General features: G+C 38.9%; 2 protein-coding genes across 3 annotated transcripts; one reads left to right on the plus strand and one right to left on the minus strand.

Moving 5' to 3' along the window:
• Positions 1-28,982: 28,982 nt before the first annotated feature.
• On the minus strand, positions 28,983-85,357 carry B3GLCT (beta 3-glucosyltransferase). The gene is made up of 15 exons (XM_027727192.2): positions 85,190-85,357; positions 77,030-77,091; positions 74,670-74,709; positions 71,613-71,722; positions 58,439-58,515; positions 54,538-54,649; positions 50,292-50,428; positions 48,914-48,977; positions 43,063-43,194; positions 42,116-42,185; positions 37,816-37,929; positions 35,863-35,962; positions 34,772-34,891; positions 33,458-33,602; positions 28,983-30,587 (listed from the first exon to the last, which is right to left on the minus strand). Exons 1-15 carry the CDS (start codon positions 85,278-85,280, stop codon positions 30,420-30,422), a joined length of 1,542 nt encoding a protein of 513 aa, XP_027582993.1. The 5' UTR covers positions 85,281-85,357; the 3' UTR covers positions 28,983-30,419.
• A 19,202-nt stretch (positions 85,358-104,559) lies between these two features.
• On the plus strand, positions 104,560-128,350 carry HSPH1 (heat shock protein family H (Hsp110) member 1). Of its 2 annotated transcripts, XM_027727147.2 has the most exons (18): positions 104,562-104,772; positions 105,613-105,670; positions 111,572-111,712; positions 113,474-113,596; positions 114,840-114,939; positions 115,696-115,829; positions 116,326-116,570; positions 117,471-117,699; positions 118,607-118,713; positions 120,128-120,261; positions 122,293-122,498; positions 123,282-123,413; positions 124,157-124,294; positions 124,696-124,821; positions 125,350-125,457; positions 125,565-125,684; positions 126,845-127,006; positions 127,489-128,350. In XM_027727147.2, exons 1-18 carry the CDS (start codon positions 104,666-104,668, stop codon positions 127,687-127,689), a joined length of 2,571 nt encoding a protein of 856 aa, XP_027582948.1. In that variant the 5' UTR covers positions 104,562-104,665; the 3' UTR covers positions 127,690-128,350. The 2 variants fall into 2 exon arrangements, with proteins under 2 accessions (XP_027582949.1, XP_027582948.1); XM_027727148.2 differs by lacking the exon at positions 123,282-123,413 and having other exon boundaries at positions 104,560-104,772.
• Positions 128,351-144,179: the final 15,829 nt, after the last annotated feature.

Here is a 144,179-nt window from a genome sequence, read left to right on the forward strand (position 1 = left end):
TACACCTTCTCACAGCATGCCCTGGATTTGCAGTCCAAGAATTACTTGGTTGTCTTTGATAGAAAGCCTTGATGTAACTGGAATAGGGTGATCCACTAGGCAGCCCCAGAGATGCCGCTGGCTGAGACAGGTACCTTCTCCGGAGAGTGGGATCTGGCTGGTACCCAAACAATTGAAGGAGCCCCCTGCCCTCGTTTAACTGCAGTAGAAAGTGTGGAAAAGTCTCTATGGGGGGAGAAGGTGGTGACTTGAGAACAGGAGCAAGTAGAGATGGAAGAAAAGACAGGTTGAGTCGGAAAGCTAAGTAGGGATTAGGTTGCTGGCACCAAGAATGTTGTCCACCAGCAGGACTTGCAAGGTGTGGATCTGGTTCTTGTTCTGTCAAGATGCAGCCACCACCAGGTATCCATTCTTCACAAAGTCCCTGAAAGTCTAAATCATGGTAGGGAAAGAGGAGATAAATTGCCCAATTCAAATACAAATCTACACACAGACAGGCACCCAAAGGCATGCTGTGCAGCAGAGAAAGTGTTTCTAGATAGTGCAAATACACAGTGAAGGTGGAAACATCTATTTAGAGACATTATTGTAAAAATGGTGAAGATCAGGCTCAGCATAATCAAGACTTACTCCACTGGGAAAACACAGTGTAGAACTACGGGTATGAAAAATTACCTGTTCCTGACTTTTTCCACCAAAGCTAAACCTAATCTGGATCTCCCTGTCACAGCGAGTCCATGAATAGCTAAATTTAGCACGGATTGACCCACATGTGCTATTCATTTTTTCTTCCAGCTGAACTGGTGGCTCAGTTACCTCCCACTTCCCTCCTATAATTTGAAACCAATTTGTAGCAGTTCCAAATTATTACGGTCAATTTCCCAGCTGGCAACTTCAAGAATAAACGGAATAAGCTATTTTATTTACCTCACTCAGATCTAGATTTGCCATAGGTACTTAAATCTTAATTGACACCTGTTTCTATACATATCCAGTTTGAAGGAATGGAAGTGACAGGTGGCAGTAGCAGTAATTCCTGTTTCCACTGGGTTTCCTGCAACTCTAAGTAGTTTTGATTAATGCCCGTGCTTATCATTTTCTGTTCAAAATCACTCATAAATCAGAACAATCTGACTGTTTTAGAATGAATAAACAACCATTCCCTTCATCCTACAGATCATGTGTGGACACCTCTAAATTCTAAAATAGGTAAAATAAGTAATTTTCTGGACAAGGACATTGGGTTCTCTGTGAGTTCTATGTACACTTCTTGTCCCACTCTTGGTGCTTAGTCTTCCTCAGGGGCAATTCCCAGAAGTAAGATCTTCAAAAGACCATATTCTGCAATAAAAATTCTGAGAAGACCCACATTTCTCCTCCCTCTCCAGGTCTCACATCCTTATTATGGAGTATACCACTAGCAAAATTATTCATTTGTCTGTAATGGCTGCTGTAATTGGAAATAGTCTGTGTGACCCTTACATAACATACTGAAATAATTCAGTCTAGTATTTAAAAGCATGTTATTGGATATTATTATGCATATTATATGATATGTGCAGGAAGAGATGAGAAAACCTACCAAAACTTAGTTGACAACTATTTGGATCTATTAATTATAAACCAGGACTTTTTAGCAAACAATACGGTTTCATGTCCCCTGTTTCTCAGATGTAATTATTGCAAAATTTTGACAGTGTTTGAAGAATCTAACACACTAAAAATTCGTAACTAGAAAGCTTTCTACCAGTCAGTAATCTCTATTATGTTCTGAAGACTCCCATGGTTTGCTCCATCATCTGCCTCCAGAAATAACAATCCCTTTAGCTAGAGAATTTTAAAGAGCAACAAATTCAACAGTGGGTATAGCCAATTACTTTCATTTTAACAAAATTTTCTTGTTTAGCAAGGAATATCCTAAATTACCACAATATTGAAAAAAAAAAAAAGTTGGATTGACTGTCATGACACTAACAAGTTCACTGTGGTTTTACTGGTGTCTTTTGAACTTGGAATCAAAGTTTTGTATTATTCATCTTGGTTGACACTAATTCTTTTTTCTTTTACCTCAAAGAAAATGCATTAGAACAGGTAGCAATCTTTATGAAGTTCTACCCCTGATCCTCTAAGAAGAGCTTCTCTGTAAAAACAGTTTAGTGAACTGCTCGTAATTTTCTTCTCTTCAGAAATGTGTGTAGTTAGGCAGCAAGATATGCCCATTGTGTCTTGAGCTTTTATCTTCAAGAGATCTTTTCAATGTTCTGGTCATAAAGGCTTTGAACATGAATGAATTTGAGGTTTAATCCACTGGCTGAATTGCCAGAATTTCTGATGCAAAAATTTGTTGCACAAATTTAGTGATGAATATTATAATAATAAAATAAATTGTATTCTACTTGCTCATCAGCTAGGCTTTGTTCAACATTCATCTATATTGAGTTTGTACTATAGGAAACTACTGTCACCAAAAGCAAAACTGGGAGAAGAGGGGCCTCAAAGCGGTAGATGGAATCAAAAGATCAAGGCAATTAGTGCTGCTGGGGCTATCTGTGTGTCTATGCTTCCCGTGGCGCAGCTGAGAAAAATAGGTTTTTTCAGACTCCATCACCTTGCAGAAGCTTACTGGAACTAAACATAAATCAGGTGTCTGCTTGGACATAAATTTCAGTTTATCTTATTGTTGTTTTAACAGGTTTTCTTGCACATCTGGATACCAAGCTGGAATTTCTATGTTTTCATGGAAAGAAAACTAAAATATAATTTTATTTGGACTTAACACTTGTTTTAATGACACTGAAACCTTTTACCTCCAGAAACCTGGAACATATATGTATATGTGTGTATATGTATATATGTGTGCGTGTGTGTGTGTATGTATATGTGCACATGTATATCAGCTAGTATAAGAGACTAAACACAACTTTTCTCTGGGAATGGGATGAATGAAAACAAACATTGTGACAGATAAAAATGATTACCTCAAAAATAGAATCAAAATATTGCTTTTCACTAATAACTAAAGGAACTACATCACAGGTTGCCTGGAACCTCCCTAAATAATATTTTGGTGCCTCAGTCCCACACACAGACTCAGCAGTGATCAATCTTCTACAATCCTAAAATCAATAGTTACTCCTACGAATAGCACAAGAGGTTCCATGACAGCTGGAGTTGGGCTGCAGGCATGTTCATCATGCATGAAGAACTGAGCAGAACAAAGAAAGAGAAAGGAGATCAGGAGTGGCTTGTGTGGTCTGCATCTTGCTCTAGCAACTAATTCTTTGTGCTCAAATAGATTGTACTGTTATGCTTATTTTCCAACACATCATAATAATATCAGTTAAACGAAGCATTACTAGGATAATGTTGGTCTCTCTGTATTATGATATATGGTCATAAACTGAAAACACAATACTTGTCCATGACAACCACAAGAAGTGGGATTCTTGAATCCAGCTGAGCAGTTGAAAAGATTACATTTTAATATTGATTGTAGAACCAATTTAGAATTGAATGTGGAAATAAACACAGGGCTGCAAATGGAAAATGTAATTAGAACATGCCCTAAGTTAGGAATCAAAGTTACATGCTGTCACAAATAGAGTTTTCTTTCATCATGACATTGTAAACTCCAACCATCTGTTCCTTGATAGGGATGGGAATGCTCTGGCATTACCAAGGAGTTATTCATGAGAGTAAATGTGCTGAAACCGGGTCTGAGGAGAGGAAGAGGGTTTCTGCTTGGATTATGTATTAGTAAAAAGAGTTTGCAGAGGATGTGTGCATGTAATGGAAAGAGAAGGAATGAGCACAGTTATGAGAGCACAAACTGAACACATATTGTTTTTCACCTTTAGGGCAAGGATGTGCAAAACAGAAAATTCCCTTTGCAACTGAGATGACAATTTTCAGATTTGAAAAAGAACACAGAGGAGGAGGGGAGAAGCATCTCATGTTTGGGGGGATAACTGGCACAATTCAATGCAGAAACAGGATTTTTCTGACCTATTTCTGAGTCAATCAGGCAGGCATCAGACTGGATTTATGAATGTAAATAAGACAAGGCAGACGTGCAAGGGGTTAGTCCTGCTTTGAGACATCCTGAAACTGTAGGATGGCAGGAAAACCTTCCTACCATCAGTTACATGGTAGCATGAAGAGACGCTGCAGCATGATGGGTCTCCACTGCTCAGGAAACATATGAGGTACCTCAGTAAGTACATTAAACAAATAAATTGATATTTGATGTTTTTACAATGGAACTGTAAAAGCTTATTGAGTGGAACATTATTAACTGCATAAAAGATGTTTGTTGGTGTGTTTTTCTTTGCTGAATCTAGTAAAGAGATTCAGCAGCTGTCCTCATTTCCTCCTCATTGCTTTTTTTTTCTAGCGGCAAATTCAATCTGCTCTGTGGCACCGCAGTTGCCATATGCTCCATGGCCTATCTTTTCATGCCAGTGCATCCTTTGAGATAACAGCAGGATGCCTGTGAGGAGCCCACAGACTCAGGATAGCCTGTGCCACAACAGCCTTTTGCTGAGTCTGTGCAAAGGCAGGGACACAGCTGGCTCATCTTTAGCATGGCAGAGCAATACAGGCTGGCTTTCTGCTAATAATGTTCACAGACACTTAAAAACTAACATGAATATTAAGCTGCACTTTCAATTGCCTGGCTCACTTTCTCAATCACGTCTCACAGCTCAAGAGATTTATTTGAAATTCTTGCTATCATACTCACCAGTTCTGAAGACAGTTCATTCCACAAAGTGGATTTATGCCCTTCCTCATTAAGCTGATTTTTATTCCTTCCTCAGATTTCTCTTTTCATAGCCTGCTCCTGCCTTTGCCATCACACTCCAGAGGTATTCAAAACAAATTCATTGTAAGCATTTAGGTAGGGACCATTCTTAGAATGCTTTCAGACTACCCCTCTCCCTACACTGGTGACCCTGTATCTTTTGTTTTCCTCTTGTGATTGATATGACTTAAGAAGTGCTTTCTGTTCCGTGTAACTTAAGAAAATGTAAGGTAGTTGCAGCCTATCATTTAGCTTACCTTTTTCCGGGTTTCATCTTATCACAATGCTTCCTGACCTCTTATGCTGAAGATGATTTGTTAATTTACGGCTACTTTGCTGTGAAGCAGCCTGGAGAGCTCACACAATCAGATTTAATGTTTTCAGCACTGGAGGAAATGGCCTCCAGGTGACAATAACCATTTGAACCACTTTTGGTAGAGCTATGTGAACATGATTGTTAACACCAGCTAGCATCTCACAGCGCTTAATGACCTGGAAATTCACAGGAGTAATATCAGGCTGACACCCTGCAAAAATAGGTAGGAAGCAGTACCTTATCTGAATATAGTGCCCACTTTTTAAGGGTCCAAAATTGTAAGCAAAGAAAATTAGAACTCAAACTACCTGGTGACATTGGTGAATACATATTACTTGCATTTCTGAAGTGTAATGAAAACTGTAAAAAGCACAAGAATAATAGATATCTTCTGATAATAATCCTCATTTCTGACACAGAATTATTTTTCTTCCTCTAATATCATACAGTGAATGCTGGAGGAAGCTGCAGCAATAACAAAGACAGAAGGATATATTCCACTGATTTAATTAAAAATTACCAAAAGAAATTGACTTTATTAATGCCAGTGCAAGTATAATAACTCCTGAAGGAAAAATCCTATATTTATTCTTTATGAAAAAAGAGAGACACAAAGAAAAAATATAAATTAAATTAAATTAAAAAATTGATTTAATTTCTTTTTTTAAATTAAAAAAGGATTTTAAGAGTGGCTAGCTGGTCTTATTACAAATTAAAAAGTGGTGTTAAATAATTCCTATTTTTATTTATAAAACTCTCTGAGCAGCTGAATTATTTATACACTGTACTACTGGAGGATGTTATCCAGCCATTTTGCTCAGATGAAAATAAAACCCATGCTACAGTCTCATATCCCAAATCTGAACCCTATGACAGCTGTCTAACAGTCCTAGCAAATTTTTTGGCATGTTTATGTAATAAAGAACATCTCTGGCAACAAGAGATAGAAAAATATCTGCTCCCATAACAAAATATTCTCTCAACCAAAAGAACTCACATCTGCATTTCTCCTCAGTGCTTCCTCAGCCAAGAAGGCTTATGTGTGTGTGGTGTTTCAGTCATATTGTTACTCCCCAGGCTGTGAATCACCATAAATTGCTGATATTCAAGACAGAATAGGCATTCAGGAAGGACATAATAAGAAAAAGAAAAGCTTTCATTTGCACAGTGGTAGCAGGGGGTTTCCCGTGGTATTCTGATAAATACAGGGTACTCAGCACTGTGGTGCCTTCAGTCATCAATTTTTACAGCATCATTTTGTATATTTAGGTATCTTTACAAATGCCAGAAATGTTCTTTCTTTCTGAACAAGAGGTTTTGGGGTAGTTTTACTCAGTTCAGTAAACAGTTAACAGTTTCATCAATCTCCAGTTAGAAGACCCTTTGCACAGTCCTTCCACTCCCCTCCAGGGATGGGCAGTTCCATGCATTATTTTGGGACAGTTGATGTCACATCCTGACATGGCCTTATAGAAAGTAAATTATTCTGCATAGTTTATTTTGTGACTTTCTGGGATTATCACTGTTTTTTGCACTGGAATGCTGGGTCTGTAGTTCAGAAAATGTTAAAGCCAGCAAGGTTTTGCTGGTATTTCTCCACATTTTCAGCAGGTCTGAGTTATTTCAATTTGGTATTTTCTCCTTTTATGCACATATGAACAGAGTCTGAGCTCTGTCACTGAGCATTTACTGTCAATAAATGCTGCAGTGTCTGTAGAGGTAAATCCTAAAGAGGCTTGAAGACACTGAATGTAATAGACAAAAATTATCTAGTAGTCAGATGTTCAGAAAGACTTGGAACAGTTAAAATAGTGTGCTTAGAAGTTATTTTTAATAGCAGCATTCTTCGTGGCTATGAAAATGGTAGAACAAATTTATCAAGGTTGCAAGAACACTGCAAGACAGCACCACAGGCGCCCACCCAGATTTAACCTGAGCAAAAGTCAAGACAGTGTTTTTAACTAAAGTAGCTGAGAGAACATCCTGAGCCAAGCACTAAACTGCTGTGACTGGTGCGGGAAAGGAGGACCAAAGCCTTATTTTTAAGAAGCACCTGGAAAACGTGTTTAACATACAAGTAATTACAGAAATGGCCATTGAAGCTGCGTTTATAAGGAGGCTCCTTAGAACAGTGTGCCAATAGAAGTAACCAGCAGCCTTCCAAGAGGATTGAATCTCCAAAGGACGCAGAGGGAGCCAACTAGCAGACCAAGAGGATGGCATTGAAGGTACTAGGGAAACACTGTTTCAAGATGAGCACAGGACTAGTTTTACAATGTGGTTGAGAGGAGCCATTTCAGAGGTACTCAGGCAGAACACCAGGCAGATTTGGGGGAAATTCTGTAGGCAACTATAAGTGGCACAGTCTTGAACAAGTTAGCCTGCGGATGAATAGGAGGAAATCTATGGAGCAGTCAAGTTATGCCCTGACCCACAGGCAGATGATTTTCGCAAAATGCATTTTTACAACCAGACCAGGTTTTATTCAGCCAGGCCTGAAAGCTGGGAATAGCAGGGATAGAACGAGGGATTGATGCTTATTTTTGATGTACATCTGAACTCAAGGGGAAAGTGTCACTCATCCTGCCTTTCTGTGAATGGCAGGTGAGAAATTTGTTCCAGTTCTTTCATAAAGTCCTGCACAATTTCTCCTATAGCAGCCTCAACTCCCAAGTCATTGAGTTTCCAGCTATCTGGAAAGCACCAGTCAATTTTTCATATCTATTCTGCTACCCAGGTAAACTACTATGTTAAGAAGTTTTGATGATCTATTTGGTCAACACAGACACGCCTCTGACACTCCTTCATTCCACCATATTTTTTACATTCTGCTCTAGATGAAATAACCCAATCCATGGAGATCAAGCAGCAAAGAGACAAAGAATGACTCCTGTGCCCCAGTTCTCCCTTACTTTCCTCCTTTACTACTCATTCATTCAGAGGCAGACTGAGCTCTTTCATGTCCATAATTTAGTAACCTGACCTGTTGTAAATGCCTCTCATTCTTCAGGATTGGATCAGCAGACAATGTACTGAGAAATGGAAGGACCTGCATAGTTCAGATCACTGTGCAGATGGGATCAGGGTCTTGAATGTGGACAGAACTTGACATTTGTTGAAGTCAAATATACAAATAACATTTGGAACACACATCTCAAGGAAGGGATAAATGCTTGTAAGAGCAAAGTTGCAGCTGTTGATTGACGGTGAATTCTACAAAATCAGGTGACTATTCACCTCAAAGAGAATAGAATATGAAGTGAGCTTGTGAAAAACAAGAAATGCCCTTTAGAATTCAGAAAGTAGGAACATAAAGTAAAAAACATTAAAAATGGAATTAAATCAGGCCTTTTGGTGGAGATTTAAATAGAAACTGAGAGGTTTTTGATCATGTAAATGAAAGAAGAAATTTTTGGGCTGCTCTGTAGTGAGGCAAGATTTATGGAAAATCCTGGACTGTCACAAAGTGAAGGGGATGTCCTGTCCCAGCTGGGTTCTCAGGAAGCCAAAGTAGTGACTCCGTGAAACAGACTCCTTCAACTTCCATAGGTGTTATTGATAGAATCATAGAACAGTTTGGGTTGGAAACTACCTTGCAGATCTTCTACTCCTGCCATGGGCAGGAGTACCTTCCGCTAGACCAGGTTGCTCAAAGTTCCATCTAATCTGGCCTTGAACACTCCCAGGGATTGGACATAAACAACTTCTCCAGGAATCTTGAATCAGTGCTTCACCACCCTCATAGTTAAGAATTTCTTCTTAACATCTAAATCTACTTTCAGTTTAAAAGCATTCCCCCTTCCTATTACTAAATGCCCTTGTAAAAAGTTCTAGGTGTCTGGCTCACAACTGCAGTACTAAGTATATTCAATTTCAGAAATCATGTCTGTGTTCCAGGAAATAAATAAATGTCAGTAGTTTTCCTTTCAAGGTTACAAGGATCCATAACCTTTCTATGCTGCTGTGAAGCAGGCTTGAGGGGCAACTCATTGACCCATATTCCAGTGGAGGTGTCTGCTCCAGGCTGGAGAAGATGGTGCCTTTTCTTGGAGCCATGTCCCTCCTGCTCTAGGATAGAAGGCTCCAAAGACCAAAGGATGGCATAAGAGGAGATTGTAGCATGAAGCTGAGGATCTCTGGCTTGTGCAGAGAGGCCAAAACACTGTGCTACAGATCAGATAAAGACAGGCTTCCCAGGGAAAGAGGACTTGCCTAGGGACCAGACAACAGTACATTGCCTTTCAGACGTGGAGTTAGCTGGAAATAAGAACTTGCCCTTGAGCACACCTTCAAGGGCGGGCAGGGGAAAGTTACACATTATGTACGTACAGACACATGTATAGCAAAAAAAAAAAGAAATATTTTTATATCAGTCTATCTGACCTAACCACTAATTTTTATTTTTAAAAATTCAATTTTTATTTGAATGATACTTGCCTTTTTTGAGTTTAAAAGGTTTCAGTCTTTTGAAGGGACCTTACTGTATGAGGCAGTCCAGAAAAAAACACCATGGAGTGCACATGTAGGCTGAGGGACAAATGAATCAGTAATACCCTGTACTAGTACAGACCTCACTATCTAGGAACATAAGGGAATCAAATTTTTGTAGGTAAGTATAACTGTCCTTCAGGAGACCATCTGGTAGACTTGGAAGACTAAGAAAATTTTGAGCACAGAAACCCTGTTTTAGGTTCTGAAATGGCACCTCCTGTCCCTTCATGGTTTTGGAAACTATTGTACCTAAAAACTTATTTGATTTTTGCATTTTACCTGCTGGGCTAATATAGATGTAGTATTAACTTTACCTCACTCAAATAAGCCAGGCTTTGCTCCAGGACTCTTCTTATAGAAGATGCTTGTATTGGAATGAAGTCATGTGGCTTTTTTACACAATAGCCACACTGGTACAAGCAGGATGCTGCTGTTTCGATTAATCCTGCCTTAACACACTGATGTGGCACATATTGTCAGGGAGAGCTGTCCTGGCCTACAGCCACACTAAGCTCTTTTCCAGCACAAGTTTTCAACAGCTCACTGACTTGTCAAAGCTGTTGAAAGACCCAGTTGAAATTACAGGGATTCAATTAAAGCTATGACATATACTACTGAAAGAGATTTGAGTTTGGTTTTTTTTTTTTTTTTTTTTCTGAGTGCTCAATTGCCCTGCTTTGAGGTAAAAGCTTTGTGTTTCTGAGGACAGATGCAGAACAGTTTTTAACAGGAGAAGCGTGGTGACTGTGTGCATTGCCACCAATCTCTTCCATGGCTACCCTAGGGTGCTTGCAATGGCAGCACCAAAGCAGACAAGAATGTGGAGAGAAAGGCAGCCTTAGACCAGCTGAGGAAAAGATGATTTCTAGAGAATAAAAAAAGCTAATGGGAAAAAGCACTGACATAATTCCCTGAAAGTGTATTTTATTTATGACATTGCTTAGCAAACACAGTACCTTTAATAAAATTAATTTGACTGTTTTACTTAAAAAGAGTGGACATTAATTGCAAATGGTAAATGATGGGGAGTCTATTTTGGGGCTTAAAGTAATTCCTAAGAGCTGAGCACAGGTTTATGATTGTTTACATTTATGTGTAGAATCGGGGAGTCGACTTTGACACTGATATGTGTCACTGTGGGGCTGAAACAGCATTATCGTGCTCTGGGGCTGCACAGGTCACAAAACAAAGAATAATTTAGATGCATGTTAAAGGTAGCTCAAGCAAATGGCTTTACACACTTCAACAGGATCAGCAGATTTAATTGGATTAGCCAAACGATTGAGTGAACAGATTATAAACAATCCCTTAGAAATGCTGTATTTCAAGTTTCCTGACTGTTTACATTATACAGGAGATGCATCGATTATCAGAGGGTGAGTCAGCTTCTCCTCTCAGCTAATGGAATATGTTGGGTGTAGAAGGGTTGTGGGGGATAATACATTTTGTGCCTGCATTTTAAGATCTCTACCGGGAAAAATTGCGAAGGACTATTAATGATTTTAAAAGGAAAGAGGGAGGTGAAAATGGAGGAAATGAAAGATCCTAAATGCCTTAATAGCAGTATGAAAAGTTTAAGAAGACAAGTTGAGAGCCTGCTTTCCTTGTGATGGCTGGGACTGCTGATGGGGGCCAGTGCTGGGTGACTTCCCACGGCTTTAAGGGATGGATGTTCACAGCTCTCTGGGACACTTACAGAAAAGCCAGCATAAAACTGATGAATGAGATTTTAGCGAACATTGCTCTATATAAATTTATTTTTGTAGAATTTTCATTATTATTATCTTCATGTGAAATTGGGCAGCTGAGCTACTGGGAATCAGTTTGAAGGCATCTTATGCTTGAGCTAAGCATCTTGTCAGCCAAATGGAAGGGATGATCATGGCCTGCCTGTTTTTTACGCTCAGTATTAAAGACAGGGACACACGACAGGACACATGACAGGACACCAGGCCCAATATACCACTGATTATATTTTCCCACAAGATTTTTTGTAATCCTGTAATAGGATTATCAGAGGCTTTTCTCATATCTTATGATTGTGTTGAATTCAGTTAGTTTCAACTGTTAGAATAATTTTCACACAGTTTGCACCAGACATTTTGAAAGGTTAGATGTAATTGCTTATTTATGCAAAGCCAGAAACACTTGGTGAACATAACCAAACCATTTTAGAATATTGTTCATATATTCTATTTTCTGAAGTAAAACAATTCTTTGCAGCAATTTTAGCAAAATAGAGCCAAATGCAGGAGCTAGAAAGTCGAGCAGAGTAGAATGTAACTAATAATTTCTAAGATTTGGATCTGTAGGATACCTTTTATAACTCTTGAGTCTGTTTTACCTGGTACTGTGCCTTATAGCACAGCTGTTGGAAGTGTTGTAACTGAGGCTTCTTACAAAGGATATACTCTTCATGACATATTCAGTGACATTTCCCCTTGGCTAATTAGCAGCAAGTGTTAATTCTTTTGAAAATACGCAGCCAAGATACTCTGTGAAAATGAGCTGATTTCAGATCTACTTCATATAAAATATTGTTATTTACCTGAACTTTAGTTGAAGAACCCCAGGACAAATTCTCACTTAGGGTAGGTTAAATAAAAACTAAAGAAAAGCCCAGGGAAGAACCAATTAGATAGACTTGTAGGAACATCTTTGATCTGGTATTGTTAAGGATGTGATCTTCAAAGATGCTAAGCATCTATGCACAGCTCCCACTGACATCTTGAAAACTGAAAGTGATGGCTTTGCTATGTGACCACTGGAGTTGGCAAAAAAACATGGTCTGGGGCCTTCTCTTTCTTTCAGAAAATAGGAGGTCTTTTGCTTTCTAGAGTCTTTTAGTTTAAATTCTTGCTTTCAAGCACTGACTCAGGATTTCACTTATCTTTGGATCTATGGATAAATTTTGTGTGAGACTGTATTCCTGTGGTCAGAGCCCCATAGGTCTCAGTCCTCTTAAAAGAGCTCTGCAGTAAGTGATCTCATATATTTAGGGCAGAGGGGAAAAAAACCCCAAAAAGCGACAGAAGGTCTCCCAAATCTAGCTGATCTTACCAGATAAATCAGACACACTGGAAACAGAGCTGCTGGATTTTATGAGAGGTCCCTCCCTTCTCCAGGAACACCAAAATTACATTGTCTTCACTTCTGGATCCCTGCCTCTGCCCCTTCTCCATCTCACTAGTCACTTCTATCCTACAACTAGCAGGTTCCCCTTCATTTTCACATCAACTGCATTTGTGACTTCACCTCTTATATTAACCTATCCCCAGTGTAGCTTTTCCACTCATAGTGTCTTTCTCTTTTTCTTCTTCTGTCTTGCCTCAGTACATTTCAGTAGTTCTTGTTGCTGAGGAAACTCTGCCCTTTTCCTCAGACAAAGGGAAAACACCTCCAGGGCTCTTCTGATTTTTCTCTCTTGTGTCACTCAACTTCTTTTATTTCTCTATGATGCTGTTTGAGGAAGAAAAGTAATAATGAGATTAAGACATGAGGAAAAAAAGTGAAGAACACAAGACCAGAAGGCCTTGAGCAGCTGAATGTGTCCCCATCATTTTTCCAAGTCAGGTCCTGTGAAAATGGTGCCATGAGTTGCTTTCCCATCTGCTGGGAAGGGAGAGCAACCAACCTTGTTCCCTTCACCACAGGGCAGGACTCTTTCATGTTATGAAAGAGTGGCATGGTCAGACTCACCCTGTCAAAGGTTAAACCCCTGCTATACGCTGCTATCTGTACAAGAATAAGACCGCAGATTCAGGCAAATAAATAAATTTTTCCTCACACAGCTTAACTGTTTTGGACATGTCATAGGATGCTAATTTGAGTAACTGAGTACAAGGATAATTAGCAATCGTGCCAGTGATAGTACATTTATTCAAATTAAGTCAAACATGAGTAATTTGTGGATGGTGGTTTTTTTAGCCAGCAGAGATGAGAATCATTTAGCAGCTAATTTTAGACTTCTGTGAAAGAGAAAAACAAGTTCTAGAGGCTATTCCTGCTTTACATGTTAAGAAGACCCTGGGCTTCCCTGAATGATGTTTTAACATAATACAGGAAACTAATTTCCTCCTCTTGCTGTCCAGTTATAGAAGAAAAGGTTTTGATCTAAATGTTCTCCTACTTTCTTTTTCCTCCCGCTCACCCTGTGGGTGGGATGTCTGCCCTCCACACCAAGGGTAAGGAACCATAGCAAAGCTTGTTGCAGGCAACAGACACTGTTAAGTTTACAGCCATTTTATTTCCTGGACATGGAAGGTGCTTGGGTTGACATATGACCCTTAGTGAGATTTTTTTGGATAATGCTATAGTTTCTCACTAGCAAAATCCCTGCACATGAACTCCTGTGAGATTCTTCCAAGTAATTTTCCCCCTCATATTTTACTGCTCCTCTGGCAAAAGGGTGTGGTGAACCCAGGCAGAGAAGTACTGTGGCTGCGCGGTTGATGGATGAACTCCAGACAAGTTCTTTGCTAATCAGTCTTCAGTTTGCTATGGGAACATGTGATGGTGATCTTCCTCTTCTCAGGTGAGACCTTTGTACCTGGCTTTTGTACTGACCACCTCCATCCAGGTGTACAGCCTGTTTGCCCTGGGTTTGCTGGGCTGTACTGGTCCACGGTGTCTGCATGGATCAACAGACTGTACTGGGGTCTGCACAGCATGGTTTGGAGGCCTCACATGTGGCAAGAAACCCTGGTCCTGGGTGCACTTCCCAAGGCAGGGTGCACACAGCAGTCAGTGCCAACCTTGCACATGAGACCCCCACTCCACCGAAGGTTTCTTTTCTGCTTTCTTGATACCTTCCTCTGTCAGATCCGTCTGCTTTGCTGAGGGCTTTGGAGGGACAGGGCTTCCTAGGGCTCTGGTCAGGCTGTTGCTGCTGTCTGCATGCCCAGAGTGGCCAGGGTGCAAGACCCAACTGCTCTGTTCCTCTCAAGAGCAGCTGGGACTAAAGACACACTTCTACCTTCCCATCTGCCCCCTGACTCTGATCTGTGCCCTGAAAACCACCTCCTGTCACACAGGGATCCTTCCTGAGGTACTAGGATCAGGTTGGATCTGGAATGAGCTGCCCTGAAGCTTTGCTCAGCTTTGAGGCAGAAACAAGACTGGCATCTTCTTCATTTAGAGTAACCAGTTGTTTTATGCATGTGCCAAGCATTGCCCCAGGAATCAAACTAAAGAACACATTAGTTAAATTGAAAGATCATATAGCAAGTAAATTAGAATTTAATGAGTCCTATCCATTTATGCCTTTATAATGTGTAATATTCCCTTATAATGTGTAGTATAATAATATAATGAAAATAAGTCAATACAATAAAACAATCCTCTTTCAGGCAATGTTTCCAAGCAGAGATTTTTTCTATCCACCCAGTCTCCGATGAAAACCCATGTGTGCCAATGGTGTTGGTACAGTGGGGACATAAGCAAGCTGAGGATGATGTTCGGCATTGCTCTGATTTGGATGAAGGACAGCATGTCTTCTGCATCAGAACTGCCTCTGCCTAGTGTTCCCTCACCAGGTTCAGTTTACCTCGAGGGAAAAAACACTGGCTTTGTAGATCTTGGAGAGCTTTAAGGTCTCTTCCATGATTTTTCTTACAGGGTAACAGAGTCAAACTCTGTTCTGTATACCTCTATTAACTGCTTTAAGAGAGATTCACATCTTGAAAAGAAACACACAAAACGTGCAAACAGACATATGTTATTTAAAGACAGCTGCTTCAGTAATGACTGTGTGCTAAGAATAACAGAGCCACAAACCCTAAACACCACATCCTCATGGAAGTCTCTGTGGATGTAACCCTAAGACCACATTAACCTAATGGGGCTAAGTACATCCGATGGTTTCATCATTTTGCAGTCCAAAACTCACTTTCCCCCTTCCTGTCCTCTGTTTGGTCCAGCCCTGGGAATTTTGCCACTGAGAACCAGACTGGCTCATAATATTTGGATCATCAAATTTTTCTGGGACCTTAGGAAAACTGTTACCACATGCACTGAGTCACAGACATCTGACAGTGAAAATTTTGGATAGATTTGGCCTAACAATGAAAAAACACGGTATCAGTGATTGCTTGTACTAATTAAATCTACTTCCCTAGAATTAGGCCATATGTGATATTGATTCATTCAATCACAGGGTTTCCCGCTGCGGATGTAATCATAATGCAAAGGCAGCAAGCTGAGTGGCTCTCAGCAGCATATCAGAGCAAAATACACAGCAGACACACACCACCAAGAGACAGAAGATTGCAAAAAAAGTGCTAGTCCAAGCTCTAGAAGTACCACTTACATGATCATGATGAAAGCTCCAAAAGGGAGTGCTTTGTGTGCTGTTTTAAAAAAGCAAAAATCTCTTCAGCTTCCCATGCCCAAGGCTCTGCTATATAGGTAATTGCTCACTGAAACCAGTGACTATTTCTGTTGCATTTTCTGGGTGAAACTGAAGACGAAGCAGTCGCTCAAGTGAGCAGGAGAAGGGCTGATCCCTGTAGGGGTCTTGGGAGAGACAATTTCTTGCATGACCATGTACAAGCTTAAGAACAGTGCCAGTGGCCCCAGGCACAGGCATTTATCACCCTGTCAGGCACAAGGCATCAATTCTCACTACGAAACCACAAAAGTTACATGCTCTTTGATAACTGAGCATTGGGAAAATGTCAGTGACCTTTAGAGGTTTGGATTCACTCCAGTTTGCACTACAGTGGTGAGGGAGGATGTTGCAGGGACGCTGCCTCCTGCGCTGTTCCACCAAACTGAGCAGCGCTGAGCTAGAAGATCCAAACTGCAGCAAATGCTGGCCTTAAACTTACGTTTGTCATCCCATTTCAGGGCAAAAGTTGAGATGTATAATTTTGAGGGATGTCAAAATAAATCACTTCAGCATTTGCAGAATCAGAGTGCTTTGTTTTGTCACACTGAATTGATCTTGTTGCTAAGTTCATTTGATATTTTCCACTGCTTCATGGGAATTTCAGCTCAGGGCCGATGATTACCTGATTGATTTCTGTGGGCAAGAGGATGGAACGAATTCAGTGTGGTGTGCCCTCCAAACATGCTGTGTAGCATGTCCAAAGGGTGATTCGAAGGGACAGACCATTTTCTACAAACCCTCTCCCATGAGAGGAATGAAAAGAGAAAAGAAGCCAGGAGTCCCTGAATCCTGCAAACTCAAGACAGTTCATGACAGTTCACAGAACACTGTGAATTGCTTCAAATCTGTATAAAAAACAAATTTTCCCCAGGAAAACACTGGGGTTTTTCTAATAATTATTTTTCTTTTAAATGCCTTTCTGATCAAAGTTTTCTGGTCAACTCTAGTTTTGAATTAAAAAAGTATAATATGAAATTTAATTACTTGAAATCTTCATAGATTTACCAACTTGGACTTTCAAGTAAGGTAGGAAAATTTTTCTGAGGACAGAAACATAGGTAAATTTATGCCTATTTTCAAATTAATAATTTTAGATTTAAATAAAAACATCAACTCTGCTGCTTCCTTAGATAAAACATTGTCTTCTCCCTTAGGACCAGATGAATGTACAGAAGTGAATAGGAGATGTGAGCTGCAAATGCATCACTAAATTTCCAGTAGTACCTTAACTAGATTTAGTTTTGTGAGACTCTGTAGAGCTGGGTGAAGTTTTTCAGTGAAAACTGGTAAAAATCCCTTGCTTTTGTTCAGATTTATTGAAATGAGCAGGAAACCCGAGGAACCGTTGTGAGATCCACTTTCTTCCCATAAAGCATAACGTAAGAGAGACTGCACAATAACCCCTTGAACTTGAACAGCATTCAGAGAATAAAAGGACTCCAAAGCTACCAGGCCATAGGTATTCTGCTCTCCTTTACTTGATTAAAGAGTTATTTCAAAGTAACTCTAAGGATTTCAATAAATCTGCTTGCAGAGACACGCACGGGCATGAAGGAGGTTTCAAGATGGCTTCCTTAAGGAGTTCTGGCCCTGAGCTCATTCCCATTATCCCAGTAAGGGTGGAAGGTGGTTATTTAAATATGACATCAAGAGAAATTCCCATTTGAGCAAAACCTTAGCTTGCACGGCCCATAAGAGATGAACTGAACAGATAGTACCTCTCTCCCTTTGAACACAAATATGAGTCCTGGGATAGGTTTGAAATTTTTACATTTGTGGGGGAACCTTACACACCAGCTCCTCAAAGCAAAGCATCCTCTGAGCCTGATTTTTGTTTGCCATAGGCCATGAGGTGGTCACAGGCCTGGCTCTGGCAAACAGCCTTACAATAATAGTATGAGATAAGACCATCGGGCAGCACTGCCTTACACAAAGCTGAAGATGCGGCTTCTATCTATCTATCTTCCTTTCTTGCTTTGAAGGCAAACAATTCACCTCAGCTTTGAATCTTGAGTTGAAATTTGTCTTTTCTTAGCCTTTTGAAATATTTTAATCCATTTCTTCCCAACAGCCAGATACAGCTAGAATTACTACTAATGGATTACAGTACATTAGGTTTTATGACACTGTTCATATCGTATAGGTTTTCATTTACACACATTCTGTTTGTCTCGATTCCTAAATCTCAAATTTATTAGCAAAGAAGAGTTGGCAGAGCTGATATAAGGAGCAGTATTTAAAATACATTTGTCAGCCAAAATGAATCTGTGATGTAAAATGCATCTCTGGGGGTTTCACAAAAAAAGCCATATCAAAAAGCGTTTTTGCAGGAGTTGTGAAATTACCCTTCTCATGTATATGTACACAAATGCATACATGTACCAAACAAGTCCCAAGGACTCATCTATCATGCAGAAATAAAATTTACTTTAACCAAATGTATAGTTCTCTGAAGCTACAGATTATTCCAGTGGCCAGAAAACTAAGGTAAAATAAAATGGAGACCCACATTTCACTGAAGGTTTTTTTATTTCAGGTGTCTATCTTTAGGTATCTACGGCTTTATTTTCAAATATACTGAAATCCAGGACTTTCTATGGATTGAGCTATACTTTAACAGTCATGAAACTGGGGTACCAGTTGACATCCACAGCTATTCCATCTCACCAGGCACAAAGTAACTTGCCTGATATCACAGAGGGTTTTGCAGAAAAACCTCAGAACACATCTAAAAAATATTCTCTCAGTCTCTGTGGAGTTTCATCACCTTTGCCAGGACTGCAGCACAGAACAGTGCTCTGGAAGAAGGCGATTAAATACCCCTGAGCAATAGGCACATGCAGGAAGAATTGCCACAGTCCTGGAAAATCATCTGGGAAGGCATTTTATAGCATGACCCAAAATGTTCAAGGAGACAGAGACGGTCTGGAAATCTGCAGGTGGAGAAGAGAAGAAACTTTTATGACTGACTGCTATTAAGAAACTGTGACCAATGACAATTACTGGGGCCTGGTTTTGAATGGAATTGTACTTAGAGTCATAACTAAATCATCACCAAGAAAGGGATATCAGTGAAAGCCATCATGATGAAATACAATTGAGTATTCAGTCTTTGAATACTTGGGCTTATGTAAATTTTTTCTAATATTTAAGCATGATTTGGAGTAAAGTTCTGTATTTTATCTATACAGTAACATTTTGATTTATAAATGTCAAGGAAAGCCATGAACTCCAAGACATGCAGAGAATTGGTTTTGCTTTTTAAAAAATTAAATAAATTGGTCCCTTCCTTGCTGCACTTTTTTTCTAAGTAGCCCTTAAGGGAACTTACTGTAACAACAGAGTAGCTGGTCTCACACAATCTGCCTTGGGGCTCCTTTCGTTTTCACTGCAAGTATTAGAGCTCCTCCTGCCCCTAAAGCACATATCCCCTCCTTTCTCTGCTTTCCATGATCACTCAGTCCCACGAAGTCCCTGTGGGCCATTCACCCCTTCCCAGGGATGCTGCCATGTCTCCTTCAAGTGAAGTCCCATCTTACCCACCTCACTCTTCCCCCAGACTGTGCACCCAATCCTCCAGCAGGGCATAGGGCTCTCATTCTGCAGCACATAGGACCAGACGGTAACTAAGGCCTTTCAGCCTTAAAGCCTATACGGTGATATCCATAGGGAGTAGACAATTGAACATGGGAATTTCATGTATGTTTGAGTACCCAAAGCTGCTGCTGTGGCACCAGGCACGGCCAGGCTGATGCAGGGTCAAGCCTGAGCAGAATGACCACGGGGCTGTCAGTCCTTTCAACGCTCACGAATTAAGACAGGCACTTGGTGCACTGAGCTGGAGGTTCTCAGTCATAGCAGAAAGCAAAACAGCCTCATTTTCTGGGAAATGGATGTTAAAAGGAATTGCACTGGCTATGGCGAATTTTTCTTCCACTTTTGCAGAGAAATGATACCTCTGCAGTATGCACAGGTACTGGGTGCACAGGAATTAAGGAAAGACAAAATAGCAACTATGTATTGGTTTTTAACAGCCTGCAAAACTCCCCCCTTTTCATTGGGTTTTTATAGCACTGAGTTCTGCCTCCTCCTGTAAAGTTCTCCAGCTCTGAGTGTGTTCACCAGGCATTGGTAATTCTCCCTTCATGGTAACACTTGGGCCAAATCTCCTAACTGCGTTCAGCAGTTACATATAGGAACCTTAACAATGGGTAAGGGACTGGCTATTACAAATACCACAGGCAGATTTACAAAGACACTGCCAAGGGTCCAAGTGCTGGTAAGAAAGAAAATACCACGTTTTTTCTTTTTTCAGAATATTCCTTGCAGCAGGCACCAGTGAAAGTGCTGACACACAGAGGACATGGGGTGCCTCTTTGCGTGGCCCCTGTCAACGGATGCCACATCTGTCTTTTCTGTGGGAGCAAAATGTAGTAAAATATGCTGGGGGAGAAAAGCATTGAGAAAGAAAGGAAGAAACAGGAAAGCTCAGGGAAGTAAAATTTAAGACCACATGAAAAAGAGTTTCCAAGAACCTTGTATGACATGGGATTTGTTAAACACCACTTCTGAGTGCTGAATGCTGTGAAAGTTTAAAGTGTTTTAGGAGGAACCAACGAACTTGCAATTATCCCTGCAGGATGGTTGAAATGTGTAGAGTTTTGCAGCAGGCCTGTGAAGAAGCCCCACCAGGTTAATCCACCTCTGCTGCTTCTACAGAACATTTCCCTGTGCCTGTCTGACAGGGCTGATCCACAATCCTTGACAAATATCTAGAGAAAGAAAAAATTATGTTTTTCAGCCTGTGAGTAAATCTCCTTTTTTATCTCCCTTATTCATGAAGAAAATTGAGACAATTGCCCAGCAACAATGATAATGTTTGTTATTAAATAGCTTATCGTTTAAAATTCTTGTTTCCTGCTGCTAGGAAAAGCAAACTCTCATAATTTTCTATTCAATAATCTCTTCTAGTGAGTGATTTAAACCTAAGTCTTTGCCCTGGTTTTGTTTGTTATGCTAATCAGACCGTGGTTTTAGATCAGCTGCCAGGGCAGGATGATGCTGGTCAGGAATGGCAGTGGCACACAGATGTCAGAGGCATGAGGCTTGCTCTTAGAAGGGGTGCTGCAGGCACCACAAAGTCAAGGTATGGCCATTGGTCATCTCAGGGGCAGTTCTGCTCCCAGAGAAGTCAACAACATGAGCTCACTGGTTGCTCTGAGGGAAGTGATATCTTGCTAAGTAATAAAGGATTCGTGGATAATGGTGAGATTTTTCCCAGGGAGCTCTACATGCCTGTGGGCACATACCTTGTAGTAGTATGCTGAGTTACACTTGGAAGTTTTATACTCCTTTGAACCTATTTTGAAAACAAATTAGAAGTTCACAAAGTTATTTGAAGCTATTTGTCTCCTCCTTTATAAATATTTAAATATATTTGGTAATTTCAGAACAAAGAGAGCTCTTATGCAATGTTTGGATGTGTACATCTTGAATAATTGATTGCACGCTGAAAAGGATGATTCAGTTAACTCAAATGTGATCTGTATTTGTCTAATGTGGGATGTTTCTGTTTGTGCAATAATCATTCAATGAGATAAATTAGAAAGAATGCATTTAAAAACAAATTCTAAGATGATGGAATTAAGGAAGTCTTGTAAAGTTCCTCACCATGACCTTAGATGTAAAAGCCTAAAATTCACTAATGAATACCACATTTATTTTTTTTACTTCTGGCTCACAGTTACTGTGAGAGGGGATAAACGGTCCTATATTGCAGAGAGATGCTCTATGTCCACAGCAACACAAACAGAACTCTGCTAAACATTTCTCAGTAGAAAAGATGGGTAGCTGCAGCCTCGTCACCTGCATAGGGTCTTCAACCATCTTTATCTCAACAGCTACAGCAGCTACTCAGCCAGCAGAAAGGAAGACCTGGGATCTGTAGCCTGATTCTCTGGGTGTTTACGTAGTCCATGTAAAACAGAACATCTTCAACACCAACCTGTCCACCACTGCAGCTTTGTGAGTCCAGTGGCTTCAGGTAGCATGGAGGGTTTCTGCTTAAAGCTTAGAGATGGGTGCTCAGGCTCCCTCTCAAATGACTCCCCATCTGAGGATGCTGTAAGCACTATATGCTTGGGTAATGGAAACTTTATGTTCTGGGCAGTATGAAAATCTCTTATCATCATGAGTAGGTGCAGGATCATCTTGTGTGTAAACCCCAGGGCAGGGCTGAAAGTCTTGATGTTGTCATACCATCATGATGCTCTGGCTGTTCTCACTAACAGGTACTTGAGTATCTGAATAGTTTAGAGAGAAATAGTGGCCGTATGAAGTTTAAGTCTTGAATTTTAATGCTTGTATCCCTTTGGGGTGCTTCAGCAGAGGTGAAAAGGGCGCTTCAGCACAGGTGAAAAGGGCACTTCAGAAAGGGATTTGGCCAACCAAGGCACTGGGAACACCTGAGAAAATTATGCTGAATTGTATAAATCATTACGTCTATGCTCCTCTGTATCATACCATTATTTCCCACCCCAGGAATAGTGCAATGTAAATACAGGATCTTAATGGTGGTGACTGTATTAAATCAGCTCCTCAGAGCTATTAACACTGAGGTTTGATAGAATCATAGGTCTTTGAAATAGGTCATATAAACATACATATGTAGAAGAACATATATCCTCAAATTCTCTTTAGGCACACACTCCATAGAGATTGCAGCTGAAATTTTTTTTTTATTTGTGGTTGGGAGGAGAATACATCATGATTATTTGTAAATCTGCAATTAATAACTATTTTTTCACTAATCAGGAGAACTTAATGGAGGAAAGAACTCCTCTTGCAAGAAGGCAGCAATTCAGTGCTCATTTGCTGGTTCTGGTATGCTCTGCGTTCCGTGATAGAGCTGCTGTGGAACAAATCATCCGCTCCTGAAGTGCTTTGAATTTAGAAACTTCAGTCCCACTGGGGCATTGCTGGAGAACTGTACTCATTTTTTTCTCACCATGGAAGCAATTTCGTATGAACACTTAGGGAGATATCTGTGTGAACCGGTCTGTTAGATGTTTTGAACTCTCTGCTCAGTCTCAGCAGCAAACACTTTTCTTCCATTCTTTGCACCGGGAGACAGGTTCATGGAGAAGACTCAGTGTGATGTCCCAAATAACCAACAGAGCAAAGTGTGCACTTCTACGAGCAGGTTCCCTGCGTGTGGCAGGACAGGGGTACTTCCACAATGGAGTGTCAGGGAAGCCACAGAGCAAGTGGGTTTTGGAGGATATCTCTTCCCCAGCACCTCCAGTGTTACACCTCCACCATCCAAGCAATACAGTCTCAAGGAAGGCTGCATAGATATAGCATAGATATTATGCAAGATGCTGGTAATAAGCCCTGCAAGGGGAAAGGTGTTAATTGAAAACTGACTCTCCTTAACACTTAGCATGCAAATGATTTAAAACCTGCAAATCACAGCAGAAACTGCCTATCGATTTTTGGTAGGATGGGGGCACCAGGAGGAACATGTCACATAACTAATCGCTGGTACTGGGGGACTGATGTGTAGAACGGGAGAGCTGGGTACGGTGATGGGTACCTAGAGGCAAAACCAAGCAGGAAAGTGAGGAAATAGGAGAAACAGCCTGAGCAGTGATGTGAGGTAAGCGATGCAGACAGATTGAGCAGCTTCCCACAGGAGCATGATCTGTGGATAACCCAGCTTGAGGGAATGTGCCATGTGCAGGGTGACAGGGCACTGAGGAGCTCGTGAGGCTCTCCAGCTCCCAATGCTGCTGGCACCAGCCTTGCAGGGAAGAGAAATAGGACTTTGAGTGGGGAAATTGCTTTGCATAGCGTGTGGGTGGGATGAACTCCTGGGCATGGGGACTCACAGAGGTTTTTGTGCTGCTGCTGACAGGAACTTTAAAAAGCAGCAGCATTTTGTATAAATGTTACATTTGAATGTCTTTGACATTTTCCCCTCAGTGCTAATTATTCCCAGCAGCTTCTCACCATGCAGCAAATGCCTGGCACTGTGACAATTATTAAAAACCTGTAAACAGACAAGTGGAAAGTGCCTGGAGTCACCTTGCCATGTTAAACTGTTAAACAAGTAAAAATAAATTGGATCTGAACCCCACTTCTGCAGCTTCAGAGGCTTCTCAGAGGCAGAGGCTCAATAAGTACCTGATGAGAAGGTATAGATTAGATGGCGCTGTCGTCTTCTCGATGGAGCCCAGTGACGGGACAAGAGGTAATGGGCACAAATTGAAACACAGGGAAGTTCAATCAAATATAATAAAAGCCTTTTATACTATGAGGATGGTCAAACACTGTCATAGGCTGCCTAAAGAGGTGGTGGGGTCTCCATCCTTGGAGACACTCAAAAGCCATGGTAGATCAGGAGGGCTGGACCACATGACCTCCAGAGGAGCCTGGGCTATTCTTCAATTCTGATTTCTCTGCAAATGTGTTGTTCTGTTCAGAAATAGCTTGGACGGGCACTCCCTGAAGGAAGTGAAGTACAAGGGATCTGCTCACCCAGAAGCAGGTAGTACAGTATTGGCTCCATTCCTCCCAGGGACTGAGTGTGATCAATACTGATGGTAGTCAATTAAATACTCGTCTGGAGTAGGTATTTCAGCCTAGCTAGAGCTGGGCTCCATCTTCCTTTTCTCAAGCTAGGAGCTATAGCATAGCTCTGTTCACACGTCCAGCTGTAAAAGCACTTTGCAGGACATACAGAGAACAAGAGAAAATTAGACTAGACTAAGAAACTTCCCTTCTTTGAGCTTCAGATTTCAAGCACTAGGTCTCCCAAGAGCAGGGTTTGGACAACGGCGGCATTGTACTGGCTCAAGGCTGTTTCCACACAGCTACTTCCCTCATCTCTCTGTTTGCTGTGCTTTTAGTAGTAATTTACTAACTTCAGAGCCATGTGGCACCAAGAGTTTCAGTATCAAAAGACATCACAAACCCTGGGGAGAAGATATCACTTCTGAATTGCCAGAATTGTCTGAATTAATATTTATATCTAAATTCAAGTCTTATGGGCCCATGTATTGTCTGCACCAGGAGCTAGTGGAAATATTGCTCCATGGATTATCTGCACAGGTCTCCTTGTAGGTGCACAGGTATCCTTGTGCCATATTGGCCAGAGCTGTGCTGAAGTTGCCGTTTGCATAACAGCATTCAAGAACATTTGGTCTCAGCCAGATGTGTAGCCTAAAATGTCCATTCCTTTCAACCTGCAAAGCCAGAAAACCATGGTATAGCAAAGCACAAGGAGGAAAAAACAGGAGGTGGGGGAGGTGGGATGTGGAGCCCTAAGTCTTAAGAGAACTGGGAAGTTACTGTTTCTTTGGTCCTCAGACGGCCATCCAAACAATTTGAGTGATGGCAGGCAGTGCTTACTAGAGCACTGGCAACCTGAAAGGACCCTATGCAGTCCTGTAGGGAAGCTCAGCACAGCTTTGCCAAGCCCAACCCAATTCCTTAATACCTCTGGGTATACTCTAGACACTACTTTGGAAGCAGTACTTCACAGTAGCTCATCCAGGGGGTGCACTGCCTGTAGAACTAGGACTAACACATGGTTTCTTGCTATGAGGACCTTGATGGACTTCAGTATAAACTGTCTGATTAGGCCTTCATCTGGAGGATGTCCCAACTAGAATCCAGTGGAATGCCCAGTGCATTGTCCAAACCTCACATGGCCCATCCCCTTTGTCTTTGCCCATGGTCTAATATTGCTACATTTCCAAAGGAATTTTAAGAGTGAATGACAAAGATAGCAGAGATCCTCTGTTGTAACACTGGCTATGGTTGGTGTTGGCTTTTTATTTCCATCTCTTTTCTTTCCACTATTTGAGTTAGATCTGAGTGCACAGCACATGTAACAGCTCACTTCATTAATATTTTCACATGAAGAGAAGGCACCTTAACACTTCATCCCATGGCATCAGTGAGCAACAGATGTTCCTACAAAGTCACAACTGTTGGAAATACATCCAAGAGAAGTCGGCATAAACTAGTTGATAATGCACAATAATCTTCCCAGTAGATAACTTCCTTTTTTGGCTTCTTATTATGATAATTAACAAACTGCTTACGCATCTTTTTTTTTTTTTTTAAAGTCAAGTCTGTAAAATATTAACAACCTAGTGTTTTTAATTTTTTTGGAGTTTTTCTGTGTAAGAGTCAGGCTCTTAAGCCTTCAGACTTAAAAACATTGCTTTAAAATCTTATTTCTCATGGGAATAGTTTAGTACTAATTTTTTAGCTTACAAAACCAGCATGTATATAGGTTTTCCATAAAAAATGTTCCACTAAACTCCATTGATGTAATTTCCTATCACTCCTCTCCACAGTCTGTTTTCCAAACCAGTTCTTCCTTTCTTTGACTTTGAATCCTTTAGGCCTCTGTATGCATTTGCATAATGCCTACTTACCTTTTCATCTTTAAATAAATTATTTCTACTGTGTCTTTCCCCCTAGTTTCAGAACTAATCAGTGCACAAACACTCCACCAAAGCTGTTTCATTCTTGCCATGCAAATGCAGGTTCTGGCAGAAGAAATCTCATTAACTGATTTCAGTGGAGGCACTGCTGCTTCCTGACTGACAAGGGTACAAATAAACAAGTCAAGGGAATCTGCAAAAGCACCTAGATGCAAACAGATAGTTCACCTCTCTCTGCTTCCTCTAGTTCCACAGATTTCTTCCTGTAAGCCACCAGACTGAGATTTGAAAAGCATGAGGATTTTTCTTCTCAGGACAAAATATAAATCAAGTAGGTACACAATGGCTAGCACTATGAGACTGTGTATGAAAAAAGCTACTCTTTATACATACACTTAACATGAAATAAATTGAAATAGAAAAATTGGTTACCTACAACTCAATATCAAATCTTTTTTTTTTTTTCCCGAATGCACCAGTTACTTAAAAGATATAATCTTCAATGTGACTGGGGAGGTAAATTTGTTCTATGCCAACACAGTAGATGTGTATACCAGTTTAGTGGGGAGAGCGAAGCAACCATGCTGCTGTGTGACCTGGGACCTCAGAGCCAGAGTTGCACTGGGCAGCATTAATGGAGCAGAATCAAAGTACTCTTAGTTTTCTCAGCAACTGTACGATGAGGTGACATCATCGAGGAGCATTTTGTTCAGAATTCTAAATTTCTCCTTTAGTTTCATATCAACAATAAGCAGAAGCAATTGCATTAAAGCAAAGTCAAATATACTTATTATCATGGAGTGCAATGAACAAAACCTCTAGAGTTTTAGAATGTTGCAAAAAGCAAACCTCTTACTACTTTTCCATGGTTTTTGGTAATGAAGTGGCATTACTAGCTTTGGAGGCACTTCACAGTAGACTGTTATAGCAGTCCTTACACTGTGATGATCTCACTTTCCAGGAATCTAGTTGAATGGTGTCTGAGGCCTCTGGTTGAGAAATTCTAGTTACAGTCATGATAACAAAAACCATAAGAAATTAAAGAACTGAAAATAAGGTAAATAAGACTCCTCCTCCAGTCAGTAGCCATTAGAGCTGTTTTTAGGGCAGAGTCTTACAGCACAAAATGAAAGTTACCCAGCTTGCAAGCTGCCTCAAGACTCTTGCCCATTGTCCTAACTGCAGAGGAAGAGATCAAGGTCAGATCTTTTTGGGTCCCTCCATGCCTGGGCCATCTGCAGATGCAGGGAAGTAAAAACAGATTCAGAGTCCTCATTCTCACTTGTGATCAAATGTGGGCCTCAAATACTGCATCACTCATCATTTATATATATGCTATATTGAAGGCATTTGACAGTATTTCAAGGTTTTTTTTGGCTTCTGAAAGCAGATTAACCAACCAACCAAATTATCAAAAGAATTCTGTGAAAGAAAGATCCTAACACATGGCAATTTTTTATGTTATAAACATTAAAAGAGACAATTTTCTTTTTTATGTCACAATCCTGGAATGTCCGAGAAAAGGAAACTTCAATCAATTTTGCAGTCCCATTTTAATCTGCCTGCTACAAAGTGAGTTGTGAATGCCCCTTCTATTGGTTTGCTTTAACATAACACCATTTATAATCCACTTGAATTTCATTAGAAACATCAGTACTGTTCCGGCTCATTAACACACCATTTTGTCTTTAGGTTTCAAGCAGTAATGGTCATCTTGAGTCTTCTGAAACTAAAGTTAATATAGAAGGCTTTACATCTTGTTTATAGAAACTCTTTGGGATCCTCTCCTTGAAAAAACCTAATTTTTTTTTCCTTGGTGGACTAAAAGGTCTCTTTTGTCAGGCTGCTTGTGTCAGGGTTGCATATAATTAGCTGTGTCTCAAAAGTCAGAGTTTTGGGGGCAGAATAGTTGAGTAAATTATGGCTTTGTTGCTTTCAAAACTGAAGACTAAAATCAGAAGTCTAATGGTTACTAATACCTCCTGAATCCTTGCAGTAAACCCCAGAGCTAACAGCAAGGGAAAAAATGAATTTTAAGACAGCTACTATTACATATGTCAGATCAGAAATAAAAGTCCAAGTAAGTAGTCAATCAGTGAGTCAATGGTTCCCCAGCTTTAAATAAGACAGCAGCCTACAAGTAAAACACAGCCTGGACCCAAAGCTAATCATCTTTTTTTGATCTAATCTGCCTCCACCAGGGCCAAGGAGAGATTAAATATCACCAGCTGGAAGCTGGAACTGTCTGGACTGTGTTGCAAGACTTTTGGAGAATTTGATAATGACATATATTTTGTGATATCATCAAGATTCCCAATCACATGAGGTGTTAATTGAAAAAGCATTTTCCATTTGCACAAAACCAGAGACTGAAAATTAACTTAATCTGGGGAAGTACGTCTGGACAGAACATGAAAAAAAAAAAGTTGCCTTTCCGTACAACTGACAGTAAATACAATTAAAGTGGTAAAATTATTTCACTGGTGCTTAAAGAATCCTGTACTTGGTTTGCAAAGACGAAGAAAGTGCAAAAGGTTAAAGAATGTTTTTATTCAGCTTTCAGCTGTCACAGTTCTAAACAGTAAACATAATTAACAATTCACCCATGGTACTGGAGAACATAGTTCTGGTATCAGTAAAATGTCTACTGTTTAAGGCACTGATAGTGTGGGAAGAAAAAAAGCATGGATTGCTCCTACTTAACCAGAATTTGATAAATATGTGCTTGTTATTCAATGCTTAAAATTCCACAAGCTACATTTACAAACAAATGTGTATACAACTTTGGTAATTACCAAAACCGGAATCGGTGGCTCCCCTACTTTGACTCTAGAGCAAGTATTGTTTTTCTTTGAAGTGGAATCAATTTTACAACTTACTAAAAGAAACCAAAACACAAGTTACTTCAGCAGTATGGCTTTAAGACCCTGTATTTGGTAACAATATAGCAAGCCAAGTTAAATAACAGCCTACAAGTGTCGTATACTGTCATCTTAAAAGAAGCAGTTTTACAATATAAAAATTAGTTTAGAACATACTAAAGCCAGTTTTCGTACAAACATTTTTACAAAACTGAATTACTAAAAAAAAAATTCAAGAACATTTTAAATATGAATCACTCTTTACATGTTGTATGCATAAAATCACTTATCTTGATGACATAAATTAGGAATACTACAAACTTTTTAAAGGTGGCATCCATATGCTATTGAAATGCACACATCAGAAATACTGAAGTGTTAGTTCTGAAAAAATCCTTAAGAGTCACATTTATACTTGCCAAATAGGTGCACAGTGACTTAGGTTTCAAAAGGAGCCACAGTGACCTCCCGTGGCCACTTAAGAAATCCCTGTCCTTAACCTTTTTTTTTCCATTTTGTACAGGACATTCCACACAAATGCCAATAAACTTAAAAAGTACAACAGTGGGTCGTGCCTGGTCCAACTACCTCAGGAAATTACAGTATTTCTATATGAAATGAGCATAAAGGAGCACAGCCTTCACACAATCTAGAGCCTGGTCACAGATAAAAAGTCAACTTTTCTCTATGATTTATTAGGACAGTGTTTCAGAACATTTTAGAGAACTGTTTTCTGTAGGTCAATGAGAGATGATGTTCAATAGATGTTCAACACATATTCAATGTTAGGCTCCCAAATACATAACTTCAGCTTTTGACAGAATAAAGGAAGGAAATGTAAATTGATGCTGTCTGACCCAAGTCCAAATCAGAACACAGGTAAAGTTGTACAAGACATTTTAAATGTGTATCAAGTTCATTGATATACAAAAGCAAAAGAACCCCAAAGTCATTTAAGTGCCTTCTTCCATTGTTCTGAGGAGGTTCAACCAACAGGAACAAAATACTGCCTTCTTACGTCATGAACAGAAGAAGAAAGTGGAAACAAAACAAAAATCACAGTACTGACTGTCTGTCATCTGCAGAACTTACATTCTTCTACTGCTTATAAATCTTCTCTGTTATATCCAACTTTTTTTCCATTATGTGATTCTTCTGTGTTTGGTGCCAGCCATGTGAAATACACCTTCACTGGATCAATATTCCAATGCTTGTGAAATGATACTGGAATTTGGTGAGAAAGGTAGTCTTTTGGGTAGTCCATTGGCCTTGCCTAAGGTGAAAGAATAAAGCAAAACCACTCATACTCAGTGATCAAGAATAATTTTAAAAAGAGAAAGTATCACCGTTCAATGGCCTCTGTAACATAAAAAAGCGATGTAGCACTGATAAAACATGCAAGATGGCAAGAAAGGGGTTTTTACATCATTCTATTAAATCCATTGATAGGCATTAGTTTAAATCTTCAACTCGCACTGCAGTCATCACGCTATAAATGAAGTACACTGATATTAAATATGTCCGATTTCTTGGGATTAAATGGTCACCATCTATGAAAACAAGTGACAGTGTAGTTTGTATTGCATCTTTTTTAATAAGTAGGTTTGGCTCAGTAATGACAAAATAATTTTAAGTCATATTCTCTTCCTCCTCCTCTTAATGAGAGTTGCCAGCCCTGCCAGTGTGATTGTAGGATCCTAATAAGCCCATAAACAGCCAAAACACATGAAGTTTTATGCTAGGTAAAGGTTTCAAATGTGGGATACATTGTGGTGCCAGAAAACTGCATTGTTATTCTTTATCAGGCTGTATCAAAACAGACAGAATTACAACACAGCTCCATGACGCAGCTGCTGTCTAAATGCACCATGCGTGTTTCATTTTCTCTGGTAGTTTAACGGTTCATAAGTGCATCATCATATAAAAAAGCCCCACCTTTATTGGCTCCTGATAAAATAACTACATTTTGTCATCATAAATAGAGTTTTTGTAAAGAGAAATGCACAAAAGGCAAACTTTTGTTGTTTTTTCTGGATGTAAAGTGCACAAAGAAAATCGAGTGATTTGGATACCAAATAATTGATCTAATGCCTAAGCTAGTAACTGATTCACTTCACCTACTTATGGTGGCATTTATGAATTCTACATGCAGTGTTCTTCATGCAGTTCTGTATATACTCCAATCATAAAATTAGGCAACAGAATTTGACATTAAGAAATCTGACTGTGTTGCTGGTGGCTTTTTAAATTTTGATATTTAAACCACAGAGTGCTTATTTTTAAAAACTCCACTGGATATAAATTCCCTGAATTTCTTCTTCTCTCCCTACACTTTGTGGAATCTATTATTGTAATATTTGCTCTTTTTTTCTTTTCTTTTCTAGAATTTGTATTTGGTATTTTAGAAAACCCATATACTTGCTCGTGGACAGACCGAACATTTAAGATCACAATCCTGGCTGCTACTCAACATGGGAAGGTTCCTGTTCTCCTTAAGAGACTCATCATGTCAAAAGCCTCTGGAACAAGTTACAGAACACATATGTATCTATCTTAGCATGTAGCCAACAGGAAAACAGTAGGAGTGAGCAAACACTGTAACATCACACTCTAAGGACAAAGATATCTTTGCTTCTGTTTCATAATAAATATCTAAGAACAATTTTGAATTCATGTACTTCAAGGAACATCACACATCATATTTCAGTCAAGCCTTAAAAAAATAATTTTCCGGTTGACAGAAAATCCAAAATTGGTTTTCTCATTTTTTTCTCATTTGCATAATAGTGGAATTTGCAGAATAAGCACATTTAATTTTTATTCAGTAGTTTTCTCCCCAGGGTTAATTTTTGTTCAAGGTATGTCAAATTAGAATTTGCTATAAGCAACAGTGATGAATTACAAATCAAGTGCAATTTTCTATGTGGAAAATCAAACTGCTAGGATTTCACTTTTACAGTGATTCAGTATCAATTCAGTGTCAATTCAGTATCAAATGCATACCAGCAAGGATTACAAGGAGGTGCTTTGTTTTTTTATCTATAAAATGAGTTCTGTTCTTCACTTCAAGTAGTTTGGTTTGGTTTTTTTTTAAAACATCTGTGCAAGCACAAACTATTCAATAACTGTTGATTTTATAAGATGCATTACACGCTTTCTTTTTATACTTAAAAGAGTAAGCAATGATAAACAAAATAGGAAAGTAAACAGATATGATTTTTTTTTATATGGACAAGGAATTAAAGTATTGAATAGTGTGTTCTCAGTCTTCACATTTCTCTAAATAGAAAATGTAATCAGAAAGAGAACTTTACATAGGAAAAACTGGTAATTCAAATGAACACCCCCTCTTCCACTGACAGCTACTTGGAACCACATGGTAATTTACTAATTCTCAAGTAGCCTGTTATCTTGATCTCAGTTCATATTCAGATAAACAGGTCTTCCCAGTTTTTAAACTGGACCAACACTTGAAAAATACCAAACACTACACTGATTTACATGCTGATTTTTAAAAAAGTTGTGCACTTTAAAAAAAAAAAAAATCTTTAGTGCTTCTTGTTAATGCCATGAAAGGATTTGGTTGACAAGGCAGAAAATCTCTACAGGCCTCAATGTATCATGTTTTCCACCCTGACACTACAGTTAGCTTGTTAAATATTGTGGGATCTATCTTCACTAATGGGATATTTCAGAATAGTAAATATTGAATCAATAAAAAAGTTGGGTAAGTAGACAAGGCAGATTTATTGAAAAATTTCATGGTCAGTTCTTCATTACCTGAAGAAAAAAGTATTGTATTGTGGGGTTTTTTTCTTTTCTTAGAGGACATATGACAACTATTCAAAGCATGTGGCTCCTAATTCTATTTGTTTTTCAAAATACCCACCTCTGCATTTTTTATAACATGTAGTTATAGGTTAACTGAAATACCATAACTATTAAAGCATTATAGTAATCCATGCTTTCAGAATGTTCTTATTTGCCTGATCAGTCTTGTTCTGCAGGGAAACAAGGTATAGCAGCAGCATCTTGGTTACTGTTATTACATATTATTCAAGTTTGCAGTACTTATGAGTTCTGTTTTATATGTACACTTAAAAAATGCAATATATTTTAAATACTTAGAAATAACTCTCTGACCTGATGAAAAAGTGAACTATGTGTTATAGGGATTCCTAGGCCACTGAAACACATCCCAAGGACCATATCATCAGGAGCGTCCATGCTGTAACACCGGCATTTACTAGCAAGTAGTTTCTGAACAGCTATTCTGCTGAAAACCATCCTGAATAAAAAAAAGCACATGAAATATATAAGACAATAGCTATTAAAGAAGCCAAATACTGCAATTAATAAATATTGCTAAATGACATAAAGCTGCAAGACCAAATGTAGCCCTCTGATACAACACATTGGAAATTTTTAAATCTGAGAAGTCGGAACTGACAAACAGTGCAAGAGGCATTTTCTGAAAGATAATTACTTTATAGAATGTAAATTAATTATACCAATTATGCCAATTATAGTTATTCCAACAATAACTTAGCTATCCAACATTTTTACCACAGTTGATAATTCCTCCTAAACTTGGCTCGGATGTGAAAGAGGTGTTCTCTGTCTTACTCAAATGTACTGTCCAGTTAGTTATCATGTAGCCATTAACTGAAAAGAAGTTTAAACTTAGACTGCCATTCCTTGAATCATCTATTAGACAGATTTCCCTCCATAACTGAAAAAATGTTCCTTTAAGCCATTGCAAGGTTTTTCTCTTCATCCTAACTTTGCTGCTCATCTAAATATCAATGAGAACCTAGAGCTGTTAGATCAGTATCACTAAAATAAGCCTTAAATAGATCAGGAACATGTTGATATCTTAAGTTCAACATCTGAGGGACTACAATCTCGTCTAGTGTTCCATAGATGCCTTTAAGTTCCTCTATCCACCCAGTCTAATCAGAATAAAGGGTACTCTAGCTACTACAAATTATATTAAAAAGATTCACTCTGAAATTGCTGCAGGGCTTCATGAGTTCATTCACTGTATGGTAATCCTTCGCTTGACGCTGGGATATGGTAAAACTTCTACAAATACTGAATGCTAAGGCAAAAAGACTGACCTTAGAATATTGTCAGATTAAAGCAGTAAGAAACTCCATCAATATCATTGCAACTTTGAAGATTGCATATATAATAAAAAGAAAAAAACCAGAGAGTACAATAGGAAGTCGTATAAGTCAGCACAAACAGAGAGGGAAAAATAAACTAGAGCCTGGGGGCAAGGGGGAAGAGTTGGGACTTGTGACCAGCTAGTGTTGCTACACAGGTGTGAGGTAAATTGCACACATTTGGGGGAAACGTCACTGTTTCTATTGAAACTGATTTGTGTTGTAATTTAAAACATTTGCACTCAAAAGAGGAGCTAACGTAGATCTCAGTAGGATTTAAATAAATTACCCTCCTCCGCCGGTGATATAACTGTATCCTCCTGTTCCCAAGCCGTAACCATAACGCTCTCCAAGAAATACTGGTTCATTTGGGTCATAGCAGCTGAGTAATTTTCGGAGTCTGAAGATACTATAGTATGAAAATCCATTAAAAAAAATCTTGTAAAACTTAATTTGTAAAGATATTGCTAGCTTAAATAGCATTCTAGTAAGTAGTACAAAGATACCAGGAGAAATTCAGAAATTCTACCAAAAAAATCCCAGAGACACAAACTGTTAGACATTTACGATGGATTATATAAGATATGACAGCCAATTTTGGTCAAGTGATGAATCAAGTAGCTTAAAATATTTTTCTGAGGTAGGTAAAGTTTGTCAGCAAAAGTGCACCTCATCTCAGAGAAAATGTGAAATTATTTTTTCTGATCAATGGTAAGATCTTTGCAAATTACCAATGAACATTTACAAATTGAAAAACAAAAGGTAGTTTTAGTTATATGAACACTGCTCTATCTACAGTTACATCCTCTTCCAAATTCTTCTGCCACATGATTGTATGTAAAGTATTGTCTTGAACTACTTATGTTCATGTCCATGTGATTCTGCTCATTGATCACTGTGCCTTTTTTTTGCTTATATCGCAGTGTCAGATTTTACGTGAATGGAATCTAATTTTCTAACAAAGAAAATAATTTTTTCTTTTTCTGAACATCATTCTGGGTAGCTTGGACAACTGCCCTAGCTTAGGGAACCTTTTTTCTGCACATTTATGTGAGAAATACGTCTTAGAAAGCATATTAGTCAATGACTAAAACCAACCAGCTCAGACACACCTATACTGAGGAACCAATGTGTAATCATATTCAGACTATATGATTACATGAAAATACTAATATGCATAGTTTTAACCAAGTTACAAGATTACACTGAATTTAATATCTGTCAAAAAAATGCTTAAGTGACAGTTTTTTTCTTGAAGAAATATGAAGATATGTAACTAATAAAACAGGTGTATCTCTTGAATACAGAAGAATAGATGAATATTGCTAAAACTCTTATTGGCATGAACAGTGGTAAATCCTGCAGTAATGAAATTTATACCTTATCAGTGTGTCATCATCCACTATGACTAACCAAGGGGTTCTGGGAGAGGTATGATTCAAAAACCTTTCCAAAATGGCAAAGGTTTTCCCACAGTGACCTAAAGAAAGAGAAATTAACAGAATATACATTTAAATAAAGTAGGATTTTACAATAAACTATTACTAATTAAATAAATGTTCTACTGCACTATGTAAAACATTTTGGAAATGACTGCCAAAATATGGGAGATGCAAGTTTAAGTTACAATCTTTGTTATGTATAATGGTATTTGTAAAAACTGCTCCAGCACAACCACTGCTTTCTATGCAGGAACACACTTTTGAAGGATTTAATTCTTTGAATTAAAAATAACCTTTATTCCAACTATCCTGTTAAGCTGTTGGACAATACTGGACAGATTGCTACTTTTAATTTCGAAAACTGTAAAATTAAGAGACTATGATAGAAACATGTTCTGCAAAATACTCCAAGATATTTTCATAGCATTTCATGATGCATCAGGCAGATCCATTGCCTTTATATAAATATTTAGATCTATATTAATCTACTGCATTCATCACTACAACTCGGGTCCTGTTAACTGCCCCCCAAGGAAAGGTCTTAATATTTATCACAAGACTATAATGAAGCTGGAGGGGTAAGACACCCTTTACTAGGAATGAAGAAGTGAAACACCCTTGTTCAGAATGAGCAGGACAAGACAAACAAGGAGTTTCAGATTTCTACTGAATGTTCTTTAGATCTTGGAAAAAACTAATTTCAGTTAGTCTTTATTCAACACAGTTGGCTGTGTAAGCAATTGTCACCATCAATATTAAAATTAATAAACATTAAAAATAAGGATAGGATATTATATTTGAAGCTATTTCCAGTTTAAATGTTTTTGAGAAAATGCCGTAAGGAATGCTTAAGAAATGAAGGAAGTCCTGGCTGTGCTGATTTTATGAAACTGTGAACTTAATGCAGACTGATGTATGTACATTTACAAAATTAGAGCCAAGATTTCCATATTTTATTTCATCACAAAATGTGGAAGGTCCCTTCCCCCTGGCATAACTGGAAATACTGGGCATGGCTTTTACAGATGATCCACACACGCCCATCAGGCCTGCTGCCTCCTGAAAACACGCTCTGTTTGCATATGTCCCACTGCACCCGTGCAAATAGAAATCCCTGCCTATTCTATCTCTGCTTCTAACAGACCCTGTGGAGGACAAAAAAGAAGGGCAGAAATAACCCAGAGATCAGAACAATTGACCTAGTGGGCCAGATAAAGCTAACAGGCCACTGCTTGGACACCTCTAATTCAGAAGGTATAGCCTGTAGACTATAAGCCTAAGAAAAATAGATCAAATGAAAGAAAAAAATCAAAATTAATAAACTCACGAAAGACACCATATCCGTAGTATTTTTTCTATTCAAACACAAAGTAAATTAATTTAAAACCCCATTATTTGACATACAAACATTTAAATCTTAACATTTAGTTTTTGTGCTTAAACCAAGACATACTAGGCACAAGAATTTAATATTTGAAAACCACATGGCAAGCAGTTTGTGCTCAGCTGGTACTGCCTAAGGTCTTTTGAAATAAATTTATGACTTCTGCTACTGTTGATGATCTTACTCAAGATCATCAGTAACTGAAGTTATTACTCTTACCCCAACTAATAATACCAATTTTTTTGTCTTGGAGTATATCAGTGTACCATGCTTTCATACTCATGGTATTTAGGTTTTTACTATAAAGAACATGTTACCTACACAGGAGAACTCCCAATGTACTCTCCATCCATTTCCTGTGGCAAAAGCATTCTTTTTAGGCTGCACAGATGCACCACAGACATAATTTCTAAATTACATACTTTACATGAAATACACATATCATCCATAAAACTTAACTTCTTCAGACAGTTATTTGTGCAAAACTGACAATAGTTAATAGCTCACCTCTGTCAGTATTAGGTATACCTAAATCTATAGTAGGAATGGACATGTCTGCATAATCACTGTAGTATTCAATAAGGGCAGCTTCTCTTTCCCAAGTCTGCTTTACAACTGGTACTGCAAAACAATGATTGACATTGAAACACAAGTAACTTGATTAAAACAAGTACTTGATCAAAAAATTTATGTTAACCATTTATTGTTAACCACATTCCTTTGCATGGTAATAAAAATGTTGTTTCAAATACAGCACTATGGTTCTAAGTGTTCATTCTATTTTCTTTCCCATAAGACTTAGAACCAAATTTATATCTTTATGAAAGCCAATCAGGACAGTTTTATATACATGATAAAAAATTATTTTAAAATATGACTATAGTTTCATATTACATTGAAAACTGTGATATTTACATTTTGGCTAACTGAAGCGTGGAATTCATTACTTTTACACTTGCTATGGTAGACTTCATAGCACACATCAGCACAAACACAATCAGAAATCAATCCTACTTCCAGTATTGAAACTGCCACATTTTAAAAACAACACATCCAACTGTACAGCGTATAAAATATTCTGAATTAGAAACAGACCAAATATGCATTTGGAAATGTTACGCTTGTGTTATACACATCCTATCTGACAGCAACGTCATATTTATGCTCAAAAGCACCCATCTATGGAGACACACTCACAGAGCATTTTATAAACATTCCTGTTATAAATAATTATTATTATTATATATTATTATTTATCCTGTATAAATATTTATTATTTATTTATAAATAAAAATATTTGTGTAATTTATAAATATCACACAACCAATTTTGATCCCATGGAGATTCTGTTCAAAGGAGGATTGCTTAATGCTTCTCTACAAAAGCAACCCTTTTCTTATTAGTTTGGCATTTCACATCAACATTTAAAATTGATCACACAAAATGCTAACAATGGTGTTGTGAATGTTTAAATTACATCCAGAAGTGAATGTAACACAAAAAAACCCCAACCATCTGCAGGGTGTTTGGAAGAAAACTATCAGATTAAAATAATGATCACTTTTCCATCTTAAAAATTAAGTGGTCAGACCTTAGATGAGCAAGTACTCTGAAACACTGTGCATTCTGCTGTCATTGTTTCTATGCTTTATGTTCTCTGACACCATCCAGGAGGTCTCACTGGTAGCAGCTAGTGCTCTAAATGGAGGAAATATTCATATAACTTCCCTTTGCTGTTATATAACTTTGATGCTTGTGAACAATTCATTTTAGTCTCTTGCTAGAATCATCCATCGCCTAATTTGATGTTTGCTGCATACCTACTTGCTCACTTCCCTGTACTCTAACCACACAAGAACTTGAAGGATTAATTACTCTTGATTGACCAATAGTCAATTTGATAAGTTACCTTTTATTTCATTTTAGTGTTAAGACAGAGTAACAGGAACTCAATGCACTAATGGAAAGGCTTTAATATTTGGAAAAAAAATCATTTCCGTAGCAGTGTGCAATGGTCCATCCCGCTTTTAAAAGTTTTTAAAGAAATGTAAAAGTGTTCTCATTTTTTTTCATTAAAAAAACAAAGGGAATTATGCACAAAAAAATGTATTCATACAACTTTATAGCAGAGTTTTGAATGCAAAGCCAGGAATTTCACAAAGCATTAACTCTACCTCCTATGTAATAAAAAGTCACATTACATCATATAACACTGCATAATCAGGCACTAATTGGCAGAGTAAACTTTTTTTTTCAACTAGATTAAGAAAACAAGTAGGCAGGAAATTATTTTCTTATTTTGTGGAAATGTTCTACTTAAAAATGTCTCTTAGAAGAACAAAACCTGAAAGCTTTCAGAAAACAAGGCCCCAGAACAGAAGTATCACAGATATACAAAAGTGTCCAACCTTCACCTGGTAGAAGAGACACATCTGTAAAGGTTGTTTTACCTTTCTCCAAACAAGGACCAGAAACTCAACAGGGTGCTTTAACATACTGAAATATTTGCTATTACAGACTGAGCCTCTCAATTTCTTCAGTGGAGTGAGTCCCCTTCTGCATATAAATGAAGTATGTTCACTGAAGCAAGGACTTGAACCTCACCTCAGTTAAATGGTCTAGCAAGGGGGCTACTAGCTAAAGTGTCTTTCTCTTTTCCTTGCTTGTCTTGATGGAAGTGTCACCACTAGACTAATGTCTACTGTAAATTGAATCCCACAATACTTCGTCATTTCCAGCAACTTGTATCTTCCAAAGAAGAAACAACTATATGAAATTTTGGGCTAGATGCTAATGCAAATATTTATCAATGTATTAATACTTGTGATCACACAAAAATTTTAATACCACTAGAGGTATTTATAGAAGGTCAGCTCTATGCTCTTAATGACATTTTATCTGTGCAGTTTCTAGAACCTTGATCCATGTTTGCAGTCTTGAAAATTTCTTTTATAACTACGTATGCTATGTGTAAGAAGAGCTGTATCTGAAGTAAATTCTGAGGTAAAATTTAGCTGCTTTTAAAAGCACATCAATTTCCAAGCTTAAAAGCTGCACTAATGTAGTTTTTGGCATACAATAAAGAATGACTTACCAGGTAAAAAGAGCTCTCTGAAGCTGGCATTCATTAATCTTTCAAAATCTTGAGCAAGATTATCCTCTACTGCATAACACTGGAAGCTGTGAGGAAAGTTCAAGAATTTTCCTCAGTCTTCAACAGCTGTTTCCTGAAGGATGTTTACGTTATCTTTTTGAAGCCTTATGTTATTGTCTGACTTTCTAGGTTGTTTTGTTTTGATTTTTTTCAAATTTTGATGTAAGAAAATAAACATGGATCCAGAAAGGAGAACTCTTCAGTGAACTCCGATTACAGGACAGTCAATTTTGTTTTGTCAAAAGCTACTTTAAAGATAGCCTAATGATTAGGTTATTAAAATACTACAAATGTGTCTTCAAGTGCAGTAGCATTAAAAATAATAATTCATTAATCTTCTTATAAAAAAAAGCCATCTGCTTTTAACCAGACTTAGTTAAGAAAAGAGCTTTTCTCTTCATCCTGTCCTCTGACAATACATGTGGCAACCCTCCCCCCCCAATTTGGTACAGGTTCTAACCATTACTTAATTTTCAATTTTTTTGTCAATTATAATTACTTTAAATTATGCTTATAAACAAACTAAGCCTAATGGTGACAATATTATGCACCTGCAGTATTAAAGAGCACACAAAACTCAAATTCCTGGAAATAAATCTATTCCTGAATTTCTTTATTAACAAATGTCTAGAAGTAAACTAGAATGCACTGGTAGGTGGCATCTAGTAAGTAGAGTGTCTTCTGCTAAATCAGTGGATTTAGAATTTAGAATTTTTCCTGCAATACTTGATCTAGCTTAACTTATCTGAGCATTATTATGTATTAGCTGACGCTGAGTGTCTCTCTGTGTCTTTATTTTCCATGCCTATGAGAAGGAAGTTAATGCTCACTGCATGTATCTTATTGGGTGGTGCTAGGTTTTCTTTTTGTTGTTCTTAGCATGGATATCAAAGTCCTATTTTTTTGGTGATTATCATTCCTTGTATAACACTACAATTTCAAAAACATGCCATAGCGTTTCACACACTTGGGAGATTCTTAATCTGGGTCACAGGTTGGACAAAGTACTACATATGACCAAATATCTACAAAATTTCCCATTGGAAGCATTATAAAACACATGTGCACATCGAATTGCATAGTGTGACAACAGCCAGAAGGAATATGACAACATAAGCTGCTCAATCTTTTACCGGAGAGGAGGGCAGTACAAAAGGAAGGAGGAGATGAGGGACCTTTCAGCTTGTTCAGATTTCTAAATCAGTCACCATAGAGCTGCACAATTGTCACTGCTAGTACAAAGGACAGAAGTGAACCAATTATCTGGGGCAAAGTCACTGAAGGATATTAATAGCTGCTATATTAATTAATATTGCAAGAGCTCCAATTTACAACTTAAGCTAACTCCATGCATATTTTAATTTAGATATTAAATTTCAAGTTTTTTGCCAAGAATCACTAATGATGAAACATCAAACAACCACAACTTTTCATCTCAAATGTTTGACAGCACTCCTGAGGACTCTGAACAGCAAAAAAATTCTGTCTAAAGAATAAGCTGTTTATAATTCTGAAACTTTCCTGTTTTCAAGCTGATTTTGCAAATATTAGTCTCAAGAGCTACAGAGACAGCAAAGATCAGCTTGTTTTTCAGATATTCATTTAATGAACTATATTGCATAAATCTAGTACCTTGACCATTCAACAACTTACTTCTGTCATCATGAAATTTTCGACATGTTTTTACAGCAACAAAAATGTCTTCCTTTTTCACTGGTTCTCCCTATATGAACAGAACAAAACATAATCTTTAAGTGCAGGCTCTGCCTGTAATACTTTACAGGATATGCACGTCCATACATATAATAAAAGAGATAATACCTTTTCATTGTATAGCATATCAAACAGAATAGTGTACTAGTAATACATTAGGAAGTACATTTTTATCTATTGAAAAAAAGTCACTGGTTGTTTAAAATTCCTGAAATAACATAATTGAAATACATTTTTCATCGATAAAGAACTCGAACATGAACTAAAACACTTATCATTAGGAAAAGAAAATTAATACAAGAACTTGATGAACTAAGTCTGAAAAAGAATGTTTTTTTAATTTCTTTTAAATTAATCACTATGAGAACATGTTAAATTGTATCACACTTGGAAAAAGTAGATTAAATGCTACACACTAAATATCTTTTAATTTTCTCAGTTGTAATAAACCATTTGACCACTTTTATTTATTAACATTTTTGGCACCTAGAATTTCTCTCTCCTGGAAGCACGGAACACTTTTTGGCCTCCAGTAACACTTAAGTCATAATAACACAAATGTATTCTCCTAGAGGTGGAAGAGATGGGTTGTACTTTAGGGCAACAAATACTGTATTACGATCATCTATACTTCAGTATCTCACAGAAGTGCAAGGGTAAATACTTTACAGATCATGTGCTGATCAAACATTGTGGTAGAAAGACCCATTAAAGCATTTGCAATATTAATTGCTAGGAAATATCCAGAACAAACTACTTTGTTAAGTCTTTTTTAACTCATTGAAAAATATTTTCTTAAATTTTGAGATTTCTGAAGTCGAGTATTATGCATTTTATTACGTATTTTACATTTACTAAGTGAATGATATTTAAAATATGGTACTTACACAAAGTGGCAGAAAATTACTGAATGTTGTTGCACAATAATCAACTTTATATGAATTCATATCATCTGTGCAGAACTCAGGCACTGGAGTAAGATGTGGTCCTTCCCCTTTCTGCCAAATGTACAGGGCAATCTGTCAAAACAGGTAACATTTATATCAGTAATGACACTGTATAAAAATATTCAGGGCATGCAAAGAAATCATATTACAAGGCAAACTTAACAGGAAAAGTGAAGAATATGGAATGCTGTAGAAGACTTGTCCCTTAGTGAATCAACTAGTTGGATACCTTACTTCTTGTTCATGTTTCTAGAGCCAACATGTAATATTTTTGCTATAGAAGAAATTCTATGAGTTGTTTGAACATATACTCAAGATGTAGGAAATCTGGTTTCCAGGTTTACTTATATCTAACTCAACTGGAATTTACAGGAGGAATGACACTTCTCCAATGGAACAAAATTAGTCCTGGGTTCTAGTTTCTGTTTCTCATACTATTTACACATATTCCCAATGACTCTTGAATGGAAAACAAGCAAAGTGCTCCTCTCTAATATGGTGCCAGACCCAGCACACACTAAAAGCAATGAAAATGAGTTTCCTTTTCATTGTTTTATGCCTACTTAGGAACTTTTAGCTTTAGCCCCCCAGCCTAGGGCCAGAATTCAACTCCTTTTTTAGTAAATAATGTGATCATTATGCTATTATTAAGAGAGCACAATATTTCCTTCTCCTCCTTGTTCAGAAGAACCAGGAGCATTAAGTATGGACTGAACAAGCCCAAGTCATCAAAGCAGTCACAGACTTCTAATTTATAGATGATTATTTTTGACATCCCTGCCCATGACATGGAGGTTGGAACTAGATATTTTTTAGGTCCCTTCTAACCCAAACCATTCTGCGATTCTATGATTTTCCTGTCTGTCTCATTTAGGTCTCAAGAACCTCAGAAAATCTCAACTACCTGCCCATAGTAATTTCTGGAACTTAGAGGGAACGAAATAGAAGGTCAGTTTGTTACATGCCCTGTTAGGACTGGATCAGGTTTAGAACACAATTATGTATTTGAAACAAGCTTCTAGATTTGAATGATTTTCAGCAGGGCACAGTCACATAATAGAACACAATTAACCGATGACTTTTTAGTAAGTTGCTGATTGTAGCTGTGCTGTTGTAACTACACATACACCCTTTGACCACCTCAATTGCTAAGTAAAAACATTTAGTTTGATTGCACTGAAAAGAGTTTAAATTACTGTATTCTTCCTTGCAATTGAGAAGATGCAGGCTACCGGCAACTGTGAGTACAAACATTATTATTCACTAGTAAGCAATGCTTCTGAAAACACAGACGAATCCAGCATTGCATACGAGTTCAACAAAGTATTCAAGGGAAAGGACACTATATGGAAGAAAACTGCCACTCATGCTTATGCATTAAGACAAATGCTGTTGATCATGCTTGAAGTAGAGGTGGAGTAGGGAATTGGCATGTAAGAGATACACTCACTGTAAGGAGCAGCCAATAAACACACATAAATCTCCAAATTTATCATTTTGCCTTGTCACCACATTCACATTATGGAATGTAAGTGGTTCTTTATCCTACCGTTTAGCCACACACAACAGCAAGGCAGGACCTGCCTTTCACAAACCCATGCTGGCTAGGCCTGATCCCCTCATTATCCTGTATATGTCACATGATGGCACTCAAGATGATCTGCTCCATCACTAAAGTCAGGCTGACAGGCCTGTAGCTCCACGGATCCTTCTTCTGACCCTTCTTGCAGATGGGTGTCACATTTGCTAACCTCCAGTCCACTGGGATCTCCCCAGTAAGTCAGGACTGCTGGTAAATGATGGAAACTGGCTTGACAAGCTCTTCCACCAGCTCCCTTGGTACCCTTGGATGGATCCCATCTGGCCCCATCGACTTGGGTGTATCTAAGTGGTGCAGCAGCTGATCACTGATCACTTCCCCTCCTTTTCCCTGTCTTCCAGCTCAGGGGGCTGGGTACCCTGTGAACAATTGGTCTTACCATTAAAGACTGGGTCAAAGAAGGTATTAAGTACCTCTGCTTTTTTCTCATCCTTTGTCACTATGTTTCCCTCTGGTATCTGATAAAGGGTGGAAATTCTCCTTAGCTCTCCTTTTGTTGCTACAGTATTTATAGAAACATTTTTTGTTGTCTTTTACAGCAGTAGCCAGACTAAGTTCTAGTTGGGCATTTCTCCCTGCATAACCTCATGATATCCTTGTGGTCCTGCTGAGTTCCCTGCCTCTTCTTCCAAAGGTCTTAAACTCCCCTTTTTACTCCAAGTTCCAGCCAAATCTCTCTGTTCAGAAAGGCCACTCTTCTTCCCCAGTGGCTCATCTTTTGGAACATGGAGATGACCTGCTCCCGCACCTCACTATTTCCTTACCGAAGAATGTTCAGCCTTCTTGGACTCCTTTGCCTTTCAGGACTTTCTTAAGAGACTTTCTCAACCAGTGTCCTGAACAGGCCAAAGTCTGCCATTTGTATCTCCAAGACAGTAGTTCTGCTGCCCCCTCTCCTTACTTCTCTAAGAATAAAACCCATCATTTTGTGGTCACTATGCCCAAGAGAGCCTCCAACCATCACATCACCCACCAGTCCTTCTCTATTCACCACCAGCAGGTCCAGCAGTGCTCACTCACCGGTTGTGCCAGGAAGCAACTTCTCGAACTGTTCCCTCTCTGCTCTATTGTATTTCTAGCAGACATCTGGTAAGTGGGAGTCCCCCATGAGAATGAGGGCTAGTGACTGTGAGACTTCTCCCAGCTGCTTACAGAACATTTAATCTGCCTCTTCATCCTGTTTGGGGGGGTCTGTAACAGAATCCCACCAGAATGTCTGCCTTGTTGGCCTTCCCCCTGATTATTACCCATAAACACTCAATCCTATTAACACCATGGTCAAGCACTTGACAAGCCCTGACCTAGAGGACTATCCCACTGCCTCTCCTTCCTTGACTATTCCTTTTGAAGAGTTTATAGCCATCCATTGCAGCACTACAATTGAGCCAGTTATCCCACTGTGTTTCTGAGACAGCAACTATGTATAGCTTTCCTGCTGTGCCATGACTTCCAGCCTCTCCTCTTTGTTGCCCATGCCATGAGCATTCATGTACATGCATTTCAGTTGGGCTATTGATCCCAACACTTTTTGGAGGGGAGAACCCTAATTCCTATGTGACTACACTCAGGTGCTTCCATGGTTTCTAACACACCAATAATAACCTGTCATTGCTGCCACATGGATCTCCATCCTCTGCCTCCACTGAGACAGTAGACTGGAGGACCTCACTAGCATACTGTCCCTCAAACACCAGTGTGGTGCCCCCAGGCCTATCTCTAGTGAACCTGGTTTTATCCCTTTCCCCCTCCAAATCTAATTTAAAGCTCTCTCAATGACCCCTGCTAACTCCTGGGCAAAGATCCTTTACCCCATCTGAGACAGGTGTACCCCATCTGTTGTCAATAGCTCTGCTGTCATGTAAACTGACCCACAATCAAAACCCTCAAACTCTGCCATTGACACCAGGCTCAGAGCCACGTATTGGTTTGCTGGCCCTTCCTGTTCCTTCCCTCATCGTTTCCTGAAACTGGAAGGATAAAGGAGAACACATCACTTGTGCTCCTGGATCTCCTTAACCAGTCATCCCTGTATTAGTTCAGAATTCAGCTATTCATTGTTAAGTCTATCATATGAACCAACAAAGAAGCAGTGCTCCTGCAGCACAAGGAATATTTAACAACTGTAACTTAACATTAATTATTTATGAAAATTCACAATATGCTAAAATTTCCCCCTGGAAAATGAAATCTGCAATAGAAAGCCTTAGAATGGTATAAAGCTATTTGATTTCGGAAGTGAGGTCAGAGTGCTATTTTGGGTTATAGTGCAGATGACACACTGTTACTAGAACAATGGAAATGGATTTACTATAAAAAGACAAGAATAGTCTTAGTTCTAGTTCAAATCTAGTGTTAGACATACAAAAAATCAATTTTTTCTTCCAGCTTTGAATAAGCATCAAGGAATATGCTAGATATTATATAGTTAAAAAAGTCTAAACAACAACCTACAAATGAGCAGCATGACAAAAATCCTTTACCGCATCTGAGAGATAGGGAAGTGATATAAATGTTATGGGAAAAAAGAAAAAGAAAAGGATACAGAGCACAATAAAATACCAAAGACTAGAGGCATATGTTATTAGGACTCTATCAACCTAAAATATTTCTTAAAACATTTCTCAAAACATTTCTCATCCTTCATAAACTTAAACATTACACACAATCATTAAAGATCACAAATTATATCCTTTGATTTGTTGTCAACCTTGATTCACACAAGAAGGACGTAGAGATAAAAATTATTTAAGAGGGAGAAGCTGGTGATTTATAAAATCAATGAGGGGAAATGGAACTGTTTCTAGGGAGACGAGGCTGTGCAGAAAGAATAATTACAGGGCTGAATTAGGTTATCAATGGCAATAAATTTGAAATGAAACATATGCAAAAACCTGCTAACAGAATGAGAAGTGGATGGAAGTAATTTTGCTGGTCGAGTGATCAATTGTTTTTCATTAAGCAATCTGTGGCACATAAAAGAGAGGTTTCTTAATGATCTTTCTTATGACACTGTTTAGAGACTTTGTCAGTGCTGAGGTAGACTGGAATATTGGGAATATAATAATGACTTTGTCTTACAAAAAAAAAAGATTAAGAGTGTGAAGCCTGAGGTCTTGCATTTAGAAAAAAACAAGAGGAAAGAAACAGCTTGTTGTCTTGTTCATGTAGCAAAATGAAAGCTGAGAGGTCCTAATGCTAATGAGAAATACATCAGTCAAGAAGGGGAAACTATGTGAAAGAATGGTGTTGCCACAAACCCAAATTCATTTAAATATGCTACAAATCTATACTCTATAAATACACTGTAGATTTATGTTATAAATGAGGAGGTTTATAACCACTACAAGATCTGAAACAGCAGCAGTGGTTTTAAGCAAGGTGGGTTTTCTTCAGGACCAGAACCATAATTCATAGCTGACTTTCAAGAGTTTTAAAATATTTAAAACTAATTCAATATCACCCAATTTCAGGCCAAAATCAACAAGCTTATTCCAGATTCATCCTCCTCTTCTATCCTGGTTCAGGAGTTCACTTGGGTGAAAAAACTAAACACAGTACAAAACCCTGTGCTACACAAATATTCTGAATGCAGAAAAAAATAAAAAAGCTTCAGAAAAAGTAGCACTGATACTCTTCCAGATCCACCCCCCACTCCTTTGTTCTCATGTTTCAGTCAGAGTCTGAAATACCTAGTGACAACCTGTTGAAGCTCTTGCAAACCAGAGACAAAAAATAACAGTTGCAGACTTCCATGCTGCAAATTGCAGCACTGATTGTTCACACAACAGTTGGAATCCTCAGACTATTTAGGGCAAACCCCACCATATTTAGCTCTGACAATCTGATTTAGAAAGTGAGTGAGGCTGGCTAGTACCTGAGATACTGTTCACCTCAGCTTATGCTTCACGAATTGCAAGTCTCTCCTTCGTTACAGAGCAAGCCTTAGAATATACCTTATTGTATACAATCACGCACGCATTCATATATGAATGCAATTTTATTAATGAATTCCTCTATGCTTAAAATATAATTTTAAAGTATTACAATATTTTAAAGAAAGGGAAAGAAATCAAACATGCTATTGCAGTCAAACTTTCTAGCAATGTTTAAGAAAAATGGCATATTTCCATTTTGATTTATCATCATTCAAATATATAACTTTATATATTTTTTCATCACATCACTTCCTACCTCATGCTTTAAATCTATTGTAAAGTCTGACTTCAGTGGTTCGCTCTTCAACTTCTTCGCAAGCCTATACAATTAAAGATGAAGAAATTTACACAGACATATAAAAAAAATCAATCACTAGTGTTTGCAGGAAAATGTATATTACTGGAAAATGGTATATTACTGACCATTTTATAAGGGGAAAAATAATAAATCACATTTCTGTAGTTATTGCCTCAAGAAGCAACTTATATTTCTTTATCGTATTAATTTTTTTTCATCTGAGCCCAGTGTCATGATGTTAATATTAATTTTCAGCACACACATTTTGACACATTTTTCCTGCCCTAAAAAAAAAGTTCTCACCTGGAGTAAATGTACATTCTCAACAAATTAAAAGCAGCAGTACATTTGAAGCTCAATATTGATCAGCATCTCAAACTTCAGACAATATTCTCTTCTTTGTGTATTCCAAAGAATAGTGTTCAGGTACTTTCAATTTTTGAAAACATCAATCCTTGCTACAGTAAGGTGCATTCAACTTCTGAAATCTATGAACTTGAAATCTCCTTTGAAAGCACCTAATGTGAAGTAAACACATAGTTTGTCTCTACAACATGGGAAACACTTCTAGAGGGCAACGCAGTCACTCTAAGATCCAGGAATAAAACCACTGTCTGGGGGAGAATAAATTTTTTAAATTACAAAATATGGTATTGAACTAGTTGAATGACTAGTACTGGTCAACTATTAATTAGATGACATAGGCAGAGCAAAGCAAAATAAATCACATGCACAGAAAATCTATTTCTGTACCTTTGTCTAACAATGACTTCTTAAGTGTTTATAATAATTATGCTTGGAATATATCAAACAATGAAAAAATGCAATTTTATCAAAGGAGAATTTTCTGGCTAAGGTTATAGTGGGAGCACAAGTCTATGTAGGCATGCCCAGAGCTAGTTTTACATTACTGTGCCTGGCTGAATGTCTACCTATGCACCTTAGCTCCTCAAAGCAGACTGATACGTATCAGTGTGAGTGCTGTTAATATAGGGGGCAGCAGCAAAAGTTCAGTGTAGGCTCTGAAGTCAAAGCCATGAGAAACCAGTGCACCAGCGTGCACTGGTTGAGTACATCCCAAGCTATCATAGCTAAGCTGCAATCAGAAGCTTCAATTCAAAGACAGCTGAAAAAATTTGACTCTGCATATCTACATGATCTGCAACAGATCTTCAACCTTACTGCAGGAATACCTTCATCTTTTATAGAAAACATCAATCCATGTGAAATCATAACACAATAAGATAATACTGATTAGCATCTAGAAAAATTGTATAAACCAAGCATTCTTAATAACTATCAATAAGTAGGAAGGGATTAAAAATTCAGTTCTTACTTGTTAACAAGTGGAATGCTAAGTGCCCAACCAGCAGCAAAATCTGGAAATTTAAAGACTGTTGGATTTTCAGCAAAGGCATAATGGTGAATTATTGTAGATTCTTCATCATATAATGCTTTACCTAAAAACCACTCCTGTAAAGAAAATTAAGAAACAATTTGGTTCATCTACAGCATCCTTTTAGTAAAGATGATGACTGCATTCATGCTGAATAAAGCAAACCTGAAAACAAAAACAAGGGAAGCATACTGTTCACAATAAATAACCTGGAAAAAAAAGTACTTGGTAAGAAATGAAACTAAAGGTAGTTCTCTGAATTCAACTATAGGCTGTATTTTCAAACTCCAGCATATGCCCTTGATTTCACTTGTTCAAACAACACTGAAATCCCAGAATCATAGAATAGTTAAGGTTAGAAGGGGCCTCTTTAGATTGTCTAGTTCAATTCCCCTACAGAACATCTGACCTAAAAAACCCAGTCTAACCTCAAGAGGATCTTGTGCCTCAGTAGCCAATCTAAGCAGATGCTGCTATATAGACTAAGTTTTATAGCTCACCAGAGTCAACAAGAAGTGACAAATGAGATTTAGCCAGGGCACAGCAGGCAGCAAACAGAAGAGAGGTCTGGGCACCAGGAGACACCTCCAGCCAAACTCAGCTGAGCCTGGCAAGACTATGGCTGTCCCATAGGACATTCAGCCTGGCAACCTCCCCGTCAGCAAGCCAGGACTCACCCTGGCTCCCCAAAAGGCAATAAAAGGCAGCCCTCAGGTGCTACCAGGAATGCTTGTCTTGCCACACACACCAACTCAAAGCTATTGGGTGCTGCCTGCTTCAAGAACCCCCACCTGCAAGGACGGTCAGGACCCATATAAGCAACATGAGCCAAAAATATGGGATGCCACTCCTGCCAGGAACACTGACTCTCCAAGGGACTGATGCAAGTGTAACGTGTATATATGTGTGTAATGTGTTGAGTGCATTTTCCATGAATTCCGCATAGTTCTGCCCTCTTCTTCGATCGGTTACTCTCAATACAAGTCAAATGTATCTCGTACTTGAGTAGTGATTTCTTCAGGTAACATAAATGCTGAAAACTTGTTCCTATGTGCCTCCTAAGGCTGACAGTTTCTGCAATTTATTGAGGAAACAGTAAAGGTAAACTAACACTACACACATATTGACATAGAGGAGATAAAGTTGGGCATTTTTTTCCACTGTTTTCTTAATCACTTTCATGGTGGTTAACAAACCTTTCTATGCAGTATCTACACACAGCCTATAATTTAGATCTTCAATAACAACAGGCTCTGTTTTCTCCTTACTTTACTGAAGGATTCAAGTGTTCACTACAGCATTAAAAGTAAACAAAATGCTGTGAGGCAAATGAAAATGGGCAAACATTATTTTTTATGCACAAAGATGACTGCCTTGAAAGTATTACAAAAATTCCTTAGAAGCATTTGTGCACACCATTTTAAAATTCTTTTAGGGCCTCCAAGACTTCAAAATGTTCATAACACAACCATACTGTTCTGTTTCAGAAACAGTTAATAAATAGTAACATTTTAATGCAATGATACCATCTGCAGAATTTTTTTTTCTGGACTCTTCCAGTCTAATTTGTTATGCTACAGAGTGAAAAAAAAATTTTAGTTATCTTAATTCTGGGTGTTAATTTTTACATGAAAACAATCTATGGATTAAAAAAAAAAGACAACCCTACTTTCCTTTCTCTGTAATTAAACCCATACATACACACTCCACAGGCTTTCACACAGTATTATTTCTGGCAATTTTAAGTCACATATCACTGTGAAGACATTACAAGTTACAGCCAAAGCTCTCCAAGCTTATTGGTTCCTAACACTGTTTATTTACTACCCAGATATGTAGGACAAGTCAATCTGTGCAGGCTGTCTTAACAAGATTGGATTAGTTATATGCAAATGAACTTATAAAATAACTTAAGGAATTGCAGTAATCAAATTGCATATAGGGAAAAATGTGAATTAAAAAAAAGTACCTGATTTCCATTGTGGATAACTACCATCCACTGGATCAGTTAATATACTGTGTTTCAAAAATGGCAAAAATGACCTACCTTGAATAAGAGCACTCCAAAACCTTTAGAACAATTTAATAGCTGAAGGAACGTGATGCAACAAATCTCAATAGCAGACCTCAGGGAGTGTAGAGGTGACTTTACCTAATTTGCTCATCGAGTTGATTCTACCCACTCACTTTTGGATCCACTTACTCAGAAATACCAAGGAAAGTGTGCCAAACTCAAAGGGTCATGTCTGACAGAGAGGACAGGAGACTTCAACTGTCACAGCATCGCTGTATATTAGTGAGATATTTTATGAGTTCTTACGCTTCTCAAAGAAGCGTATCTTTTATACCCTATAGGTATCAACAGCTAGTAAGTCATTACTGCCCATCAACTTGGTTTACTCATTCTGAATGTCTTTGGGGCTGTAGTCTATCATCCTGCTAGGATGCCAGGAAGAGGAGCGGCACATACAATTTGGTTTAACCTTGCCATCTTCCACTATGAAAGCACAGATTGAATCAATCTGCTGTTGAAACAAAGAATCATAGAGGTGAAGGGACCTCTGGGGATCACCTGGTCTAACTTGCCCTGCTCAGGTAGGTCCACCTACAAAGCAGGATGCTCAGGACCATGTCCAAATGGCTTGTGAGTTATCTCCAAGGACAGAGACTCCTCTTTGGTCAATGTGGGCCAATGTACAGTCAGTGTGCACAATAAAAATGTGTTTCCTGATGTTCAGGTATAATTCAACATCTGAATGCTTGCCTTAAAGTCTTTATGCAAATAAGATATTCCTCATTGTTTTTCAGTTTTACTGAGTCAATAATGTTCTTGGTTATCAATGCAAATCATTCTCTTAACATTCCTCCATGGTCTCTTAAGAGGCTTTGATATATCTGTTTTCACTCAATAGTACATTCAATATTACATTCATATCAGTCTCAATAGCTCTGCTACTAATCTCTACATATCTAGATTGAAGAGCAACAGATTCACCACGTATTCACATGGTCATTGTACACCTTTTACTGAGATTACTGTATACCAACTTTTTATTATGGAGACTGCTGATATTTTAAAACATATAATGAATGAGCTTGTTCTGGTGTAACTCACCTCAAATTTTGTGACTGATGGATTACTACTGTATATAAGGAATCAGTTATGGACTGTTACACTAAGATGACAATTACTATGTACAAAAGCAAACATTTTAGTTTCCTTTTAATTCAGGCTGGAACATAATTCGTTATTTTAACAGAATCTGCATGTAACGCAAGGGAGAGACTAAAACCAGCAAAAGGGTAGCATCTAGAAAAAATGTTCATTTTTCTATTCTGAGAATGTCAATTAGGAGTAGGTGTTTCTGAAACAGGAAAAAAAAAGAAAAATGGATATTCCAAGGGTCTGAATATATTCAGTCAGCCATTCCGAAGGCCAAGTGTTTAAAAAGGTAAGATCTTTGAATAATCATTATTCCCATTTTAGAAAAGAATTGTGAGAAGACATTGCAAGGCCACGTGCCTGCAAAAGAAGTAAATATGCTAAAGTGAGTCCTGAAGCAGAGTTGCAATAAAGAGGCAGAACATATTTCACAAAGGAGATTTTTGTTTCTTTTAATACAGGCTGACACCAAGGTGATTTGTTTTCTGAACACTGAAAATTCTAAATATTAACACCTTTCATGTCGGTTGCATTGCCAAATTTACTTTGTTTCTTGGTAGCTACACTTTTCTTTTTGTTCTTCAAATCCTTTGGTGTTGTTTTGTTTTCCAGCAGGTACAGAAAACTTATCACCAACACAGTTCAGAAACAGAATGCATACAAAATACCTTACTATATTAGATGAGAGACAGACTAACATCAGTCATTCTGTGTGATGATAATCAGAACTGATGACAGACAGGAAAATGGGGAGAGGGAACCACACAGCAGACTATATTCATCTTTTTATTGATGGTACATCATTTTCAGGATACCCACAGAAAAAATGGTTTCTCTGTTTGATTTTAATAGTTCTTCAACAGCTAGACAAGCATTTGTACTTCATGTTAAATACCTGGCTCTCAACCTCAGCAACAGAAATCTATCTCCCTATTTTAAGCTGTTTAGATATATGTTTTCCACTTGGAAAAACTCACCCAACCACATTCAAAAGAAAGTTACATATCTAAATTTTTATTTCACCTTAGACCTGTCGAATCTTCCAAGTATTTCTAGCAGTTTTACAACTTGTATTCTTGTATCTTCTTCACAGAAGAAAATCCATGAGGAGTTCCTACCATAGGTAACAGAGAAGCTAAAAACAGAAATTAAAATTTTACCAATGAAGTGGCTAATGAACAAAATGACAAATTCAAGGCACATTCCCCAAATATAAGTACTTTGCAATCAATTATTCATTTATATAAAACCAGAAACTTTTACTACTAATTTAGAATTACATAATAAAGGACTACAGTGAATGGATAAAGAGAATGACTGCTGATATCGATTTAAAAAGCACCAGTTATTCCAGAGGAAAGGGAACAGGGATACATAAAGGATGTCTACTCAGAAACATACAGGTACTATAGATCTAATAGCCACCTATGAATTCAGAAGTTCATAGATAGCAGTTTAAGTTACCTTCCCCCCTGTACCTCAGCTTTCTTCCAAGGGGTCCCACCATCGGGCATCTAACAGCACTGCAACAATCATGAAAATGCCTAATGACAGGTTTTCTGACAGCTGTTGGACACTCATCATTCCCAAGCTAAAGTTTCATTAGCTTTTCCAGTACAGTGAAACTATAGAGATTGAAAGGACTACCCTACCTTCCTTGAGGCTAGCAATAATCTCAATGCAGGATTCCTGACTCCTTAAAAACAAAAAGTCATTTCTTGTTTTTCTGCTCCTCCTGGCTTAATTCTTCCACTACTTATCAGAACAAAGCCTTATTTATTAATGACAACCTAATGGAAAAAACCACAATCTTTATTTGTCTAGTTTCCTTTGCATGGCTTTTACGTGGATTCAATTAAACAAATAGTCTGAGGAGAGGGATAAGAAAACTAGTACCTATGAACATCATATTTTGCTTTCTCTACAGCATTTGCTACTGATAAAATCAGCAATGAAAAGAAACAGCAGAACTGTTAAGTCAGCAAACAAACAAATCCCCTCAAAAAGCCAAACTCACTATCTGAGAAATACCTCAGCTAGAAAATGTGATACCTGCCTCTGCAGGTATTTTAATTACATGCTAGAAGCACAAGATGGTTGCCAGGTGTTAAACTAGTTCAGCCTTTTTTCATCTGGGATAAGTCATTGTGCTGATTTGGGCTGGTTACTGCTAAGCAGGGCTTACACAGCTTTGAGGCCTTTTCTGCCTCTCATCCCACCCCATCAGTGAGTGGGCTGTGGGTGCATAAGGAACTGAGAGGGGACACAGCTGGGACAGCTTACCCCAGCTGACCAAAGGAATATTCCAGAGCACACAGCGTTATACCCAGCATATAAAGCTGGAGGAAGGGGGCACATTTGGAGTGATGGCATTTGTCTTCCTAAGTCACTGTTACATATGACAAAGCCCCGCTTTCCTGAGGATAGCTGAACATCTGCCCATGGGAAGCAGTGAACGAATTGCTGGTTTTACTTTGCTTGTGCACATAGCTTTTGCTTTACCTATTAAACTGTCTTTATCTCAGCTCACAAGTTGTCTCCCTTTTACCCTTCCAATTCTCTCCACCATCTCATCACGGGGGAGTCAGTGAGAAGCTGCATGGAACTTAGTTGCTGGCTGGGGCTGAATCATGACAGTCACCACCCTGAAAAGCTACCTTTCCTCTGTGTCTTGCAACAATATTTTATTTTTCACTGCTTTCTTCTTAAGATAATCTGCTAAACTACAATAGCCAGAAGAACTCACGATCCATTCATCCTTTTAGTTCATAAGAGCATATACTTGGTGCCTAGTCAACACTGAAATCCAGGCAACTCTGATATTCAGGCAAGCAAACAAGATAAAATCAACTGGGAAAAACAGCTGCCCCCCTCTGAAACTTGCCAAACAAGTACAGAAAGTGCATCAGATACCGTCGTGTTTTTAAATATGTACGGTATTTAATGCCCTGGGAAGACTGCAGGCTTTTCTCTCACACTTTAAGGCTCAGCCAGAACTTCAGGAGAGAACTGTCTGGAGATACAGGAAAGCAGGTGGGTGAAAGGCAAAGGGAAAACACTAGAGTGATCCCCACAAAAAGAATTACGGAATCTCATGAATACAGCACAAATAAGTTCACAAAAAGAATGATCTGTTAATCTACCTATTGATGGACAATGAGAATTATTTTCAAGGCTAAGCATTTAAGGCCTGCAGAGAGTCTTATGTAGACCTCATAGCACACAACTTCGGAGTTCAGACTGCAAGGAGCCATTGGAACTACTCAGCTAAGATACTGTTTTGGATAATAATGTTTTAAAAAGGGATTTATTCTCTGCCTAATGAACATGACTACCGAGAAGAAATGTAGTGGGCCTTCTGGACACAATAAGGGTACTGTGTCAGAAGACATCCACTGATTACATCTAATGAAATTACACACTTTGCCCAACTTATATACTTTGCCCAACTTAACTTGTGCCCAAGAACTAAAAATTAAGAATTGTCATAGCTGGTTAGAGGCTTAAAAAATGCTGACAACTATAGAACTGAGGAAAACTGAAAACAGTTTTCTGATATGAATGCATCTTATATCACAATTACAAGCATCACCAGCTGTTGCAGAATGGGCCAAACTCCCTTCTTCCTCTATTGTCCATTGAGAAAACAAAACCGTAAAAGCCTCAATATACTTCTAAACTATTCCATGTCTTCATTTGTCAAAAGCAGTAAGTGAAAGAGTAGACAAGAAAAAAATTAATATTCCAGAAGTATTAAGATGGCAATCCTCTACTTAAGATTCCCCTTCTGATTTCTGAAGAATTTTCTTCTGCTTTCTCACACAAATGAGCATTTCTATTTTTCATTCCAAGTTCTGCTATCTTAGAAAATCTGTATATGTAAATCCTGTCACCAAATATAAACAATTCAGAAGAGGAACTACTAGGTCATTGAAACAGGAGTTAAGAAGGAAAAAAAAAAAGATGATTGATAGTTGGAACATCATCTTCCAGTTTTTCATTTTAGTTCAAATCTCCTTTGTTACTTTTCACAGTTTACATATATCTCAAAGACAGCTACTATACAGCACTATTTTCATGTTCCTACACACACAGAAAGCCATGGAGAGCAGAAGGAAAAGCATCTTGTCCTGCAACCACTCTGATAGAAAAACCTCCCCCCGAGTAAGTCTAATAAATTACATTGACTAAATTAAACCTCGAGAGGCTGCCAAGTCTCTGGCACTGATTTCAAATACAAGCTTCAAACAAAAGATAGCCCTCAGTACCATGAAGCTTAAGGACCTTCTGAAATAAGAATCATTGCTTCCTGACAGTTTGCAAGATACTACCATAAATGCAGCATGTCTTCCTTAGGCTCATCGGCATAAGCTAAAACCAAAAGGTATTTGAGACTACCTGCCTTCTCCTATCAGACTAAGATGAAAATTGGCCAGATAAGCTTCTAAAAAGATGCTGAAACCTACAGCTTCTCCCTATAGAGGCATACCACCTCTTATAAACACTATAAACTGTAACAGATAGAGACCCCAAACAGTATTATCTATTTTTTTTTAATGAATCTACTTCATTCAGTCAAGTAATCTGAAAGCTCAAAAGTTCTGAAATACCTCACACCTTATTCTGTGAGAACTGGGAACCAAATAGAAAAATGCACACTTAAAAATGTTATTTCTTTTGACTAGTTTACTTCCCTGATAATTTTAAAACACACAACGATTCAAAGAAGGTAGTTGTTCATTACATTCTATTATTATTGTTACTTAAAATAGCTTTCTCTGATTTAACTAACAGAAAACTGCTTTGGAAAACCAAAAAAAAAAGTAGAGTAAGAAAGTGAAAATATAAGGTTGCAACTCTCATTCGAAAACTTCTGAGAAAAGAGGTCTGAATTCCCAAAATAACTGGCATTCATTACACTTACTCTCTCATTAATGGCAATATTGTCCATGCACCTTCATGACTGTCCATCTGATGAATAAGCAGAACCGTAGGGAATTCCTTTAAGAAAAATAAAAATATTCCCATTAAACTTGAATTATATGTACTTTTTTCCTAAATATCAACTAATCTTAAAAAAATTACTCTGGAATGACTTTCATTGTTTTTGACTGGCAAGTAGCCTTGAAGAATAGATGACTTAAGACGGTATGAAACAAGGTGATCTGCAATTTAGGGGAAGTGCTTCTTCCAACTCATAATTTCTTAATTCTCTGTTAGTTATAAAGGTAACAGACTTCAAATTAAATGCTTTGCATAGGTCCCATGTGATCAATATATCATAGTAATTTCTTTACCATACCATTAAATCTTATACTGTAAAGAAATACTAATAAATAACGTGGGTTATTCTACAAAGGCTTCCATTGGACAATCCTGTTACACACATCTTAAGGTAACAGTTCTAACACTCTGCTTTGAGTTGAGCTTTGACCTGTTGCACTAACGTCGCGACAAAAAACCATGGGTTCACACAAAAATCAAAATGAGGAGTCAGCATTTTTTCTTTCTGAAATATCAAAGAAAATTCCTACAAAGGAAAATCTTTTTCATAAATTTCTTTGCTCTTTTGTTACTTGAAACCTCTTGGATGTGGCAGATCCCAATGTCTAGCAGATAAGCTATCATTCTTGGGTAGTTTCTAAGAAAATACCATTTAAACATGGCCTTCTGATATATCAAACTGCATGATTTATAATATATGTAAAAAGTTGGAGATACATAATTCCCATAATACATCCCCTATATAGGCAGTGTCTTACTCATTAACAAGTACAATCCTACACTGCAGCATCATTCTGTCTAGGTGTTGGCACTCACCAGCTAAAGAGAAGGGAAAGGCTCCCCACTCACAGCCTGTCAGGGGGTTACTGCCCACAGGGACACAGGGCTTACCACAGGATTCAGGGGAAGAGCACTTTGGGATGGCACCAGATTTTATTATGAGATGTTTAGGAAACGGGAGGTCCTAGCTTCAGGAGATCCTCTGGGGAGCAAGGGTCAGCTACTGGTAGGGTTCTAAGTCTGTACCAGGTACTACCAGAAAGGCCCATTTGCATGTGTGTGTCTGTGTGTGAGGCCAGGGGTCAACTACTTCATGCACTGAATATAATGCTACTGGGAGGATCCATACTCTGTGTGTGTGTGTGTGTGTGTGTGTGTGTGTGTGTGTGTGTGTGCATAAATGTGGATTCACAGGAGGAGGGCTGAGCACCAGCAAGTAGAATGGAGCAGGCTTTCATCCTGACCAGCCAGAGAGGTGAAACAAGGTCAGGCCACTGCTCCAGTTTGTGTTTGTGAGAGTGCTGTGGTGTCCATGTTGATCTAACTGGAAGACCATGTGTATATGTGTACATGTAATGTGTTGTGAGTGTGTGTGCACACGTGTGCCCAACTGGAACACGTGCTCAGCCTTGCTGCTGGTTGGACCTGGGGACACAGAGCTGCAGAAGCCTCTTGCCTCTGTCAGCCTAGTGGGTTCAGAGCTCCTAAGACAAACCACCTTGCTCTCTCAAGGGCCTAATTCCTTTCCACTTTTCCACCTATGACAAATGTTGTTTGATGAATGCTTTTTGTTAACAATTCCATTAATATAAAATTAACATGTAAACATAAAAATAATTTATCTTCTAAGAAAAGCTGTAAGGTAAAGTTTACACTACCTGCTGACTCAGTCAAGTTTACTTTAAATCCTTTTTAAAAGCAATTAAGCACAGCACCTAAAAATACATAAACCCTCCAAATTTCATACATTCAAGAAAACACCTCTACTGCTCTAAGGAATAACTGTGTCTCAGGAATGCATCAACCTTACACAAAGATAAAGATGTACTGGTTTTGAAAATATTTATGCTATTTGGAATGACCCAAATTGAAAAGAAATAATATCAAAACTTTAATTTGGAACAAGATATTCACTTGCATCTCATGATTTATGGCTCCAGTTCAAGCCAATCTATCAAATATGTTTCTGCTTACTTTCAATTCATTGCAAAACCAAAGAAGTCCAGAGGTTTTTTGTGGAAGTGGCAAATCTTAGTCATAGTATGCTCAATATCTGGTATTTGACTAAAATGTAGCCACTTCATGGTAAAACCATAAAATTATGTCTGCTTATGGGATTGCAGATAGAAACATAAAAAAGCAGACCTCTGTCTTTACAAGAACATTTTTTTTACAAACACACAAACCCTGCAGTTATGCTAGTATTTGTAGGTAGCCATGTATTTCATGTACAATAGGATCCAGACAAAGAAAAAAGTAGTTAGTAATAATATATTCAATGTCTATATCAACACTAAAGGCTGAAGGTAGGTTAATTTCAGATTAAAAAAAAGCATTTGTCCATGAAAAAGGTACAAAGTAAATTACATAATCTAAGTAGCTGTAACATATGCTCAGGTATCTCTTTAACAAAAAATGCCCACTTATTTCCTTTGTGCAGATAAAAGGAGTGGTTATAAAGAAAAAGCACTCTCTCTGGAGCTAATCCAATACTTTTAGAAGGTATCTTTTCTCTTTGGCATTCTCATAAGCCTGTTCTTTTTCTCTACCCAACTTCCTCTAAAACATGAAAATACATGTCCTTCATGTTCCTTTGCTTCCACTCACCTCTAACAATGCATCAATTTTGATTTAATAAAGGAGATGCTTAAAACACACTGTACAGGTAAAATAGCCTCTTTCAAAAATACAGGATGATCTCTGTTGCTTTTTCTCTCATTTTATGTATTTTCACTCTGAACCTTGTCGAACACGGCTGACCTATTCATTTTATTTATTCTATCTTCAGTACATGGATGGGGGGAAAAAGGTAAAAAGTACCTGATGTCAGCTTTGAGCAGTGGAAGGGCACATGCAGGCGAGCTCATCAGGGGATGGCTAGACAGTCAAGGTAGTGATATGTAACTTACACACTGTGTCTGCCTATCTCATAAAACTCCCCTACAAATGCATCCATAGCCTGTACTGCATTCAGTAGTTAATCTATCATGAAACTACTGTTTTCACAGTTACAGGGCACATATGTTTTTACACGTATCAACATTTTATGTATGGCACAAGCAAAGTATCTAATAATCTAAATAAAATAATTTATTACCCTCCCCACTTTCACAACTAAGCTGACTTTAAAGGGCAAAACCAAAAAAATGGAATTGCTTGTGGTCTGAAATACAATATGACATTTTTACTCCATTTTTACTATCTACTCTATCATCACAGTGAGATCAGCAATACCTGCTACAGATTGCAATTTCAAACTCTACATAAGCAAAAAACTAAGTGTGAATAAAGGGGTTAGATCCACTTTTTCAAATCAATTCAAAAGACATTGACACAGCTTCATTTGTACCTTTACAACCATTAAGTATTATTTATGCAAGTTGAAGATGCTAGCAGCACACTCAATTTCACAGCAAATCATCAACAGAACTAAAATCAAACTCTGGTTCTTGAATCTGAACATTGGAAGTCCTCTTCATTAAAATGAAAAACCCTGTGGGAATAGCATATCCAATAAAGAAAAAGATAATTCAGAATAAAAGAACTGTAAACAACTAATTAAGAGACTTGCTAACCCAAAACAAGTATATGTATTATTTCTGCACTACCTGCAATTTCATATTAATCTACCAAACCCTATATGAGAAATCCACAATTTACAGAGAACAAAACAGTACAGTGTAAAAACAAAGGTTTCATAGACTAAAGGGCTAAAATGGGCCTCTGTAAGCACCTAGCATGGCAGAGATCATCCCCATCTAAAATAGGATATCCAGAGCCACAGCTAGGTCATATCCTCTATGACCCACTAGCACATCTGTTCTTGCTTTGTTTTCCTACAGAATAGAGTTCACTGAATTTCATCTAAGCAGAACTAAACCTTGCAGTAAGTGTATTGTTTTGTGAGAACATGCTTTATTAGAACATAATTCAAACTAGATCTTGCTCAGCACTATCAATTGTATGTCCTATGTGACATGTAAGAAGAGCATAAAAACAGACAGGGAACTGTGATGAAATGTAAAACATTGTGGTAATATTTTTGTTATATTTTGTTATAATTTGTTATATTACTGAGTCGCCTGATCAGAGCAATTGGCAAGCTTGTAACACATTATAGAAAAACACAGGAGTGTATAGGAATCTGCTCTTAATGAGTCCCATATGCCAATATCTGCAGGTGTCTTGCATATATCCCCGTGTTTTGTAATTTTAATAAACTACTCATGAAGCCCAGAGCTGAGAGGCAGGAGAGGGGGATCTTAAACCCTGGACACTGCTGTTCAGTTGCACAGCTCCAGAGTTAGAAATGTTTTCCTAGTCTCTACATGCTCTACAAGCACTTAACAACATCTTCCCTACTGTCTCATCTTCTTTTCAGTAATCAATCCTAAGACATATTCAGAGCTAGCCTACCTACCCTCTTCTCAGCCTTCCCTTGGGAGGTTAAATAAGCCAAGCTCTTACAGTCATCCGTTATGACTACTTTGATAATGTAGAGCTGTGGAATACATATTGAAGTCTCCCTACAGCTTTATTTTCACAAACATGCCAATTCTGTAGATATCCTGAAGGATTTCTAAAATTACATAAAGTAAGAGCAAATCTCCTACCTCTAAACCCAGTGGGGCAGACAATTTGCTAGGAACTGCCAGCGTCAAATATTACACCATACAAGATGTCTTCTCTATATTCTAACAATTTTTTTAAACATTGAAAATTACAACACATGTTTTGAATATTTTTCATGTTTTAAAGACATAAATATCAATTTTATCAGAGCATTATGTCCAAGAATCCAGGACAAAATATTATTTCAATATACTCATTCAAATAACACCCACAGATGATTTAAAGTACTATTTTACAATACTACTGTAACAAAAGAATGTTGCTTCTGTTTAACAAGTCAGTTATTTGGGATCTTCTCCAAAGTTGCCTTGTCTATTTTAATCCTTGCTCTATTTCTCCCTTCAAGCTGCACCCATAGAAGAGCTCGGGTCGGATAGGACCTTTAAAGGTCATCTAGTCCAGCCCCCTGCAATGAGCAGGGACATCGACCAAATCAGGTTGCTCAGAGCCCTGTCCAGCCTGACCTTGAATGTTTCTGGGGGTGGGATATTTTTTCTGGGCAACCTGCCAGCATTTCACCACCCTCATTGTAAAAAGTTTCTTCCTTATGTCTAGTCTGAATCTACCCTGTTTTAGTTTATAACCATTACCCTTTTTCTTATTGCTACAGGACCTACTAAAACGTCTGTTCTCATCTTTCTTATAAGCTCCTTTTAAGTACTGAAAGGCCACAATAAGGTTTTTAAAAACTCCACAACAACAAACCCCATGTTGCTAATAAAGCATAATATCCAATAATCTTTTGCTCCTCAGGAAGCCTAAAGTAATAAAATATAACCTACTATTTTCCATTAGAGAGAATCTCTATTTCTGTTCTACTCTCAGATGCCTGGTTATCATTTTAAAAAGGAACTGAGTTTTCATAATACATTATGTGTAATTTCAGAGAGTTCAGGGAAAGGCCATAGCAGTTACCCTGCTTTCATAAATCAAGATCAAGTACTTTGTGCATGTCTGTCATCAAATGATCTTACATTAAAGAGAAGACCAAAGCATTTACCTAATTGTATGGAAGTAATAACTGGAGCTTAAAGTAATTTGGAGTGTTCCTGACTCTAACTACAGATTAGAGGGAAAAAAAAAAGACATGTTATCAAAGAAGTAATTTTAATCCTTTCTCCTACTATACGTTATATCAAAATCCTCAGAACTCAACTTAGCTGCCCAAAAACATACCTGAATGCATAACCAAGCACTGACTCAAGTGCTTGCATGCTAGAACCAACAACTCATTGCCTGGGAAAACAGTTACAATAAGGATTTGTATCTGATGGGAGTTCTTATGCAGCTAGCTTATGTAATAAATTATTTCATCATCAAAAGGAAAGCTTTTTACTACAATATATTTCTGTCTCAAAAATCTATAATTATCATTGATGTAAGATTTTCATGTGGGAAAGATGCTGGCAGCCACTGACTTTTTATTTTACTGGGTTGTTCTTCAACAATATTGGGAGTAAATTTCAGCAACATTGCCAGTTCCTAACATGCTGCCTAGACTTCCAACAACTGGAAAATCAGGAGAAGGTCCAGTAAGGTTTTTGTGATCCAGAAATAATTCACCTGTGCTCAGCAGTAATCAGAGTTAATTTGATTTGCATTATGTTGATGTGGCATCACAAGATTTTCCTCAACTACTGGTACAAACAAGTGCCCTGCAGCAAACTGTCATACAAAGAATTTATAAATACACCTACGTTTTCCATTGTCAGGAGGAAAAAATGTGTCAGCATCAACACAATTGCTCCCAATCTCGGAGGTGAAAACCTGAACAGGTCGTAATTCAGATGAGCAGGACATAAGAAAACTCAAGAAACTACTAAATCGAAAATAAATAAATACATATTTTTCAGTAAAAAAATATGTTCATCAACAAATCAGTAATGTGCCCCACCCTCCAGTTAAGTCAAAACACACAGAATACCTTTAATTATCTGGGCTACATGTTTCAAAGACCAAAAGGAAGTTTTCTGGAGTATTCAATTAGTGCTTGCTGACAGATTTGTCAACTCCTGACCTTTCAAACGGAACAATATAAAAACCTAACCAATTTCATTCTTCTAATTACTGAGATGTGAACAACGTTCAGAGATATTGACACATTTCAAATTGATTATCATCATTATAAATCTTAATACCTTGTAAGAAAGACTTATTTACTAAATAAAATTCAAACCTATCACTACAATTGAGACCTTGACCAAAAGCAGCTCCTACTGCTTCCTAGCACTGCCTCATATAATCAGTACAAGTTAGTCCACTTTTGTGCATTTTTTTCCTTCATCATTGCACTATCTTGTGCATCGTTGGGTGCACAAGTTGTATTTCTTTGGGATGAAACTAAACCAAAGGATGTGCCGCAACTGCTAATGGACCTCCAGTTCATAGAGTCAACTCAGAACTAGTCCAAAGTAAAGCCCTTTGCAGTGTCATGTAAAACAAGGGCCAGCTCCTCAGCAACAAGTGCATTGCTCTCCAGGTTTGCTCCTATTGTACAACACTACCTGCTAGTATAGAAATAGTCCAAATAAGCAGTATGGCACATCTGTTATACTTTCAGTTAACTGGGATTTAATAAAATAATAATATAATTACTTGTATTTTAAGCCAGTCTAACATTTAGTTTAAGCAGTAGTCTGAATTTTGAAAACTAAGACTATTAACTTGCTAAATAAAAGTGTAGTTTTGGAGGAAGAAACTTACTCAGTATGAAAGTTATCACCAATTTAGTCTGCTTTTAATTTTATTTTTCCTCCTCTAAGATCCCTCATCTTCCCCCTAGATATCCCATATCTTCCCTGTTCTGTTCTTCTGAGAGCTAGTGATTACCAATATCACAAATTAAATCTTATTTTGCAACAAGCCAAATAAAAAGATGTGGAAAAAATCTGGAAATGTTTCAAGTGCTTATTATAATAAATGCTACCACAGGTGTGTATAATTAGACAGTAGCCTAGAATGGCAACAGTGCATTGTAGTAAAGTGTCATTTGTTTGCTTTTCACTTGTGTGAATAAAAAGCAGTGAGGAATACTATCTTCACAGCTCACGCTTTACAAGAATTCTAAATAAATGCAATCACACAAAATACAGACGTGGTATACAGTACATTTCTACTATTCATGAAAGTAAGAATTAATGGTGAACCACTACAATTATGTTGCCAACTGATGTAAGATTCTTTGTTTAGAATGTAAGATAGGATTTTAGTATTGTGAAGTGAGTTTTTACTTAAAAGTAAAATCCTTCTCAATCATAACTAATGAATAAAAACATTTCAGGCTGGATATTAGGAAAGATTTCTTCACTGAAAGAGTGGTTAAGCACTGGAATAGGCTCCCCAGGGAAGTGGTGGGCTCACCATCCCTGAAAGTGCTCCAGAAATCAAGTAGACATGACACCTCATGATATAGTTTAGTGGGCATGCCAGTATTAGGTCAAAGGCTGGACTTGATGATCTCTGAGGTCTTTTCCAACCTTAATGACACTATGATTCAAACAATGAAATTAAGCAATTTATGAGGTTCGGTTGATTCTTTTAATATCAGCAGGATTGGCAATATAAGTAGATTGTTATATTTAACGACAAATAAGCCTGAAGCATCTTTCACTGACAGCAAGTTTGAGGCAGTCATCTCCATAGCTAACTTAGTGTCATACATGGGGCAGCAGGTCCCTCCCCCCCAACAGTCTTACCAAAGACCTAAAATATGATTTTTAACTAAGGAACAAGGGAAGGAACAGCAGAGCAGAAGCAGCTTCCACAAGGCAAGAAATTTGGTAAATGTATTTTAAGGACTTGTACAGATGCTCAGGAGAACTTAAAACTGTCAACAGGTACTGATTTTAAGGGTTTAAATCTGATGATTTAGTAATTCTACTCTCATGTATACTTGAACACTCTGTTCAAAGATGACTGAGCAATTTTAATACAGCAGACAGCAGTCGCAGTGGAGGAGGAAGCTTTATAGCAATTTCTTATTCTATACTAATAAAGATATACCTTAGTAAAACGGTTTTATTCAAATCCTATTAGGTATGCAGAAATTGGTGTAGAAGAGGCTGAGAGAAGCACATAGCCTAAAGCACTTTAAACTTCCAAATTTCTTGTATATATTTTGCCCTGACATGACAAATCATCTCTGAGGTGACAGGTCCTGTTTTCTGCATAAAAAATTCAAGGCAATTACCACATATTTGTGGCATATGATGTGTAAGGCAGGGCTGAGAGGAGCCCATTTATCCCTACTAAAACATTTAAAAGATCTCATTAGTGCAGAATTATCTGACTTCTACCAATTCCTTCAAATCTGCTGGATATCTATCACAGGAAAATGATCCTGTTCACCTTCCAGCACTACAGTGTAGGTAACTTTTACACTTTCAATAGTTAATGAGCTAGACATCAATTTTGCTGATAATAAAGCCTGTCAATTGTCAAAAGGACGCCGATACCTTTGCAGAATGAGAAGCAAGGGCATATCAGAAAGTCAGAGTTCAAACAATTAAAACAAAAAGCTGAGAGAACAGCTGGAGGAAAGCAAAGATAAAACAAAAGTCAGTCAAATCTGTAAAGCCTTGCAAGACAATTCAAGCCCTTGAAGACATTCAAGACAATTGTGAAATAAGTTTTCAAAACTGAACAGTAGCTCTGTGCACTTTTCCTGGAATACTTTCAAAAGGCTGTATTTTGAAGGCACCTCACCCTTCAACAAAATTGAGTTTAAATGCATTTCAGAACTTGAGCACCCAAATATTGAGGCTCCAGAATGAGCAGTTGCATTAAGCATTTTGGAGACAAACTAGGGACTCAACAGGAAAGAAAATGACTAGAACATGCTGATATTAGACAATGTATGTAGAACAGAATAAGTAACACAAGATAAAACAAACACAGATGTTAATACGGATAAAAAAGTGGAAACAGGAACTTCATAGACTGACCACTTAAATGCAATGCTTATTAGGGTTTATACTGCAAGCTCTATCCACATAATATAAGTGAAGTTTTATTGACAGATTTGAAAAATAAATGTAAATATTAAAGTTTTGGATGATGTTACAAACACAAGTCAGGCAAAACAAAAGCAAAGCAAGGGGAGAAGAAAGATTGGTTAAAATGAAGTTCCCACTAAACTTTATAGAGTAATCTGAAAATGAGGCCATCTGAAATGCTAAATTAATCCACCAATTTGTTCTCTATTTTGAACAAGAAATCTAAATTACACAAGGTACAGATATGCAAGTTTAGGAAAAAAATTCAACTAGTACAGCAATATTTAGGTGTTCATTGTTTAAATGCAAAATACTGTTTTAAGGGGGAAGATGATGGGACAGAAGAAAGAAAATGACAAAAAAATCTTGTTTCCAGACTTTTCTATTCATAAACCAAAGATGATACACGGATTTTAGTAGTTACTGGTAGTATAATCTGACTTAAGCAATACAGACAGAAAAAAAAGCATTACAAAAGCAACACATAAGAGGTACCCAAAACTTCTGGACAAAAATTTGTGTGGTTTCAGGAGGCCACTGAGAACAGCTGGAACTTCTTCCTCCCTCTCTTTCACCACAGTTCCATGTTCCCTAATTACTCTAATTGCATGAGTCCTTCCATGAGGGATCTCTGCAGGGACTTCACTTCTTTGAGAAAGAGGTGCCAGATGCTCCATCAGCATCTCTGTCCTCACCACAGAGAAGTGTAGGACTTGTCATCTCCGCAAGATACCTTCACACATTCAATTGCTGGTCACGTATCAGACTCATGACTTTGCTGTGGAAAGAGTCTTGCTGATCAGTCAAAGACTAGGAGGACCCGAGCCAAGAAGAGTGGTGTACAAGACTAATATCACAGATAACATGACAGTATCTTCCCCAACAGCTCTGGTATTGACTGGCATCTGATCCCTGTACGAGAGGGACAAATAATGGAAAGCTAAAGGAGAAGGTATGCCAAAGAACCTTGCCAACAAAAACAGTCCACTGTCAGACAAGATAAACTCTTACATCTTAAGGAATAAGCACTTAAGAACTGAGCTAATAAGCACATTCCATGAGGCTACAGGATTTATTTATATTAATAAATTCTTGCAGAAGAAAGGAAAATTGTTGCGAGGAAGGAAACAGAGGGCACATTAGCATTTTACAAAAAAGAAGAAAAAAGGGGGGACTTGATCAAATAACACTGAGAAATCAAATAATTTAAAGCTTTTGATGTTACAACATACCTGTTTTAATTAAAAAAATAAAGTTGATCTAGAGATTGTGGGAAATCTTGCCATAAAGACAATCTATTGAAGACAGGGAGATGGATGGGCAGGTCAGAATGTGGCCCAACGCTTCACTTAAATACAATCCATTAAGCCTTGTTAAAACTGCAATATCCAAAAATGAATCATCTGATCAGTCTCAGCTGGAAAGCAGCTTCTGTGCAGTGGGAAGTCATTAAAGGAGGGAAAGGAGGAGACAAGGTTTTCATCCTAGAATCTAGAATTTGAGCAAGTAATCTGAAAGTTGAAACTACAGGTATATGATGGATTACATTGCATTTATGGCATTAATTTTGAAATGTCTCAAGCAAATTATGTCTATGGATGTTTTATCTAAATATACAGATCGGTTTAAAAACAACTCAGTTGTCGTGAAAAAGCTATTTTCCCACCAAATTTTATAACAACAACATTATTAACTTGCATGTGAATTTTACAGTTAGGTAATGGTTCAGACCTACTCCAAGAACCATTGGGAAATTTTAGCTATAGAGCTTGTTGCAGGTCAAGAAGAAGAATGTATGCCCATTCATTTGTGGTAAATGCAAATGCAGGATTGCAGAGATCATCTGGCCCTTCTCCATAATTAGTATTATCAGGTCATGCCTCACAGCGACATTATGAGTTGACCAAAACAGTCAACACATACCAAGTACCTGCTCGCTATGCTCCTTTTTGTTTTCCTATACACTGGTGGCTTTCCCCTTTTCCCAGATTTCAGACATGAGATTTTTGGCGTGATATATTTCCACCACTGCTTCTCTCAAGACACTATGACTGCATTTTAACACTTACCTGTTAATATTGGAAAAGTATCCCATTTCAGCATTCCCACAAAGGAATCTCCTTAATTAGGCAATAAATTTTTTAAAAAGCCAGGTCAGTTTCAGGTACAACTCTGATCACAAATAGATTTTATCTCTCTCCCATAAAACATGCCTATATTCCTGCCTCACTGAAACTATCTGTACTTCCACTTATTGATCTTTTCATTACTATTCTGCAACATAAATTACAGCACACAACTAAAATCCTTGGTTTTAACAACTGACACCATAATCACCTCAGCATACATTGTATCTGAACACTTGTCTCAATTCCGAAGAGGACCCCAAAACAGCAGAACTCTGCAGAACAAAGGCTGTTCACATGACTGATTTCATTAAGGGATTAAAAACTGCATTCAGAATGGATTTAATTACAACAGGTTTGATAAGGTTGGATAAATGAAGCCTAAAACATCCAGCAATATGATTTAGGCACTCCAAGACTAAGATACATAAGACAATTTAAATCACATTTCTTTTTCCTTTACAACAAAGAACGTGGAAATGAAAAATAGGTCAAACAACCTCACAGCAAGCTATTTCACATCAGGGGATGCATGCAAATGGTAATTTTTTTTTATTTTTATTACAAACAAAGAAAATAAGCATTGTTTAAGTACATTGAACTTTCAATGTAAGTTTCTTAAAAACCTCTTCTCTCTAGGCTAAAGCTTTACAAATAAAATTTCAAATTAGAGTGTAAGTACAACATGCAGCTCCCAGGCCAACAGGTGAAGCACAGCATGCTCAGTCTGCAGTGGAGTGGAAGAGGAACAAGGAATAGTTAGGGAAGGTACTGCATGATGGAGGGACATGGGCAAGAGTGGTCTGCAAGAGTAGTGCTGTAGGAAATAGGGAATCCTGTGTTAGGATTTTAATGTCCACACACATTTTTCATTTACTGCCACGATGTCGCAACTGCGCAATGAAATACTGACAAAATCTACATTACAGCACCTTCATTGGCTCTAATAAAATATTCAACTAAAATTATTCTAACTAATACTTAAATTATGTTTTTCACTTCACAAAGAATGCATCCTTTTTTTGTAAATTTTTTAAATGTTCTACAGTGGTATTAGAAAACTGTCTTCTTTAAAGTCTTTTTTATCACTTTTGCATCAAATGCCCTCCAAACAAAACCAGCTGTTACACAAAAAGGTTGATAGTTGAAATTAAAAATATTTGGGGATAAATCACAGTCTATAATCAGTACATACCCACTGAAATAGTTTTCTTGTAAGCACACAGAAGACAATTAACAAAAGGAATAAAATGGATTTCAAAAAAGGCACAACAAACCCCAGTATTTTTGGTAAAATGCAGTAACAGCAATACAAGGTGTACTTTATATTATCTCAACATACCTTTCCAAGATCTGCAGCCTGTTTTAAAATATCTCTTTTTAGATCTTCTGCTCTCTTGGAATGAAAAGAATTACTTTGACTCTGGATGACAAATACAATTTCTTTTAATTCTGTAAACGAGAAAATAAGAAGATTTAAAGACAAAAGAAGTTATTTTCTGTTTTGCTCCAAAGCTAGTGAGAACCCAGATGTGTGGGGGAATCTATTACACAGCAAGCTTCTTCTTCAGCTATAAAAACATTTCATGAAATAGTAAAAAGGCATAATTTAACATACACAAAAATCCAAAACTGTCCTCTTCAGGATTAACTTATAAAAAGCACGGCATGAGTACAAGATGTGCAGCAGACCTTACATGCCCACAATGAACAGTAGCCACACTCACGGAGTTGCTTTTTCTCCAATACACCAGTACTCCTTATTACTATAGTTAAATGGTGTCAGTCATAGACCAGCATCTCCCCTCACTAGGCAATGCACAAACATGAAACAGAAAAGATGCTTCTCCAAAAAAGAACTTAAACCCCCACCCGGACACAAACATCAGATGGAGAGGCACACATATGAGAACAGTGAGGTAATACCCTTATCTAATAGGACAGCACTAATATCTCACATGTGTCTTCGCAGTGTTTAAAGGTGTCGTAGTTAAGAACTATAAATACGAGAGAAGTGTGATAAATTTACTGATATATTTAAAAGAAAATAATGAAGTAGATTTGCAAACATTTATGGAATTTAAAAAAAGTGCTTATTAAAAAATGCAAGTAGGTGACAAAGTAGGTAGCCAAATTTTCTTGATGACAATAGATAGAACAGTCCCTCAACACTTAGAAAACTAAGAGAAGCAGGTAGATATGATCCCATTCAGAAGCAGAAGACAGCAGAGGACAACAAAGAATGAGAAGATGAAGGAAAGTGGACAGAGGCCCTTTCCAGAATTCTTAACAAGTTTGATCTATGCTGTATAACTCTCTCAAGACCATAACTTAAGTATCAATCAATGTCTAAGATGAGAATCACATGATACTGCAGTTACTGTTTGTTTGGCCAGAAAAAGCTGAACTTTACAGATACTATGTAGAAAGTATTCACAAGAGGTAACTCAGAACATAACAACTCGAGACAGTACCAAAAGGAAAGAAATTAATATCCCATGGGATCTGTACAGAATGTCAAAAAATGTGGAGAAGGAAGAAAGTTCACACCAAAAAAAATTATATGCTAACTTGGTAAATAGAGTAGGATGAATGCAGAAGAGAAGAACAAAGGTGAAGAAAAAACCATCAAAATAAGGAAAGAAATAGTCACAAGGAAAAAGAATAAAACTGAACACATGAAGAAGGATCACAGTAAAAACCAGTGCACTACCACAAACATCTTCACTAAGATTATGAGAAAACTGCAATGTCCAAGACCTGAGGATCAATTATATTGCTTTGCTCCTCTGAACAGTTACTTGATAATTTAAACCTATGACAGCTCAATCCTGTAGTTAAATGTTTTTCTACTTTTCCCTTATTGTTATTTTCCCTTAATTTATTAGCTTACTCACCAAGACAGACTCTAACATTGTCAAATTGTCTGAGGCTTCTGGTGATATATTGCAGAGATGGCATAAGCACTGGTTTAGATATCAGTTTTAATTTCACATTTTTCCTACACAGTGTAGGAATGAACAGTGTTCATGCTCTGCACCACCAAACAAACTGCTTAAAAAACCCATGCATAATAAAACCTTCTGAATGGCAACTATTTGCTGTCTAGTAAGATCTTTGCTAGATCTTTCCTGTGCAAAAATTAAAATCACTGCAAAAATCGAAACTACACTTCATTGATGCTAATGACAGTCAAAGGGCTAAATCTACATGCACAACACCAAAAACATCCCCAGAGATAAAAAGCAAACACCACATTTCTTTATGTAATTACTGTTTTAGTATCAGTATGTTTACAGATATGGAAGTATCTGAATTATGCTCAGTTTCATTTACAGTACATTTAACAACAACTGTGATAATCCACAATAGAATACTTTCTAGGAGTAAACTAACACCTACTTTGATATTACTGCTTTAATCCAATGGAAATAGTTTCCTCTGTTATAGGGAGTTTAAAATAGTTGATAAAAAGACATATTCAGTCCATTAAAATGTCAACAGAAAATAGGTATAAACACTTAAATTGTTTCTCAAGTTGAGAAACAGTCTACCAATCGAAACAAAGAATGGAGTCTTTTCAAAGATTAATATCTATCTCAAAAGCACTAAATCTTCCTGGTATTCAGCTTTAATGTCAGAATGAAGTCACAACTACTCAGAAACTACTACAAGAGAGACATAATTAAGCTGGTTCCCTTCAGAACAAGAAGAGCCAAGTCCTGAGGGTTTAGCAGAATGAGAAGTCCAGGGTTACAGTGCAGAGAATGCAAGTCCTTATCTCAGGTTTGTTAACTATTTGCCAGAAGGACACCACACTTGTCTTCAGAAAAGGTAGAACCCTGCAGAATTTTTATTCTCATTATTTATCACACATGTCCATCAGCAAAAAAATTATTTTACCGCTATTTTACCTTATAACATTTGACATGCTTCTTAAATACTTACTTCTAGATATTACAAAGTTATTATGATTTGTTACAAGAAATTTATGATAACCCTAGTTATTACAAGTTCCACGAGAGCCTAGCAGAATGGTAAAACTGAGTTTCATATTAAATTGTTACAAGAACAGCTACTAGGTATCATAAAATTTTATTTTAAAATACAGTGTACTACAAAAAGCAATTCATGAGTTTCATAGTGGAAGTGCACATGTTCAGAAAAGACTTAACTATAAGAACTGCAAGTGCAGTCAAAGATTCAAAAGTTTCTCTTTGATGAGACTACATGAGCCAAAGGAAAAAAAAAAAGGTATTTATGAATCAGCAATGAACTAATAATGCTGTTGAGCATTTAGGCACTGTTCACAGAGTCACTTTACGAAGCATAACTGTATTTTGTTTATATTAAAAAGGCAGCCACGAGTGAAAACAAATACAGACTATACAGTACTTACCTCTGCTTATTTTACTGATTGTTCTACTTTCTTCAGGCTTCTAGAAGAAAGGAGGAAAAAAACCCAAGTAAGAATACATACAAACCCTCAAATATTTCTATAGAAAAAACACTGGGAGTCAAAGCATTCATCAGATTATAAATGTAAACATAGAGGTTTTAACTCAAAACCTAATAAGAAAAATAAAAAGTTTTTCAGCATCAAGAACTGCAACAGATATCCTACGTGCTTGCATATTATTACTCAGAAAATATAGTAAGAGAATAAAAAAAAAGTTTTGGCATAACTCAATTTATACCAGAGCTCTTTAAATTAATACTAACAATAACTATTTTTTTTAATTATGTATCTCCTGAGCACTAAGTTTGGAATATGGAACTCTACAATGCAAACACACCTGTTCAGTATGTTAAAAAAAAACCCAACACACTCTTATTCATTTCATCCACTATCAAGCTTCTATGGAAACACAGTTCTTAAAGGAAGACTCAGAAGCAATTTATATCAAGACAAATAAATAAAAAGGTTGCTGTACCTAAAATGACTGCACTGAAATTTACTCAGGTATCACATAAGTTTGTGATAGTTGGAATTTTACCAGAGTGCTGAGGAAGAGACAACAGTGACACCGCATTTGCATTGTTAACCAGGAAACCAAGACACACAGATGAAAATATTTTAGCAACATATTCCATTGCTTCTAAATAACAGAGGTTGGGTGGAACTGTGTTGCTTAAGAGAGACAGGACTGGAGAAAGAGTTCTGCAATTCCTACAAAAATTGTAGGAAGGAAAACAGAGCCTTCATTTAATGCACAACTTCTCCCTGGTGATAGCACCCCAGTGCTTTGGTATCTCCAAATATAAAATAAAAATCATCTTTACTAATTGCATAAGAATGTTGTAGGATTTACCTTGGTTCAAGTGCTTTAAGACTTTCGGATAGAAATGCCATACAAGACAATTTCTATTTATAGATACTTAGCCCCCTCCCTTTTTTTAAATATCAGATCTATGTAATTCTTTTAGCTCTACTTGCATCAGATGATCTCTCCTTTGTACAGGTTTGACTTTTGCACTGAAATGCATAAGCTCTAACTTCCTTGGTAGCCATCTGTAAAACCTTTTCAAGAATGACTGCATTGCATCCATTTTTATTATCCTTTTTTGCTGACTGGGTCAATAAATTTTAAAAAATTTCTTATAAGACTAAGTTATTTTGGTGACTCTACACAGCACTGTTATTATATCACACAGTGAGTTAAATTCTAAGCTAACCTATATCAGAAACAACATAGATTAATTTTCTGTGCAAACAAAAAACTGTGTGCCCTGTGGTACACAGTGGAAAAGCAAGCCATATTTTACAATTACTTTTATTAAAAGACAACACAAAACAATTATTGCCTGTTACATTCCTGTTAATGTTACTATTAAAAAAAAAAAGACGGAAAAAAAAAGATATTTTGGCTTGAAGAATTCTAGGAGGCACCTCTGACTTCAGGGAAGGTTTTGAACCTCTAAAATAGTAGAAAAGCCTTCATAAATTATATCCTATATAAGAATGATAGCATAAACAGCTGGATTGAGATAGTAATGGAATTTAAGAAAGAGCAATTTATAAGTAATGACAACAGAATGAGATTACCAAGTCTTATAGATATACTGCAGCAGATCAGCAATTTGCAATAGAGATCTCTTTAATTTATGAAAATTACTGTAGATATAGCAACCACAAATTATTTAGAAACGCATACCTCTGACTATACTTCTATTGCATTTGATGTGAGATCGCTGATCTAAATGGCAGTTATAGATTCTAACTCCATTCATTCCAGTACTTTTATTTTCTTCCCTTAAATTTCTTTTATATACACACAAATATCTGTTACACATATAGACAATAACAAAATGGCAGAGACAGGTCTGTTAAAGGACATACATGCATACATATCTAACACCCATTATGCTATTTAAAGCTCGGGATAGCTCTGACCATCAGTTCTTCTAATCTGTTAATTTGAAATTTCATATGCAGGCTTTACTTGAGCCGTGACTTGAGTAGTAATATGTAATAATGCTAATTTAGCAGAGAGGCAGCCATTTCCCTCTCAAGGTATTGCATATATAACAAAACCAAAAAGAAAGGAAAACCTGTCTCTGAAACAATAAAGATTATATGCTCAAAAAGGAACAACACCAACAACTTCTCTCTTATACGCCACACTGAACAGAAAGACATGATATGAGTACCACTAATGTCAGTGATCAAAATAATCAATGTCACAGATATTAGGCTTTCTGCTCTGGTCTCTTCTAGCTTATTTTATAATGTCTGCTCTAGCAATTAAAATTTATTACCTGCAGCACTGACAGTTCAGTCTCATCTTCTGCACCTTCAGGAACTACACTTACAGCAAAAGCTGAAAGAAAAAGCAGATTTTTTTCATATTATAGGAGCTCTCTTTCACAACTGACAAAGTTCTGCAGAAAAAAAAAAACAAAACAACAACAAAACCCATGCCAACATTTAGGTATATTTTTCACATTGAATGATACCATATTAGTAATAATCTTTGTGAACACGAGACAGTCTGTTGTCATGGAATTTATACATTTGCTGCCTGAGAATTCCCATACTATTGCTGAAAAAAAATCACTTTTTGATGTGAAGCCAATTCATCTTGCCTTCAAGGCAAATAAATCCCTTTAGAAAAAAAAAATCTGTTCAATCCAGTAGTTCACTTGGTAAAAGCATAATGTGCTACCACATGGGAGACCAGCAGTCCACTCTGTCTTTAGGTAAAGTTTGGATTACCAAAGCTTCGCGTGTAGCCACAGAAACTGTCAGCAGCTGACAGAAATTTCTATCAAACATGAAGATGGCTATCATAGGCTTTGAACGCCGTCTTTGAACAACAGTCAAACTTGTTAATGTATGAGGCCCAAATAAATGTTTACAAAACGAACAGAGAACCCAGAGGTAATCTGCACAGACCTGACATTATCTTAAACCCTTTATAGTGACACCACCCTATGCATACACTTCTAGTTTGTATTAGAAAAAGAATCGTAAAAAGGATTCTGGCGCTAGGGGTTTTTTTCTTGTTGAGGTAGTCACTTAATCAATTTGTCTCAGCTTGCTCATTTGTAAAAGTAGTACCATTTAACATAAGAAAGTCCTGCTAAGTATCTTTGTAAGAAATTTTTTTCTGAAATGTACTAAAGAGATGCAAATGAAAGAAGATTGTTATAATTTGGAAGGAATTCAAGGTACTATTCATCATGGTCAGATCGAAGGTTTTCTTAAAAACTGGGATGGAAAGTAGATCCAAGTGGATTGTTTAAAGCAAATTTAAATTATTTATTGCTTGAAATTGATTTCAAAGTGAATTGCTAACTGCTGTCATTCCTTTGACACACTAGAAACCTAGAATATAGCAAAGCAAGACAACATTGTCCAAAGTCTGTGGTGCTCCATCTCCCATTACCTACATCCCTATGCTCCTTTAGTGGAGATCAAATTTCATCAAGTGTCTAGGAGTTGAAGTTCACAATGACATCTCTGGTCATGATTAACTTGAATCTCAAATCACAGCACTACATCCAGACATCCCAAAAATCATTCTAACACAGTAGACTCATGCTGATCATAGACACATTTCCGTACGGCCTTTAGCCAGGAAGAATAAAACAGAGTATGAGTGTACCCCAAAGTTGTCCTCAAGTAAATGTTTTACACTTCCTCTATGAAAGTACACTGAAAATGCCTCAATCTGCCTATTATATCCCTTGCTGACAGCATGTTCTGATCATTTTCCTCCTTCTCTCCCAACACAACAGTACTTACAAAATCAGACAAGGAATCTTTTCCCCTGAACAAACCAGATCCACACCTTCTACTTTATACAATCCTAATTACAAGAGTAACAAAAAACACACTCATTCTGGGAAATGTATTAATTATGTAGTATTAACCTGAAAAGGTATCACCTCATAAATTCGGCTTATTCACAAAACTGACGACAAGCATAAATTTCATCACTTCCAGTTTTTAATATGCACCTAAGGAATGACATTTGAAACCTGAAACAACTGTGATTGACAAGAGATGATGTGTCTGTCACTGTAGCAGATTCAATAACCCATGCCACACTGCTTCTAAGCTTTATAAAATATTAATGCACATGAAACAAATCAAACAATAATCAGATCACCTGGGAAAAAAAAAAACAACCAACCTATTTCACACTTTGAGAGCACAGATAAAGCTCTTCAGGGAAATACTTACACAACCTAGTTCATCTTGGTATGAAGTACACAGAATTGTTGAGGTTGAAAATCCCTAACGGTCATCTAGTTCAACCCCCCAAAGCTGGATCCTCAGGACCTTGTCTAGTCAGGTTTTGAGTGTTTCCTAGGACAGAGACTCCATAAAGTCTCTGAGCAAACTCTTCAAGTGCTCAATCACATTTGGAGTAAAAAAAAAAAAAAAAAGAAAAAGAAAAACAAACAAAAAAGCATTTATGTTCAAATGGAATTTCCTGTATTTCAGTTTGTGCAAACTACCTCATGTCCTGTTAAGCGCCAGAGCCTGCTCCCCATCGGGTATTTACAAGTGTTGGTACGATCCTCCCTGAACTTCTTTTCTCCAGTCTAAACAGTCCCACCTCCTTCAGCCTCTCCTCATCTGTCAGGTGTTCCAATCAATTAATACTCTTCATGATCCTTTGCTGGACTCACTCCAGTGCATCCATCTCTCTCTTGTACTGGAGAGCCCAGACCTGGACACAGCACCCCAGGTGTATCTCACCAGTGCTGAGCAGACAGGAAGGATCACCTTCCTTGCCCTGCTGCCAACGCTTTCTCTAGTGTAGCCCAGAGTGCTGCTGGCCATCTTTGCCACAGTAGCACACTGCTAGTTCATGATCAGTTTTGTGCAAACCACGACTCTCATGTCCTTCTCTGCAAAGCTGTTTTCCAGACAACGTGCCCCCAGTGCGCAGTGGTGCATGGGGTGCCTCCTTGTCAGAGGCAGGACTTGGTATTTCCCTGCACTGAACTCAGTTTCTTGAGCTTCCTGTTTGCCCACTTCTCCAGGCTGCTGAGGTCCCTCTGAATAGCAGCTCAACCAGCTTGTGCATCAATCCCTCCTGCCCATTTTGTATATTCTGCAAATTTGCTGAGGGTGCACTTTATCCCATTGTCAATGTCATTAATGAAGAGGTGGAGCCACCATGCTACTGATCAGAGTTCACGAGCCCAGCAAGTCAGACAGCTTTCTATCCACCTCACTGTCCACGTATACAGTCCACACTTCATCAGATTGTATGTGACATTATAGGAGACAGCACTGAACTCAAACTCCCTGCTAAACTTGGGATAACAATATGCACTGCTTTCCCCACATTCACGAAGGCAGTCATCTTATCACAGAAGTCTTTTAGGATGGTTAAGCATGACCGCCCATTCATAAAAATACAGTGACTTCTCCCAATCACCCTCTTGTCCTTTCTTATTTGGCAATGACACTCAGGATTATTTGCTACACCACCTTTCTAGGGACTGGGATAACACCAGCCCACTTACAGTTTCCCCAGATTCTCTTCCTTGCCTTCCTTGAAGATAGGGCTGATATTTTCTTTCTTCTAGTCTTGAGCAATCTCCCCCAGTCACCATGACCTTTCAAAGATTATCAAAAGTAGCCTGCACTGAGATCATCAAACTCTAACAGCACTTGTGTGTGCCTCCCATCAAGTCCTGTGGACTTCTGTATGTCCTGTTTGTTTAAACGTTCCCTAAACTGGTCCTCCTCCAGTGAAAGTAACTCTTTCTTGTCCAAGACCTTCCCGTGAGTTTCAGGGGCCTGGGATTGCTGAAGGTGGGTCTTCATAGTACGGATCAAGGCAAAGAAGGTTCCAAGTTCCTCACCCACTTCCCTGTCCTTCTTTTAACCAAGTCCCTCCCCCACTGAGAAGCAGGCCCACATTTTCCCTAGTCTCCCTTTTGCTGATACACCTGTAGAAGCCCGTTATCTTGCCTTTCACAAGTAGAATTCCTCACTAGATTCAGCTCCAAGTGGGCTCTGGCTTTCGTAATGACACACCTGCACTCTTAGACAGTGCCTCTTTTCCACCTCTTGAGTGCTTCCTTTTTATGACTGAGTTTTGCCAGGAGCTTTTTGTTCATGCATGTGGGCCTCCTGTCATCTTTACTTGCCTTCCTGCATGTGGGGATGGATCATTCTTGAGCTTGTAGGAGATGAACGTTGAAAATCAACCAACTCTCTTTGACCATCTCCCATATCAATCCATCTTTATTTCTGAGGACAACAGCTGAAAATGACTTTTGTTGCAGCTGCCCTGACACACAATGCAACTTCAACAGGCAGACATGTAATTTATTCAACAACCAATACCTGTAATGAATGCTAAAATCTCCCTCTACACCATTATTCTTATCCCCTGTGATTGCAGAACTGCAGCGTCCATTTCTTTTCCAACAAATAAACACCTTAAAATTACTTGATATCCTTTACATTAAATATATCAGGAAGATTTTTTTCCAGCTAATACATTTTAATAAGAACTGTACAGACTATTTTTAAACTACTGAAGAACCATTCAAAAAACAGACTAGTAGACCCCTGAAGACACTACAAAAAAAGCTTCAAGAGTCTTCACCCAGCAATCAAGCTTTTCACTCACACAGATTGCATAAATTTATCTTAGCAACACTCTACTACCTTATTAGCAAATCTGTTTTGCACATATATTTGATACAAATAAAGCAGTCTTCAGGAGTAAACTGGGGCCAAGACTGTTCTGGCTAAGCAACCCAATCTCTCAGCCTGGAAATAAATATCCTCTTCTAAGGATTTACTGGGAAAAGGGTGACAGAAGAAGAACATGGTAAATTTAGCTGGCCTACAACATATCAACAAAGGGATCACAGTGTAGGTAGAAAATACAGTGCCTGTGCACAAGCGGACATCTCCAAGGTTAATTCATCCACCTGCAATTCAATCCCAAGAGGTTTCTGAAAAAGGTGCGCCCAGGAATGGACCACCGACAGAAAAATTCTACGTACACATGCAGCTCATGACCAGGTCAGTTGTACGACACAGGTAGAAACCATAAACTCTCTGTGGCAAGGATATCTTTTTGTTGTGTGCAAAGTACACAGGCACAAAGAAGGATGACCTCTCTCTAGGAGCTATCAGATGCTACCATAACAGAACAGTAACTTTTCACAGGCAAACATCATTATTAATTTGGACATACTTCTTTCAGCATAACTCCCTAAAATACAGATCAATCTCTAGAGCTAGAGGTACCTTTGCTAAATCCAGAATTTCCTCTAATCCCTTTGCATTTTCTGATACAATGCAAGCATACCTCAGGTGGACCGCTGCCTTGCCACAGAGCACAGAGAAAATATAACAAAAGAAGAAACTTATTAGATGGTAAAAGTTCAAGCTGTGTAGGGACCACAGTAACCAAAAGGCCTAGGTGATTAACTGCACAATTTCTCACAAACAAAACAGAAAAAAACCACAGGCAAGCCAGCAAGGTGCCATCTTAAATCCAACCCATAATTTTATGTAATTATTAAATAATAATTTTATTATTTAATGTACTGTGTATTCTGAAGTTTGTTAATACACTTCGTGCATTAAAAGCATGTCCTTTGGCATAAGCAGATCATGTCAATTGCTAGTCCTCTCCTACTTTTGCCCAGATGTCCGAGAACCGAGGATCAGAAAAGGAAAGAAATTTCAGAAAGACTTTAAAGCTCTTTATTATCATCAATCTTATCTTTATTTCTTTTGAGAACAGGACTAAAACATTTTTGGATCCACTCAAAACCTGGAAATGTAATCTGAAAATGTAATGGAAGTAGCTTCAATTACTAATTATTTTTGTCAAGTGTTCCATTACTTCCATTAAAATTTTGATGAGAACACTTGCTTATAACACTAGAAAGTAAAACTCAGTCCTTTATTTTCATTGTGCAGCAGGACACATTGAAACCACAGGAATATGTGCCAACAAACCATTAGAAAAATGAATGTAAATACTGCAGTATTAAAATACACTGTATGAATATATATAATGATATAATACCACATTTTAAACATAGAAGCAATTCTTTCTTCAGTACTACCCTTTCAAGCATAAACAACTTCCAAACATTTGCAATTATATGTCCTTGAAGTGCAAAGGATGGTAAAAACTGAGGAGTTAACTCTTTCTCTTTCACAGACAAATCTATCTGAGACAGAAAGGCAACACCTCTTGTTATCTTACTCTTTTACAGCTTGATTTTACAGACTGACCCCAAAGTCATTCCAGCCACCTCACTGGACTCTGGGTCAGTTTAAATGAGCTACAAGAAACTTACAATTCTATGACAATGTGTGACAAAACCATGACTAATAATAACCACTTCAAATAATGAAGCCAGTGATTACGTTGCACATAGTAGACAAAACATTTAAAATAGAATTTCTTTATACTTCTAATAATAATTTAATGAAAGGTCTATTTTTGTTTTGTTTGGGGGTTGGTTGTGTTTCTTCCCCCTCCCAAGTTTTCAAAGAACATAAGATTCTATGGATTGACACAATTCCAGAGAAAATCTGCACTGATGCTGTCAGTCAAAGAGATGGGATGTTCCATGAGCACTAGCAAGCAATATAAATTAGTTTCATGTATTTACATGCAAGCTTTTATAATATTTCTTCATTGTTGCTACTCCATCAGCATCAAAGACACTGGTCTAGCCAGATAAGAATGATTACGGATTTATCAACACAAAATGGGAAGAGAGAAGGGTGAAAGAGGAAGAAGAAGGGGTGATGCAAGCAAATTTACAGCATCTGAACCTTTTCATAAAATAAAAGCAACTAATTACATTTCCTTACACATATGGGAAGAGGGCACCTAAACCACTGAAACGTCTAAATGAGTGCTGTGTACACCAGTATCTTTATAAAAGGCAAGCAAAGAAAAACAATAGAAGAAAAAGCATCATCATTATCCCTTCTGATTGTCTAGAAGTTAGACCATACAAAATCATCTGAATACATTTTCCCATTCTGTAAGCTGCCACCTGCAAGCTGCAATTTATGAAATTACTTAACTACCTACAGACGTTTGCTTCTGTGAAAGGCAATCCAAATTACATGGTTTCCAAGAACAAAGCTGATTGTTTCACAAAGTTACTATCCAGGCCATCTCAAAAGCATGGGTTATTTAGGAAAGATGGACTCTTTAATGTAAAAGGATATTCCAAAAAAAAAAAAAAAAAAAGAAAACCATGATACTGCAATAAGCTTCTGGTGAGCAAATTCCACACAAGCATTAATCAAGACCTATTAAACAAGAACACAAGTGTTTCCATTTCTGCCTTCTAGTTGCATGTGAGCATGTACAATAAATACACATACACACAGAGGACAAACTGAAGCTGCTATTCTCTGACTGTTATTACAATCTGTTCGAGGTTATCAAGTGCTACAGTACCTTGCTGAAGCACTGGAGCAAAACTACTCATCCCGGAAAAAATGAAATGCAGCTTTAGAAAGAGCTGTAGAGTATGAGGATTCCTCCAAAAACCAAGTTGTGTCAGTGAAAGGAAAAGTGTTTTGCAAAAGAAAAACCAAAATATCAGTTTTACTTTGCTGAAAATGGGATTTATTAGTACCAGGTTTCCCCTGCATGATTTTGGTGCACAAGACATAGCGGGAGAGGAGAAACAAATCCAAAGGCTTACAACAAACTGACAAGTCTACGCTGACAGAGATGGAAACATTCACGAACCGAAAGAATGAGAAACAAAACAGATATAAACATTTATTTACATCTCTTACACTCATAGCAGCAGCTCCCAACTCCAGGAGCCTGCAGCAACCCAACCGCAACCCATACTAGTATTCCTTCTCCTTTAATCTTCTCCCACCTCACTAGACACATTACAAACGTCTCTAAAACACCGTAGCATTTTGCTTTCCTCTCGGATGGCATTTTAACCGGGCAGTTTTACCTTCCCATCTGCCCCCGGCAAAGCCCCCCTGTCAGCGCGGCGCTGCTCCAACACGAGCACAACTCCGCGCTGGGTTCGCCCGGCTGCTCCACGAAGATGTTCCCGACCTGAGGGCCGGTTCCCCGGTGCAGGCTGCCCCTGCCCGCACCGCCCCATGCCCCGCACACCGCCCCTAGGGCGGGAGGCGCTCCCGGCGGATCCCCTGGAGCCGGGGCCGCGCAGGAACCCCGCGCTGCCCGGCCGCACTCCAGCCAGGCTTCCTAACAAACTTCGGGGGAAGGGACACCTTCGCTCTCCCGCCCGCTTCCCCCCACGGGGCGGGACGGAGCGGGGAGGCAGCGGCTTCGGCGCCCCTGCAGGCTCTCCAGCGCTCCGTGCCCTCCTCCCGCTCATCACCTCCGCGGAGGGGCCGAGCGTCCCGGGTCTCCTCCCTTCACCTCGCCATGGCGTCCCGGCCCGGCCCCCGCCACTCACCCCGGGTGCGGAGCGGCGGGAGAAGGAAGAAGAGGTGGGCGCAGGCAGCGAAGAGGAGCCAGAGGCTGCAGCAGCCCGGCTCCCGAGACATCCCGGCGGGGGCCGATGAGCCGCGGGACACGGAGCGCCCGCCTGCCCGCCTCTGCCGCAAGAGCGCCGGCGAGCGGCCTCTGGCTGGTGGCGGTGCCGCCGCCGCCAGCCCGCCCTCCTCCTTCTTCTCCTCCCTTTCCCTTCCCTCCTCCCCTTCCCTCCTCCCTGGCAGGACCGGCCGCTAGCGCCGGCAGGAGCGGGAGGCGGAGCGGGGGCCCCGGCGCCCTCTGGCGGGCGGCAGCGGCACAGGCGGCGCCCTGCGGCCCCGCGCTGCCGGCCCTCGGCTCTCCCGCCCGCCGGCCCTCAGCTCCACAGGACACCCGGCGCTCCTAGGGCTAGGGATTAAATATCTAGCCCAGTTAAAAATAATAAATAATTAAATAATCTCAGGGAGCACAGCTCCTCTTAGTCATTAACTCTCCTTAATCACCCATTGGAATGGGCTGACCAGGGAGGTGGTGGAGTCGCTGTCTCTGGAGGTGTTTGAGGAAAGACTGGATGTGGCACTTAGTGCCATGGTCTTGTTGACGTGGTGGTGTTCGGTCATAGGTTGGACTCGATGATCTCAGAGGCCTTTTCCAGCCTGAATTGATTCGGTGATTCTGTGAAATGTTACCCAACACTCTTGACAGGAATCTGGTCTACCCTAAAAAGTGGCCTAATTCATCTCTGAAACAATCTCACAAACTCTTACCCAAGAGAGCACATGGCACCTTCAGACAGCCTTTCCTAACTACCTGTGTGACCAGAAGTGGGGACACGGTTAGCAACAGGGAGTATAGGCATGTGACCCTGGGCACAGCCTTGGCATTGGAGACTCGACAGCTGCCAATGCCTCAGCCATATTTGGTCAAAGAAATGCAGACATGGAGCCACATAAAGCTGGTTTAAGGGGTAAAGCAGATTCATTTATGCATATCTAACATGCATAAATGTCAGTGTGGACATTATGGACAGTAAATTTGGCTCTAACAGAGCTGCAGACCAATGAAGAAATATCAAGAGTGTAAAACCTTGTTAGCAAATATGAATTCTGGAGCAAGGAAGAAGAAATCATCTGCAGGAATGTCAGATTTGTCCCAGTGAAGCACTCTACACTCTGACAACTTGCTATTACACTTCCTATATATCCCAGAATGAAACTGCTTGCCTTAGGACCCAGGGAAGCCACAGAAAGACAAGCAGTAATAGGAGTAGAAACCCAGCAGTGTGTCTAAAATTTTCACTGCACTTTTATTCTTTCTTTTTCTGTAGCAGTTAGATCTGTATTAATAATTATTAGAATTTTCACATTTCAACTATAGTAACAAGAAACGAGAAATTCTTGGTGTATAACATATAAGGCCTGCTTCCTCTTTGCCTTAAACATGACTCTGAGTGTTACCTGGTGACCCTAGGTAATGATTCCTTACATGCTGGGTACAGTGAATTCCAGCCAAGTCTCTATATGAACACTTTTTCCATCAAATACTTTCCACACAGACCCCTCCTACCAACCCAGCCATTCAGTATGCACTGATCTCACTGGACACAAATGGTCCGATGTCCAGGTCAGCCATAAACTATTTTTAATCCCATAAGGCCAACAGCATGGGACCCAAACTTGGACCTTTCTTCAAAAACTCTTCAAAACTATGGCATTATTTTCCTGACAGATCAAGTGGTTACAATAAAGTACCTTAAGTATGCAAGAGAGATGATTGTGAAGGTGAATGGAAACCTTTTCACAGTGATAAACACTCACTCCCACTGCAAGTTCAGGCAAGCACATCTATATCACAGTAATTTGGTTGTAGACCTCACACTTTCCTTTAAAACTATCTCAATAGAAATGTGTTAGCCAGACTTGCTTGGAGTATTCAACTTGCTTTATGTATTTGCTACACACACCTGATATTGCAGGTGGTTGAGAGAGGGAAAATGAAGCACAAGTGTGAGCAACCACAGCTTGTTATTTGCCTTACAGAACAACTGCTTGTTGTCGACATTCCAACTCACTAAATAAGTTACTGGCCTCAAGAATAATAATTCTGATGCAAATGAAGTAGAAACTTTCATACTATAAGTCTCTTTCTGATTTTATGTGCATGCTCATTACCAGGAAAAAAAGAGAAATGTCAAGTTATCCTTCCATTTATAGAACTATAACAATATAAAAGATATGAAACCTTCTACTTAACATGTATATCTGCATTTGCTTGGTTTTCCTTCTAAGTTTCAGCACTGTTTCCTGCCCTTTCTCCCATTTTTGTGTTTTGTGCTGGTTTCCATAAGTATTTAGGTCACAAAGATCATGCCCACAACAGTGGGGCTAAACATAAGACTTTTTACTTACAAAATGGTTTAAGATATACCCATGTTCAAACATTTCCCCACACAGCAAGTCTGTAAGAAAAAAAAACCCAACTTTTTGCTGAGATGTAATAAATATTTTGGCTTCTCATAAATATAAGAAAAATTTCATGGTAACAACCCCCAAGATATACGGAACTCTGCCATGAAACCTAATGTTCTAAGATTGCTAAGAAAAATAGCACTGAAGTGTTTTAAATCTTATATTCAGGGCTGGGAGGATGAAGTAGGAAATAAAAATTTTTCTGGAATTCTGCTCCACATACAAACTGAGGTTGTGTTTGTTTGTTCTAACTACCCCATTGAGAATTTCCAGCTCGGAAAGGATGAAAATAATGAACTTTCTGGTGAGGAACACAGAGGTTTAGAACACCGCCAATCCTCCTTTCCTTATAGTATTACATATCTCTTACATTCATAAATAATACAAATGTAGCACTGTTGCTGTCCCACTTCTCAGATTAAAAAGGGGAGCTGCAAATACGAAATAATCCTCTCATATATATGTATAAATATATGTATGGAAAGTTATACATATCAAATGCAAAGGTGTGGTGTGTGATTCAAGGGTGCCCTTTTGTACAGGCACTGCAGCAGTGTCTTACTCTGGTGGCTCTGCCATCTGTTCCTGTAGAAGGACTGTAATATGGGAAAAGACAGAAATTACGAACAAGATACAACACCAGTTACTGAGTTAGAGAACTTGACTGCAACTACTTAGTTATATCAGCTGTTTGAGAAATGTTTAATGAATCCAGGAACAACAGAGTAATTGTATAGTTTCTTTCAATAGAAAGGTCTTTTTGGCAGAGACAGACCTGCAAATCACGTGAGTTGAGTTCCAGCTCTTCTGCAGGCTTCTGCAGTTGGACCTCTCTGTCCTACTCAGGAAGTTACATAAGGAGAGGCATAACTTTAAGCTATGACTAATCCTGTGGAAATGAGTAAAACCAATCCAAATGAGTTCAGAATCACACAGTTACTTTTTGAATCACAACATGCATTTGAAAACAGTTTTTCATCTTTCAGCCACTCAAGACAGTAACTCAATTACAGTTCCATTAATATATAACCTAATATACTAATACACTGGGAATACACCTACACTTGTCAAACGCTAGGTAATGAGCTTGAGCATGGAAGCTCTGATAATCTGCGTCACTCAGATCTGAACTACATACACTTCCTTGTCCCCGTTGGAGTACTCTAAACTGCTCTCCCTGGGAGAAATCTACAGTAGTGGGGAAAGCCCCAAGTGCTCTAGACATGACTCAGTCAGCGACACTTGGTCTCGGACTTGGCCCATCTTTTTAGAAGAACTGATAATGTTGCAGTACCAGCACGCACACGCTGTAAGCCTGACAACCAAACCATTGAGCACTCCAGTCAACCACTATGGCAGTCTGTGGTGTAATCTGAGTTTAGTCTCCCTTCTTCCTGGGTTAATCTGGGAAGTATTGCCTCTTAATTAAAGTTTGAGGACTCCAAAGTTTGAGCTAAGTCTTAAAGTCAAAGCTTTGTAGAGAACCGGTCTGGGGCTGTAGCAGAGAGTCACGGGAACTGAGTTCAATCAAGAAATTTCTCATGATAGAGACTGCTTTTATTAGATTACACACTCGCTAGAAAGGACCTGGAGAAACACTAGGCATGAAGCAATCAGTCACAGATTCTTAGAAGGTTGTAAAGAAGGATAAAGACAATTACTTTCCTATGGGGCAGTAATGACTGCTTAATTGTCTGTGGCAGTCAGCTCCTCTGTGTCATCTGCCACAGAAACAGTGAAAATACCTTATGTAGCATATTTTCTGGAGCTCATTATGGGACTGTCCAAGAGGCAAAGTATATACACTCAGAGCAGAGGGCAGGACACAGGTATTTCAACATCTTTGAACTGTTACAGACCAAGCCACTGATGAGAAACAGATACATCAAACTGTGGAACTTGACAGAAGTCCCCAGAGTTCTGCTTAGATAGCAGTGCTTCAATCTCCCTTACATACCTCAAAATTTATGATCAGATCATTCCTGTAGGCATCACTGAAAATCTGCTGTCTCCAAAGTGCAGATCCCAGATGTGGTTTACCTTCTGAAATGCATAATCTCAAAGAAATGCCATGAAGGAAACCAAAAATACATGTTGTTCAGGTAGCATAAGGAATATAACTGATAGCTGCAACTTTGTCAAATCTGTATTTCTTAAGTTTTTGGTTTAAAACACACAGAGAGATGCAAGTTTGGAATCCTGAATCCTTTGGCAGGTGAACCTAGGAAGTGAATGCCCTTCCTCCTCCTTACTCTTCTTGAAATCTTTCCTACTTCTTTTTCCACTCCAGTCACTAATTCAGCTATCCCTCCTTCCCACAGGATCGCAGTTTAGTTGCAGAATCTATTTCTTTCTTCTGTCTTGTTTCTTGCTGTGTTGGTTCAGACATTAAATTTCACTGATGACATCTTAGATCATACTTAGATGTTCTCTACAGTTCTTTGTTTTCCCCACAGAGTCGCCATGTTGGCTTTAGTCATTCTGTGCTCCTGAACTTCTTCCTCTTTGGCTTTGTTCTATGCTATATCTCATCTGTCCAAAAAAACCCTACAAGATTACAGAATCATAGAATCTTCAAGATTGGAAGACACCTCTAAGATCATCAAGTCCAACTGTCCCAGCACTGCCACTGTAATCCCTAAACCACTAAATCATATCATTTAGCACCAGATCCAGATGCCTCTTAAACACCTCCAGAGATGGTGACTCCACCACCTTCCTGGGCTGCCTATTCCAGTGCCTGACCACCCTAACAGTGAAAAAAAATTTTATCCAGTCTACCTGAAAATTGCTTATCTCTCATAGAAGGAATTCAGACTGTCAGAGCCCTGAAGAAAGGACTTTATTATCCCTAAACTAGTATTAATATTTTGTAACATTGAACTGTGTGCAATTATAACATTTTACTTTTCTACTTTTGGAAGCTGAGTGTTGTCTCCACTTTTAGTTTCTGAGATTACTTTTTCAATTAAATAATTTGATTAGAAACTTATATAGGTTCAGAAGTCACTGAAATCATGTAATACCACATGATATTGTCAGGAAGGTTCAGTTATGAACTATTTTTAGCGCAATATTCCTGAAAAGCTACAGTATAAACACTTTTCAGAATCAGTATCTGCAGACAAATAGCTGCCCGGTTAAAACTAGGGGGAAAAAGTATTATTTTGATTTCTTGCAAGGTTCTGGTGATGAGATTGCGAGATGCTCCTGTCTATTGTACTGCACAAAATCAAGGAGAAACAAGGGTAATACTTCTACAGGCAGATGTAGAGGACTGAAGCTTTCCAGTACTGATAATAAGCTAAGGGCATATTGCCCACTCCTTTGGTCAAATGAACAGCTTGTCTAAAGAACTGTCAGACTACTGCTCTCTCCTGTTTGGTCTCCTGCTGCTTCCGTCTGACATAGAACTGTCTCTATGAAGCATATCTGAGCTCTTTATATTTCTCCTGTTGAAGTGTAGCTATTTGAAAAGACAAAATGTTAGTCCTAAACTACCTGATAGTGTCTTTTAATCAATTTATTAAAATATTACCTTGTCAACCAAAAGTCAAAGTATAGATGAACAATAAGAGATTTAACTGAGCAAAACCATGCAGGAACAAAATGCTTCCGTGTGTTTCAAAGAGCTTACTGGCCATGTTAACTACATTCCCTTGATTCCTTCCCTACATGAAAAGAAATAGTGTTACAAAGAATCACCTACACTTCTCAACTGCATACTAAGTCATAGTGGCAGGGGAAAAAACAAGGCAATCTGCTCAAGGAACACTGAAGTGGATGGTCTAATAATGTCCTATGAATTTGTCTTTAACGTTTCTGTTGGTTTGATGGGCTATAAATAATACAATCACTCAAGCATTGACTAACCTGCATCAGTTGCTGGGATCACTGCCTCAAGATGTCCTATATCTCATAAATAGCTTCCACATCTTTCATTTTGCCTTATTATAGCTACATTGTAAACCATGACAGTTCTGGAACCAACTCAAAAGTTGTTATGACATCCCAAATTGGCAGCCGAAAAAAAAAAAAAGAAGAAAAATCTTGGAGAGTGGAAGAGACAAGTAGTCACAGCAACATCCAGAGATGTTCAAACAACATGCAACATCCAAACCAGGTTTTAGAACCTCGAAAAATTCATCCTATAAGATGGTGACACCAAACACTTTGGGGTATGTCTGTTTTACAGCTTTTAATGCCAATAATCTCAAGAAGTGGAGGAGGTTTATACTTAGATGCAAACATCCTAAACAATGGCAGAAACATAACAGTTAGTTTCTTTAGCTGAAGTAGCTCTCTTGTGAACCTTGGGTGTGCACGATAATCATGCCATTGTACAAGCAAAGTTGGAAAACTGTGCCACTTCAGAAGTAGCTTTGAGTTGATTGTTGGCCCAGGTGACCTCGAAATATCCTTCCCAGCCTAAATTATTCTCTTATTCTGAGATGGTATGTATTCTGACATCCTTACAGACAAAATCAGTCTACAATTTTGGGCATGTAAACTAACTTCAAGTGTAGAAGTTGGTATTTGCTGCCTGTTGAGGCCTCCCACTTAGGCAAAACATGAGCTTAAATTCATTAGATCACTCATTATTAAAGGTAAAATGATTCAATTCTGAGATTACCAACTCTCTTTGCTTACAATTAGTCACCTAACGACCATCCCTTGCCATGAACAAAAGCACAAAAACCATCTTCTGTGCAATAAAAGTAAATTTAATTATGTCTGAAAGGGACTTCTGCATCCTGATCTTCTTTGCTCAAAGGTGGGCATCTCCCTTGTCCTTCTGACTGGTTTAAGGGGAAACAAGGGCTAAGACAGTTAGCTGTATGAGTAGCTTATTGATTAAAACTGACAGTAGGAACCAGAGCACTCCTCATTCTAGAAATTTTCGAATGTGGAGTGGCCCTTAGGAGCCATTACAGCCTGGTGTCACTTCAGAGCAACTGCACTCATCACAGCCTGATGAGCCTCAAAGCAATTTTAGATTATGTCCACTAGCAATTGTGCCCTTAGGACTATTTCATTCTGCTTTTGACATAGAAAGTCAAAGAGAACTGGATCAAAAAAACCACAGAAAGCCACATATTGTAGAGAACCACTCAAATACAGCAGTATCAAGTCAACATGACACAGGGAAAATACAAAAATCAAAAGAAATTTAGGAGATTAATGGCATCATCATACAGAAAAATATTTTCCAAACCCCTAAAATACACAGTCCTAAATCAAAACAACTCAGTTAAGAGACTGGAAAAACTGCTTTGTGGGCAAGCAGTATAGCACACTGAGCATAACAGCAGTAACAAGTTTTTACATAGCTCTACAGAAAACACAGCCCATCCTAAGAAAATGGCCATGACATACACAGCAAGTGTCAATTACAAGCTTTGTGCAGACAGAATAGAAAACAACTAGTTTGTTGAATTTTACCTAAAAAGCTGTAAAGATTTAGTGTACTGGTTCTGGCCAGGATGGAGCTAACTTCCTTCATAGCAGCCTATATGGTGTTATCCTTCCCCAGAAGTTGAGCAGAAAGTTGTGAAAGGACACAGTTAGGACCCAAAGTGGCCAAGGGCATATTCCATGCCCTATAAAGTTATGGTTCCCAATAAAAGCTGGGTTAGAAGAAGGTGCGTGTGTGGGGGGGTGATAACTGGCCTCCAAAGTGGCTGATATCCGGAGATTGGCTAGACACTGCTCTGAGAGATGGCCAGTGATTGCCTTGGCATCACTTGGGTCTTTCCTTCTCTCTTTCCTTCATTTTTTAAAGTGTCTTTATCTCAACCAACAAGTTTTGCTCTCCTTTTTACACACCATCATGCTGGGGGAGGAGGAAGAGTGAGCAAGCAGCTGTGATGATGCTCAGCTGTTGACTGTGGTCAATGCACAACAGTCAGTAACAGTCTTCTCTAAATTGGTGACAATATGGTCTTGTCATCACCTTTACTTGGCAGTGAGTTTACTGTAATAGATCTCGGTCTGAATAGTAAGTTTGATAGACAATTTTTTTTCAGCCAATTTATCCGCTACAGAATGTACAATGTTAAAATCATGGGTAGGATTGAATGGGACTTAGAAGGAAATTTAAGAGGTTGTTTCATATCTGCTCCCAGCAGGATCCAGGCTGCCTCTCAAACCATGAAGACACCTGTGGCGGGTTGATCCTGGCTGAACGCCAGGTACCCACCAAAGTCGTTCTATTACTCCCTTCTGCAACAGGACAGAGGAGAGAAAATATAATTAAGGGTTTTTGAGTTGAGATAAGGACCAGGAGAGGTCACTCACCAATTACTGTCATGAGCAAAACACTATTTCTCATCATATCCTTCATAGGCCTAGAAAAAGTCCTTACCTAGTTTTTCAGTACCTGAGAAATAGTATCGTGTTTCTTTTCAATTTCTGTTACCACTAAAAAGAATAAAAAGTAGGATGCTTCCAATGTTAGATCACCGATCCTCACCCATTCTCGTATGTTTAAAGCTTCTATCTCACTTTTCAGCTTTGAAACTGAATTATCTATTACTCCAAGTTTACTTATGAGGCTCTAAAAGAAGAATGAAAGATCTTGAACTTGAAGAACTTCACTGCGATCAATTCGGGAGCGATATAAACAGAGAGAGCTGGTCAGATTATGCAAGACAAACAGATAATGCAAGAAATTTATTTTAATAATCTGTTCTCTAATTCGGCAGTTGGCTCAGATTCTAGAGAACACATTCCTTAGAAGGCTTAACAGTGGAAGCTTTGGCAGGTAGCAGGTTCATAAGCAGTTTATAGCAGATACTACTGATACATGATTTGCTACTGCTTCTGAAAACTCAACTGGATGGCAGCATTTTCAAACAATAAGAAATACTTCTATGCAGATTTATATTTAGGCTAAGCTTGTATATTTAGGTTGAACAGGGAACAAGGTTGATACGTGGAAACAGCGTTGGGTTTTTTTTTAATTATAAAAACCCCTCACTATTATTCTTCTAGCTTTCATCAGCATGTCTTCCCTCAAGTAAGTCAGTACTGATGCTGATCTGTGTAACTTCGACAGTGTGCCATGAGACTAATTGAAACAACCACAAAACTTAATTCTGCACTTTCACCTCAAATACAGCCATAAAGTAAAAATTAATTGAAACACTGTATTCCTGTTTACCGGCTCATTCACTTCCACAGTAGTAACCCCTCTGTAATTGGTCAGACAATTTTCAAAATGCAGTCTCTGACAGTTAACTTTAATTAATTTCGTGGCAAAATGCTATTAGTTATCTAGTATTCGAGTACTTTGCTCTGTACAATAAATTTAATGAACCCTGAAAAAAATGTATACCAATAACTAAAAGATGTATTTGTTATATGTTTTTATACCAGTCTTCTAATCTGGAACAAACTTTGTAGCTGCCAGCAAGGAGATCAGGGTCCAATTAAAAAGACCTAAACACATCTTAGAAGTAAACTTAGAGGAGATCTTGCAGTTACAAAAACACATAATGGTATCTGATATGTCAGTCCTGCCACTGACAGAAATCAGCTCTTAATGAAAAAAATAATTTTAAACTGAATTTTATTAAAAACAATAAAATACACAGATGCTATTCTTGCTTTTTACATTAGTGCGCAGTTTCATCACAGGCTGGAGTACTCGCACACAAAAGCAATTTGGTCGTACAGAATATCTTCCCATTTTAGCACTTGAAATCAAAACACCAGTTCCTTAAATTGAGCAACATCGGACCTTGGTTAAAAGCGCATTACTATTTAAAGCAAGATGATTATTTAAAATCAAACTAAAAAAAAAAAAAAAAGAAGGCTAATAGTTCTGCTTTCTCACTTGCCTTATATAGTTATGCTAAAGGAAAAAAAGAGAGCTGAGCCAACACTGTGATACTTAAGCTAGGAGGCATCTATATGGCAGCTTATATGAGGCAATAGTGCCACCTAATGTCCAGAAGTTATACATAAGCTTGTTTTTCTTTATTGATGCAAGAGCAAAAAACCCCCAAATCCAAACTCAACAAACCATATCTAATATTAATTAATAATCATAACTGTATGCCAAGGCTTGGCTCAGGCTTAAGGTTAAGAGATGTGGTAAATTTCCAAACAGGCAAATAGTTCATGTTTCTTTAGTTTCAGCTTGAATTCTCTGTAAAATGTATATTAGCACAGCCCAGGTAAATCCAGCCAAGCTATCAAAATATTTTCACCAACACTTTCTTAATTTCTTCGTTATTTTAGTTTCTCAGTTTTGGGCCCACCCAGCTGAGACCTCTCACAGGGATCAGTCTTCAGCATGTTCCAAGCAGTGCATGGACTTTAGTATTACACTACTAAAATGAAATCTCTTGCACGACAATCCAGTTTTGACACATGGATGAATCTAGTACAGTAACTTTTTAGAGTACAGTACTTTTTAGAAGTACAGTAACTTTTTAGAAAGGCAGCCGCCCATTAACTATAAATAATTTAAACGAGTTTATCATATTGAAAATTCACCAGGACATCATTAATGACAGTCACTGTTAAAAGTGTACATCTCACTTTTGGTTTGAATTTTTCCCTCATCCTAGAGGAACATTACATGACTAGGTCTAAAATAAAAAAAATGCTCTGATAAGCATATACCTCTTTATTGTGTAAGTAATTCTATAAGTAAATGTAAATGTTTATTTATACCACTTTGCAGATTTTACACTATAAAGCATTCTGCCAGCTTGTTGAGCTACCTTCAACTCTTCCAAATCATCTATAAATGTACATACAGGAAACTACACAGAGCAAATCATGCATATTTACAGAAGCACCCACACCACAGAAAGTTTTACTGTGTTAAGATCTACATCCCTGTATTAGAATGCTCTGATATTTTTTCAAATATTACTTCTTTCTTCGTACTTGCAAGTCCTATATACAAGTATATGTTTGTGCTGCCTTATTTTCCCTATATTCATAACTGAATCTTATGGTCACATCATCATCATCATCACGGCTGGGCTTTGTGAATGAAGATTAGGGAAAGGTCTCTACCCACATTTGTCACAAGCGCACTGGTGGTGAAAAAGGCCAGCATGAGACAGGCATGTTCGGTTGCAAAAGGCACAGCAGAAAGACTCCTTAGGTGGTAAATTCTGCAGGGCACGATTCTTTCTGCATTGCCTCTTCTCCTCGAGAGTGATCCTGTGTGCGTTCTCAAAGGCATCAGCAGCGTTATAGGTGGTGTGTCTCCAGACCTCCCGGTTGGAGGCCAGAGTAGACCAGTTATGGTGATCAACGTGGCCAAGACAAGTAAACAAGCTCCCTTTAGAGGCCCTTAATTTCCGGAATACACATGGTATTTCTTAGTCAAGCATATTGAATTTTTGTTCTTCAAAAAAATAATTTCTGTAGTTTAGGATACATAATTTTTGAGACATTTCTTGAAAAGAGTTTTGAAGTTTGTTGACTTACTAATTATGTGGCCGTTGTGTTGATTTTTAACTCTCAGTATCTGATATTCCATCCAACAGACTTTACAGCTTTCATATGAAGACAGTTTGAAGTTTTAAACTCTCAGAACAAATTTTATTAACGGATTTATGTGGCAGCATGTTTAAGATAAGTAAATATATATAATAGTTAATTTATTCTAAGTGTAGCTATAGAGATGCTATAAACACTCAAAAGAAAATTTTATAGTCCTTCGTTTGTGGCAATTGTTGACTTCATGACAATGAGAGTGGGAAAATAACACCCTTACATTTCTTTTTAGAAAAAGGAAGTGTTGGATTTGTGTATGCATAAGCACAGTGTGCAATGCACACATACTTTTACTAGACACTTTATTACATGCTCTTTCAAAGCATGCTTACTGTAACCTGTAGTGTGTATTTATCTATGTAGTTATCTTTTCATGCTGTCCAGGCCTAACTTCTCAGTCAGTAGATTTTTGGAAAGTTAAAAAGAGAAAAAGAGAAAAAAAATAAATTCACAGAATCACAGAATATTCTGATTTGGAAGGGACCCACATGGATCATTGAGACCAACTCTTAAGCGAATGGCATCTACAGGTGTCTAACTAGACACTGTTACTTTTTAGTCTGTGCTTGGTCCTGGAAGAGTCTGTTCTTCTCCTGCCAGTTTATGAGAAAACAAGAACTGATAAATGGGAACTTCGTTCTTGAAGGAAGCATCTTTCGCAAACTGAAATTAATTGGGGCCTGGCTATTGGCTGATGGCTCTTCAATGACAATTGAAGGAGAAAGTGAAGAGGAGGGTGTTGAAGTAAGCCCCCAGACTCACAGGAAAGACCCTGGATGTGCAGCACACATGCGCAGGAGGAGTATAACTTACGTAATGGGGGATGGGGCTGAAGGCCTCTAACTGGGCAGTGCCTCTAACTGGGCAGCTCTAATTGGCACACTTGCCCAGGTAGACATCCCAGATTAACTGTATAAAAAGCAGACGGTTTTTTTTCTTCGGGGGGGGGAGCATGCTTGACATTGGAGACCAAGTATTCCTTGTAGGGATGCCTGCCAACGTCTTAAGCCTACTGACGCCCCAAGAATGCAGGAGCTCATTATATTGAGAACATTTTGGGGTCAGTATGTACTGCAATTGTGTGAGTAACACCTGAGCGCATGGGGGGTTGTCTTGGGGCTTGTTTCCTTTTCCTGTTTCTTGGTTTCTCGTTTTGTTTGCTACTTCTTTGTAATAAACGCTGTTTTGTTGAACTTTGAGTGGTGTTAATTGTTTCACCTCGGTAGTCTCCTTGTTACAACACACCTGTGACCTTGGTGTTATTAGCATCATGCTATAACCAGCTGAGCTAATTCTTAGTGTCTGTTGGGGTTTTTGTTTTGTTTTGTTTTTTAATAAGTCAAAATTTGAACAGTCTTTGAAGTGCTTGGGATACTTTCTAGTGGAAAAATGGCTTGGATTACTGTCAGAAATTCATAACAAGTACATGTCATACTAATATTGCAAGTGATATTTTTAAAACACTCTACCAGTGTTGAAAGCACAGGGAGTCTGCATAATCCGTGCACATCTAATTAGCACTGAGTCATATAAATGATACATAATGATTTGACAGCATATTGCCAGATGGTTTGCTATCAGATCAAGTAGTAATAACTTAGCTTATTTATCTCCATTCCCCCCTCCCTAATTTTCATTTTTATTCATTGTCATTTGTCTAATTAAAAATAACATTCAGTTCCTTTCATTTCACATACAAAAACCAGTCAAAATCCTACTGATTTATTTTTTTCAAATCCAGTCTGCCTAAGGAGGCTTTGCAATGTTTCTGCTTTTACAAGTACATTTATTTTATTAACTGCACTTGGCATTGGAGAGTTTATACAATAGTTCCATATTTACTTAAAAACCATCAAAGTCTTCACTTCTTTCAATTAGTGATGTGCAATTCATCACCTGTACTAAATTTGTTTTGCACTGTAATCCTATTGTCTGATCTTTTTATTTAAAACACATCTTTTGTCTAAGCAACAGCAAAAAAGGTTATGAGGGAACTACAAACATATAATCACTCAAGGTAAAGTATTTGAGATGCATGAACACTTCAGTTTTAGTATTATCTGAATGTTCCTAAACTCCATAGTTTTGGATCCTAAAGCATTTATGGTATACTTGACTTGCTGTAATAAGTTTATTATACACAAAATAAAGTGTAAATGTTCTTTTGCCTAAAATCTTAACATTTTCCACTAGGACAATCCATTTTTTTAAGTGAAAGGATTAAAACATCTATACATCCAAAGGAACAGAACTACAAATTTCACAATAACCTTGGCACTATAACTTCTAAATTACCTTCTACACCTTTGCATTAGTTTTAGTTTTAAATTGCATTTTTCTGTATCCAAATAAGGCTTAATCAACATCAGACAGTAATGGTAGTTTCCCAGCCATCAAAGCAAACATTCACAGCAATAACTTTTGAGGAATTCATGTTAACCTCAAAAACAAAGTCTGCTCCATTTTAACTTATTTTTTATAAGCACACAGGTCTATTAATAGGCTTGAAAATGAAAAAAAAATTACAGGAAAAGGACATCCTTGTATTCGGATTAAAAAGTTACTTTTGGATTAAGAGTCTCATTCAGAGTGTCAAGAAGATAAAGCATCACCCTGCTGGTTACTCTGGGATTTGGATCCATGTTATGCTGCGCGTTAAAGTACACTGATACATGGCCAGAGCCATGGGGAGTCACATTATGATTTGCCACGTGTGAGGCTTTTATCAGGAAGCATGCAAAAATCTATCAAGGAAGTTTATCTGCCCTGTCCGCGAGGCTGTGCATTTTGTTTAAAGTGAATATTCCCCACAGCAGGGATGCTCTGAACAGCACAGCTCAGATTTCAAACCTTTAGAAAGGAGTTCCCATTGGTTGCTATGCTTCAGGCTGCTTACACTACTGCATCGGTGACATATCCTCTTCAATTTTCCTCTCTTTCTCCAGGATAAGCATGTAGATGGAGGTATTAACAAAGATAATACTGTATAACATTATCATTAACACTTATTATACAGAAGAGACAAAAAAAAAGGCTAAATGAAAATACAAGCATGATGTGTTACCTATTGCTTCATCTAGTTGCATAGACATTTGGCAATTCATACTATTTTCCTTATCACTATCCTCTTTCTCACTTGATTTACAAAATGTTTATATACATGAAAATAAATATCATAAAGTGGTAACATAATGGTATGAAAATCAATATAAAACAAGAGCTGGAATACAGGACTGTACAGCAAGGGTGAGACTAATGGAGGTCTAGTGAACTAATTCACATTTCCAGAGAACTATGGCTTGATAGGAATGTCAATCTTTCTTTGGAATAAGCAGTGACCTCAAATGCTCTTTACCCTTTAAAACTTGGCTGGGAACCCAAGAACAAATGAACCCTAATCTCATTATGTTGCATTAAAGACCTTCTCAAATGATGAGAGACAGAAATGGCGCAGAAGCTAAGACCGACCAGCATCCCATCGTGTACTATCCAAAGAGCCAGCTTCTCACAGTTACAGAGCAGCAGCTGCAGTAAAGCTGGCACAGGCAACTTCTAAACAGATTAGAACAATAGCATGGGTGGGCTGGAATGCAGCTCAATCCCTCAAATGGAAAGTGAGAACATATATAAAATCCCTAGATAAATGATAGAGACCTATTTGCTTGTAATGCAATGTTTAGATGTTGCTTGCATATACTGGGATGGGTTTTCCCATTTTCTGTTTTAAATAAAATACAAAGATCATGTACAAAGAATGCTACTTCCACTGTCCCAGCAGAGCTCCTGTACATCTCTGTTTGGGCCTCCGGCAACATAGCAGAAATGTCAAGTACTCAATAGATTCCTATGTTATGTCCTGTGATGCTTGGCCTTTCACAGGGACATTAGCCCATCCTCTTCAGTTCATTGAGGTCATGTTTTATAATGGTAACATTCCCTGTATAGACCCTAATGTCATTCTACCTCCACACCCCGCTGCAGTTTACCGATGTTAGGACTGTTTTAACAGATAACTCCTGTTCCCATGTCAAATTCAGTTTCTCAACACCCTTATTAATGCTTTGGTAGAGGCCACGGTACCAAATATGAAAATAATTTTTAAAGGCCTGACCAGCTACCATTTTAAAGCATTGCTTACACTGAAAAAGGTCAGAGCGCTCTTTTCTCCAGATCAGAATGCGGACATGTTTATAGAAGCCCTTAACATCACAGACAATAAGAGCACTTACAGAGCTAAACTCCCTGCACATGCTTGAGGAGTAAAGGAAAACCCACAACAGATACTTTTTTGTCACCAAACTCACTCTTTATTTATCATAAGCTAAACACTGAAATGGAGAGAATATTTGGGTAGACTGAGCAACACTCATCCTAACTGTGAAAGGCAACCTTAAAAATTTGAAAAACATGGGTCAATCATTATATTCTGGTAACAAGCTGCAATAGCTGGTGCATTACAAAAACACAGTGGTTAAAACATAGCTGCAATAGTTGGTGCATTACAAAAACACAGTGGTTAAAACGTAGCACCCCTGTGTAAGAATCCAGTTTCCCACTGAAGGATGAGAAATCAGGAATAGCAGAACCTTATTCCCTTCCCAACAGCATTAAAATCCCAGATTACTTGATCGAGGAGAGTATTAATGGAAATTTTACATCAGGTCAGCATGTCTGTCCACATGGTCATCCAATAAAGGCTGATGTGACAACCAAAAAGAAGGGCAGTACATCAGTTAGTCTCAGTTCTTAAACTCACAAGCTTTCCAACACTAGTAAACACCAGCAGAGTTTACAGTGTTTCCCCACCCGTCTGTACAAGACAGTTAATAGTCTATATATAACCCTTCCTATCTCTAATTCAGAAAGAAGACACTCAGAATCTCCACATCACTGGAAGAAAGAACCAAGAGTTTTCAGAATTGTTTCCCAGACTTTTAAAATAAAGTTTACCATCTCTACAGCCTTTGCTAAATCACTGTTTTAATTATTCCAATCCTGCTGGCTTTTTCCAAAGCATCAGTCTGGACAGATAGATGCAATTCTTCTCACTACCAGGCCTCACCAGTGTGTTAACCTTAGCCAATCAATGCTGTATCATTTCTTGATGGCTCTTTGATCTTGTATTTGTTGGCTTTCATTGGTGATAAAAACCAGAGGGTTCTTATTCATTTCATAACAGGCAAACTTGTTCCTTCACAGAGCACTTCCTGGTGGTACACAGGCTTTGCTCACAGCCACAGGGTTTCCAGCCTACAGACTACTGGCAACGTGTACCACCAGCCATTATCCTTTCAGAACGGCCCTCACCACTGTGTCAGCTGCCCCAGGCCCAGATGTAGGAACCATCTCTAGCAAGCATCTTACCAATATTATCTCCCTCAGCAGTTCTTATCTTCTCTCTACTCCTCCCTGACATCATTTACAGTTCCACAGTGGGAATTCACCTCACAGATAGCAAGTTACTATCAACATGTGCCTCTGCTCTAGGCCAAGTAAGAAAAACTTTATTCCTATACTGGGATTCGAGTTCATTGAAGCCATAGCTCAACCACTGCATTGCACCATCAGACAGATAATGCCAGCAGAGTAACTTCCAAATTTGTGGCTGAGCTTTTTCTCCCTTTAGAGAGCAGCTGCAAATCTGGGCAAACAGTCAAGCTTTCCTTATTTCTATTCAAGGATAAACAATTTACAACAAAAGAGAAAAAGCAAAAAGAATGTTTGGTATCTACTTCTATCATCTATGGCGACACTTATACTACTGGGCATGCTGTATGTCCATAATTTGCCACAACAGGATTTTCTAAACAACCTCTGAAAATATTAGGCTCCCATCTTCTCATCAGATAGGGTGACAGCTGATATACAGGTGAACTGTTAATAAAGACAGTGGATTTTTACCTTCAAGTCCTAGAGAAGTGTTATCCAGGATGCAAGGACTTTGGACGCTCACAAAGGCAGCTTTAGTATTTTAAGCATTTCTGTATCAGGATATTTAAGTACCTAAATATTTGAAGAAGTCTATCTCCTCATTTAAAATTGGAAATGCATTATCAGGAATATTTACCATGTCAAGTAGGGACAGGAAACCTCATCAATTTACACACACGTACCTTAGTTTTGGGCCAACCTATCAGCTTATTCTGAAGTAAGAAGCTGCATCTTAAGCTAGTCACTCTGATCTCAATGGATTTTTAAGCTCTGTGGTTCCTCTGAAAGAGGCAAACACTATTTCAGGGACCAAATCCTTGCCATATACATTCAGGAGGGGTCAAGAACCAACAGAGCTGAATGTTACTCAACTATGAAGCAAAGCTTTATCAGAAATTGCTGTACCACTGTACCTAGAAAGGGAGTAGGGGCCAAATATTCATATTTTGCCTCTTCCACACAGGGAAACTCAGGACTCTGAATACTTTCACCTCTCCCTGCCCTTTGTAACAGTGAGGACCTGAAAGGCAGCATCTAATATATAGAGAGGATATAGTCTTAAGCTGCACCAGAGGAGGTTTAGGTTGGACATTAGGAAGAATTTCTTCGCAGAAAGGGTAATTAGATATTGAACTGGACTACCCAGGGAAGTGGTGGAGTCACTATTCCTGAAGGCGTTTAAGGAAAGATTGGATGTAGCCCTTAATGCCGTGGTCTAGTTGACATGGTGGTGTTCAGCCACAGGTTGGACTTGATGATGTTACAGGTCTTTTCCAACCTAATTGATTCTGTCATTCCATAACAGATGTACTGCTGACAACTGAAATCAAGGTCTGTGTACCTGCCATACCTCCCCTCCCTATGGAATGCAGGAGGTTAAGGCCTACTTAGAGCAGGGAATGGGGTCTTGAACAAACAGCTAGAGCTAAACAGCTAGGAAGCAACAGGGCATTTGTGTTATAGTGGATTGTTGCACTGGGCACAGAGATAAAAGCCCTCTGAAGAGAACAAGGGATCTACAGTGTTAATATATTTAAGCTGTGCTGTTACCCCACAGCACGGCGGGGAGATACCAATAACAGCGTGACAGTCGGCTCTACAGAGAGGTTTCCCAGCGTACTAAAGTACAGGCCCTGCCACCGATACCCGCTTATCTCCCCTACTCCCACACATCCAGTCTTTCCTCCCCCTCCGCCCGGCCCCGCCCGGCCCCGCCCCTTCCCGCCTGGCCCCGCCCCCGCGGGGCTGGCGGCGTCCGCGGTCGCCGTGGGAACGGCGCGCGTCACCGCGGCCGGCGCCGCCGATTGGCGGGAATTGTTCGAGAAGGCGGCCGAGGGCGGAAGCGGAAGCCGCACGTGGAGCCGGTGAGTGGCTCCCGCAGTTTCTGGAAACTTCGCCTCATTGTCATATTTAAAGCAGCGGCGGCGGCGCTGCTGTGTCTCCTCCTCTCCTGCCCGCGCACGCTGCCGGGGCCGGCGGCCGTAGGAGCGCCGGGAGCCAGCCGGGCACAGCGGGGGCCTCCCCCTGGCGCTGGGGCCATGGCCGTGGTGGGCTTTGACCTGGGCTTCCAGAGCTGCTACATCGCCGTGGCGCGGGCCGGCGGCATCGAGACCGTGGCCAACGAGTTCAGCGACCGCTGCACGCCGTGAGTGAGGGGCGCTGGGGTGGGGGGGTGGCGGTGCCGGGCGGGCGCCGGTCCGTGCCCGGCGGAGCGCCCGCGGCGGAGGAAGGTACTGGAAGTTTCCCGGCGGGGGGGGGGGGGGAGTGAGTTGCCCGCTATGTGGGGCTGGCGCGTTCCCCGCGCTCGCCGCCTCCGCACGGGCCGCCGGGGCTGCCGGGGGGTAGGTGCAGGCGGCGACCCCCTTGTGCCCCCGTGTCCCGATCCTCTGTGTGCCCCCATGTCCCCACCTGACCCGCTGTCTGCCCCTGTGCGCCCCCGCCCCGCAGCCGGGGCTGGAGCGGGTCCCTTGGGCACTAACCTGGGGATGGACGGCAGTGCGGAGGCTGCTCGGGGCGCGGTGCGGCGGGGAGGGAATGCCGGCGGCGAATCCCCATTGTGGCAGCCTGGGTTAAGTGGGACATGGTGGGAACACGCTCGCACGCTGCAGTCGGATGGACTCTGCCACCTGCTCCAGAGCAGCTCTCCTCTAATCAGAGGTCGGGTATAGAAAGCCGAAAGCGGGAGTTAGCTGCAAAGTTAAAAGGAGCCGGGCACAGATGGGTAGGGTGTAGCATGGATGTGAGCTCTGAGTTGTGATCATCCCGTTTTAGCGTTTTGATAAGCCGTTGTGAGAAGTCCTGGATTCGAGCCAAGGCTTTAAGATGGATAAAAGTCTTGCTGAAGTTTTTTACGGCAAGCTGCAAGAATGGCACTTCAGCAGGAAGACTTTGGTGTTTTACTTCAAGTAGTAGGAGATGTATCTGTGACAGATCTCAGTCATGTTTGTTGTCAGTACTGAGTTAATTAGCCTGTTGTTCTTTTCAGATCGGTGGTTTCGTTTGGCTCTAAAAACAGAGCTATTGGTGTTGCGGCTAAAAACCAGGTAGGTCATTTCCTGTCGAAGTACCGATGTAAAGAGAGTTGGCTGGGTATAGTTAAAACCAAACAACTTCATTTTCCTTGTCAAGCCTTTTATTTTAGAAATGCTGCACTATGATGCCATGCTTTCTTCAGAGAAATGTAGGATATTTTTGCTAGAATGTTACTGCTCTCTCTTTCATTAATGTAATATTTTCCCATTGAATATGTTGCTTTTCTGACAGCTTAAGGTCTTTGGGTTCCTTTTTCTAACAGTTGTATGTAGGCTTTCCTTGCACTTGAAGGATAACATTTTAAATTTTGTATATAGTTTCTTAAAACTAGTTGTAAGGGGAGAAGTTTGGCTCAGATTCTTAAAGCTATTAGGTAGCTCTTGTTTTGAAGTCATTTTTGGGGGTTGTTTGTTGGGGGGTTTTTTTTTGATTGAGATGCTCTGAAAGGTTGAATGTATTCTTCATTAAAGTCATATTTTCAATTTAGAAGGAAAGCTTGATTCCAACAAGACTCAGAATAATGTAATGTAATGGTTAAATAATCCTTAGGTATTTTAAGTTGTTACGTAACTGCTGCCGGTGGAGATCAAGCATGCAGCCTCCACTGGCCTGTGCATATCTCTCATAGTAAAAGGACTGCAGTGAGTTTCCATGGAGAGAGCACTAAATGAGGCTTTTTTACACTGTAATATCTCCCCTCTTAATTTTGAACAGCTGAGGTAATACAAATAGTTTACATCTTTACAAGCACATGTATGCTCTCAGTTATGGGTTAACATTTGCAGTAATAAAGTAAATGTCTATGTTTGTGTTTTTTCATTAAGTTTTGTTTTAACATTGGTTTTGTTTAGTTGACTGCTTCCACTGTTATAAGTCAGAAACTAGTATGATTCATCAGTATGCAAAAAATGAATTGTTACTCAAAATGGCAAGTGATCTGAACCTATGTACTCTCGAGCATGTTTCAGTATTGTTAGATTATTCCAGTAAATGCTGTGGAAAGCATGAAGCAAGCTGAGAGTGAAGTAGATTCCATCTCTCAGAATACATTTACAAGTGTGTATTTGCAGTGACGAACACCTGTGACTTAAGGTGCTTTCAAACTAACCTGTATGATGTTACTATATTGACTTTTTCATGCTTGGTTGTCCAATTAGCAGTTGAAGGTAAACATTTTTGCCAGAAGAAAGTGATACTTAAAATGATAAAAGATAATAGATCAATTATTTGTCTTGCTGTAAGTGGTGTAGTTTGGCTGATGACCTGAGATGTAAATTGTGTTTCTTTTGTAAATATAGAAGTTTCTTGACATGGACAACGGAGGGATACATTTTTTGTGTCCTAGGGTGTAGTTGCTACTTAAATCAAGGAGTACAGTGATGCTTTTCATTTGAATGAGTTTCCTAGATAAAAAAAAAAAAGGCAATCAAAACAAAGCAAACCAAGACAAAATCCCACCAAAAAAAAGAAAAAAAACCTGAGTTTTTGACGACCTTCTACAATGTGATTATATGTGAGAGAGCTCAGAGGTGCTCTCTTTATATTTGAGAATCTGCTGCTGGAGCAAATTTTCAGAGAATTTCTCTTACCTTTAGGTAAGTCTGACAGCATCAGAGATGATAACAGTTTGTTAGTTAACAGACCATAATTCTCAGCTTTCGTAATTGTGACTAAGCAAGAAGATATTAAAACATGCTACAGACCTAATGGCATACAATTACTCTAAAAATATTTTAAGATTGTTCTCTTAGAAAAGGCTTCTAGGTTAATTCTAAATTAGGCTATAAAAGCTACCAGTGTTTGTGGTTCTCTGTCCACTACATGGTAATAATTCTTGTTTCTACAGCTGTACAGCTGTGAATTACGTAGCATTCAAGTACTCTGAAGCTGTGGGTATACAAATAAATGAAACGATGCTGGGCAACAGTCTTAGACACAGGAACCTAAATACTCAAATGCATTAAAGGACTGGAATAGTTCCTGGCGTGATTTTTGTCCTGTCCTAACTCGTGCTCTTACTATTAATTGCTGAGTGCTGTTTGGTGATTAGAATAAACCAGGGATGATTCTCAGTAGAGAATTCAAGTGTGACATTTTTCCACACAGCTGTCTGAAAGTTACTGTTTGTTAGTAGGAGTACAGCCTCCTTTTTTGTCAGGGAGCTTTTCTGTAGGAGAACTGTCCTAGTTGCATAGTTTTCTAATATAAGATGTAGTTCAAATTCTTCTATTTCATGATGGAAAATTTTACATGCAACAAGGAACTGATGCTTTCCTTTGAGGGTAGTGAATGCTAGAAATCTTCCTTGGTATGATCAGCATTTGAGTTATTATTATATAGTCTGTGCCTACCTAAATCTGTCCTGCAGAGAACAATATACTCTTATAATTTCTCTCCAATAGAATAGGATTAATTTTACGCTGAGATACTTGCAGTATCTCTTTTGGACCGGTCTGGTTGTCCAATTTCTATTGTGCTTTGCATTCCTGATAATGAATGCTTCCTTAGGTAATTTGTGTCTGTGGGGAGCTTGCATTATAGCTTTGCATATACTTCAAGCTGATGTTGTTACCAAAAAAAAGTTTTAAGTTTTTTGGTGTTATCTATGCACTTCATCAGTCTGGTGCAAGAATTTGAGTTGCTGCTAGATGAACATGGACAAGGAAATGATGTGATTTAAAGGTAGTGCAAGAGGAAAAAAGTAAGTATTGAAATGCATAGGGACACTTAAGCTTGACACTTGATAACTACAGAAGCAGTTGTTTGCCTTAATGTAATGAGGTTTAAAGTGGAGGTGGGGTGGCTGGGGTTGGAGTGCCAGTTTACAAACATTGCAACTACTTGTGAAGCTGGTTTCTATCTTGAATCATTTGAATTTCATCTAAATTCTGTCACTCTGTTGCCAAGGTAGTGGCTCTGGTTGCTGGCATGATCAGTAGCAGAGTGCTCCAGTGCTGCACACAGCAGGGAGTTTCCTGGAGTGGGGGAACATCACAGGGAACCAAGAGCTGCCAGAAGCCTGTGGCTTGAGCGGCAGTGGCCGATGGTGCCTAAGTGGGGCCAGGAGCAACAACACCAGTTGCTCCCAAATATAAAATAAGCCCTTAGGGGGCAGTTGTGACCAGGGTGTGGCACAGCAGTTTGCACAGAAGAGTGCTGAAGCTGTACCAGCTCGACCAGGGAGCAACGGTATTCACCTGGCAGAAAGCCATGGCCTCACTAAGCTCCACACCCAGTACGACTGACACAGCTGCCCAGGAACACACTGCCACCCAGGTGCCACCTGCAGGGTGAACCCTGCTCTTGTGCCAGTACCAGGTAGCAGCTGTAAGCACAGCAGTGGGAGTGTGTCCAGGTAGAGGAACTCTTCCACTTAGTGATAGAACTCTGGGAGGAAGTAAGTAGGTTAAGAAGTATTGGAGTGCAAAAGAGAGAGATGAAATACTGGAATTGTACCCTGCCTTCCCTGGGACAGGCCTGGGAGGCAGATAGGACACATGATAGAGAGGATTCCTTACCCTCCTCTCCACCTCTCTGAATACAGTGTCTTAAAGGGATGAAGGCAATGGTGACAAGTTCCTGGGCAGCACAGCAGACACATCTCTGTGAATGCCCCACCTCGCCAAGTGCCCTGCACTTGGGTGTGAGGCTCTGCAAGTGGAACTGAACAATAACAAGGATGGTGGTTCGTCCTGCATGAAGCTGTCACCCAGGTTAAGCCAGTCTATATCAAAACTGCTTCCATAAAGAAAAAAAGAGAGGTTGTTGGCATAGGAGACTCCCTTCTGAAGGGAACAGAAGGCCCAATATGCTGGCTGGAACCACTTAGAGAAGTCTGCTGCCTCCTTGGGGTCCAAGTTCCTACTGTGGTATGGCCCTCAGATTATTATCCATTATTGTTTTTTCAGGTTGAAAGTGATGATGTTGCATCCAGAAGTCCAGGGGCAATCAGGAGAGACTTCAGGGCCTTGGGACAGCAGGTTAAGGGATCAGGAGCACAAGTAGTGATGTGTTCTCCTCTATCCTTCCAGTTTCAGGAAATGTGGGAAGAGACAGGAAGAGCCAGCAGACCAGGCTCTGAGCCTGGTGTCAATGGCAGAGTTTGAGGTTTTTGATTGTGGGTCAGTTTACATGACAGCAGGGCTGCTGACAACAGATGGGGTACACCTGTCTCAGATGGGGGAAAAGGATCTTTGCCTGGGAGTTAGCAAGGGTCTTTTAGAGAGCTTTAAATTAGATTTGGAAGGAAAAGGGATAAAACCAGGTTTGCTAGAGATCGGCCTGGGGGCACCACATTGGTATTTGAGGGACAGTGTGCTAATGAGGTCCTTCAGTCTGCTGTCTCAGTGGAGGTAGAGGATGGAGATCCATGTGGCAGCAATGACACAAGGGTTATTGATGTGTTGGAAACCACAGAAGCTCCTGAGAATGGGCATGTAGGAATTGGAGCTTCTTCATCCCCAAAAGTGGCTGGATCAATAGCCCAACTGAAGTGCATCTACATCAATGCCTGCAGCAGGGGCAACAAAGAGGAAGAGTGGGATACTGTTGTGCAACAGTAAAACTATGACACAGTTGCCATAATGGAAGCATGATGGGATGACTGGCACAGCTGGAGTGTACTCTTAGTTGGGTAAAAAAAAACTGTCTGGACAACCAGGCCCAGAGAGTGGTGGTGAATGGAGTTAAATCCAGCTAGTGGCCAGTCACTAATGGTGTGCACCCTCAGTCAGTTTGGAGGTGAGGCCAAATTGGGTGCAAGTGTTGATCTGCTGGAGGTTAGGATGGCTCTGCAGAGGGACCTGGACAGATGAGATGGAGGGGCTGAGACCAGTTGTATAAGGTCTAATAAGGCCAAGTGCTGGGTCCTGCACTTGAGTCACAACAACCCCCTGCAGCACTACAGGCTGGGAGAAGAGTGGCTGGAAAGCTGCCTGGTGGAAAAGCACTGGAGGGGTGCTGATTGACAGTAGCTGAACATGAGCCAGTAGTGTGTCCAGGTAACCAAGAAGGCCAATGACATCCTGGCCGGTGTCAGAAATAGTGTGGCCAGCAGGACCAGGGCAGTGATCGTCCTCCTGGGCACTGGGCACCTCGAGTCCTGTGTTGAGTTCTGGGCCTCTCAATTCAGGAAGGACATTGAAGTTCTGCAATGTGTCCAAAGAAGGGCAAGAGAGCTGGTGAAGGGTCTGGAGCACAAGCCTTATGAGGAGTAGCCTGGGGAGCTGGCCTTGTTTAGCCTGGAGAAAAGAAGGGTCAGGGGAGACCTTACTGCTCTCTGCAATGACCTGAAAAGAGGTTGTAACCAGGTGGAGGCCAGCCTCTTCTCTCAAGTAACTAGCAATAGGACAGGAGGAAATGGGCTCAAATTGCACTGGGAGAGGTTTAGGTTGGATATTAGGAAAAAATTTTTCACTGAAAGGGTTGTCAAGTATTTGAACAGGCTGTCCAGAAAAGTGGTAGTCACCATCCCTGAAAGGTATTTAAAAGGTGTGTGAATGTGGCATTTTGGGACATTGGTGGGCTTGGCTGTGTTAGGTAAATGGTTGGACTCAACAATTTGAAAGGCCTTTTCCAACGTAAATAATTCTCTGATTCTAAATTAGTTGACTAAAGTAGTAGGCACTACAGATCATGTCATTGCTCACTCGGTTGCATCAAGGCTTCAGAGATACTTTTATAATCCTTAAAAAACAGTGGTCTGCTAGTCTTTGTCTAACTCATATAGTCTTCTGTAGTAATGAGCTGATAAAAAGTACCGATAGTAATTACTGGTGTTAAAAAAAACAACTGTGACAAGGGAGCAGGTGGTTGTCTGAAAACTTGACCTGTGCTTGGGGGCATACGGAACAGCACTGAACATTGCAGGCTGATTAAGAGTGGATTTCTAAATACCCTGTATTTCTTTACAGCAAATTACTCATGCCCACAACACTGTATCTAACTTCAAGAGATTCCATGGCCGTGCATTTAATGATCCTTTTGTTCAGAAGGAAAAAGAAAAGTTGAGCTATGATTTGGTTCCCATGAAGAACGGTGGAGTTGGAGTAAAGGTAAATTTGCAGTGTATCTTTCTGTGTGTTACAGCTAAATCTGAAATCTTATATTTCAGCACCTAGTCATGAAAATATAGGTTTCTTTTAATTACCCTAGGGTTTTTTTTTTAGTCTTTCTGTTAAAGAAGAACTCTTGTATGAATAGACACCTTCATCTTTAAATAATGAATGTTAACTATCAAATTAAGGCTCATTTACGAGTAATTACTGAAATGCAAGTTTCTGTGTTGGTACATTACACGTCCAACTCAAACATACTGGCAGAAAAACTGCTAAGATTATTTCAAGGTCGTATGGTATTACTTCAAAGTATTAACCCTCTGTCACTCTTGTGTGAAATATGTTGCAGCAGTTTAATTATGTGGTTACAAATTCCTCATAAGGTAGTCCAAACTTTTCTTTAGAATAGTTGCTATAAATGAGCGATATGTATCTTTAGTGGACTGCCTGGAGTAAGTTACTTGCAAACAAGGGTTGAAAACCAGTTTGTACCACATTGCAGGTTGGGCTATTGCTTACATTTCAAGGAGTTTGCTGATACAATGTCAGCTATTCGTGAATAGGTGCAGTTAATAACATTGTATCCATTTGTAAAAGTACATAAAATTATTGCTAATGAAGCCCTGCTGGCATAACAGAGGATGTTGCTTCGTTAATGAAGACCTTAGTTTGAACTGGTGCCTCAAAACTTCAACGTAGATCAGTCCTAGGTAATGAATAGATCACAGAAGAGACTATACATTAGAAAGGGTTCTGACTGGAATAGTAACCAGGCTTTACAAAAGAGTAGATGCTTTTTCTTCTGCTGTTTGTGACTTGTGAGGCTAACAGATAAATTCAAACTCAAATTAATGGTTTCCTTTAATTAATGGGTGTAGGAGTCTTTTACTATATGAGAAAGCCTAGTATTGGGAGAACACTGCTCTTTGGTATTCTACTTTTCTCAGGTTGTTTGGAGAACAAATTGGTGCTTTTTTCTATTTAACTGTGATTAAAAAGTTTTAATAATTGATTCAGTAACATTCAGTTTAAACATGGGATATTTAGAGAACAATTTTTCTATTAAAACCAAAATCCTTAATTTTTCCCCAAATTGTCCTGAGGTGAATAAAAGGCAAGCACTGCTTTCAAGAATCAGTTATAACATGTTCCTTCACTTCATCACTGTCATGTATTCTAATGCACAGAAAAATGGTGATTCAGTAATAATTTTTTTAGTAAGAGAGCAATAAGTAAACTTTTTGCTGAGCTTCATCTTAAGCTATTGTTTTATGTGCATAGGTGAACTGTGTTGCACAGTTCTTCATGTATTTGAGCAGACTCTTGATGTATTTGAGACTCTTCATGTATTTGAGTAGAAGGATAAAAATGCCAAGGGAAAATAGCCAGCAAGCAGTTCTGGGCTTTTCTTTTGCATTTGGCAGTAGTTTGAAAATCGTTGGCTATTTTTAGATTTTGACTTAATAGTGTGTGACCATGTCTAGCTTCACTCACATTTTAAACTTGTGTTACTTTGACCATTTCCTAACCATTTTCTTCATCTATAGAGTTGATACAGTTCGTGATCTTTTAAGAATTTGAGAATGGAATTATTGCTTCTGTAAACACTCAACTGGGAAATTAAACTGTAAAGTGGAGTTCTATAATGAAATAATTAAGCGTGTCATGATTGATAGAGTATTAGCCAGTGTATCAAAGAACATGAAGTAATTTTTCCTTCAGTTGAAATAATGGAATTATTTTACCTATTCTATCCAGGTCATGTACATGGATGAGGAGCATATCTTCAGTGTGGAACAGATTTCAGCTATGCTATTGACTAAATTAAAGGAGACTGCAGAGAGTAACCTGAAAAAGCCAGTAACAGACTGTGTTATTTCTGTAAGTAATTGTAGTGCACAGGAACATTATGTCTTTTAACTTCAGCTATTGAAGGCACTTTGTTTCTATTTATGTAGAGCGAAAAAGAACTCTGCTAAGCACTTACAAAGAGATTAATCCTAACTAGGTTTAGAGCTTTTGACTTAAAGAAATCCCAGAGCTGCTTCCATATTCCAGACCCTGACTCACTTTGTGAACTCATTCTCTTAGAAATGTCTGAACATTTGGACCCAGAACGTTTCTGGATCCAGGTATATACCCTTTTACTACATCTTGTTTCCATGACTAAGCATCCTAATCACTCATTAAAGTAAATACTTATGCTTGTGTTTTTTCCTTAAATTCAAAACAATTTGATAACAACTTTGATAAACAATTTGTTAACCAAAGTTTGCCTTCTGGCAGCTGGAAACCTTAGTTTCTGTCCTGTTTATGTTTATCCTTTCAGCAAGTTTTGGGTTTTGTTTGGGTTTGTTTTTTGATTTTATGACTGCTAAGAAAATGGCCTCAGATCAATAACAGTCATTCCATTGCAAAGCCCTGAGTATGAAATGACACCTGGCTCTGTTCTCAATGACTGTTAGAACAAGTCTGTCTTGTGTTGCATCTAGGGATATTTAGCTCTGTTGTTATTAGAAACGTTTATTCTCCAGTCTTTACCCGGAAAGTTAGTTCTTCATGTGTCCCTGGGCACATCAGAAGTCGCTGTCCAATGCCAATGCTAGACAAACGTAAAAAATTTTCAATGACATATTCCTTCAGAATTTCTTACCACTTCCTGCCTAAAGTAATTTCAACCAAAATAGATTCTCTATATTTGTTATGCCTTGTTTTTTTTCATCTCTCACACCTGTAGTATTGCCATATATTTTTTACCTTCCTCTTTGCTTTTTTGGACAGGAGTACAGCTGCTAGTTCTGATTAAGGTATTCCATGTCTGTCTCCATAATACAGAATTTCACATATTGGCCCAGTACTTAAGGTTCTTAGCATTTGTATACAAATACCTCACTTGTTTCTTTCTAATGTGTGCTTACTGATGCTTGTTTAATTGCATCTTTGATTGAATAGAATAGTTGAAGTCTCGATTCAGTATGGTAGTTGCATTTTAGAGGCTTGCAGTGAGCACGTGTCTTCCTCAAAGAGAAGGAATAGATACAATTTTAAAATTAACGCTTTCAAATGAACATTGTGATGTCTCATTTTCTGGAAATAAATTCCTATTCTCACCTGTTCTTTTCAGGTTCCATCATTTTTCACAGATGCTGAAAGAAGGTCCCTTCTAGATGCAGCTCAGATTGTTGGCTTAAATTGTCTTAGATTAATGAATGACATGACAGCAGGTAAGTAGGGTAAATGAGCAGTTTCTGTAAATGACAAGTTGGATAGAGAGTGTATTTGGTTACTCCAAGAAAAAGGGCTGACTTGAAAAATTAAACGTGAGACAAAAACATTTGAAAAACTTTTTGCTCTTTTCTTAGATTAATGCCTTCTGTGTGAAGGGGTAGACAAGATCAAGCTTCAGTGATAGTTTTCTCCCTGAGCGCTTATTTAGATGTCACTGCACATGCCTGGAGTACTTGTTCATTTAGTTTACTGCCCAGATCCACAATTGCACTCTGAAAGGAAGTTCCTTAATTAAGCATCAACACCTCATGACTTCCAAGGCTTTTTTCAGTATAATTGTGGTTTTAAGACACACATGCAGCTCTGCTGACCATTTATACAACTCTCAGACAAAACCTTCCTGCCTGGGAGATACTGATTGTAAATACAAAACTTGGTTTGGATTTTATTGTTAAAATGTTCTATGCTTTCGATTACTAAGAAAAGCAAAAAAAACCACAAAAAACCCAACAAAAACAAACAAACCAAAAAACCCCCAAACACTTAAAGAGCATATACGTGTCTGAGGGAGAATGTTCTGCTTCTCAGATCCTGCAACTTAATCGAATAAAGCTTCCATGAAGGTAAAACCTTCCACAGGTGTATGTCTGGATTTGTCTTGAAGCTTTTGATCCTATATCTTAATATTCACAGGGATGTGATTGGAAACTCACTAGAGATTGCATGGATAATATCTGACACTTCTTTTGCAGTGGCTCTAAATTATGGAATTTATAAACAAGACCTTCCAGCTCCTGAGGAGAAGCCACGGATAGTTGTCTTTGTTGATATGGGACATTCTGCATTTCAAGTATCAGCCTGTGCATTCAACAAGAGCAAACTGAAGGTAGTAAGATTAAATGAAAATAAAAGGGTTTATGAGATATTAGAATTAAATAGCCTGCAAATCTGTCTTGTTCTTTAAATTCTGAAATAAGTGCATGGAAAGTGTCAACGAGTCAAAAGATGGTTTTCATCAGTGTCCTTCATTTCATTAGGGTGGTTTCAAACAGCAGTTGTAAATTCCTTGCAATACACAAATGTAAGATAAATAATACAGCTGCTATCATTTAATTTGTTTTATCTAAATGAATGTGTGTATGGATTAAAATTTTGAATAATTAGGATTGTCACCTAGTTACTTAGTCTTACTCCCACTGTAAAAGTGAAGAGCAATTTTTGGCTGATGTGGTTGAATGAAGTACTTAAAACCTGTGCCTTGGAAGATAGGCTGACCTGTCCCCAACAGTTTTTTGAAGCAAAGGCTTACTTATATTGGAAGATTACTATTCCTTTTAATTTTACTGAGTGTAAGACTAAATAATTGTGTTCTTTCAAACCAGGTACTTGGCACAGCATTTGACCCTTTCCTAGGTGGGAGAAACTTTGATGGAAAGCTAGTAGATTACTTCTGTGCAGAAATAAAATCAAAGTACAAACTAGATCCAAAATCCAAAGTTCGAGCTCTTCTTCGTCTGTATCAGGAGTGTGAGAAACTGAAGAAACTGATGAGTTCAAATAGCACAGACATTCCTCTAAATATTGAGTGTTTCATGAATGATACCGATGTCTCTGGAAAAATGAACAGGTGAGTTCTGTACAACACCAAAGCATTTGCTTTGATGGCCATGTTTTTTAAACAAGTGTTTCTTTCTGTGTTAGAAGGAAATTTACTGTGCTAAAATTAGACGTAAGTGCTGAATACCTGTGGTATTTTCATAATGCTACAATAGCTAAGGCTGTTAAATGGAATGTTCAACTATCTGAGTAAAGTTTCAGTGCAATAATGCATGCATAAGAAGCTTGGATTCTTTTTGTACAATAACATGTTCTTAAAACCATGGATTGGTGCATGCAGACTGGGGCGGTTGGCTGCATATTTAGACCTTCTGCATATTTTAGGTAACCTAAATCCCATACGGATCTTAAGACAGCAATAATTGCAGCTTTGTTCCTTTTTTCTGTTCTAACTGTACTGTGGATATTGGTTTGAGGAATAGAGGACAGAAACAGTGCTTATGAGGAATGACTTGATTATGGTCTGAGTGTAAATGAAATCTGCATCTATCTGTCTCTTGCACATGCTCACAAGGCATGACTTCATTTATTAGTTCTGTAACTACTGCCAAGAGTGATGGGGTTTGTTTTTTTTAGTTCCCACCAGTATTTAAGCAATGATTTCGTTGTAAAGGAAATATCAGTGTTTTCTGATTTCTTATCTGTAATCTCTGCTAAAAGACAAATATATAGCAGCTGCCCAAATGATACCTTTATCTTAAATAACTACATTGACAGTGGCTTAGGAAAATCTGTAAGCAGCTATTTGTGTACCACCTTGTCTACAGTTGCCACTTCAACCTCCTCATAGGAGTTCAGCTTTCGCAGTGTGGTCAACAAACCTAGTCTGCATCAGTTTGGAAACAAGAATATCAGGAAATGTCGTGATGGGACAAGCATTCTTTAGTTAATTCCATGGTTTTTTCCTTAGGTCACAATTTGAAGAATTGTGTGCTGACCTGCTGCAAAGGATAGAGATGCCTCTGGTTTCATTAATGGAACAAGCACAACTGAAAGTGGAAGATGTAACTGCTGTGGAGATTGTGGGAGGAGCAACCCGCATTCCTGCTGTCAAAGAGAGGATTGCTAAATTCTTTGGCAAGGATGTCAGTACAACACTGAATGCAGATGAAGCCATAGCTAGGGGCTGTGCTCTGCAGGTATAGTACTGGCAACACTTGATGAACTTAAGTTATATTTCTTGAGATCGCTTCTGTGAAGAATTAACCAAGCAGTTATGAAAAATGGTGGAAGTGGTCTGTTTTAAATTATGGAAGGGAACATCGCTAGGTCTTTTTATGGGACTGTGCCATTTAAAAAGTCCAGACTACTCCTCTGGTGCAGTCCTGTATTGAAAGTCCTGATGCTGGGTGTATTCCGTAAGCAGTCCACTCTGCTCTTCAAAAGAACAGGATCTAGGGATCTTTAATACAAAAAATTTTAAGTTGATGTCAAGCTGAAAGATATTTTTAATCAACAAGGTATGAGAAGTATCTATGGAGATCCCAAACTACTGCAAGTTGGTATTTTCTAATATCCAACTTTCCATCAGTGTGAAACAGACTTTTATTCTGTCTCCCTCCCATTTTTACAATTTCCAACTTGTGAACTACATTTTACAAGCAAACCACTCATTGTGTTCTTTCTTTTCTCCTATAATCTATTGTCTTATTTCATTCTTTTCTTTGTTTCCTTACTCCATCTCTCTAACTGCTTTCCTTTACTAGCAGTCAGTTGCCTTCAGGCAAGGAAGAAGGATCCTTAAGATAAACACCACTTCTTTTAGGCCTAAGCAATGCAGCATTTCCATTCTTTACAGTCCTGGTATTTGCTTAGACTGTTGCCTTTGTTCACAAGCTACAGAAAGAATGAGGCCAAAGGGCCTGCTAAGACTGTGTAAACACACTTCTGTAGGAGATTGCTGTCTCTTATGTACTGCATTGAAATCAAGCAGTTTGTATAGTTCTGCTTTAGCTAAGTCAACATAGTTCTCTTGCTTGTCTTGGCTAGTGGAGTAGAACAGTTAACCAACTTCATTGCATGTCTTTTTTTTTTTTTTTTTTTTAGTGTGCCATTCTTTCTCCAGCTTTTAAAGTGAGAGAATTCTCTGTGACAGATGCTACCCCTTTTCCAATATCTCTGTTGTGGAACACTGAAGCAGAGGACACTGAAGGGTAGGTAGCTCAGACTACAGTTCTGTGAAGCTTTTGACCTTTATAACTCAAGGATGATGTTCTTGCTTGCATTAAATTAGGATCTTGACATTCTGATACAGAAAACCCATAGACTATGTACCAGAGATGGTTGACAGTGGAGATTGTATAGACATTTTATTTATTTATTTATTTTACTTATTTATTTATTTTACTTATTTATTTAATTTATTTATTTTATTTCCATCTTAGTGGAAATTTTAACTATAGTTCCTCATATGTTAAAATATAAAGATTTAAAAAAAAATTGTGAGTAAATGGGGTACCAATTAATATGTTGTCTTGCATTGCCCTTATCTGATTGTCAGGTTTTAGAATACGAAATTAACCAGAACAATGACTGGATCCTGATCCCACTTTTTTCCCTGGCTTTCTATTTTTATGTAAGGTGTTCCCATCACCTATCTGAGATTCTTGGTTTAGTAATAATGTTATGCACTGTAAATATTGTGAGCTTATGTGGATGCTATTTATCTGACTGAAGCAAGAATTTAACTCCTAGCAAGAATATAACTTCTGTAAGAGAAATTTCTTTCAGTTGCAGTGTCTTACTGATTTCTCTGCTATTAACTGTGCCATGCCTGTGGCAAATGCAATTGCTGTCCAGGATGTAAAAAGCTCCAAGTTCATTTTTTGGAAAAATCGTAGTTCTAGAGGGACCTGTTCTTACTTTACTCATGTTCCTTGCCTTTTCTTTTCATGTCTGTTTTTTGTGGAGATGCAGAACCTAATTGTTTTGTCACATGCTTCTGAGAGCAACCTGTGGGTTCACATTCTAGGTAAAGCTCTCACTTTTTCACATTTAGGTTACTAGATGAGATCTTCCACAGTTAGGGGACAAAACTTAGTTGGAAATTAGACTGGCATAATAGTGGACAGACCTTAGAGAAAGAAAGTGAAGTAATGCTGCTTGTCTTTCTGTCATATCCAGGAATGAATAATAATCTGGTGTCAGGGTTCTCAACTGAGCCATAGAAAGTAAGTGAGTAAGGAATTAACAGGGCTATAATTAGCCCTTTGAGACTGAGGAAGGGTGCAAATTACAATTAAAATTATGCTATTCCAAGCTCAAAATAATGTCTTTGCAGGAAACCAGTTTTGGAGATCTACTGATAATCTGTCACTGTATTGTTACCTACATCTAAACTTGTTTGCCTCTGAGATGGAAAGTTAGTGGAATAGGACAATTTCCCATCACAACTGAGAACAGTAGTTTTTTTCTTTGCAGTACAGTAATGAAGTATTTCTATTGAAACTATTCAGAAGGCCATATGTGTCAAAACATGGTGATGTTCCTCTGAAGAGTTCTGACCCTATATTAAAGCCTTTCAGCTTAAATACTCTGCTAAAAATGATACTTGTCCCTTGATTACAGAGTTCACGAGGTCTTCAGCAGAAATCATGCAGCACCTTTCTCTAAGGTTCTTACATTCTATAGGAAAGGTCCATTTGAATTAGAAGCTTTTTATTCTGATCCTAATGGAGTACCATATCCTGAGTCAAAAATTGGTAAGTAATTGTCCTGGAAATGATGTTGTCTCTCATTGTTTGATCTTAAATCAGTTCTTTAACTGTGGTGTGTTACAGTATGGTTATATGACAAAGAAATGAGGAAAAACAATAAATGAATACCTAGGACTAGAATGGGGTTATCACTGCAAAAGATAATTTTATAACTTTTTTAATCTTCTTTTCTGCTTATCACTAAAGCAGGCTAGGACTAATCACAAAAAATCTCCTGCATATAAAAAAAGCATGTCTTGAATAACTAGTTATTGGTTTTTCCTATACCTTCTCGGCTTGACATAAGCTGAATAATTTTTAATCAAGGCAGCCTAAAATAGCAGCAACTGCAAAACTACAGTATTGATTTGTCTATGTAACATTTCTATGCAGCTTTTTTGTGCTTTTTGACAAATTGCAACACTTGACAGCGTTGACACAAAGAATTTACAATGTGGTTAGAAAAGATTGTGATGGTAAAGACAGGCCAATTAAATACTTGCTCTTGAGTTCCAAATGTACAATTAAATGTTGTATGTTTGCTTATCATATGTTTTGTAAACCAGCACAAGGGAGAGGGACTTTTTGCAAGAGCAAGTAGTGACAGGACAAGGGGGGATGGATTTAAACTGCAAGAGGGCAGGTTTAGATCAGGTGTTAGGAAAAAAATTCTTCACTGTGAGGGTGGTGAAGCACTGGAACAGATTTCCCAGAAAAGTTGTGGATGCCTCATCTCTCTAGGTGTTAAAGACAAGGTTGGATTGGTGCCCTGAACAATCTGGTTTAGTGGAAGATGTCCCTGCCCATGGCAGGGGAGGTTGGAACTAGATGATCTTTCATGATCCCTTCCAACTCAGGCTGTTCTATGCTTCTATGACAATATTTTGAAGTTACAGAAACAGTACACTGCCTTTTGTGTTAACTCTTACCATTAAGACTGATGGTGGGATTTGTGAGTGTTCAATTTATATGGCTTTAACAAGTAAAAAGCTGTTCAACTGCTGTTCTGAAAACTTGTAAAATTAGAACTGAAGATCACACTGGTTTCAGCTCACTTGCTGATTAATTCTTTACTCAGAACAGAATTACTAGTAGTACTAATGGGTGAGTTAATAGTTCTGATGAGACCACCAAAAGGGAGGACAGGTCACACATCTCCAATATTATTGGATTTACAAGACAGAGAATTGTATTCCCTAACCTGTAAAATAAGCAGATAAAAGCTTGTATGCTGTAGTTTAGATATGTTGCTGAAGGAATGGTGCGTTCAAACCTGTGTATATCTGGCCTGTGATGAAATCAGGGAACTTGTACTTTGCAGCTAAACAAGCATTGTAGTCTTCAGGTCACTCTTTTGGCAATATGTGTATAACCATATAGTAGGCAGAAAACTGTCTGCTGTTCATGCCAAGGGTGTCTGATTCTTTATTTAGTGTTAAACTACTTGTCTGTCTTTCTAGTTTCACAACACTTGTTTGAAGTATTACAGTAGTTACAGAACAATTAGATTCTGCCTTGGGTTAAAAGGTTATGGTAGACTCGTGTGGATGTTAGCAGCTTAAAAGAGTGCTTCTAGAAATACTGTTTCTGTGTTGGACGGTAACTTATGTTAAAAAAATACTGCTTAACATTGGTGTTAAACTAAGTCTTCCTTTGTGTAGTTTTCTTTCAGTCCATTAGTAACACAGAACCAATTTTATATTTATTCTGAATTAGTAGTGTCAGGAGAACCTATACTACCTCATGAAAATAATCACATTCCCTTTTGATTTGTAAACTGAAGTTGGCTGAAAAGCAGTGTACTTTGGTTTTGGTTGGGTTTGGGTTTTGGTTTTGGTGAGGGGTTTTTTGTGGTTTTTGTTTTGTTTTTTTTTTTCCTGGTAGTATTTATTTCAGTTTGGGGACCATGAGATTAGCATAGAGGCTTCATCAAATATTTAGAAAATGTGTTGTCTATGAAAAAGGAAGGTGTTTTCCTATCTCTGGAGTACTACCTATTTAATTCCACTGTGTGAGTATTGATTCTTTTGGTTTTAGGTAGGTATGTTATCCAGAATGTGGCAGCCCAGAAAGATGGAGAGAAGTCTAAAGTCAAAGTAAAAGTCCGTGTCAATACTCATGGCATTTTCAGTGTGTCCACTGCATCTATGGTAGAACCAGTTAAAAGTGAAGAGTATGAAGATGTCAGTGTTGAGACTGAAGTGGAATCTCAGGACCAGAGGCCTATTGACAACTTAAGTGATGTAAGTTGACTTTTTCTGTGTGTGAATGTCCTCACTGAGCCAAGTGTGTTCTGCTGTTACATACTCTGGAAGAAAAATACTTCTAAGGAAGTGAAAAAAAGATTAGTTTTAAGACGTGCATAGGTGTCAGGAAATGTGTCTTTATAAGAACAGGAGGCAATGTACGCTGTCTTGAAAGTGTGTGGATTTCAAAATCAGTTTTTGGGCAATAGCAGCAAGTGGGTTGCTTAAGGGTGGGATTACTTACAACTGCCATAGTTATCCAACTGTTCCAAACAGGAAAACTTCATTTGGATTGTTAATCACCTGTGCTCTTTGTGTTAAAGGGATTTGTATATAATCCTTCATATTAGTAAAGTGTTTTGAAACTTTTTGTGAAAGGGAAAGCTGGATTGTTTTCTACAGCATTGAAGGAGAGGGGAACGCTGGGGAATAATGCGCATTGCTGTAGTTTACTTGATGTTTTAAGTTTCCCGAGGGGGAAAAAACTTAAAAGCTCTGACTCAAATTAAAAGCCACTTTTTGTAAGAGGAAGTGGTAGTACGTGCACACACGCACACAAGTACCATGCTGCAAGCTTGGCACTGGTAGCATTTTCATAAAGTCCTTCTGAACTTGCACCTAGTCTGTATCTCCGTTAGTTAAAGCATGTGTGTTTCTACGTGTGCACAGAATGCTTCGTAGGGCACTTTGGACAGTATGTGCATCAGAAGAGAAGTGCCCTATAATTAAATGCAAGTGCACATGCCTTCTACATCCTTTGTGCCTGGGCTTTCATTTCAGAAAAATATCCAGCAAGAGAACAGTGAGGCTGGAACACAGTCCCAGGTACAAACTGATGGTCAACAAACGTCACAGTCTCCCCCTTCATCAGAACCTCCCTCTGAAGAAAACAAAATCCCAGATGTCAAGAAAGTGAGTGACCCTTTAACTCTGTTGAAAATGTTATGCTCTATAATGGTGGCTTTTAAAATGGTAACATATTCCAGGAAAAAGTAAGGAACTTGGTGCTCAGAAGCTTTTTCGTATCTTTGTTACTGTGAAAAATAATGTCTGTATATTGTGATAATTTTTGTGCAGAGTTTGCAAAAGGATTCCTGCAAGAAATATCTCTCTACCACTTCCCTGTCTTCCTGCAGTGTTGTACAGCTAGTTTATTTGGGTTGCAGACTTTCCATTTGTTTAACAGCTGTTAGAGGCCAAGCTTATTAGGCCTACTGAGAAAAGTTGGAATCAGGAATTCATACACCTAAAAGGAAATAATCTATGTGAAAAACATGTGTCTGCATGTTATTGCTAATGGCTTGTGGTTTTTCATCTGTACAAGATGAAAAATGTTTTGGGTTAAAATCTTAGCCAATGTCAGCATCATCAAAGTGCTAAGCTACAGATGGACACTTCTGAAAAACCTGCAAACACATGATATCAAACATCTGAGAAACATCTTTCCTTTAGCCCAGTACTTACTGTCTGTAAGGAGACTAGCATAGGAGGTGGAATTCCTGAAAGGAAAGGGCCTCATAAGTATATTTTGAAGATTTTGAAAGAACAGAGAAAAACCTTTGTGTGTTCTTCCTCTGAATGTTTCTGTCATTATAGTGCTACTTCATTAGAAGGAAGTCAGGAAAATTATCTTATTTTTCTTCTTTCCAACTCAGACAAATGAGAAGAAAGGTGATCAGCCCCCAGAAGCTAAAAAACCCAAGATAAAAGTGAAGAATGTGGAACTACCCATTGAAGCTAACTTGGTTTGGCAGTTAGGAAAAGATCTCCTCAATATGTATATTGAAACAGAGGTGAGTTAGAGTGTGGTTTGGACTGCTTTCTTGTATGCAGTTATGAATCATTTGTCTGCTTTTCCAGGCAACCTGTGTTCTTTTACTGTAACCCTGGAGTGTGAACTCGGTTTACAGTGAGCTAATATACTCTGACTTGTAACACACAACTTGCAAATGTTTGTCAGAAAGATTGAAGTGTGTTTATAACAATTAGTATCAGAGCAGTGATCCATGAATGATGTCACAGATTGGTATGAACTGTTGTTAAAATTTCTTCAGATGAGTCTATTGCATAGCAATGAGAATTCCAGCAGTTAGGTGAGCCAAGGCCTCTGGGAGATTTTACAAGAGCTGTGCTTTATAGAATGCTGTTTGAACACTGGTATTTCTTAATTAAAATATTTTTTGTGGTCATACAGGGAAAGATGATTATGCAAGATAAACTGGAGAAAGAAAGAAATGATGCAAAGAACGCAGTGGAGGAATATGTATATGAGTTCAGGGACAAGCTGTCTGGACCATATGAAAAGTTTGTTTGTGAAAAGGTAGGTTATAGTTTCAGGAACTTCCCTTAAAATACTAATACCAAATATGTTTTGTATACCTTAGTCAAGCTTACTAAAAGCCACCCTGGAAATAGCTGCAAAACCAGAACTTGTTTGAATGATGGCAGTGACTGATCCAGAATTAGGTTTAGGCTTAGCAGATACATATCCCTGAAAATAAATTTTATCACAAATGGAGTAATGTTTTCAAATAAAGTTGGTGACTAGAGGGGGAAGCTGTATTGCTGGACACATAACCAAAACCGTGAATTAGAGCCACACTCCAAACATTGGCCCAATGAAGGACAAAAAACTATAGATGATACCGGTGTTGTAGATTATGTTTCTCAGTTCAGAAGCTAGTGTGGTTTAAGTGACTTAATTAGGCAAAAGATGCAGTAGAAATGTAATTTTTATATTGTAGGCTAAGAATTAATGTGTATATTTATCAGTGTCCTGCTACTGCAAGACAAACATAGTCGATTGGTACCTATTTTGATGTTTGTGTTGAATTTTATTGACGCATAGGATCTGCAGGGGTTCTCTGCACTCCTAACAGAGACAGAAGGCTGGCTGTATGAAGAAGGTGAGGATGAAGCAAAGCAGGTGTACATAGAAAAACTAGAGGATTTAAAGGTAGGTCTGTTAATATGCCCAAAATGCAAAATTTCCAAAATACTGCACAAAACAACATTAAGGAATGTTAATGAATCACATAAACACATAGGAACTGCTTTTTCTAGAAATTAGGTACTCCAATTGAAATGCGCTATCAAGAAGCAGAGGAACGGCCAAAGCTATTAGAAGAACTGGGACACAGGCTCCAGTATTATGCTACAATAGCTGGGGAATTCAGGAATAAAGTAAGTGGCTTTGGAGTACTTTTTTTTTACCACAGTGTTTCAGTGAGGCTCATTGGCTGGAAAGGTTTCAAATTAGCTCAGATGAGCTGCAACCTACTTTATATAGGTCACAAATTTAACATCACAAGTGTTTCCCAGTGCTCAAAATCTCACACAGTATGTCATTTTCAGTTTCTTCATACTTCTGGATGTTTTAAGGCTAAAGAGGACATTTTATAAAGAGTGAGGGTTAGATTTATGGTCAGATTCTTGACCTTTAAAAGCTAGTCTGACTCTTCTTAGAAATGCATTTCCAGTTCTCTCAGGAATGAGAATTATTGTATGGTGAGAAGCATTAGAGTAAAATCTACTAGTTGATAAAATAAAAGATCCAGTTTTATAATATGTGGATGTTTGGGGGTTGTTTTTTTGTTTATTGTTTTCTTCTCAATGGTACTTGTAAATTACTTTCTTGATAAGCATTCCTGCCTGAAAATTTGCTCCTTGGGTTTCTACTTAAAAAATTTGAATAGGGCAGCTCACAACACTCATTGAGAGATGCATCTCAGTGCAATTCTCAGTTGCAAACAATTATAACCCCATAGATACAGATTACGAAGTTGTCATTAGGTGAAATATTTAGTACTGTTGCACAGTCCTTAATAAGGAGCATCATTGAAAAGAGTCTATTTAAAACTTGGTTTTACTTAAGAATTCTAAATATGGATTCATAGGTTGTGTTTCTTGGTAGGTCCTTCTCCTGATATCAGTTAATTGTGTAGCTGTGGCATTGTAGGGAATGCTGAAGTTGAAAACTTCGATCCTTTCTGCTTACATCAGAATCACACCGTCTAAAGTACCTTGGGCCCAGTTGGAACCTCCAGGAGGGGAGGGGATGTTTTTTGTTATCAGCCTGGCTAAGAACGTTAAATTCTGTTGCATGACCTGTTTGTGAAGCTTCTATGCCCCCTGTGAACTGCAATTCTTGTTTATTGGGCAAAGGAAGCCTTATATTAATGTCTGTATTTCTTGTTGACACTTGCTGTAACAGGTCTTGCTTGTGGCTAATGTCTATTTATTTTGACCATCAGTAAAGATTTATAAATTGTAAATAAGAGATAGCCTTGTTGACATAACTTGGTGATATTATTAACTAATATAAAATGTTTGTATTTGGGCAGGATGAGAAATACATCCATATTGATGAAATGGAAATGATGAAAGTAGAGAAGTATGTTAGTGAAGTGGTAGAGTGGATGAATAATGCTGTGAGTGCACAGGCTAAGAAGAGCTTAGATCAGGATCCAGCTGTGCATTCAAGTGAAATTAAGGCAAAACTACAGGTAAGTACTGTAAGAAACTATCATTAGAGGTTGGTGCTAAAACTAGACTGGGATCTCTCCCCTTTGTCTCCCCCAATTTCATCTTACTGCTCTAGTGTTCTTAACAGGTAGAAAGTATAGAGATAAGGAGATTGAGCAGAAAGCAGAGGAGCTCCAGTATACTGTGTACAATGCTGTGGAGTTAATTGGTATTTTATGTTTCTCAGTCACCTTAAAAAATCATGTTTTTCAGTGTTTTACTGGTAGTCAAAAACAGAATTTAAAAAAAACTCATGTGAAATCCAAAATACAAAGTTGAACTTTGCCCATGGAACATCAGTTAATTTATTTCAGGGTACAATAAGTATTTGTCAGTTTGGACTCAGGGGAAACAAATACAGAAGCAAGTTTGATACAGTCTTTTGGGTACAGGACTATTCACACTAGTGAAGCTGGTGGCTCCTTAGTATATATTCTGACCACATCTTTTCCATTTCTTTTAGGAATTAAACAATGTCTGTGAGCCTATTGTGACACAACCAAAACCAAAAGTTGACTCTCCTAAGGAAGAAAACCCATTAAATGAACGGAGTGATTATAAAACTGAAGACATGGGTGAAGATGACAAAAATTCGGAAATGCCTCAGCAAAATGGCGAATGTCATCCAAGTGATCAAAACACCATTAACATGGACCTGGACTAAACCACTGCACTTGCAGCAAATTATTTCATCCCATGACAGAAGATGTTTTGGCTCTCATATGTGATGGGGGTGGGAATGCGTTGTTTTGGAAACTATTTATATTTTTTTCTTAAGACTTGTCTGGGATATGTTGTATTACAGGAGGAAGAATAGTAATAGTGTTGGTCATGACTATCCTAACAGGAAAATTGCCTTGGTAACTTCCAGATTCCTGTGGAATTGTGAGTTCATACTAAGCTTCTGTGCAGTATTTAACCATTTGCATCACTGAAGATGAAAAGAAGCCCTTATTCTGAAATGTACTGCTCCTTCAAAAGGTTGTAATCGAAACACTCGTAGGCATTTGTAGATGCCAAGGTAGTTTTCTTTTGTCTGGACATCTAATTGGGTATGTCAGAAAAAGCCAGTGTCTGTCCCATTTATACGGACTTTCCAGAAGAAATCCTTCTGTCCTAAGGTTTTTGATTGTTGCAGTCTAAAGTATGTATCAGGTAATAAGATGGTGAAATGTGTTAGTAGCATGCAGAAACGCTTATGTTTCATCTCTTGCTAAACAATACATTTTTCATGTGGGGTACATAAAATGAAGGAAGCGCTAATTCTGTTAGTGTTATTGTGAAGCTTTTTAATGAGCTTTGAAATAAAGTTCATATTACTGGTATCTCCTGGCCTCTTGTTTTTAACCGTTTTCAGTACTTCTGCTGTAAGTGTTGCCTTTGTCATGATTTGACAGGCCATTGCTTTGTGTTCCTGTGCACGAGTCATAAAAAGGCTTAAAACTCTCACACTTTGCACAGAACAGTTGTGTGCCAAGAGTCTTTGCCCCAAGGGCTGTACATACCTGAAAGAACCCATTACTGCTACAGCACTATTTTGTCTGGAACAACAAAACCAAATGGAGAAAAGAGCAACTGGTGCCACTGAAACTATTGAAGGGGAAGAAGAGGTGAGAGGGACTGGTGCTTTCTAGGGCCAGCTAATCCTACTCAAGGCAAGCATTTTACTTCTAGTTGGTACTTCTAGCATCATCCTAGGTTTTCTCACAGCCATGGGCAGGAGCAATGCTACAGTCTGTGCAGCTTCCCACAGTAGTGCCTGGTTTTCTGCATTGACTATAAACAACTGGATTATCAAAATGCAGATCCCTGTTACTGACTGCTTTGAGCTGCCTGTTCTTCACTTCTGCTGATCCATTAGACGACTGTATGAAGTTAGCAACAACAGGAATATTTTGATTTTTCCTTTTCCTAGAGCTAAGAGATAGAAAGTCAGACCAAACTTCAAAACTGTTTTAAGTGTGGAAGAGTACTTCTGTGTTGGTGCCAGTAGAGTGGTATCATGAAGGGTTAAGTTTTATTTACAGACTACTGCTTGCTTAGATTATTGCTGAAATGAAAATTATTATTCTAGCACTATAAAAGATATGGACTTATATTGCAAAATTCGTAGGATGCCATAGCAGGAAGCTCAGCTGAATCAGAGGAGAATTTTGTAGAGACATTTGAAGTAGAATTCTATCAGAACAATTAGTTCTGAATCTACAAAAAGCAGCTTTTCTGGCCCTGATAGATTGCCATGTATTCAATTGCCTCTATAGAAGGTGTACTGCTCTAATTTTCCACTAATGAACCTTCATAAAAAGTGCACTGAGAACAGGTAAATCTGGGGTGGATTTTTTTTTTTTTTGATTTCTGCAACATTAACTATTTCACAGCAGCTAATGGTGTGGTAAGTGATTAATCCCTTATGACTAAGTGGCTTATTTAAATTTTTACAGTGGTTATGCTTTACCCTGAGGGAGGGAGAATGAAAAGAAGAATAAATCAGTGATTCAACTTTTCCTTCCTTCCCCTCCTGCAAGTTTAATGACCTTGCTTTCTAAGTTACCTTTTACCGGACACATGTGAAAATCATGTTTGCCTGTTTCGCTTTGATCTCTGCATCAGTCACAGTGAAGTGAGAAGGCAATTTCCTTCATTCTGCAACATACCAGGAGAACCCTTGGCACTGCCAGGCAGAGATTAATGGCCAGTTCAATTTCACTGGCACTGCGGTGTAGGGGCCTTAATGTGTAAAGTATTTAGCCTTACTGACTAAATAGTGCATGAGAGTTTGACTCTTCTTTTGGAAGGAAAAAAACTTGATTCCTCTAAGGCAAGCTTTTTGCAATTCTTTTCATAAAGGTTTTTTGATTGTGTGTGTTGTTACATTTACATATAAGGTACTTCTTGAAGTTCCCAATTTTATCCAAGTCTTTACAACTATTTTGCTATAGTGGCATTACTAATAGGGAGAATTTGCATCGGTATTCAGTGTACTTTAATTTTTGAGGTGTGGCTTTTCTCCAGCTATGTTCTGAGATTCTCGGGACTCCTTTCAAGTGTCATAGGAAAGTGTCCAATAAAAATAAGCATTTATTTCTTATCCAGAAATCTGTGAAGTATACAAGAAAGTCAAATCCCCAGTAAAAATATTTAAAGTGATGTGAGTGGAAAACACTCAAAAAGGACTTATTCAGATTGCCTTATTGGGTCATTATTAACCTTAGTTACTTATATAAATATTCCTTAACTTTATCTTCCCTACATAACAAACTTGTGAGTTAACTCTGTCTTTAAAACAAAGTTTATAAGTTCACAACGCACATCAAATTTCTTTAAATTCAATCTTCCTGTAATTCTGAATCTTAGATGACTCAAATTTATGTAAAATATGTGAAACTTGTCAGAACTGTTGTATTTTCCTTTGCCATTATGTTTTTTTCCAAAAGCTTTAGTGGAACTAAGAATTGTGAGATTATGCACAGTCTGAGAAATTATTTTTTAAAATTAACCACGAAGATCTTAGAACCACAACAGGATTAGGACAAAATAAATAATAAAAAGGGTAAAATCTAAAATTTATCTACTGTATAACCTCTTTCATACACGTTTGATCTAAAATGTTTTGATGGACTAACAGTACATAAACTGACTACTACAAAAGTCCAAATGATGCATTTCAACATTAGATCAGGTATTTTGCCCCTCAGTGAAATGTTTCTTTTATTATTTACTGCTCCCATTATATAATACATTTTACTTTCTTCGTGGATGTATGTGATGGAAGTGATGGAGCCAAAATAAGCTAATCTCTCTAGAATACCAAATATTCTTCATATGTAATGAAGTTCTCATTTATCAGATTGTAGTCTAATGCATCTCATGATGAACTTCATTATTTTGGAAATGCGAAGACCTGCCCTAAGTGCATCATCTTGCTTCCCTCACTTGTTCCACTGGAATGCAGCACTGGAGACCTTGCCTGTTGCACAAAAAACCCAAGCTGCTGCCTGTGCCTAAGCCTCAGGCCCAGGCTAACCCTGATCTTTGTGTTGCTGGTTTGAGCTGAGGACTTGCAGGACAGAAGATCCTCTGTCCAGCACTAGCTGAATGGGTAGGCTTTGAGGGTCTGTTGATGTTCCGTAGGGAACCCAGGGGTGTTTCCAGGAGGCACTAGTGGGGAACCTCCCAAGGCTGAGCTCAGCCAAAGGTCCTGGGGCAGCGGTGAAGGAGGGAGGGAAGTAACAAGAGGACTCACTTCAAAGCTCAGCAGTAAAGCTGGTAGGAAGTCTTCAGTTAACTTCTGGTCAGAGCAGGAGCAGGAAGCAAGATCACAACACACACCTAATAGAAAGCTCAAAGAAAAATAAGTGTCACTGTTTTAAACAAGCTATAAAGGAAGGAGGGACTTGTGAAGCATTTCCATTACTAATTTTTGGCTCCTAGCCCTTTATTCATGTTTGGGGCTACTGGTTAGCTCTGCAGAAAAGGATACTCTACTGACAAATGGGTTACTAAATCTGAGTAGAGATTTTAGATTTCTTTTACAGCTGAGCATCTGATTGCCGGGGTGCCTGCTGCTCTGCAACAGATAAAGTTTGTGTTCTATGCATATATTTATGTTTTGTGTCTCCCTGTGATTGTCACAGCACAGCTCTTTGAAAAATATTCCAAAAATAGATACGTGTTTGTTTATTCCATGAATGAACCTTAATCAATTCCCCCAAACTGGTATTGATTTCAATGAATGTTAATTCAGAGAGCTTTCAGATGACTTTCAAAAGGGATGAAGGAGACAAAACTGCATAGAAGAAAACAGGATTTAAGCATAGAATTTCCACTTTTTGTTTGTTTTTCTTAAAAAAAAAAGCCTAACAGCCATAATAAAACCTCTTAACATCTGCATTTTTAGATTTTGGAGTGTCTTATAAGCTGGTCTGTAGTTCTTCTGGCTGAAGGCAGTAAAATATTTTCTGACCATGTTCTTCCTCTTCAGAAAGTAAGTTGCACAGGAAAAATAGAAAAAGCCCAAAGGCATCCCCTGCGGAACAAAAAACCCTCATCCTGTCATGTGTAGGCCCCAGTGATTTAAAACACAGATAAAGACTAAAACAGAAGAGGCAAGAGAGAAAGGTATAGGTCTAAACACTAAATGCAGTCCATGAATCTAAGCCATAGGGGCTCACCTGCCCATGGATCCAGCAGTAGGGTGATTAGGAAAGGCCACACTGGCTTCCTGCAGGTATTCCTTCCCTGTGCATCTGCTGTAGGCCACTTGCTTGCTTAGCCAGTAGCATTACTTACCTATGTGTTCTCCAGCCAGACTCCAGGGATCAGCTCTGCCATCTATAGATGTGCTCTGCCTTTGCACGTCACCTCTGATCTATCAAAGCAGAGGTAGAACAGAATGTAGACGCACAGACGCCTACCAGGAAACCTGTGACAGCATCACTCACAGTGCCTGCTCCTAGGTCAGAGCTGAGGTTTCCCGTGCTACCAGGGGGGATGGTAACTAAGTAACCTAATCACATTGCCATTGAAAAGCACCCTGCTATAGGTCTGTGTGCTTTGTGGATGTTTCCACAACCCAAACTGAGCCATGACAGACCATACTTACTATATAACTGTGTTTATGTATGCTTGCCAGCGATACCTCTCTACAGCCAAATAAAGAATAAATCTGTAATATCCCATACAATTCGCAGTTATACACAGAGAGAGGTCAATAGAGAAGAACGTGTCACTGAACAACATTGCGAAGAGGCCCCACTTTGTGCAGGGCCAAGAGCAAAGCCTGACAAATGAAAGCTGAGTAAGTGCCTCAGTAATGCTGCTTCAATGCAAAAAAAAAGTTAAAATAGTTTTCATGCAGAGCATGAAACAGCCCCATATGAGTAAATAGCTCCCGCTAAACTGCAAGGATGTGAATGCCACAGGATGCTATGCCAAAATCCTTGCTGAGATTTTGCTCTGTCCTTACCTCCCACTGAATTCAAAGTAGGTTAGTCAGCGTTTAGCCAATGGGCCATTAAATTGTTTTACTTGAAATGCTACACAGGGGCAAACTTTGCCATGCTGAAAACAGGCCGCTGCAAATACCAAGGACAGATTTGTGAGAATGAGAAACAGGAGAAAAGAGATTAACATGGGGGAGGAGAGGGGATTTTGATTTGTTTGATTTATTGTTATATAGGGCAGGACATTGCTCATTTAAATCCTTATGTTCTCTTATCATATTTGCTCAGATGTTCCCACATCCATACAACCCCTCAAACAGTTTATCTAGGTTGGAGCAAGTCACATCACGTATGTTGTGGTGGCTCCTGCTCTGGATTCCCAAGAACATAATACTTGGTGCTGTTGGTACACACACATCCTTCATCATCAGTCTCATGGAGAAGCTGAGCTCAAACTGAGATGGACATCCAGGCCAGTCGTGTGATTAAGCAGTAATTTACAGTCTGTGATAACACAGTATGAGCTGTTTAATGGACATACACTGTGTTGTGTGGAAGCCTGTGGCAAACTCAAAGTAGGTGGATGCACATCTGCAGCAATTTGTCAATGGGCAAGCTGACAGGTGCAGAGCCGAGCAGGCTTCAGGAGTAGAAGGAACCTGCAGAAGAACAAATGGTGATGGCAAAACTGTTTCTCATGAATATCAGAACAGGAGTCTGTTGGGAGGGGAACACACAGGGGATGAAGTTAGAGCTAGAAGCAGAGATCCCAAATCTTCCTCTGCTGATCATCATGCTTACAAGATATTTATTTACTGGAGATCCATAACACAAAGAAGTTGCTGACTTTTGTCATCCAATTTGGATAAAATAAACCACTTATTCTTTGGAGAAGAAGCAAGAGGAGTGTCCCAGATAAACCAGCAGCTTATTACAAGATTTTTTCCCCCTCATTCTCTCCTATTTCCAATATTGCGAAATTTGTTGAAGCCAATACATATGGTTTCAACAAGTGATAAAATGGTCAAAACCTCTTTTGTGGTTGATGGCTGTTGGTCCTCCCTAGGAGCTCCAGAACGAATCCTGGACCTCAGTAGGAAAGAGCAGGCCCTTCAGATCAGCACAAGTAACAAACATGTTTTGCCTCTGCATCCTAAATCTATTGCCACCACAGTCTGGATCCCAAGAAAACGCAGCTGGATGCTTCTCTGACCACTGGCAAATGCAGATTTGTACAGACACACCCGGCTCACTCAATTAATTAGTCAAGATGACCTCAACAAAATTTCCTCCATCTCTTAAAGTCAGCCCACAAACAAGCAATGGGGTGGTTTCCCAGTGGGGCAGAGAGGGCAGATGGCCAGTGTAACACCACTTCCCTTGTGGAAATATCTCTCAGGATTTATATATCTTGGGCACAGTTTTGGTTTCAAGCCCAAACAGCAGGTTCTAGTGGTGGCAAAGTGATTTTTGCTCAATTATATTTTTTACCAAGCTCTAAATACAGAATTTGGATTTTCATTTAAAACAATTTCACATTATTTTATGCTAACAGATCATATCTCTCAGATGCAGTCTTCATACTTAGAAAGTACACATTTATTCTTCTGTCCCACCCAACAGCCGCAATACATCCAGAAGAACATTCTGGACACAGCTGTGGATGTCTGATTTATCAACATAGTTTTCCAAAATTATAAAGAGATGTGGAATTTGCACACTGTTAGTTCAAATACTCAAACATGAGCAAATTTACCCATTTGTCTCCAAAGGGATGGAATAGTAATGATTTCCTGCTCTGGAATTATTATTTCTCTTGGAAACAACAGAACCTCTTATTAATCCACTTGGTCCTCTGCTTAGTGCAAAAGGTTCTTACTTGTGTGAGATGCAAGACTACAAATAGCAACAGTTTAACTGTCTTTAAAAGAGAACAAAAAAAGAGACAAAGAAAGTGTGGATTTTGAAAAGTACCTTAAACTTTCTCCTCAAATTCATAGAATCATAGAAATATTAAGGTTGGGAATCCAACCCTTAACCTGGCAACACGATGTTCACCACTAAACCACATCCCCAAATGCCACATCTACCTGTTTTTTAAACACTTCCAGGGATGATGACTCCACCACTTCCCTGAGCAGTGTATTCCAATGCCTGACCACTCTTTCAGAGAAGAATTTTTTCCTAATATGCAATCTAAACCTCCCCTGGCACAACTTAAGGCTATTTCCCCTTGTCCTGTCATTTGTTGCCTGGAAGAAGAGACCAACTCCAACCTTGCTACACCCTCCTTTCAAGGTACCTGTAGAGAGTGATAAGATTGTCCCTGAGTCTCCTCCAGGCTAAACAACCCCAGCGCCCTCAGCCACTCCTTATACTTGTTGCCCTTCTCTGGATGCACTCTGGATGTCTTTCTTGTAGTGAGGAGCCCAAAACTGAACACAAGAATCGACATACGGCCTCAACTGTGCTGAGTGCAGAGAGAGGATCACTGCCCTGGTCCTACTGGCCACACTATTGCTGATACAGGCCAGGACACCATTGGCCTTCTTGACCACGTGGGCACACTGCTGGTTCATGTTCAACTCAGGCCAGCTGTCGACCAGCATCCCCAGGTCCTTTTCTGCTGAGCAGCTTTCCAGTAACTCTTCCTTCAGCCTGTATTGCTGCATGGGGTTGTTGTGACCCAACTGCAGGACCCAGCACTTGGTCCTATTAAACCTCATCCAATTGGCCTCAGCCCTTTGATCCAGCCTGTCCAGATCTCTCAGCAGAGCCTTCCTAACCTCCAGCAGATCAACACTCCTGGCCAATTTGGTGCTGTCTGCAAACTTCCTTCCCACCCCTCATTGCCATCTTCAAGCCCCAGTTTTGTTTTCTCTTGAACAGCACAGATATTTTTTAGAGCTCCATCTGACTTGCACATGCTCTGCAGGTGGGCAGAGCTGTCCATGGACAGCCTGAGCGCCTACTCAGCCTGGCTGGGCAGCTCCATCTGCTTGCACTACAGCTTTATTTTTATTATTTTCTTTCCAGAAGCCATAGTACACATTTCTTTCAGAGGCATACAAATCTGACTAATCCCTCTGGAATGTCTCAGGGGAGGAATTTCCCACAGAAAAGCACAGTTACTTGCAGTATAAACTCCCACCAGATGCATCTAGCCCTGGGACAACACTTACACAATGTCAGGGAAAACTTTACTTACTCCTATTTGCCTCTGCATAGGTGCAGTCACAGGTCTCATCACACTTTCTTTCTGCAGGAAAAAAACCTAAACAAATCCACTCTTATTTATGTCCTTTATATGTTTTTGAGTTTTTCAGAAATTTACAAAACTTTTATCCCTCTTCAGAGCACTCAGCACCTGTTGCCCTAACTTCCTCTCTTCAGACATCCATCTCTGCCTCCTGTAGCCAGCCTACCACAGGACTCAATTGCAGCCCTCTCTGCTGCAAGCACCAGCAATAGTGCCTACAGAGGTGTAATCAATATAAAAAGAAATGTAGTTTCTTCCACTGCTGTCTAAAGTCAAACAGGTGACTGCTGCTTCTCTGTGAGTACTTTTGAGCTCAAATAACTGCTTTCATATTTCAAAATCCCACACTTCAGATGTCTTTAAAGAAAATTTAAAAAAAAAGTTCGGACTTTAAAAAGTAGCTCAAAGGTCCTGCTTAAATTCCTACCCCTTGCTCCCACTTTTTTGCCATGGCTTTCTTTTCTGTTGAACATAAGAGAAAAGGCACGTCCTTAGCTCACCTTTACTGAAATCTCTGGTCCCTGACCAATACTACAATGGGGCCAGAGAAGTCTGGATGGGCTCTAGTACTTAAAGCCCCTTTGGATGAACTCAGGTCTATGTGTCTAGAGGCTGCATTTAAGCAGCCACTGCTGGATGGGCAGCTGCCCAGGTCCAGGCTATGTCAGCCTGCACACTGGTGGAAGTCACAGGAGAGGACAATCACCACATCATTTGCAGGACCTGCCCTGTGCCTGTGCTCGGAGCACATCCCACCCTCTTCAAATGAGGAATGGAGACAGTGGTGTTGCTAGCCATGATGTTAAGTCCCTCCTACAGAAACTGTTCCCATTTCTGTGGGAGCTGCTGAGCTGCTTCAGAGGAAGGCTGGAAATCAAGTGATCTCAGGGTGAGGGACTAAAGCCACCTTGCAGGGACATGAGAGCCCAGTGAGCAGCATGCCAAACCCTTTACCTTACTGGCAGTCTTCTAGGGTTACTCTAGTGGAAACTACTGTGGCAGTATCCAGCACAGCTGTTGAGTGTTATTGCCACTTGAGTCATTTAGCCAAGGGAAAAGCCACTGTGGGCTAGGGACCCACACAGTGCGATGGGAGCGGGAGCAGGAGAGGGAGCAGCATAAATAGTAAAGTCATGTTCCTGGGGGCAGCTGCTGAAAAGATGACTGGGATGTGCAGCTACATACAGTGTAGACAGTGGGGTGTTAAACATGCACAGCCCACATCTCTCACGCTCCCAAGGAAGGGAGGGAAGAAGAGAGAGAGAAACCGCTGGCCAAGCTGTGCATGCCCCAGGGAAGATGGGAACATGTGTAGCTGCTCTACATCGGTTTCTAAATACATTAGTCAAACAGGAGAAAGACATAGAGCTTCAGTGGCTCTGAAAATTCAGATAAGGGGAATAAGGCTTTTAGTCCTTGCAAGAAATGTGCTCCTTATCTGCCCCTCATATGGCACTCCCGTTGTCCATACTGAGCTGTGCTCTTATAGGCTTCACACCCGCCCCACTACAGGCTTTAGGGAAAAACCACAGTGCAAAACACCCTCTCTCACCCCTTCTCCCCAACTGCCTCTTTCTTCAATTTTAGGTAAGAGCAAACGTATCCACAGTAACATAAATGGCTTCTGTTCCTGCCACATAGAAGGAAGCACAGAGCTTGTCCTTGCTACTCTTTGTGCAAGCCAAAAACCAGCAGGTCTGGTCCTCAGCAACCTAAGTCCACAGGGGAAAGAGAAGGAAGAGGAGTTCAGCCTGCCTGGGGAGGAAGGTGGGAAGTGGAGCAAGAAATGCTCTGTTCTTTGCAGCATTTTCAAGATACTACTGCAGAGACAGCTTCAACTCTGGCATTTCCCAGTTCCTGAGCATTTGACTTCAGATTCATAAATGTTCTTCTACTGCTGGCAATGGGCATGTGTTTATTTTTAACAGGTTGCATATGAGTTACACATTCAGATATTGGACTACTTCAGGACATCTGCATAGAAAGAGTATATATCAGTAGCTTCTACAGACCTCAACAGTGGACATATAAAATACTTCATAAAATCATTCTATGATTATATGATTTTAGCAACTTCTGAATACAGTTTGGTCACATCCACCTTTCCTTGGAGGAGCTCTCATAGTCAGCTTCAAGCCTTCCTGCTGCCCATTCCTCTCCTTCATCTACACCTCAATGTGAGGACCATCAGTGGTGCACCCTGGAAAAACAGGGAAACCTCCCTAAGCATAGCCAGGCAGTTGGGGGGTCCAAACCCCTGCAGTACCGACTGCCTTTTGTGAACTCAGCATTGTGATCCTGAGTCACTGCATATTCCTTTTTTTAATTTTAGAAGTAGATAATTCCTCTCCTTTTTATCATCTCAATGTATTCCTCCTCTATACCCATAAGATTTCAGTTACTGAATTTCCCACCGACACAAAACTCTCTTACTCTTTTTTACTGTGTGACCACAATCCCAGCCTCCTGGCTCTTTTTTCACTTTTCCTTAAGTGTATTGAAGTTTGTTGGTAATCCTTTTCCTAAGGAGCAAGGTGGACTGACTGTAGTTTTGCCAGTGTTTCTGCACATGCTGTTCATCCCGTTGCACAGGCATAAACTTGCCTCGTGCCAGCACTTCGGCAGCTCTGGGTGAGGGGGAGCAGATGGAGACAGTGTAGGGACCAAACGTTTCTAAGAAAAGTTAGAAATTTAGAGAAAAGTGAACAAGTCTCTCATCTTGCTCCAAAACCAAAATTGTTTTCCTACTACAGTGAAAGAGGAATAAGAAAAACTCAGGACAGCTTGAAAACAGCACTTCAGATGAAGTTGAGGACTTCTCTTCCCATTCTACCTTTCTGTGTAACTTGGAAGTTGCAGAGAGGTAGATCTGGTATGTCTGCAACTTGCTGTTACCAAGAGGATCCCAGAAAACGCTGCCACAGAGTTTCAGAGCAGAACAATTGTCTATTAATAACTTTATAACCTTGAATGAGGCACATTCTTATGAGTGGTGAGCAACTGTATTGTGCACCCCTTGACTTGTATATTATTATTATTTTTATTGTATATTATTATTATTGTTATTGTTATTGTTATTATTATCATCATCCCTTCCTTTTCTGTTGTCATAGACTGTCTTTATCTCAACCTGTGAACTGCACTTTTTTACCCTCCCAATTCTCATCCCCATCGGGGGCTGGGGAGGGGAGTGAGAAAGTGGCTGTATGGCATTGATCTGCCTGCCAAGTTAAACGATGTGTGTCTATAGTCAGATCATGAAGTAAAGGTGTAGTTGTGACTGTGCCAGCTCTATAGACAACTTTACGTCTACCTGCTGTCTGGTAAAAGGAAACCATAGACAATGTGGTATCAGCCTTGTCTACAGTTACTGCATTTATGTTGAAAAAAACGCACAACCTTCTTGACATTTATTGGGTTTACAGTGTAAATGGACCATTAACCTTGTGCATATTGTTTATACTACACCAATAATAATATTTGAGTAACTCACAGTGTTCTTTTAAGTAACAACTGTACTTTACTTTGAGGTCACTGGAGGGAAGGTGTTATTCCTGCATATTACTACAAAAAGTGATTTGGGGTATCAAAACTTCTGCTAAGTGCCTGAGGATGGAAGGACATAGGGGTTTGAATGGGAAGGGAAATACTGAACTGCAGAGGTTTTGGGTTTTCAATCTTCTCATGAAAACAATGATCTTTAAGAGGCATTGCACATGTGGTTAGGCAGCAAAGAGGGTCTCTAAGTAACTGAAACAAAAGGACAGCAACTTCATCATAACTGTTTTTCTGATGTTGATGATGGTAAAGGATAGTTTAAGGGGAAAAAATATAAGAAATATTGCACCCACAGTTAATTTGCACTATTTTCAACAAATCAGTTAAGCCTAGAGAAAATAAATATATGGGTTTAAACATGGTTGCTATAGAAACCAGAGGAGATTCTATAGTTGCTTGTGAGAGTGAAGGAGGTTCTGATTGATAAGACAATCACATTCAAATAGTCACTATGGAAACCCAAGGTGACCTGGAGGAGACGTGACTCCTCTCACTCAATTCCTGTGGGCAGATGAAGAGAGACTAAGTGGAGGAAGGTCTGGGCTAGGTGAAAAAGCACACCGTAGCAAGGCAGCACAGCACTCACCGTGATGCTAGAGGTGCTCAGTGCTTCACATTGCAAAGCTGTGTGAGCTCTGACCTCTATATTTGTGACATAAATTTATTTACTTACCCTTGATATAGCAGACTTTTTTTTCTCGTTGAAATCAATGGGAGCTTTACAACTGACTTCTTTGGGAGCAAAGCAGATTTTAGAGACCTTCCTATGTCTTCAGTGCATCAAAGTAAGGAAGCATATTTGCACATCTCCCATTGAGCTCAGTGTTTGGCAGCTGCCTGTTCTTCGCTGAAATGAGGTCATGGAGTTGCTGAGTACTTTTTACCTTCACTAACAAGACCTTGTTACAGAAACAGGACAGAAATAAAACTGAATATGCAGGCCTTTTTCTTGTAGATTGGTTATTTAAGGACCAAAGTTGGTCAGCCTGCCCATGATATAAACCAAAAGTGAGTAGCTCAGTAATACCTCAGTAACCGCTTATCGTTTATTTCCATTTTTTAAGACATTGATAAAATGTTAGATTAAAGGGCAAGTGCTCAGCACTCCTGGACACAGCTGAAAACTAGAAAGTAATTCCATATGTTGACTTTTATCTTCCTATCTTGTTTAATGCAAAGTGTTGATGCCATTGATATCAGCTCCAGGTATTTGAAATACACCAGTTCCTCACTAAGGAGTAACAGTGGGCCAGATCCTGCCTGGTTCCTCGGCCCAAGCCTAGACACACTCTTCTCCCATATTATTTAGAAAATTCTTGACTCACACTACCCACATAAGATCAAGTCATAAAGATATTAATCATCAGGGATTTTTATCTTACATTATTTCCAATGAGGTGAAGAGAACTAGCTGATGGTCTCAGGCAAACACCAATATTTCCGTAATTTCACCAAGTTTCTGTTGTAAACATGCAGATAGGAGGAAATTATGTCATTTGGAGAAAACCTGAGGATGCAGGTCCAGAGCATGGAGCAGCACAGCTTCCCTGAAGCTCTTGCTCCCCTGGGTTAGCTGCCAAAGCTGGTAAGAGCAGCCAGGAAATTAGTCCAGCCCAGATGCCAGGCTGCTGCCTTTTCTAACCAGCCTTACGGGTTTAGAAATTACTCTCCCATGTAGAAAACCCAGCTATGCTTGTACAACAGGAAATCCATAAAGAAAAAAAAAATTCAAAAAGAGAATACTGCTTCTGCTTTCACCATCAAAGGAAAAGTTAAACCTGAGGCTGCTCCTAAGAATGCAGGTAGTACTGACAGCACTGACTGTGCAAGGGCTGGAAGCAGAGAGAACTTGTTGGACACATATTTTCTTGAAAGGAATTCCTACTGGTTTTAAAGATAAGCAAAATTGTTACCTATTATTAAAGCCCTTGACCTGTGGCTGGAGGCAGAAATTGTTGCTCTAATGGAGATGAAATGATTCAGCTGCAAAGAAGAGAGAATGAGATTAATATTGAATAAAAGATGTTCACAGGAAGGTGCAATCTGCTGGGCAAGTTTCTGTTCTGGTTTTGTGTCTGTAGAAAGGAAAAACATAGGTAAATAGAAAACAACAAGTTAAGCTCTTTGCACAGGAGCTCAATGTAAATGTATAGCTGAGCTTTTTATCCTCAGCACTCTGCTGTTCACACTCTCCAACACCAAATGACAGAGTAGCTCTGATTTATTTATTACTTTTATTTCTTTTTAATCGGTGTAACTCAATCTTTGTGCACATTCCATCAGATGTAAGTCACATTGGAAGAAAGAACAGCTGTAATTGTTCTAGGAAAATATTTGGGGTGTAAAGATCTCCCAAGGCAAACATGGGAACCCAATAGCTTTCTCCACTCATCAGTGAGGATGGATAGTTCTTCTTTAACAGTGCTAGGAATGGATTGGGAAGATGCTTTTCTGAGAGCTTATCACCCTTTTTATTCAGGCTGAAGAGGTCTCAGAGCATCCCTTCTGGAAGCACACGCTGCTCGGTATTCCCTGTAAATCATCCCAACTGGAACTGGCCTCCCTGGCCTCAGCAACCCTTTGTCAGAGGCATAACCTGTATCTTACAGCCTATTTCTGTAGGTTTCACTTTGAAACCTATCCAAGGAGATGGTACAACTTGCTCTCTTCCTCCTACCTTCCAATTTTAAACAAAGACAAAACCTCCAAACAAACAAACTAACCAACAAACAAAAAACAACCACCCCCCCACCAATTATTGTGATAGTAGTAAAGCATTTTCAGAAAACAGTCCATGAAAACATCCATACTCATAGGGGTTTGAAATCCTAAAGCTCTCAATATTGTGGAATGTGTTTTGCTTTCAGAGCCCAATCCTTCAGCTCTCTGAAAAGTGACAAGTAGCTGTGACCCCTATGGCTTTTCCCTGGTAAATACCATAAACTAACTGCCAGATAAGGTAAGCTTTCTCCAAGGAGTGTACAAAGGCAGTAAGCACCATCTGCTGGCTTCAGCATGAAAGATGAAGACAGGAATTTTTCATCAGGTTGAGTGTTTCTTCAGATCTTCTGCCTCCAGTTTTAGGGCAAACTCAAAGAAACTGGTCCAACAACGCCAAAGCAAAGCAACCAGGATGGACATGCCTAACCAGAGCAAGACTGCCTAGGGAACATTAGTTATTCTGCTGACAGATCAAGGGAAGATAGGGCAAAGAGAAGAAAGTTAAATGCAGTGAAAATTCACAATAATTTTGTCATCATTCAAGCTGAGCATCATTAAAGACCCTGATTTTTCACCTAGCTTTGCCTTATATTTGAAACAGAGATGCTTACCTCTGCAGAGATCATGAGCCAAATATTGACACAGCCCTTAAAAAAAGAAACAGACAGGAAATGTTTTGCAAGAAAATTGTATATGCAGACTTCTTGTGCCCCCTCAGTCCCTGATCTCAAATAAGGATGTGGGGGTTTGGCATAAATAGAGTGGGGCAGTGTTTCTCAGATGGCTAATTCACTTAGTAGATGTTGGTTACCAAAGGACCGATGATTAAGCCAGTGAGAGCTGATGGCACACATCAACTTGGCACAGCTGTTCAGCAATTTGCAAAAACTTATCCCAGAGCACCAGTAAAAGTAACAAATATGTGAGAATTGCCAGATTCCAAATAACCAGCAGAGCCAGCCCCAGCTTTTTGCATTCAGAGTAAGACAGAAAATGCCACATTTCTGGTTGATTCACAGGAAGGCCTAATCCTGCAGTGCTGGGGCCCAAGACTATGGCACATCCCTAGTGGTGAGCATGCGGAGCCCCCAGTGCTTCTCTGGCTTGACCCATGTGGCAATGGTGCCTCCTTGGTGTGAAATGCCTTGTCCCCCTGCCATGGGGACAGCGCAGACTGGCCAAGCCAGCACACAACTGCTCAGGGAGAGATGAAGGGCATCTGTATGCATCAGAGATTTTCCCACCCTGTGACTCCCCAGGGTGCGCTGGGGTTTGTGCTAGGAAGCACTGATGGAGGAAGGCTTGCTCAGGTGCACCGGACCAGGCTTCCTTGTTGTACACCCTGGCTTGTTTGCCAAGCAGAGATAACAGGAGCAATATACCCATTTTGTTGGCTCTAACCAAGGGATGATTCTTCCTCAGAAGATGCTTCAATAAATATTTGGAACTGTCTCCCCAGACCACATCTGCAATATGGAAATGTTGAGGTTTAGTTGCTTTAAGCCTACTCCAGCTTTTGACAATAAGATGAAGAATGGTGAGCAATCACGTCCTGACTAGGTTTCTCCTGCCAGACAGCCACGGGAAATGGTGGCAGTGATTGTCCTGTGCTTGCATAGCAGGAAAAAATAGGAGATAATTTAGCACACTGCATTGCTCTGATCAAGTCAGTGA

Source organism: Pipra filicauda, unplaced genomic scaffold, assembly GCF_003945595.2.
Source record: "Pipra filicauda isolate LSUMZ 115617 unplaced genomic scaffold, ASM394559v2 scaffold50_size3627746_pilon, whole genome shotgun sequence".
NCBI classification, from domain to species: Eukaryota; Metazoa; Chordata; class Aves; order Passeriformes; family Pipridae; genus Pipra; species Pipra filicauda.

Excerpts from the sequence above, each read along its gene's own strand:
- B3GLCT (XM_027727192.2), bottom strand. The coding sequence starts at position 85,280 with ATGTCTCGGGAGCCGGGCTGCTGCAGCCTCTGGCTCCTCTTCGCTGCC. Across the intron at positions 71,723-74,669 it reads AATCAGTAAAATAAGCAGAG|AATTAAAAGAAATTGTATTT; the intron begins GTAAGTACTGTA and ends TCTCGTTTACAG. Across the intron at positions 50,429-54,537 it reads GAAGATTCGACAGGTCTAAG|GAGTGGTTTTTAGGTAAAGC; the intron begins GTGAAATAAAAA and ends TTTTCTTTACAG.
- HSPH1 (XM_027727147.2), top strand. The coding sequence starts at position 104,666 with ATGGCCGTGGTGGGCTTTGACCTGGGCTTCCAGAGCTGCTACATCGCC. Across the intron at positions 114,940-115,695 it reads AATGAATGACATGACAGCAG|TGGCTCTAAATTATGGAATT; the intron begins GTAAGTAGGGTA and ends CTTCTTTTGCAG. Across the intron at positions 115,830-116,325 it reads TCAACAAGAGCAAACTGAAG|GTACTTGGCACAGCATTTGA; the intron begins GTAGTAAGATTA and ends CTTTCAAACCAG.